The sequence below is a fragment of the Schistocerca piceifrons genome, unplaced genomic scaffold (genome assembly GCF_021461385.2).
Source record: "Schistocerca piceifrons isolate TAMUIC-IGC-003096 unplaced genomic scaffold, iqSchPice1.1 HiC_scaffold_798, whole genome shotgun sequence".
Lineage (NCBI taxonomy): Eukaryota > Metazoa > Arthropoda > Insecta > Orthoptera > Acrididae > Schistocerca > Schistocerca piceifrons.
Genome location: NW_025729056.1, coordinates 1 through 137,885, shown reverse-complemented (window position 1 = coordinate 137,885; position 137,885 = coordinate 1). Strand labels below are relative to the sequence as shown.

The 137,885-nt window shown below is 39.1% G+C and overlaps 1 protein-coding gene and 1 long non-coding RNA gene across 3 annotated transcripts; one reads left to right on the top strand and one right to left on the bottom strand.

Annotated features, from left to right (window-relative positions):
* Positions 1 to 25,902: 25,902 nt before the first annotated feature.
* On the bottom strand, positions 25,903 to 120,459 carry LOC124770362 (protein unc-80 homolog). Of its 2 annotated transcripts, XM_047249195.1 has the most exons (7): positions 120,280 to 120,459; positions 104,943 to 105,108; positions 104,591 to 104,794; positions 80,836 to 80,949; positions 72,075 to 72,203; positions 36,967 to 37,124; positions 25,903 to 26,952 (listed from the first exon to the last, which is right to left on the bottom strand). In XM_047249195.1, exons 1-7 carry the CDS (start codon positions 120,451 to 120,453, stop codon positions 26,488 to 26,490), a joined length of 1,410 nt encoding a protein of 469 aa, XP_047105151.1. In that variant the 5' UTR covers positions 120,454 to 120,459; the 3' UTR covers positions 25,903 to 26,487. The 2 variants fall into 2 exon arrangements, with proteins under 2 accessions (XP_047105151.1, XP_047105152.1); XM_047249196.1 differs by lacking the exon at positions 72,075 to 72,203.
* Positions 81,599 to 82,752, top strand: LOC124770364. The gene is made up of 3 exons (XR_007013195.1): positions 81,599 to 81,809; positions 82,202 to 82,331; positions 82,687 to 82,752. It is a non-coding gene; the product is annotated as an uncharacterized LOC124770364 (long non-coding RNA).
* Positions 120,460 to 137,885: the final 17,426 nt, after the last annotated feature.

The window sequence follows — 137,885 nt, the reverse complement described above, 5'->3', positions numbered from 1 at the left end:
TTTTCCGACGATTAAATGCTTCCTGGAGACTTTTGTGTGTTCTTTGGACGCATTATTCGGTTCAATTTGCCAAAATACAGTTTTTTATTCTGGAAGGACTTGTATTATCGTAATTGTTTATGGATTGTTGTCATAAACAAAATTATGTCCAGGTTCCAAATCAAAAACCTAGCTGAGAAGTTGAAGTAAGAGATATTTAGTAACAAATTTTAAGAGTGGCTGGCTCCTTTAATTACCTTAATTGCAGTTGATTGGTGGGTTGACACAGAGAACCTCATTATCTTGAGAAACGGTTTAAAAATTATTGCTATGTGCTGTATTTTCACTTATTATCTATTTTTATGTCATCCTCTGTAATTAATATCCTTATAATTACATTTCTAATTAACTCTCCAATTGTCTACATCACACAACTTTACGATTTTCAGAATTTGAGGCCTTATTTGTAACTTTTTGGTGTGCAGTTCGATAAAAAACGAGATTTGTAATGTCATTGAATGTTAGTAACCAAATCCAAACTGTAATTAATTACATAACTAAAATAATACAAGAGACATTATTGTAATTAAAGTTCAGATCGACTTTCATATTTAAAACTAGTGCTGATACTATAAAAATTTATGTAATATGATATTGTATTTTATACCTTCTTTGGCTCTAACATTAATGTCTTTACTTTTTGTAAATTTTAATTGGAACATCGCAATTGTACAAAATTAATAATGAGTTATTTTGAAATTTATTGTTGAAATTCTGTATAAAGCGATGCAGTGAGGCGGCAAGATAGTTGTTGAGTTGTTGTTATGTCAGTTCGTCAAAGAGATATGTGAAGTATGTGGTTTGTTAACATGACAAGTATGCGGTTCAGTTTGTCAATAAATTTTGTTAAGTTGGAAACTGTTATATTCTTTCATCAAATGAACTCCAGGCCAACGTTCTAGAATATAGTATCGTTGCATTCTGCTGCTAGATCTCCTAGCATACTCGTTCGTGGGCCTTCTTTAAACATTCTTTGCTTATGCCATTGTTTCCTTTCACATTTCTTTTCATTTCCATTGTTAGCTGCATGTGTGATGACTAAGTAAGCAACAGCCGCCGTAACTTTATCACTCATTCTCCTGCAAGACCGACCCAGTGTGGCACATATTCTGTTGTTTGATATAAATTAACCTGCCACTTTCAACACACGCTGCAAGATGTTGCCTTTTGTAGCATGCCACAAGATCACGCACACCACACATCCATCACATGCCACAGTATTGCAAGACGTCGTCCCATTGTAAACGAGCCTTAAGACTCAACCATTTTGAACCGGTAGAAGTCGAGAAGCTTTAGCCGTTAGTCAATGGTGTTTTGTTGCAGCCAATGGTACACCTCTGTGTTAATTCTGTGAGAAGCAGACAATGCTGCCTGCTGTGTACTGTTTTGCACTCCACTATATTTTTTAGTGTTTCCTTCCCTTGCGATAAATGTACGTAGTTATTGTAGTTAGGATCTACATGACAATACATAAGACGATTTCAGTCTCAGTTAAAAATAGAATTTAACCAATCTTTACCTTCGTTCCTGACATTTACTTTCGCGTAAGCATGGAGGGCAGGTTAAACTGCCATCACTGCAGGAGGCAGACGGGCATACTTCCTCCACTTCCTCCAGCCTCCTTTAGATCGGCTGACTTATAGTTAACACACTGTATGGAACATGTACTATAATGTAAAGTCTATTACAGTTATCACATTTTGCAAGAAAGGTGGCTTGTGGTTGGAAAATAATTCATACATCCAGCAATGATCATATCAGACACTTCCTGTACATGGTCCATCTGTGGAGAAAATTCAAGCACATGCTAGAACAAGAATGGCAAATCATTGTCGATTATTGGTCCATTCTGATCCATTACAGACTTATATAGTATACTTAATACAGGAAAGTTCAAAATTGAGATGGAGAGAGTGAAGACAAATTTCAGTTTACAAATCATGACCACAAATTACAAGTAATAAATAATCGAATTTATAGTAAAATATGTATATTTACAGGAGCTGTGTTTTATAATTCAAGTATTAAGTATAAAAGTTTAAAATATTTTGTTGATACCAACCTACACAGGGAGAAACGATCATCATAATAAGTGAGATCGTAGCTCGCGTTTTTCCGCGCACTGCCCGAGATTGGAGTAATGGAGAATTATTGTGAAGGTGGTTCGATGAACCCTCTGCCATGCTCTTAAGGGGAGTTGGAACGCCCTATCCCGATAATGTTAAATTTAGTGACTTGTCTTCCCTGTATTTCAGGACCCCAGTAGCCACTGACATGAAATGTTTACAGGAAATTAAATTGTATGTCCTGAGTGTACTGAACTACAATAATTGCATTTCAGCCACTGCTTTCGGAAATACAATTTTTTAATTACGTGGTTCAAATTTTGTGCACTTTTGTACATTATCCTAAAGAATTTTAATTATACATAACATTATATTCTTCTTTTAGTTCAAAAGATTCAGGACATGTATGTTATTACTCCCTGAAAATTTGAATACTCTACTCGAATTGGTTTCTGAGATTTAGGGAAAAATGCAACACAAAATGTAAATTTCCAGGAATGGCTTCTAAAGTTTCAAAAGACTGTAACTCACTTAATATATACTTAACATTTTATTTTTAGTCACTCAGAAGCACCCAGCACCATACTGTATATCACCCTTTTGATCTTTTTCCAAGTTTCTTCTTCTTTTCTTCTTTCTGGACTCCTTAGTGGCCAACTGTGCTGCATACTCTGCTTTAGTGAACCTTATCTATCCATTCAAGTTCTCTGACGCAGTTTCCTCCGCAATTAATTTCTATATTTTGTAGCACTTTCACCCTACCAATGTTACCATCATTAAACATAATAACATCACTGAGCCCCACTTTAGTGTCTTCATTCCAACAAAAACATTTTTTGGTAAGTGAGTCCATATAGGATTACTGAACAACTCATTGGGATTTTGAGTCTGACCATGCATACAATTCCTCAGTAATTCAGGATTTGCCAGGTCTCTGTAAATAGGTTTTATGATATCCATGACCGCTGCTGGGAAGAAATGTTTATGGCTGTTTGAGTACTGGGCATTTCAGTAATTGCACCATGAATCAGGTGCAGGAGGGCAGAGGTGGTGTACTGGTTTTTCATCAGTTGGCAGTTTTTGGAAGAAGGTAGCCCATACTGCTTGCCTCATTTTCAACAAGTCCTCAGTATTATTTCTAATGGCCATCCCATAATACTGCTGTAGTTCAACAATCATTTTGTCTGTCAGCCTGCCTCTTATGGCTTTACCACCAGAACGTTTCTTGTCTCTCAAACTTTGTTCAAACTTCCTCAACCTGGCGTCCATCCTCTTCTAGACATGACCAACACATTCCAGATTTGTGATAGTCTTCTCACCCTAAGGCTGAGTGGCTACTACACTGTTATATGCTTTTGAGTCTCCATCACCTAAGAACTTAGTGTAACACACTCCCTTTCATTCACAGATTGACTAAAATTTCAATAGCTGCAGAGGCCTCGATAGCACCACTTGTTCCTTCATAAATTTTGTCACAGATATGCCCTTCTTCGTTCCCTGATTTACACTAATAACAAGGTTTGGTTAAAATCTGGAAATCTATTATCTTTCCAGCATTCACACTGCTCACCGTAGCAACAGAATTCTTAGAACTGTAGTCATGCTTCTGCCAAGTGGCATCAAAAGCTACTAATATGTCAGTCATACCATCATTTGTTTCAACAGCTTCGTTTGCAGCACCCTTCATTGACTCACATGCAACATATTCCACAGCAGCTCCAATAAATCATGCGCGCTTGTCTATTTTATGAGGTGGCATGTCATATTCATCACGGCACATGTTGTTTCTGCTGCAGTGTGTCCTTTGCCAATAGCTCTCAATTCATAAAACCACCTAACATTTACTTCAAAGTAATTATCTTTACACTTATCAGATTTCCAAAATGAAATTTAAGCTAACTGGCCCTCCACAAATTCTAGAACACACACGTTAACCTAACACCCTTTTAGGATTCGTGTAAGTATCAGAGTATAACCTAACCAATCTTTGTAGCACTATGCTCGGTTTACACTAGCAAGTTACTGCAGCAATTTGCTTGCACAGAGGAACTTGCCGCGCGATTTGCGAGTGTAAACATATCGCCAAGTCGACTTGCGACTGTAGCAATTTATTGCGGAAGTGACTTGCTGCACGTTTTCCGCTTCCAGTGTAAACACCACGCAAGAAGTATCTGCAAGTAACTTGCAGCTTTTAGGACTTATTTCTATTTCCTGCAAGTAGGAAGTGCAAGTTATAGTAAGTATGTTGTCTGCATTACACTCATATTTAACATTTTACTTAATGTGGTGACTTAATTTTATGCAACCATCTTACGTATCATATGCAAACAAATTTCAGAAATGGAGGAGAAACAGGGATGGATGAAGCAGGATACAGAACATTTTATTGCAGCCATGGAGAGCTACCCCGCAATACAGAACGTGCATAACCTAGACTTTAAGGATAGAGTGAAGAAGATGAGTGCATTAAATGAAATCCCGTCGATATTCGACACATCTATAAAAGAAGTACATAGAAAGTAGCATACCTTGAAGACACAACCCCTTTGCCACCTGCATCCACTCGCTTGTTGTTTTAGGAGTCTAGAAAAAGACGATGTGTAATTATAACGTGCTCTATTTAGTTAGCTTGTCACTTTCCATTCTATGAGCATTAGAAAAAAAAATTATATGCATATAATGCTGTAAAATGCAGTTTATTTCAGTAAAAATTTAATTTAATTGTTGTGTTTTCACATGCCTTCAAATAATTTTCCCTTTTTAAGACGTTAAGAAAGGCTCCACATACATCGGGTACGATCAGAGAAATCGTGCTGACGGGAATATGAAACAAGTACATTAGGGACTTGTATGAGTCTCCTACAAAGAAAAGATTTCAAAATTCAAACTGTTTTTGGTTGTATGTTTCACATAAATAAATGAAATGCCTATTTTATTCGAAGTTTGTGTCTCGTTTTGATATGACAGGCGCTATTAACATCAACAAATACTCAGGATCATTTGAGGACATTCTGCAAAAGTTTTCAAAAGTATCCATGCTCTCGATACTAAGTTCTTGCAAAGGTTATTACAAGCACCATTTTGCGATCTTCTCATTATCTTCTCTCTAACCCAAATACTTCTCTTTTTCTTTTTCACGTTTTGCATTACAATTACAAGAGCTGCAGCAGATCTCACCTGCCTACTTGTCATTTTACACTTCGGCTGTCACTCGTTGTGGTACTGAAAGCATATGTAAACAGTATCAGCAAGTTGTTGACGCAAGTTTCTTGCCAAAGAACTTGCGGAAGAATCTTGCTTAATTCTTGCGCTATTGTGTAAACACAGCTACAAGCGGCTAGCAATAACTTGCAGCAATAACTTCTGCAAGCGACTTGCTAGTGTAAGCCCAGCTTAATGGGTGTTTCTCTAGATACTGACGAGTTCGCCTGTAGTTCATTGTCTGAGTCCGCAGCTCGTGGTTTTGCGCTGGCGTTCTCGCTTCCCACGCGCGGGGTCCTGGGTTCGATTCCCGCGGGGTCAGATATTTTCTCTTCCTCGTGATGACTGAGTGTTGTGTGTTCATCATCATTGACTCGCAAGTCGCGGCCAACAATGCCATACGATCATTTTATTTCATTTCATTGTCTGAACTTCACATGCGACATGTTGGACACAATTTTTCCCTTTATTTGAGAATCTATTACCATGAAATCTACGTTTCTTAAAAACACTTCGTTTTGGCGTCATACTTCACTTTTCGAGAGATTTACCAATCTAATCGTCATTTTTCCCCGGTAAAACGTTAGCACTTCGACATACAACGCGTGTTTATACTACTCGTGTACTCAAGTCAGTGGAATGTGTTAGTATTTGCATTTCAAACGCTAAAGTGCAAAATTTATTTCATGCGAAGTCAATATTTGTATTCCAGCTTAAGTTATTGCCCACATTTAGTCTCAGGAATTCTTTTATAAGTTGATTGTTAAGCTTTATTTTAAGTTCCACACATTTTAATGTTTGATTTTGAAATGTATCATATGAGTTTTTGCAATGTTCAGTTTTAACCCACTTAACTGGAATCAGTTTTCTGTGGTATCCAGTATCCTTATGACGGCGCTTGGAATTCTTTCTGCATCGTTATCTTCAATTAAAACGGAAGTATCGTCTGCAAACAGAACTAATGGGGAATTTGTATCTATGGCTAAGTCATTTACATAGAATAGGAACAGGATTGGCGCCAAAATGTAGCCTTGAGACACACTTTGTGTTATTGTACTCTATTTAGAATAATAATTCACTGCATTTGAGCTGATAGCTACCCTTTGTTTTCTGTTGTGTAAGTATAATGTTAGCCAATTTAAAGCATTGTCCTTAATCCCATATTTGTATAATTTGTAGATAAGTAAGTCATGGTTCACGGAGTCAAATGCTTTTGTGAGATCACAGAAGATATCTGAAATTTCAGTAATCTGATCCAATGATTTGCCTATCTTTTCAATGAAGGTATTCAGTGCATGGGGAGTGTTTTTTCCAGGTTGAAATCGAAATTGGTTACTTGCCATTAATTTATTTATAATATCAATTTTTACAATAAAGTTTTTGATATGGTTTGCAGCTACCTTCTCTAATACTTTTGACAGGACTGGAAGAATACGAATGCGCCGATAGTTTCTCACGTGTTCCCTCGACCCTTTCTTTTTTTTGTCGCCTTTTATCACAATAAGCTAACACAAGCTCCCAAGCAAAAAAAAAGGGGGATTCAAAGCTGACTGCTTGTGCAATGAGGCGACGTGTGGACGCGAGAAAGTCCATGTGTACGTGCGTCCTTTCCACAAATTGTTGTGCATTCCTGTGCGACTATGATTCTGCACGATGAAAGAGGCATTATGTGAACATATGTTTACCGATTATTCTTGTTTTAGTTTCTTCGGGTATATTTATTTTATCATAGGTCTCAGTTCGATATAAAAGAAGGAAAGAATTTTGTGATATTTGTTGACATAAATTGTTCTTTAATTTTTCGTAGCTGGATTTGCTACAGCATAACAGTTAAGTGTTTTTCCGTCTCTAGAGCAGAAACTTTGAGTCGGTCGTTGGGAGAATTACCCTCTGTCTTCATCACTGAAGAATAGTCACGGAAACAGCAGTTTATGAGCTCAGGTGGTATTGTTGACAGCAGATTGTGAGCTCAGGTGGGTGGCTTTTGCACAGCCATATGCCAAGGTTATTATAAGGAGGCGAAACGGATCTATGTACAGAGCATCTATTCTTACCTCCATGGTACAGAGTTTACTCTCAGCGATACTGGTACAATCACCGTGAATCAGTTCGTGATTGGAGCAGTGGACGGAAATTTATGCTTTAGTGGTTACACATATTTGAATTGCAGAAGAATCAAAATAACTGAAGGAAGCCTTATAAAATTTAATCAGTTGAAATACCGATACGACTCAAAGGGATAAAAATCATCAGCAAAAGTTACGAAGAACGAGAATATTAGGGTTATAATAATTTTCAGCGGAAACAAGTTGAAACCAAAGGAAAAAAGTATCGCAATATTTAACTACATGTAATACGAGCGTTGGAGGGTAGGGTTATATTTTCCAGGAATATCGAGTATGTATTGCAATAAACTAAACGTCATTTGTAGCGAGGTAGAAATCGAGACAGACTGTCAACATAGGAAAAAGGGCAATGTAGCTTTTCACTTGTAAGCCTCCAACTGCTCTAGAATCTTTGAATGAGGAAACACCCTGGATGCCAAGAAGCCACCTCACCGAGGGTAAGGGGAGGACAATTGCCACGCCCTCCACTGCTACAGAAAACTAAAACTGTGACATTTGGATACTACTAATATTGTGCTGCAGCACAGAAACAGACCTGTCAACTGAGTATCTGTTTGAAGAATACCTGTACGTGTAATTAATAGCCTGTGTAGTCCTATACAGTCATTTGTCATGGAATCTCAAAAGCAATACTGCACACACCTCCCCCCTCTCGCCCGTACCCTCGTATTTAGCTCAGATCCAGTTCTTACTTGATTATATTTAATTGAGAGGATACTAATATCAGATGGTGCCACTTTTTTCAGGTAAAGGAAGGAACATTAGATCTTACAGGCTTTTGATATGTAGCAAACTCTTAAGAGCACTAACTTAATTGGGCAAGATCGAGGGCCGAAAATTATTAATGGACTTGTGGAGAGAAACAACAATTGTTTACATGATTTTAGATAAAGTACTCAAATACCACAGCTCATTTGACATGTCACTTATGCCGCAGTATTGTAACAGAAATATCCAATTATATCTGATCATGTGTTATAACCTTAGGGATGGCTCCTTTTGTTTTAAGGACCCTAGGCAAGTATTTAGTTGAAATGCTGACCTCCTTCCACGAAAAAAAAAAAAAAAAAGAAGAAAATCAAGTCATACCCCTTCATCCCCAAGAAACAACTCTATTAATTTGGATTTCAATTTTTACATGGGTAATACAACAATGTCAGATGTTGGTTCAAAAAATTGTGAAATTTAATAGTTAAGAAAGAGAAGTGTGAGAATTAATAACAGTCCACATGCTATCATGTTCTTCCGACACAGAACATTGTTTTCTGCATTATGTCACACACATCAATACAAATAATGTTAATGCATTAGGTAAAATGCTGTTCAAGAGTTTTGTTATTTAGAATTTTGATGGTACCTTTTAAATCATTTTTACCAACTTCTAAAAGCATAGTGCCCTCCCTTTATGAGTACAATGTGACTTGAAGGATATGTCCTTATTGGATTTTACTGAACATTGGTTTGATGAGGAAAAACTACAAATAACAGTGGCACTGGTCATGATCTTTCACACTTCAACTGAACTTCACGGATTTGGGAAGAAACTTTTGACACAAAAATCACTCAAAGAAATCAGAAGGCAGCGACTTACAATCAGTTCCAATAGGCTAATATTACATTCATACTCACACGGCAGAACTTTTTTGGAATAAATACGTCACCAAGCAAATCACTACTAACTTTGAGAAGCATCAGAAGAGGCTAAGCAGAAAAAACTTGACCAAATATAATGGACACACTCAAACAGTCAGAATTTTGTGTCCTCTTCCATGTTCTGCAGACCATGAGAAACAAAAGTTGGGACCTAGAAATATTTTTAAAAAGCCACCCTGACAATGATAGATTCACTTTTTATACTTGAGCAATGGTTCAAAGATGATAAAGTTGCTTATTCTTCCCCTTTCAGGCTATGAGGAGGTGCCTCTCTATACTTGCCAGACACAGTGTAAAGTGTAATCCCATAATGAAATCTAAATGAATGAATTATGAAAGAATTTTGAACTTGTTACAGCAGATATTAAATTTCTTGATGTTTTAGCTGTAAGCATCTGTAGCTCACCTGATGATAGCATACCAATATTTATTTCAAATGAGACACATTGTTACAATTTTCAGTTCAAAATACCCCAATATTTTGCTATATGAAGACCTTAATACAAATTTATTGAGAGATTCTTGTTTTACAAGGAGTAATGCTTATATTAAAATGGCACAGCAAAGATAACATGAACTACAAACCTACAATAAAAAAACTAATAAATAACACCTCTGCAACGGGTGCTCATTTGTTAATAATTATGTGTCACTTGTCTGTAGATTCAACAGCATCTCTAATGGTAGTGAAGGTCACAACTGTTTGATATAGCCTGCCTGTAGTATGGCTGTGTCAGATATAAGTAAGCAGACTAGAACTTTCCAGCCCATAACGATACGATACCTATTCCATAGATTTGTAGGTGATAAAACAATGAAATGACTTTCTCACATGTGCTCCGCAAATCTGGCTGGGGTGATTTGTATTGTACTAGTGATGTTGCCAATGAGATATATGAATTTATGAGTGCTCTGCAGCACTGTTATAATGTAACATTTACAATCAAACTTACATCCAAGGATTACACATTCAGAATGTGTAGCCTTAATAGCTACCTCCAGGAATACAACTCAACTCTCTTGTTGAAATAAGAGATTGTTATGTGTATGGACGATTTCACTTTAAGGTGTAGGGAAAGTACCAATAACAGAGATGAGACGGTTGTGAGTGAACAATAGTTTATTGCGATCAAATGGTACAAAAGCATGGCTGCACAGTCTCATGTTTCACAGCTCACTGACGTCTTTGTTTATTGCACAGGTATTTCTGTTCAGCATCACTATTCTCTCTGTTCAGTGACGCTTACACTTTCAAGCAGTAGTACTGATGTCGATATGCCCATAGAGCCAACCCTTGCCCCCCTCCCCCACCATCCTCCTTTAGTGTGGAATGTACTGAAATGCATTACTAGCCAGTCTGTGACTGGGTGAGGACCAGACATGGCTGGACTGTTTTTCATAGAAGTGTTGCGCAGATGCTCCTGATTGGTCATGCCATGGCAAGGCATGTGTGCGATACAACCAGACTATCTCTCAGAAATCACTGTGTAAGTGTGCCTAACGGGTGTTGGAGTGGCAGATGGATAAACAAGGCATGACCAAATCATTTATCAGAGAGATATTGTCTATAGTGCTCATTTCGTACAAATGGTAAGTTAGTAGGTGGCGTGGGAGCTGTCTGGTGCAGTTCTACCAGGTTTTGGACTGGTTGGGCGGGACCATGGGCTGTGGTGGAGGAGGCGGTGCATCAATAGGTGCATCGGTGTGTGGACTGTTGTGTGGCATCTGTTGTGTTGGAAACCTTGGGCAGATGAGAGCACTGTTGATAAATGAGATGAATTAGAAGCATAGTCAATGCTGTGTGGTAGTGCATATGCATGTTCAACTTACTGCATGTGGGCTAGGTTCGAAGTCGGTGCAATGTTCTTATGAGTATTCATCACCAACGTATTATCTCTGGATTGAAGTCTTCAAGGTCTATATTGATAGTGACAGGTTCTTCTCAGTCTGAAGAGGCTGAGTGCACAGTAGATGGTAGTCAGTTGTCACTGTCGTCTGTTGCTGCTGTGTTATGGGCATTCAGTGCATTGTCATCCTGTAGCACCTGGACAGACTTTAAGTGGTTGACTGAGACAGTTAACATGTTGCTTGAGAGCACGGTGTCAAATTTGTATGTAACCCTTCTGAGGACTTTGAATGGTCCTGTGCAGGGTGATCATAGAGCTAGTCTAACCATCTTGCCACACAGCATGGCAGTAATCACACTAATGCAGCACTTTGCATATGAATGCCGTAGGGATTTAGTACAGCAGGCAGTGGCATGCACTTGTGTCTGATGTGATCTGAAATGGAGCAGGAGGGTCCATCTGTTTGGGAGGCTGCATCGGTATTATAAAGTCTGCAGTTAGTATTAGTGATTCACTGTATAGAATTTCAGATAGTGATGATTGCATATCCTTCCTGAATGCTGTTTGTATGCCTAACACTATAACCCGCTGCCCACAATCCCCTGTGGCCCATGAGAGTGGCTTTAAGTGTTCCGTGCCATGTTCAACCAAGCTGTTGATCTGTGAATGATAGATGTCCTGAAGCTGTGTTCATGCAGCATGGGCTGCATAGAGCTTTGACTAGTGCCAGTTCAAACTGTCAACTCTGGCCAGTTGTTATTGTCTCGGGTGAACTGAATCAGGCTATCCAATTCTCTGTGAAAGCATGAGCCATTGATTCTTCTGTAATATCCGTCAACAGTATCACTTCGACCCATCAGGATGCTCCATCGATTACTGACAACAAATATTTATATCCCTCAGATTCTGGGGGGGGGGGGGGGGGCTGACAAGAAGAAGGTCTACATGAACCGCCATAACAATGGTCACATATGCCTGCTGACTTCACTATGTTGGCATGCTATGCATGCCTGTGCCTAGCTGTGGCAGTCTCATTTTATGTTTGGATACATAAATCACTCAGTAATGAGGTGAACTGTCAACATGAAGCCCAGATGAGACAAGTTGTTAATTTGTTTGAAGGTTTTGCACTGCATTGTTTTTGGCACCAAAGGCTGCAGGATACATCACGAAGCTTTGGACATGGGTACTGTTTGCTGCTCATTGAGCAGTCCTGTAGAGTCATTGTTTAGTAAGTCTGTAATGCTTGCAGTGTTGCCTTGTCCAGCTGCTAACTCATTGTAGTCAATGTGGAGAGAAATAACACTGAAACGTGGTAGATAATCTGCAGTTATATTATAGGCCTCACGTAGGTGGCGAACATCTGTAGTGTATTGTGTGATGAGGTCTAAGTGTCAGTAGCAGCAGGGGCTGACATTCTTTGGCACGTGACAATCGTGTTGGTGAGCAGCTTGTGACCCATACATATGATGATGTGTCTCCACTTAATGTCTTCCTTGAAGTAGTTAACCACATCATATTGGCTATTAGTCTGTGGTCATAGGCAGACCACTTTGACTGTGAAGCCCTGAGCTTTTTTGAAAAGAAGCTAAGGGTTGCATCCCACTACCCACGACTTACTGCATTACAGCCCCAGTTGTGGTGTCAACAGCAGTTGTAGTGGCATGAGCTGCACATCCAGAATGGGGTGGGACAATGTAATTGCTCATGCTAGACAGTCTTTAGCAAGTTCAAATGCATTCTTCATTTCATCAGTCTAAAGTACTTGTCTTTTTCCCTGGTTATTCGGCCCGTCAAGAGCATCAGTTAGGGGTGCCTGTATCACTGCTGCTTGTGCTAGGTGATGCCAATCGAATTTAAGACTCCTAAGAAGCGTTGAAGCTCGTCCTAATTCAGAGGGAGCGGGAGTTGTTTGATGAGATCAGTTTCGTCAGCTGTAGGTTTGATTCTTGCGGTGTATACTGTAGGCCCTAAGAAAGTTAATTCAGCCTTCCACAGCTGAGACTTCTCTTCAGTAATGACCATGCACTCGTCCTGCAAAAACTTGTCTGAGATGCTCATTGAATTGTTGGAGTGTGGCCAAAAAATGAGGACATTGCCTAAGGAGGTGTAGCAAAAGTTGTACTTAAAAAGTATCCTGTCTACATACCACTGCCATGTTTGCGCTGCATTCTTCAGACTATGTGACATGAAGAGATATTCAAGCAGACCAAATAATGTGATTACTGCCATTTTTACAATGTTGTATGGGTGAATGGGAATTTGGAATCAATCACACTGAAGATAGTGATGCCTGCAGTTGAGCACATGAACTCCTGGATATTCAGTACTGGGTAGCTATTGTACAGTGTTCAGGAGATGAGAGCTCCCATCTTTCTTCCATGCTGTAGACTGCTGGAAATTTGCTATTGAAGGAGTGCCTACATTCAATGCACTACTTAGTGAGGTGGAGTTCGTTGTACTAACCTGTGTTAAGTGAGGCATGTCCAGGGCTGTTGACTGCACTGTCACTGGGTGTGCTGACAGCATGCTGAGGCAGGATGGGACAGGCATAGCAGCTCTTGTTCCCTTGTCCTTAACTGTGTGATGGGCATGCACATGATTCTTATAGTGCTCACATGCCTGTGCAAGAGCGGCAGATGTGTCATTTATGTACTGTCAAAGTGTTGCATTTTTGGTGCGCAGTGCATCCGAAGTTGAGAGGCAGTCGAGGTACCACTGATGCATTGTTAACAGGTGTTTTGCTGTTGTGAGATACTCTTTGAGTGTGTCAGAGTCCATTACTTCATCAACCTCACTCACAGTGAAGCAAGGTGTTGTTCTGTGGGATAAGGGTGTCATCAAGGTGAAGAGTCCCGGGATGGATGGTTGTGTCGCGTTGCAGAAGCGATGTGTACCATAGGTCTAATGAGGGCTGGAAATGTTGCAAGAAATCAATCCCCACTACCGGCTCCTTGAAATTATTTACCATGTGAAACAGTACTCTGAGGCTTGGTCGATACTTCCGTGCACCGTGCTCTGTGAATAATTAGTGGTGCAGAGTTGGAGGGCTGTCATAGCGGTGAATAGTGAAGTAGTTTTCTTTGGAATTGTGCTGATGTCTGAACCTGTGTCCACTAGGAAGCAGTTGTGCGAGCTGAGATCGTAGACATACGATCTGTGGCCCTCTCCCTCCCATGCCAGAGGTAGGAGCAATGTGAGGCACGCGTTTGACACATGCGTGGCAGTTGTTGGTGACTTGTTGATGTGGCATGGTTGGGTACACATAGTGTGACCCACATGTGGATTTTGGGAACTCACAAGGCTGACAGCAGTTTCTCAAGGTGGTGTCGAACTGACAATAAAACCAGCAGGGAATTGGCCTTGAGGTGGCATTAGTGCTCAACCATTCATTGCCAGCTGATGCTGCAGTGGTGTGATTGTTTGGCCAGGTTGCCTTCTGAGGGGGCACTGTGACATCATCGTCATGTGTTGTCATAGCAGGTCGTGGCAAATCGGTGATCTTGGCGGTTGGCCATGGCCACACACTGTGTGGTATGGAATTTCATGTGGTGTTTATTTGTTGATGGTGTTGCATCATGGTAAACAACTTATTTGCTAGAACTATTTTTTTCTCCAATGTGGTCCTGCCTCAAGGGCAATCATTGCCATTTCTAATTGTAGTGGAAGTTTCACTAACCACTGTGTCCATAGAGCTGTGCCCGGCATGAGACCTGCGTCAAGTGTTGTCTGCAGCTGATGCTAAGGCTTGGACATAGTCTTGTTGGCAAGTTGCTCCTCATATATTGTTTGCTTCAACTGCTGTTCTGTTGTCTCTGACAGGCACTGCAGAAGGGCCAATTTTGCCATATCATAGTAGTCTGGAGTGGGCAAAGCGAGTATGATTTCACTGATGAAGTTGGTGTATTTTCTCAGATGGCAGATTAAAGTCACAAATTACATGTAGTGATCTGGAATGCCTATAGTATTGAAAACACTTTCGACAGATTTGAACCAGAGGGCAGATTGTTCTTGGTGAAAAGGCAGTAATTTAGGGTAGGAGGCCAGTTCTTGGGCATAGGTAATGGCATAAATGTGGTGAGTGAAATGGCATTAGAGGCAAGGTGACCTTCAGTACTTGTGACGTGACTGTGAACCCAATAACCATCTCATAGTAGGGATGGTTGGTTATTGTGTGTATGTGCAAACAGTCGAATGTCGAATCATTGTTTGTGGCACAGTTGATGCAGGTGTCGTGTGAAAATGCATCACCGTCTGAAAGTAGTTCTTTTTGCCACACTGGTTTACACACTGATGCACTTTGAGATAGTTCATATCCAAAGTCTAACAGAGGATTATCCAGCTGTTGCCATGTTGAGGGTGGGTTAGGGCTGGATCTGTTATGCAACACAGAACCCATAGCTATCGTGCAGTCATATTTTACTACTGGTTGGTAACTGTCACACTGATTGCACTGCTGAAAGCTGCACTCGTATTCATCCATGCTGCAGAGTCATGGGGGGATGGTGGAGCAGTATGTCCAACAAAATGTGGCGGCATTGTTTGTGCACATTAAATGAAATGAAACAAATGCTTACTCATTGTGGTACACGGCTGACAGGTCACCAATATGGAAGAATCCTCTAGGAGGTGTAAGGAAAGTTCCAGTAATGGTGATGAGAAAGTTTTGCGCCAACAATACTTTATTGCAATCAAATGATACAAAGGCATCACTGCACTGTTGCGTGTCTCGCAGCACACTGAAGTTTTGTTTATTGCACAGATGTTCCTGTTCGACATCCCTACTCTCTTTGCCCAGTGATGCTTCTGCCTAAAAAGTGGAGCTATGTGTACTTACAGTAAATCAAAATAATCTGTGAAGCCAAGGAAATTTACAATCAACAGTTCATACCCAAATCAAACTACAAATCGAATCCATATGGAAAGTCTTCAGTGAGATGGTTGTTAAGAAAGGCAAAAGTTGCCCAATGATAAGTACTAAAAATGAAATTGGTGATATCTCTGACCTTAAGCAATTACAGGATATACTTGACAAACATTGTTGATAAACTTCCTTCTTTAATCAGCCCTACATACCTACTCATTGCCCAGACCTGGTGTTGTACCCAAGATCATTGTTTCTTCATCTAGGCATACCTAGTGAAATTTGCAGTACTCTTAACTCTCACTAATCAGCCTCTTAGTAATCTGGCCTGTAGTGGCTCAAGCAGAAATGACATGCTCAACAATGAATTTGTGGCTTTTTTTGGAGTTTAATATCATGGCTTCTAAAAGGAAACATGTTACAGTGGATCTCAAGCAGAAACTCAAAATTTCAGATAAGCTGAGCATACGTTCTTCACAGAAAGCTATTGCTGCTGAGTACAATGTTGGACAAGCAACTATTTATGTAACTACTGATGACTTCAAAAAAGAAAGGATGTTGTTTTCTGATAGTATGCAGCCCAAATGGAGAGCGAGTTGGGAAACATTAGATTATGCGAAAGAATCAGAACAAGCAAATGGATGCACCTGTTTATACATGGCACATAACAACAACACAGTAAGGAAATTCAGTTAGTGGTCCAGTAGCAAAGAAAAAAATAGTTGCAATTAACAACAACTTGGTGGCCGTAACTTATTTCCAACAAGCGAGACATGGCTATCAAATTGAAAAAATGACATGGCATGTGGCAGTTGACAGCTACCAGAAAGAGTCGCTCAGGTAACTGTAAAGATACATGAGAGTTTGTAAAGAAGTTAATAGAGGTTGAAGATTTAACTGCTGATGCCTTGTGCAATGCTTCAAAAGCATTTGCTGCCAAGAACGAGAAGGAATGTCATGGGTACAACCAAAAGAAGAAACACGTAATGCTAATGGCATGTTGTAATGCAAATGGGAGTCATAAATTGCTACTCATGGTCACTGAGAAATGCCAACAACCATGTTGTTTTCAACACAGGAACAGAAATACACAGTCAGTACAATATTGTGTCCAGAAAAAAGCATGTATCGAGAGAGAAAAATTTTCTTGGCAGTGTCGCAAAACATTTGTACCAGCTGCAGCAAAAGAGCTGAAGAAGAAAAAGCTCCTACTGGAAGCTGTTCTTATAGTTGCAATGCTCCCAGTCTTCCTTTGATGGGACTCCAAAGTCCGATGCTGTACAATCACTCTTTCTTCCAACCAATGTGTTCAGCTCAAGAACCAGGTAATTTTGGAATCAAACTTCTTTGTTGATATGCTCTTCTTGTCTCCTTGCTGAATGAGTGTGAAAAAGACTCTACCAAGGCTATGTTGAAGGTGAGGAAAGCGCTCAACTGACATGAGGTTGTTTTCCAAACAGCAGAAGCATGGGATACAGTAGAGAAACTACCAAAATGAAGAGCTGGAGAACAGTCCACTCTTTTCCATCTGTTGATGCAAAGTTGGAGCCAGTGCTGAGCAACAGCAATGAACCAGTCAATTCAGAATCATCAATTGCTGGTGCTTATTTTTGTTGATATGTTCCACAATCTTTCAGCACAAGTAGAAACTGAGAAGAGGATGTTGCTAAGTGGTTGAATGAGGAAAGCTGTGAGACAGACCATACTTTAACAGATGAAGAAATAATCAGAAGTGTGCAGGAAAGTAATAATGAAAATGAAGAAGAAGAGGACACTGGAGGAGAGAGCATGAAAATTTCTCATACTGCTGGAGCTGAAGTTGAAGATGTTTTCCTGGAGTCCAGCAAGAAACAACCATGTGCATGCAGTACCTGTGTTAATACTTGTGAACTGGTTACATGATGAAGCATGCTGCCATCACATATCATCACTGTGACAACTAAAAATTTGGGACATGTTTCATAGTGAGTTATACTGCTGTATATGTACACACTGAAGGACTAAGTTTTTTTATGGAAAGAAATGTTTCTTTGGATTTAATAAAGTATAGTCCTTATGTGTTCAAACTAAATTTAAGAAACTATCAATAATCTGGCACTTCTGCTACTCTGGCATCCATATGTGCAAGGAATGACCAGATTAGTGAGAGTCTAGTGTATTATAGTGCAGAAGTAGATGTAGACTGAAACCCCTTTCTGCCCGTCATCGTAAAAACATATACAATGAAATATAATAAAAAGTGGAGAAGATACGTCCTAACTTAATCATAACATTAGGAAAGTGCCATAAAATAAGGAATGAGGGAAAGCGCTGTAAAATAAGGAATAATTTCCAATTCAAATGAGAAAGCAGGGAGAGCAATAGAAGGAAGATGTTTATAACAATCAGATTTCATCAAAAATCCTTAAAAAAACTTATCCCCTATAATCATGTTGCACAACAAATGCTTCCATTCAGTCACTTGGGAGCAACTGCTGCAGAAACTGTAAAATCTATTTGTACAGGTATTGCATATAAATGTTTGAGAGAACCCAGAGCAGTGGTGTGGTGCTTCACAGCTCACAGTGAGGTCCTAGAATTAGATCAACAGTATGGCAGAAAAACTATACCACCTACTGCACTCTCTTACAAATAGAACTTGCAAATATAGTCACAGAATAAAATATTTAGTGGTGGTCATGGAAGGCTTAAGTTATCAACAAAAATAAGTGCAGTAATTTTCTTATGAAAAGGAGTAGAATAAATGTTTAGTTCCCTACTGTATTAAAACTGGTTCTCATGCTCTCAGCAAAGAACTGTATCGACTATCTTTGAATAAAGTTGAACTATAGTGTATTCATTGAATTATTCAAAATACAATAGAAAATTTGAAGGGAAATACGTGAAAGATAGTTGTAGAGAACGTTGATTTATGCAGAATTCGGGGTCACAGAATTTTGAAAGACTACAGTAAAATAAAGACTGATGTAGTGATTCACTTGTTGCTACCTGCTTCATTATACCATGAATTATTTGGTTGTTCCATGGATGTGTATTTATGAAAGAATTATTTTGTTTATATCCCTACTCATGTGAAACATCCATGGAAATTCTGAAGCAGCCCCAGAAGATTGTTGCACAGTGCAGTGAACAACTGTTTTGTTGAATAAGTTTATGCCTGTCTGCACAGTGTGCCAGGCATGTAGCAACTGAAACATTCAAACTAAAAAGTCTGGCTTTAGTACAAAATATAATTTGTGGGCTTTCTTCATAAAGACAGTGAGGACTCTTTGTCATTCTTTCCTTGCTGTATGTGTCTCAAGTCTACAGTGACTCTACAGATTTAAATAAAGTTCTTTTAACATTCAAGAGGCATGGATTTCAGTCACCATGACTTGGTATTCTTACTCCCCCTGCATGTTCTCATTTTACATGGGCTAGGCCATCTTCATGCAGACCTGAATCACTACATCACCTCTGGAAAGCTTTACAGATATATTGATCAATCACTTGCACAAGTTATTGAGAACTGTCATTCTTTATCTGCGATTTCTCTCCTCCATCATCTTCTTTAACAGTCAAATGGAGTACATGATACCAGTTTCATTACAAGACCCAGATATTCTAGTTTTCATTCATCAATATGACACAAGCACTATTGATTCCTATTGTTTTCAGATAATTTTCACATGTATTCCATTTCAGCTACCATATTTGTAACATCCTGTGTGAAGCTACATTTTGCGAGTTTCTGATATGGCAATGAGTTCTATGTAGGTATTAAATAAGGCCAAGGAATAAGGCTGCAGCTATCAGTGAAATAGCAAAAGATCACTGAAAAGCAGTCTCAATAATGTGTGACCTGACACACTCAAAACAACTCACAGTTGATGAATTATCCATTTATTATGAGGAAAACAAGTGGAAGGCACTTCATATTATTGCACAGTAAAAACAGGCACTCCACTGAAGAGTAAATATGTAACTGGCACATGTGCAAATATTAAAGTATAATGCTCCTTTGAATAGGCTATGCAGCGTTCTCAGCCAACCTAAAAATGATACTCACTGTAAGATGACGTAGCCGTTCATGATGTCAGTTATGTCGATGAGTATTTTAGAAATCACTTGGCCTCCAGATACTATGGGTTTATCATTCCCTGGATCCAGTACTGTCTATTTTCTGTGGGACTGTGGTAATGAATGGTATGCTCCAAATTCTCTGGTATTTGCATCATCTCTGCATTACAACTGGTTTGGGATAAGTGTTTACACATTCCTCATTCTATCATCCTCTCCTTACACAGGGTGTATAAAAATAGTGGGCAATATCCAGAGATCAGATTCCTCATGGAAAAATGCAAAGTGTATACATGAAGATGGCTTCAGAAATGCGTAGTTGACTTTTGAGACAGTCAGTTATGGCTTCTGTCTCTTTTGTGTGTTTCAATTGCTTCCTGAAAGTTCATGAATTGTTTTAAGATATGTGATAGCATACTGTTTGAAGTCTGTCGTTGGTTGCTGTTTATGCAATACTGTAATATCACCACTGAGTGTCCAAATATACACAGTTCTTACATGATGCTACCTCAGTTCGTCTTAAAGCACACACACTGAGTACACTGAGAAAGACCAATGCTTTGGACTGCATTCCCACCTAATTTAAACTTATTCGATTTATTGCCCAGTGGAATATGGAGCACTTAAAAATGACAAACACTTTCTTATATATGGTGGTAAGAAGTCTTTGGTGGAATATAAAAACCACTCACTGAACAGTTGAGGTGCTCAATCACCAACAGGCACTGAGAATGGTGCTAGGTTTCAGGAAAGTCCTTATTTAGACCTACAGAGTACAAATACACACACACACCCCTGTATGGTTTCATTTTCCACCTGACTACACTGTGCTGGCACTGCAACTTGACTGTGGTGAGAGATTGTGTTGAGTGGAGTAGGCCAAGTCTCTGATGGCTCCATCCAAACCTCTGTCCATATGATGAAGCCCACTAACCATCAACAGTACCTGCATTTTGAGAGCTGCCATCCCCTCCATGCCAAAAGGTGTCTCCCGTAGACTCTGGCCGTCTGTGGATGGCATATCTGCACAGTGATGACCAATTCCTTGCCCAGTATGCTGGAGATCTTCAGAGACAGGTATTCCCCACACCTAGCCTGCAAACAGGTTTACTGTGCTCTATGCCCACATGCCCCTAATCCTCTGACCACTCCACCAGGAATCAGGGACATCTCCCTCCTACCCATTATTTTCCCAGACTGGAACAACCAAACCACATCCTTCACCTGGGCTTTCACTTCTAATTATCACACCTCAAAATGAGGAAAATCCTATCCACAATCTTTCCCATTGCTTCAAAAGTAGTATTCTGCTGCCCATCCAGTTATGCAGTATCCTAGTCCAGCCTTATGTCACCTGCTTATCCTATCCTATTGAACATGGTCACCTATGAAAGCAGCCATTTAATATACCAGCATTGCTGTAATTTCTGTGTAGCAGCATTTTAGGTGGGCAAACAACCAATCAGCTGTCCACCTGAATGGTCACCACCATGCTGAATATGAAAGGTTTCATTTGAGTGACAGCTTCACAACCTCTGCCCTGTGGATCCTTTCTCCTGACATCAGATTCTCTGAATTACATGGATGGGGACTGTCCTCGCACCATATCCTTTGCTACTCTAATCCTTCTGCTGGCCTCTGCCCCACACCCACATACACCATTGTCCCACGATCATACACTCACCCCATCCTTTCCGTAGTATCCTTTTTCCTCTGGTCTCTCCATTCTTAATCCACTCCTTCAAGTTATTATACACTCCGCACAACTCCTCTGCCTGTGCTCAGGACAATGTCACCAGTGCAACATTCCTGCCCTGTGCATCTACTGCTTCCCTTTCCAACCATCCTGCCTGTTTCCCACCTACTTTCTCCCTTTACCCACTCTTCTTGATGTAGCCCCTCAGCACAATAAAGCTGTAGGGTGGTCGGAATGTGGACAGCTGGGACAATGTAAGTAAACAAGTATATGTGCACTCTATAGTCTGCAGTACACCTGAGTCGAAACAAGGCACCGGGAGTAGACAACATTCCATTAGAACTACTGACGGCCTTGGGAGAGCCAGTCCTGACAAAACTCTTCCATCTGGTGAGCAAGATGTATGAGACAGGCAAAATACCCTCAGACTTCAAGAAGAATATAATAATTCCAATCCCAAAGAAAGCAGGTGTTGACAGATGTGAAAATTACCGAACTATCAGTTTAATAAGTCACAGCTGCAAAATACTAACACGAATTATTTACAGACGAATGGAAAAACTGATAGAAGCCAACCTCGGGGAAGATCAGTTTGGATTCCGTAGAAATGTTGGAACACGCGAGGCTATACTGACCCTACGACTTATCTTAGAAGAAAGATTAAGGAAAGGCAAACCTACATTTCTAACATTTGTAGACTTAGAGAAAGCTTTAGACAATGTTGATTGGAATACTCTCTTTCAAATTCTAAAGGTGGCAGGGGTAAAATACAGGGAGCGAAAGGCTATTTACAATTTGTACAGAAAGCAGATGGCAGTTATAAGAGTCGAGGGGCATGAAAGGAAAGCAGTGGTTGGGAAGGGAGTGAGACAGGGTTGTAGCCTCTCCTCGATGTTATTCAATCTGTATATTGAGCAAGCAGTAAAGGAAACAAAAGAAAAATTTGGAGTAGGTATTAAAATCCTGGGAGAAGAAATAAAAACTTTGAGGTTCGCCGATGACATTGTAATTCTGTCAGAGACAGCAAAGGACTTGGAAGAGCAGTTGAATGGAATGGACAGTGTCTTGAAAGGAGGATATAAGATGAACATCAACAAATGCAAAACAAGGATAATGGAATGTAGTTGAATTAAGTCGGGTGATGCTGAGGGAATTAGATTAGGAAATGAGACACTTAAAGTAGTAAAGGAGTTTTGTTATTTAGGTAGCAAAATAACTGATGATGGTCGAAGTAGAGATGATATAAAATGTAGACTGGCAATGGCAAGGAAAACGTTTCTGAAGAAGAGAAATTTGTTAACATCAAGTGTAGATTTAAGTGTCAGAAAGTCGTTTCTGAAAATATTTGTATGGAGTGTAGCCATGTATGGAAGTGAAACGTGGACAATAAAATAGTTTGGACAAGAAGAGAATAGAAGCTTTCGAAATGTGGTGCTACAGAAGAGTGTTGAAGGTTAGGTGGGTAGATCACGTAACTAATGAGGAGGTATTGAATAGGACTGGGGAGAAGAGAAGTTTGTGGCACAACTTGACTAGAAGAAGGGATCGGCTGGTAGGACATGTCCTGAGGCATTAAGGGATCACAAATTTAGCATTGGAGGGCAGCATGGAGGGTAAAAATCATAGAGTGAGACCAAGAGATGAATATACTAAGCAGATTCAGAAGGATGTAGGTTGCAGTAGGTACTGGGAGATGAAGGAGCTTGCACAGGATAGATTAGCATGGAGAGCTGCATCAAACCAGTCTCAGGACTGAAGACCACAACAACAACAACATAGTCTGCAGAATGGTACATCAAAAAGCTAGCAACATCGTAATTCTTGTTTATGTTTCGATGACTAACTGCTGAACTATTTGTGGAGTTGTTACCATTACTTCTTAAATTACACTGCCTGACGAAAAAAGTGAAGCACCGAGAAGAGAAGCAGGAAATGAAGTGAAACTTTACAAGTTAAGAGGAAATATGACATTATTCAAGTGAACACAAAATCAATTCAAATTTACAAAGAACTTGGCAGTACGAGCACACTTATCAGTATGATGTTACACCCTACATGGCCAGTATGCATGCAGTAATCTTGTATAGGAAGGGTGTTGTGAAGCCGTTGTATCCTCACCTGAAGGAAGCTCGCCCACAACAGTTGTAACTGGTCCTCCACATCCCAGATACTAGAACCGAAACAGAGTTAACATCCAAGGTGCTCCCACACATGTTTTATCAGGTACAGACCAGGGGCTCTTGCTCGCCACAGGAGTACTTTAGCATCACACAGACAAATAACATGTGTGCATAAGCTTTATCCGCTGGAAAATGACACATCATACTGTCAAATGAGAGATTACACATGAAGATGCAGGATGACTGTGACGTACCATTGTGCCATCAGAGTTCCCTCAATCATTACCTGCTGTGACCTGAAATCATATCCCATAGCTCCCAACACATTGATTCCAGGAGTAACACCACTGTGTCTCTCCAAGATATTGGAAGAATGGGACTTCTCCCCAGATCACTGCAATACTTACCAAAAATGGTCATCCAGGGTAGTGCAGAACTGTGATTCACCTCTGAACAAAATGTGACACTATTCATCAGACAATGTGACATCATTCATCAGCAGTCATCATTTCTCAGATGTTAAGGTATTAACAGCAGCCTATGATTAGGATGGCAGTTTCCTAGTCCAGCTACTGCAAAACCCAGTGGTGCAGGATGACATAAAATGTTGCAGGGAATCCATTACGTGTTCTTGGGTGGCAGGTGCAGATGTGAGCGGGTTATGATGTGCTTGGTTCATAATAGGGTGATCTTCCCCTGTGATGGTCAGATGTGGTTGACTAAAACCTTGACGATGAGTATGCCTGCCCTCATGTTCCTGTGCTGTTCGATCTTGGGCCACTGTCACATACGAATCATCACAAATCTGGATATTGCAAGATTCTACCAGCCAGCCAAACGGAGACTAACAATGAGACTCCTTTCAAACTCTGTCAGTTACTAATAATGCTATATCTCATTAATAAATGACATATCCAAGTCCCTCAGAGTGATCACTCAACATCTGACGATGTTCATGCCCAGTACATGCTTTACTGGGCATGGTGACAACACTAAACACAAACAAAACTAATGCACTCTGGTAGCTGATTTCCTTGTCACAGAGAATTGGAATTCTAATCACTTACAAAGCCACTGCTTGTGTGTTTGTGGACAAAGTTACATTGAAATCTGACATGTCATCTGGGCGCTTCACTTTTCTGGTTCAGGCAGTGTATTTATTAAGCATTTCTTCTTACACAAGATGTGAAGCCATGTAAGACAATAAAGCACTACACTAAGTGTATGCAGAATTCATTTTAACACCAAGCTGAAGTATGTTTTACTCATACCAAGAGTTGAGAACCAATTATAAATTGTGTAACATATTGAGTGTGATGAATTGTTGCTACAGTTGAAATACTATGGATAACAAGTTCCATGACTCACAAACGAAGCATTCCCACTCATGATACTATAAATTTGTCTTCTTGTTTCTCAAGCAATCACAAAACAAGATGTTTTGGTGATTAGTAGACTGAACTCACAATTCCTACATGAACATTATGATTTGGTTTTTGGTAACTTCCTTAAATCAGGCAAGGAAAATGGTTCATTGGAAGGAGATGTGAGCAATTTCCATCCCAATTATTACCCTGTCAGGTTTTGTGCCCATCTCTAAAGACTCACTGTCAACTGGTGGTTAATCTCTGTTCTTCCTTCATAAGGAATTCTGTCCTTAAATACTGTCTAATATTTTCAAACACTTTATACAACTGATTGCAGAATTGTGCAGTGATTGTTACATCTACTCTCTGCAAACTACCTACACCTAAAGAATACTTCAGTACTGCCACTGACTCCCCCTCCCCTCCCTCCACACTTCTCTGTTCTATTCAGGGGCACAGTTCTTTCGGCTATCAATTTTTAACATAAAGTTAATTTTCAAAGATCACGGAAGCTCCTCACTTCAGGCAAAGAATTTCCCTTCTCATTGACTTTCTTATCTTGATACCATTGCCAAATTGCAGGAGAGGCTTTCAGGTGTAACTCATTGGAGACTTATCTGTATTAATAGGATGAAAAGCATGGTGGTGAAATTGACAAGTTTTTGTAGAGGGCATCTAGTGTGTCTTTCAATTCTTGTTATGAACCCTGAGCATGCCTTTGAGCCAGAAGTGTGTAGAAAAATAAAAACAAGGTGGGAAGATATGGCATCTCAGTTCATGTGACCACGCTTAAGAATAAAGAACAAAGCTTTAAAATAACTTGGTAGTTACAGTTTTATTCAAACAGAATGAATGCAGGTAGAGATCAGTTATTTATCTTTTTACAGCATCATTTTTCAACTGCAATTTATACACTTTGACTTCAGTTAGACATCAATGCATTAACTTATGGTACCACAATAGTATTAAAATATTGTTTCACCTATAACGTATCATAGGCTATCATCCAGTTACCAACTAATTATGTAAATGTTTTATAACAAGTCCTACTAAAAACTGAAGGTACATCCAACACTGGAAAATGTGGGAGGAAAATTTTTATTACTGATCTACAGTAAAAAATAAATAAAAACTTGAAACTTTTTAGTATTTTATCACTAGTTCAGCAGCTGTGAGAAATTAAAATCTAGCATCTCAGTAAGATGGGGGAATAATAACCATTAAACAAAAAGAACATTGTAATGGAACTTCTTCTTACGCTATGGATATATAACTAATTAAATCACAGGAGACTGTATTTCACAATCAAAGCAGATGCAAAATGTTTAATAATGAGATGGAATGAAGTAAGACAGTGGTGGACACAGATCTGTAACACAAGTGGTTAGTATTACTCAGAGGTGCATACTTCAATACAACATTTAAATTAAGTCTTTCTACACTGTAAGCTCATATCAGTGTGTCCTCATCTTGAGTTTCAAATACCATCAACAATGAGTGTTGTGATGATGTACGATCACTGCGACACAGCAATGCAGTCTCTTCTCCGCCAGTACTATTAGCTGAAGTGTCTGGTGAGCCAATGTGTGTTGTAGCTGCACTGCTTGTGGAAGGCATGTCTCGTCGCCCGGAATCTGGTGAAGGGCTTTCGATGGCTGTTGCCAGCGCTGAATATGACTCTCTGTATCCTGACATGCTAGACGTAAGTGATACGTCATCCCAAGATACATCTTTTCCACCATCACTGCCTTCTCGAGTGAGGCGACTTGAAAGCCGCTGCAGCTGCGGAGGAGGCTGGTTTCCAGGAGCTGGTGGGATGCCAGTGACAGCCAATTCCAGAACAGGCATCTGAATTGTTGGTGACTGTCCTGGGACTTGTGGTATTTCCCTTGGTTCAATTTTGATGTGGGAAACCTTTTCAGGAGTTATTAAAAAAAAAAAAAACAATTAACACTCCAGAATGAGGTTTTCACTCTGCAGCGGAGTGTGCGCTGGTATGAAACTTCCTGGCAGATTAAAACTGTGTGCCTGACCGAGACTCGAACTCAGGACCTTTGCCTTTCGCGGGCAAGTGCCCTACCAACTGAGCTACCGAAGCATGACTCACGCCCGGTACCCACAGCTTTACTTCTGCCAGTATCTCGTCTCCTACCTTCCAAACTTTACAGAAGCTCTCCTGCGAACCTTGCAGAACTAGTACTCCTGAAAGAAAGGATATTGCGGAGACATGGCTTAGCCACAGCCTGGGGGATGTTTCCAGAAGCTGTGGGTACCGGGCGTGAGTCATGCTTCGGTAGCTCAGTTGGTAGAGCACTTGCCTGCGAAAGGCAAAGGTCCCGAGTTCGAGTATCGGTCGGGCACACAGTTTTAATCTGCCAGGAAGTTTCAACAGTTAACACTGTTTCAATGAAAAATTCAAGAGCTGTAAACAAAGGATTAACACAGTATCCTCAAACAAAATTATACATAGTCACAATTAACTGCAATCATTTTCACGGCATGGTCAAGAATATTCCAATCACCAAATCATAAAAGTAAAAATTGGAGAATACCTATATGAGATATATAGGGGCAGCATTTTATCTGCCAACCACTGAATCCAGAAAATGGTCAATGGGCTGAAATGTAAATGTAAAAAACAGGTTTTAAATTTTAATCTTCAATATCTTTTAAAAAGTCAGCAGTAAGTAATAACTTACACTTTGTATGCGGTCTATCTTGACAAGACTTATCTGTATTTTGTTCTTGACAAAGGAACTAACTGAAATGTTCTGACAACTTAATATTCATTTCTTCTACTTGAATGTACACTGGTGTGCAGAAATTAAAGACAAAAATAACTTTCACTTGATGTATCACTGCCAACTAACATAGCTCAATGAAACATGGCCCATACACAGACAGAACTAGTACAGTACACAAGGAAACTGAAAGAAATGTGCAATGAGACAAACAGAAACGAATTTTATTCAAAGATAATAATTACGCTGAAGTCATTGTGATTCATGATGGTCCTGTGGACATAACAGAGGGTGGGATACAGTTTTTAATATGGTGTGTAATCACCATGGACTGCAGTGCATGCTCTGCAACTTGCTCCCATGCTGGCATCAAGTTTGTTAGAGAGTTCTTATGGTAAGGCATTGCAATCCCCCACCAGCACAGTTGACACCTGCTGGATGGTCTTTGGTGCATGTGGAAGTCTGCAACGTTTCAAGAGCTCCTCCACATGCGCTGTTCATCCATAAAAATGAAGTCAGAGCTGAAAGCACCCATGAAAGGATGCATATGGACAAGGAGTACAGTGTTCACAATAACTGTGACTGGTAATTGGACCATATTCAAAGATTTGGAGGTTTGTATGGCCATGTAACATTATACTTCACCACACTTTAACACTTGGACTACCAAAATGATGATCGACAATGATGGCAAGAGGTGGAAACATGTAATGCACACAGGAACACTGTCGAACTTCATCATTTTGGTGATCCAGGTGTTGTATAGGGAAGCATAATGTTGGCTGGGTATACTGATCTCCAGATCATTGATACCCCAGTGTCACACACTGTACTTCTTCCCCATGTGAATCTTTCTGGAGAGTATTCAGCCCTGACATTTCCTTTTTGTGGATAACAATGCACAGCTGTATCAAACAGAAGAGGTGGAGAAGCTCTTGGAATGAGAGGACATTCGGCAAATGGACTGGACTGACTGTTCCCCTGACTTAAATCTCGCTGAGCACGTGCACCAATGATCATCCACCAGTTGTTAACCACACTGGTGGAATACCCTGCCACAAGAACTCTTTACCAACCTTGTAGCCAGCACAGGAGCATGTTGTAGAGAATGCAATGCTGTCCGTGGTGATCACACACCCTATTAAGAATCATTTCACATGTTTCATAATGCCCAGGGGACCATAATTATTGTCTTTGAATATAAATGTCATCTCTGTCCATCTCACTGTGTATTTCTTTCAGTTAGCTTCTGTACTCAACTGTACTGTACTGTAGTACTTTCTTTCTATGTATGGTCCAAGTTTCATCGAGCTATGTTACTTGGAAGTGACACACCATGCGAAAGTTACTTTTGTCCATTAGTTTTGCACCACCCTAAAAGGAAGCACTGTACAATATACACTAATGGCCATTAAAATTGATACACCACGAAGATGATGTGCTACAGATGTGAAATTTAACCAACAGGAAGAAGATGCTGTGATATGCAAATGATTAGCTTTTCAGAGCATTCACACAAGGTTGGCGTCAGTGGTGACACCTACAACATGCTGACATGAGGAAAGTTTTCAACCAATTTCTCATACACAAACAGCAGTTGACCAGCGTTACCTGGTGAAACGTTGTTGTGATGCCTAGTGTAAGGAGGAGAAATGCGTACCATCACGTTTCCGAGGTTGATAAAGGCCAGATTGTAGCCTATCGTGATTGAAGTTTATCATATCGCAACAATGCTGCTTGCGTTGGTCGAGATCCAATGACTGTTTGCATAATGTGGAATCGGTGGGTTCAGGAGGGTAATACGGAATGCCGTGCTGGATCCCAACGGCCTTGTATCACTAGCAGTCGAGATGACAGGCATCTTATCCGCATGGCTGTAACAGATCGTGCAGCCACGTCTCGATCCCTGAGTCAACAGATGGGGACGTTTGCAAGACAACAACCATCTGCACGAACAGTTCGACAACATTTGCAGCAGCATGGACTATCAGCTTGGAGACCATGGCTGCGGTTACCCTTGACGCTGCATCACAGACAGGAGTGCCTGCGATGGTGTACTCAACGACGAACCTGGGTGCATGAATGGCAAAATGTCATTTTTTCGGGTGAATGTTTACAGCATTATGATGGTCCTATCTGTGTTTGGCGACATCGCGATGAATGCACATTGGAAGAGTGTATTCGTCATCACCATACTGGCATATGACCCGGCTTGACGATATGGGTTGCCATTGGTTACACGTCTCGGTCACCTCTTGTTTGCATTGATGGCACTTTGAACAGTGGATGTTACATTTCAGATGTGTTACGACCCGTGGCTTTAACCTTCATTCGACCCCTGCAAAACCCTACATTTCAGCAGGATAATGTAGGACCGCATGTTGCAGGTCCTGTACGGGCCTTTCTGGATACAGAAAACGTTCAACTGCTGTCCTGGCCAGCACATTCTCCATATCTCTCACCAACTGAAAATGTCTGGTCAATGGTGGCTGAGCAACTGGCTCGTCACAATATGCCAATCACTACTCTTGATGAACTGTGGTATCGTGTTGAAGCTGCCTGGGCAGCTATATCTGTACATGCCATCCAAGCTCTGTTTGACTCAATGCGCAGGCATATCAAGGCCGTTATTACGGCCAGAGGTGGTTGTTCTGGGTACTGATTCCTCAGGATCTATGCACCCAAATTGTGTGAAAATGTAATCACATGTCAGTTCTAGTATAGTATATTTGTCCAATGAATACCTGTTTGTCATTTACATTTCTTCTTGGTGTAGCAAATTTAATGGCCAGTAGGGTTCCATTAGAACATGTAAGTCAGCAGAAGAAAAATTACGTAAATGTACTTCATCAGAATATCCGACTGATTGGTAACAACAAACTCCTAAGTGAAATACATTGAGACATATTGGCTAACTGAAAGTCAGACATGTAATTTGACAATAAAGTATTATATCTTATCCAGTTAATTCTTAGATGTAAACACAAAGGTGGTGGAATTTCTATATACCATATATTAAAACAGCTAAGCTCATAAAGACTGTGCCAACATTGAATTATTCATGTTTAATTGTACCTGAACTGACTTTGTAAGATCTTATATTGTTTTCACTGTGGAAAATCTTTTATGGAATCAAACTTAGGTCCTGTAATAAGATTATTCTACTTTAAGCTACTTTCTCACACTCTTTTGATAACAGCAGAAAGTTCGGGATTGGTCTATAATTAGAAGTGACTCTCATGTATCCAATGTTATAAACGAGTGTTGTCACTGCATACTTCTCTCTTTCAGAAAATACAGCTTGACTCATTGACTGGTTATTAAGGCAACTCAAGGGGGGCACCACCAAGTCAGCACAAGATTTTTCAGTGACCTAATGATTTTTGTAATATCTTTTTAAAGCTAAGGAAAGAAAGAAAGAAAGAAAGAGAGAGAGAGAGAGAGAGAGAGAGATTCAGTGTGCCGGCCAGTGTGGCCGTGCGGTTCTAGGCGCTTCAGTCTGGAACCGTGTGACCGCTACGGTCGCAGATTTGAATCCTGCCTTGGGCATGGGTGTATGTGATGTCCTTAGGTTAGTTAGGTTTAAGTAGTTCTAAGTTCTAGGGGACTGATGACTACAGATGTTAAGTCCCATAGTGCTAAGAGCCATTTGAACCATTTTTTTGATTCAGTGTTTTTTGAAATTCAACCCCTCAGGGGGTAAAATAGGGATGGAGGTTTTTATGCAAATGCTTCATTATGAAAGCATTTTTAAAACAATATCCGAAAATTTGTGTTTGGCCTTTTGGTTGGAAATAAAAAAAAATTATTTAAGTGTTTTTTGGAATTTCAATCCCTAATTGCTCAGATGAAACAGGGTATAAGACAGGGATGAAGTCTTTCACCCCTACTGTTCAATTTACACATTGAAGAAGCAATGGCAGAAATGAAAGAAAGGTTCAAGAGTGGAATTAAAATTCGAGGTGAAAGGATATGAAGGGTAAGATTTGCTGATGACATCGCTTTCCTGAGTGAAAGTGAAAAAGAATTACAGGATCCACTGAATGGAATGAACAATATAATGAGTACAGGACATGGATTAAGAATAAATCGAAGAAAGACAAAAAGTAATGAGAAGTAGTTGAAATGAGAACAGTGAGAAACTTAACATCAGGATTGGTGATCACAAAGTAAATGGAGTTAAGGAATTCTGCTACCTAGGCAGCAAAATAACCCATGATGGAAGGAGACTGGATGACATAAAAAGCAGACTAGCACTGATAAAATGGACATTCTGGCCAAGAAATATCTACTAGTACCAAACATAGGGCTTGATTTAAGGAACAAACTTATGAGAATGTATGTTTGGAGCACAACATTATATGGTAGTGAAACATGGACTGTGGGAAAACCAGAAGAGAAGTGAATCGAAGCATTTGAGATGTCATGTTACAGACAAGTGCTGGACTGATAAGGTAAGGAATGATGTTCTCTGCAAAATTGACAAGAAGAAGGGACAGGATGGTAGGGCATCTGTTAAGACATCAGGGAATAACTTCCTTGGCACTAGAGGGAGCTGTAGAGCGTAAAAACTGTAGAGCAAGACAGAGATTGGAATACATCCAGCAAATAATTGAACATCTAGGTGGCAAGTGCTAGTCTGAAGTGAAGAGGTTGGCACAGGAGAGGAATCCATGGTGGGCTACATCAAACCAGTCAGAAGACTGATGATGCCCACCACCCCCCTCCCAAAAAAATGGTGGCATGAAGTGGGGGATGAAAACTGGTATTGGACTTATAAGGAAATATGTTCTAGGGATGAAAATTTATGGAAATATCACTAGAGAATTCAAAAGGCAGGATTAACAAAGAACAGCTACCACAATTGCCTTTTGTTGGTCAGAAATACATTCAGAAAAGAAGGCTTCTATGGCATTAATTAGCATGAAAAGTGTAGAAGATGTTGCAATTTGCCGACAAAATAATAATTTGATAAAAAAAAAAAAATTGCGCAGGCCACACACTCTGTGCAAGTGAAGCAGTGGGCGCTAAGCTAGTATGTTATATTACTTTATTAACATCATCATCAAGTTTCACAGAGCAGTGCATTTGGTTTTTTATAACTAGAATATCTGAAACCATACTAGCTTTGCTTGTTTCTAATGATTTTGCAGATGTCTGTAAATACGGTGTATTATAGACCCCAATCCGTTTATATGAATACCATCCTTTTCCTAGGTAGTTTTCTCATTGATATTTGTTTGGCTCTATGAAACTTGCCCAAAAATGATCACATTGTTCTTTGTTGGCACAATTTATCTTAGAGATATATATTTATCAGTCACTGACTTTTTTAATGAGCCTGGATCCTACGTAGACACTTGTTGCTGAATGAATCATGTTCCTTGTCTCATTATTAATTTATTTTTCACTGCTTATTCTTAATGAATTCATTACAGCATATACAAATACACATCTGTAATTATGTTTGGGTTTAGAATATAATTCTGCAGTCACTTGTTTGGCGTTTCCCAAATTTTTATAATGTTTGTCAAGTTTTGTGGTCTAACTCCAGGTTGCACGTTGATTTTGCAGTTGAGGAAGTGATATTTTTTAACAGGGAGCTGCCAATTATTGGAAATTCATTTTTGTTTCTTTGCACAGCTGTGGTGTACATATTATCTTTTATTGTATGGTACCAACTTCCATTAATCTACAGATTTCTTGGATTTATTGTGATCTCATTAGAAATACTGGATATGTTATTGTTTTCAAAGCTCCTATGCACACTCGTATTTTTGTAAGCATGTTGTATTATTGTTTGATGGATTTCACATCCACAGGACTACTTTTCTCATGTTAATCCATCATTTTGTTTCTTTATAGTCAATATTTTGGTTTTTAATGCCTCATTGTCATTAGCTAGTAACTGTATAATTTTGTTTTTTTGAATCCACTACACTTTACAGGGTTGGAGTTTTGACATGTGAACTGATGTATGACTTGATGTCAAGCGTATTTCTTTGCAAGTACAGTGTACTGCAATAGACTCTAAACCATCTTAGTTGTAATATTTTGATTTGTGCTAAATTTAAATTAGTTGCGGATTACTCATTAGATAAAGTGTATTGTATGAAAATTCAGGTGAGAAACCTCATATACACACATAATTATTGTTAGGAGACAAAATGTTTAGTACTTCTGATAGACACAAATAAAAATAAAAATGATGACGTTATCCTACTTTTTGAACTATTAGTTCCTTCCAAAGGGTGAGAGAGGGATCGAGTGAGAAAGGAAGTTCTACTCTCATCCTCACTACAGGTGGATGCCTCTCATATTGCAGTCTGAGTGACTTGCCTTTTCTTCTTAACTTTCCCCACTATATCCCTCTCTCTTCCTTGAGGAAGGAAGGAACAGTTTCAAAAGCTGGGATAATGAATCACAAAACTCAGAGGCATAGGCTATCTTCCTGATTATGTCCACTGCTCTTTTCTTATTGGCTGTGTTTGTATCTCTCCTTAGTCTTCTACGATGCACTGACGAGACATCAAACTATAATCTTTCTTTTTCATACTGCATATCCCCTTTGTCAATCAGATGTCATTCATTTTAGGAGAAGTTACATTGATGACTTTGACAGATATTTTTCATCATTAAGAGAATAAGCTCGGCTGATATCCTAGTCAGGCAACAGCTGAAGATAACACTCTGCCTCTGCTAACCAGAGGTCTAGGAGGGCTACACATCCCAGCCACAAGGCAAAATGCAAGTCTACATGTATGATTGCCAGTTCATATAGGTACTTGGCAGTGTCTGAAACTTAAAGACATGGTGATAGCAGTAATACAAGTGCTGTTGGGGATAGTGAATCATGACACTAACAAGATGTGGGTTCCATCTTTCTTCCTTGTGGGTGGACCACTCTCAGTGTAAGGTGTCAGACTACTACAGTATTAAGACTTGATCTCAAGTACCACTGCCATCATGATGTTTACTGTGTATTTGTTCTGTGGAACAAGGAACTAAGTAACCAATCAACCAACCAACTAACTAACTAACCAACTAACTGACCACCACCACCACCACCACCCAAAACACTTCTGTCTTACTTGGCGTTTCTTCAACTGATGTACACAAAGGGAGACAGATGAGCTAACTCGCACAGATGCCTCATTTTTGCCACCTGCTGAGGATGTCATGTCACCTCTGCCCCCTGGAGGCAACTCACAAGGGAACCTCCCCATCGCACCCCCCTCAGATTTAGTTACAACTTGGCACAGTGGATAGGCCTTGATAAACCGAACACAGATCAATTGAGAAAACAGGAAGAAGTTGTGTAGAACTGTGAAAAAATAAGCAAAATATACAAACTGAGTAGTCCATGGGCCACATAGGCAACATCAAGGACAACGTGAGCTCAGGAGCGCCGTGGTCCCGTGGTAGCGTGAGCAGCTGCAGAAGGAGAGGTCCTTGGTTCAAGTCTTCCCAAGAGTGAAAATTTTACTTTCTTTATTTTTGCATAGTTATTATCTGTCCGTTCGTTCACTGACGTCTCTGTTCACTGTAATAAGTTTAGTGTCTGTGTTTTGCGACCGCATCGCAAAACCATGCGATTAATAGACGAAAGGACGTGCCTCTCCAATCGGAACCGAAAACATTTGATCGCAAAGTCATAGGTCAACCGATTCCTCCACAGGAAAACACATCTGATATATTCTATACGACACTGGTGATGGTATGTGCGTCACATGACAGGAATATGTTGTCGACCCACCTAACTTGTACACTTGACGAATGGGTAAAAAGATTCTTCTACCTTGCCCGATTTAGGTTTTCTTGTGGATGTGATAATCACTCCCAAAAAAGTGATGAAAACATAAGAGTTTTGTCACATAAACTGAAAATGAAAAAATTAATGTTTTCACTCGATGGAAGATTTGATCCAAGGACCTTTCGTTCCGCAGCTGCTCACGTTACCACAAGACCACGGCTCTCCTGCGGTCCCAGTGTCCTTGATGTTGCCTATCTTGCCATGAACTACTCAGTTTGTATATTTTGCTTATTTTTTCACAGTTCCACACAACTTCTTCCTGTTTTCTCAATTGATCTGTGTTCAGTTTTTCAAGGTCTATCCACTGTGCCAACTTATAACTAAATCTGAGGGGGGTGTGATGAGGAGGTCCCCTTGTCAGTAATTATTTAATACTAAGGCCCACAACTTAAATTTTCAGTTTTTAAGTTGCTGTCAGGATTTCTGACTTCTATGGCATTTCTATGTAATGGTTAGATTCAGACATAAATTTAATTTTGGAAAATTGTATCTTGTAAACACAGCTCATGATTTGCTACTGCTGAATTATCTGTATGGCCTGAACAGTTATTGCACCTGTGTCATCCACAGGGAGAATGACAACAGATGTGTAGGATTGTGGGCAGGGATGTGAGAGCGATGCACCAGGGTAATGCAGATTTAGCATGGGTGACATTATACCATTTTGAAGGATGAATGAGGCAGTATATTGGTTGAACTGTAACTCATGTTAGTGCACAATGAGAGGCAGATGAAAACCTGGTGAAGGGTGTTATTAAGTTTTTTCAGTGAACTGAATTTGAATACAGTTATGGAGTTTGATATATGAATAACAGCTGTTAGTGATTATTATGCCATTTATTCATTTACCCAGGTAATAGCTACAGGAAATTCTCAGAGCTATACTTAAACATGATAACACAGACCCATTACTATGTCATGAACTTCTTAAAATTTTGAAAACTCCATTAGCATTAACCATATTTTTGTTGTGTAATATGGTATTTCTTTGCTATTTGCTATATGGAAATAAGAGAAACATCCAGGCAGTGTAATGAAAATCATGACTCATATGAAAAACTTGCCATTTGAAATACATTTGCTGATAATTACTTGCTTGTGTTTCACGTATATAACTTTGTACAAGTATGTATCTTGCTAGTGTGGCTTTGAAAAATATGATAAGAATTGTATTCTCATGCTCATAACTTGTATCACTCATACATTGAAATAATCTTACAAATAACTTTAATCTCTTCGACAGTTTTTAAATGTCCAGTGCATGAGCATCAATGAAACAGGGCCCTCACAACAAAACTAGCAGTGCAATAGCTTTCTACATTTTCTGGAGATGAATTTGCTCCACAACATAAAGAAGGAAAATTATGAGCTCACCTCTATGCGACTTTTCCTGCTTTTGCGTAGTCGGAAAGTCTTCCTGCTTTGTGCCTTAGATCTTTGGAGTCGTGGTTTGTCAGTACTGCGACTACTCATCTCTCCTGAACTTCCTTCTGTGGGGCTGCCGGGACTTAAAGGTGTTACTGATGTTTCACCTATAAGATTTGAATTAACTACTGTAGGAAACAAGTCAGGGTTCTCCCTTCATATTTTTCTCTGTTCTGTTTGGTCTCATTTGATTTCAAGTGATTATGATTAAAACAAATAGTGCTACTATCTCATTTGTGTCAAAGCTATTACTGGATTAGACAATATCAGTGTAATCTAAATTTTGAGAAACAAGTTATTTAATACACTTTTAACTGGAAATGATGAAAACTTTCTTTGCTGTGTTCAGTTGTACTAGACTGCTATTTCATTTCATCCAGATTTTGTAAGCTGTATGACAGAAAGACTGTCAGTAATATCCTGTAAGAACATTTTATCCTTTTCAGCTCCATGTAACTGGTGGCAGTTTCAAGTGACAAAAATGTAATGATATAATCTGAGTCAGTTGTTTTTAAATATGTTCATAAGTTTGCAGACTGCAACATAGAGAACTGGAAAGCTACAATGTATACCAGTATTGCAGTGTGACATTCAGAAACAGCTGTCACTTGTACAAAAGATAACAATGGTTGAGCTTGTTTCCCAAAATAACAACTCACTGCAATGTGGACTGTTTCAGTACGATTACAAATAAAGTACATTTTTTCTGTGAAAACATTGCTACAAACTGACCATTTACATAACTGGATTTTTTTGTTTTAACCTTAATCTACAACAGAATTTGATAAACGTAACCCAACCAAATACTTAATATCTACTCAGAAATTTATCAGTGGACTAGAAGGAGTCATCAATTAGAAATTATTTCGTTACCTGTCAGCACCTGTAATTCACAAGGGTGGCAGTCAAATATTTCAATAGCTGCATTCTTTACTTACGTGGAATTCTTGATGGACAATAGATATTATCCACTTAGGACAATTATCAGAATGCATCACACAAATTTACTGCTAATCTATTTTACTATTTTCATAGATGATCTGAAGTTCAACGTTAGGTCTTTGAAAGTAGTCACAAACTATGTTATGATTTGAATTATGCTTATCAACTCATTAACAGTATAAATGAGCAAATAATATTTTTTAATGTTGTAGTGCCACTACCTTGTTTTAGTGAAATTAATAAGAGATGGTAAGAAAGCCACTGCGGAGTATTGCAAGAGCAGGTATGGGCTGGTAGCCACAGTGTGGCAATATGTGGATCAGAGTAACATGTACGCAGAAGGATTGTGAGATGGGCTAGCTGTACTGAACAGAAAATTGCACTGCACATTGGTAATGGCCTTAGCATGTAGGTCCATGTCACCTCACCAGGGCAATATTCTGCTTATGGGCTACATGACTAAGTGCCAAGTTTTGGAGTAAAAAATACATGTTAGTGTCATATAAATATGTCCAAATTTTGAGGCAGAGGTCCTTCTCTGGAATCCAGCAGCACCACTATGATGCAAGAGCCACACCAGATGACAAGATGACTGGCATCACCAGTAGCAGCTACGAGTTTTGAGTCCAGATTGGGCCAGTCAGCACCAGCACTGAGTTCCTCACATGAGGCAACGACTCACATCCTGTGCCAGCTGTCACTATGTGCCACTGCAGTGCGTGTGTGTGCAGGGCTGTATCTCAAGAAGAGGCTGTTTCCTAGTGGAATAACATTATAGCACAACACACAGCATACCACTAATGTGATGGCCATAGGCTACTGAGGCTGTCGGCTGTCCTTTGGGCTGTAGTCAGCAGCATGGTGCACCTATGTGAGCATCTCCTCACTGGGTGGAAGCAGCCAGCCATGAACCAGCACTGGCTATGGTCAACGAAGTGAGTCAATGTTTGCCTTTCTGAGCTAATGATGCAAAGTGTAATTATAGTTGATTAGACACCTTTCTTTTGATCAGCAGTGTTTCCACTGGGCCTCCCAGCCATTGTCACCGAAACTCATTCTACAGAGTGCAGCTGCTCTCAACAGAGTGGTGTCGGGAGAGCTGACATCACCGCAGTGGACAGCAGGGGGTGTACCACCCTTATGCAGTGTGATGTCCTAACTGCAGCCTGTGATATCCTCATCACAGGGGCGAGTGAGATTATTATATTCTTTTGTGGTGATAACCATGGAATCAGGTGTTAGGGGACATCATAACTGGAGAGTTACTTTTGTGAGTTCGGAATAGCTGGTGGATATCTCTCAGCTTAAATGTAATTCTGGGGATGAATGGTTATAACCTGTGCAATGTACACAGTGCAATTTATTTGGGCATTCTTCTCCTTGTGCTGAGACTGTAGCAGTTGTTTGTTTTAGATGTAATTGCTTTGGCCACATGGCAAGACGGTGTAGAGTGTCCAGCTGGCTTATGATTAGACAGAAGAAGTAAGTGGGGTAGTACGTGTAGCTACAGAGTGTTCTGTCCATGTTGAATTGTTAGTGCTAGCTTTGTGAAAATGAGTGAGTGTTCAGGTAGCTCAGTTCAAGGCAGAGAATACATTTGTAAATAATAAGCTAGCAGAGAAGGATGATTGAAGTTGCAGAACCTAAGAGTGGATCCAGCGGTTGTGAACTTGGTTTCTCCCTTTTCCAGTAGGTTGCCTGAGGATGTGTTGGCATTTGCAGAGGTTCTCTTGGCATTGGCTGACATAAGGCGTTGGTCAGATAAACATTTGTTTCAGATAGCAATGTTGTGTCTGCCAGGAGAGGCAAAGTCATTTGTATGGCACACAGAGGTGCTGCACAAGCCAGAGACTTTTGAACAACTAAGGCAAGGATTAGAACAGAGACATAGGAAGTAGAACAGCACAAGGGTTTTCTGTAAACAGTTGAGCATAATTTCAAAAGGGCATAATGAAACTGTAGAGGATTTTGTGGATAACATGAGGAAACTTAATGCAGACATGTGAGTTAACACATGTGAGGAAGTGAACAAGGTTTCCTGCAGAAAGCCAATCAATAGGCACTTGACACTTTCCAGAAGGGTTTAGCACTGGAGACGTCTAAGAGGGTATGCCATGAGGAAACTTAATGCAGACATGTGAGTTAACACATGTGAGGAAGTGAACAAGGTTTCCTGCAGAAAGCCAATCAATAGGCACTTGACACTTTCCAGAAGGGTTTAGCACTGGAGACGTCTAAGAGGGTATGCCTATGGGCCTTCATGCAGCAATCAGGCTGGTATTCAAGTATGACAAAATTCATGTTCCATCAGGGGTGAGGGATTGGGGAAATGTGTTGGTATAAAGTGTAAGATGTTTTAATTATGGGCATATAGGTACATGCAGCCTCCAGCCACAGAGTAATAGGGGTGGTATGAACTGCCAGAAGTTTAATGGGAATATTAATAGATGTTGTATGGATCAGCAGCAAGGGTAGAGGAATAAGTTTTTGTTGGACAAAGGGACAGTGGACTTGAGAGATTTAGTGGGTGAGAGGTAATGGAATCCATCACATTATCAGTTGCTTGGGGTAGGGGATAGTGGTATATGACCACTGGGTTTGGAAATAATGAGTTTTTTGTAAGCAGTATGTGGAAGCAGTATCCCATGTAAGCAAGGGTTACAGTATGATTCCAGGGTTAGATTTTCTGTATCAGCATCACATTGTAATTGACCATTGATGAGGTATAGTGGAGCTTAGTGGGAAGACATTCCAGCTAGGGGAAGCAGTTGTTGATGTTGGTGTGTCATGAGGTGCATCTGTTGTGCAAGGCAATCCATTTAGAACATAATCAATGATACTGAGGCTTAATTTGCATAACTGTGTGTCAAGTGGCTATGGAAAGTCACCATGGATGAGTGTGGAGCAAGACTTACTGATTGGTATGTTATGTATAGTGGAACCATTGGAAGATAGTGAGGTATTGTATTTATATGTTGTTTAGTGAGACAAAGTATTGTACACGTACAAGAAAGGGGCAGAGGCAAGGCAATACCCATCAATGTGGGCAATTTTGGCACTGATCAGATTACCTTGTTAAAGGAAATGACAGTGACAACATTGGAAATTCCAGATGAACAAGACTGCCAAACAAGAGGAGGGGCTGTAACAGAGTGAAGCACTTAAAGGGTACCGAGGGGACACAGATGGAGGACCTGGAGTCAGGATTCGAGACCTATTTTTTTTATATATTTTTTTTTATTGCAAGGGCTGTTGCGTTCAACATCAATGATGCAACACAGTATCCCAATGGGGAATAAAGCACTGGTTTATCATAGGTCATACAGAATACCACGGTCCCTACAAATGATTTTGAAGGAGTTTATCAATCAACAATCGGTCGATGGTATAATACAAGGAGGGAGGGAATTGTGATTGTACCGAAGAAGTCTATGAACGGTTCGAGGAAGTATCAGTTATGTTGCAAGTATCACCATTTAAATAGTAATACTATGATGGAGTACTACCCTATCCTGAACATCATAGAAATGATTGATAATCTTGGGCAGTGCCAGCAATTCTCGACAATGGACTTGAAGAGTGGATACCATTAGTTGGAAGTGGATCCAGGGGACAGAGTGAAGACTGCAATTTCAACACCTTGGGGATATTATGACTATATTAGAATGCTGCTTGGTTTAAAAATGCACCAGCAGCATTCCAGGATTTTGGACAGCATACTGAATGTAATGAAACCTCATCAATGTCTGATGTATGGGTATGACATAATCCTCTTTTCAGGGGATAAGTAGGAGTATAGGCAATGACTAAGAAAAGTATTCAAGAGGTTACAGTCAGCTTATTTCAGTGCTAAGTAAGGAGAGGTGTCCCTTTGCACTAGAAGAAGTCAATTACTTAGGCCATGAAATTAAAAAGAGGGTGTGAAGACTGATCCTAGATTGGTTCAGTCAGTGAAAGATTTTCTGGTACCAGGAACAAGCAAAGAATTACAATCTTTTCTTGGACTTGCAAAATATTATAGAACATTCGTGAAAGGATTTGTGGATATAACACAGCCCCTCACACAGTTGTTAAAGAAAGGTATCAAGTTTCTGTGGTTTTAAGAGTGTCATAGAGTGTTTGTCACATTAAAAGGGGTATTAATGTCAAGTCCATTGTTGATGTTTCCATACTTTCAGAAAGAATTTATACTGTCGTGTGATGCATCAACCCATGCTGTCAGGTGCATTTTGCATCAAGAGGTCATTGGCAAGACCATCCTACTGCTTTTGTATCAAGACAGATGAATAGAGTGGAGAAAAATTATTAAACGATGGAATGAGAGATGCTTAGCATGGTGTACCGTGTGACAAATTTTCAGTGTTACCTGTAGGTAAGGAAGTTCAAGGCAGTGAGGGACCATGCTGCTTTGAAGTAATTGCTAGGCACTGAAGGACCTATCCAGTAGACTGATGAGGTGGTCATTAAAACTCAGCAAATCTGAGTGTGTGAAGTAATTCACAAACCAGGGAGGAAGCATGGAAATACAGACCCACAAAAATAGCAGTAATACAAGCACAAGATCAAGACCTGGTTTAGTGGCAAACAGCACAGATTACTGATGAGGAGTGTAGACAGTATAGCAGACAACAGCAATGTAACAAGTATGACAGATTTTTATGTAGTCAGATGAAGTTATGACCATGAGTGGTTGTGCCAGTGAAGTTGATGGGAGACATTCAAGTGAATGCATGATCATGTCTTATTGGGCTATGGGGAATGATGGGCAATGAATCAGAGGTAGCAGAGGATGCAAAAATGAGGTTGATCAGTAAGTCAGTTGTGTAGAGAGTGTGCAGCATGCAGATTTAAGTGGGAAACAGGTGCTATTGCAGGACATGCCAAACGCCAGCACAAAATCTTTTGTGTTAACCATTATAGATAATTTTTTATGTTATATTGAGATGGTGCCAATGCCGGACCAGTAGGCAATCACAATTGCGCAAGCATTGGTGAGTAGATGGGTATGGAAGTATGGAGTGTCAGAAATAATAATAACTGATCATGGGTCAAACTTCATGTCAGACGTGATAGAACTGTGTCTGTTGCTGAAGGTAAAGAAGTTAAGAACAGGTCCAGTACATTATCAAGCAAATGGAAGGATGGAACAGTTTCATCAGACGATTGGGAAGATGTTTAGTTATTACGAGAATGGCCACCATTAAGATTGGGAATGTGTATTTATCTTTTATGGTGCACACATAATTCAGAACTACACTCTAGCACAAGATTGTCACCATTCAAAGTGGTTTGTGGTAAGAAGATGCCATTGCTTTCCAACATGATTAGGCAGAAAGGAAGTGGGAGTGGAGGCTCAGTCCAAGAATCTGCAAAGGTTTGGAAGAAGGTTCAACAAACAAACACCAAGACATTTTTGGAAAAGCAAGAGCAACCAATGAAGCCTGTGGGAACATTACCTCAGTACAAAGTGAGCCAATGGGTGATACAGTCAAGTCCTAATATCCCAAAAGGGTAGACAAAATAGTTTGTGACACAGTACCAGGGCCCATACCAAGTGACTGAAACCATGCAACCTGTGAAACTAAAATGGTTGTACATGTCAGGCATCTACAACCATTCAAGGGTGTGCCAGAAGCAGTTCCAGGCAGAATATAATGGGACCAAGGAAGGAAGCGAAGAAGGAGAAGCAAAAGAATGAGCAACAGGTATAGAAGTTCGTGCACCTCAAGCACGGTATGCACTAAGGCCAAGAAAGCAGTCAATATGTTTTGTGTTTTTGGTTATTTTCTTTTTTGTATTGTGTAGGTGATTGGAGTAATTTTAGATGTATGTGTTTAGTATGATGAGATGTGCTGTTTGGAGGCAGGAGGATTCTGGGGGAAGTGAACGTAATAATGGTCCCTGTCATCAGATTGCCATGCGGAGAAGGCGTCGAAAGAAGAATGTTAGTTTTGGCAGTGCTATACCTCTTCTCCTTGGGCAAAGTTGGACTGCTGTGAGATCATCACCTGAATGAGATAACAAGGTTGGCGGAGGTGTTTTTGGGTTTTCAGCAGTTAAGAAGTACTAACAGAATACTTAAGGAGGTATCAAAAGTATACCAGAAATTGCTCTGCGTGTGTGTAAGATTGACAGAACAGATACAGAAACTGATAGTAGTGCGGCATGAGTCACATAAGGTAAAAACGGGATGGACAGATGTTGGTGGTAGAATACTAAAGACCATATCTGGGACAGCAGATGCGAGTTACATAAGCAACCTAAACAAAACAACAGGAGCTACAAGGTATTTAATAGAAGGGGATAGGGTGTCTATGGAATGGCATTTAATGTGGATTGTGAGTTTGGAGAGCAGCATGTTGAACAACACGTATGCTACAACAGCCTACTAAGGAAGTGCTGGATTATGTCAGAACATCAGCTAGTATTATAAACTGGGATTTAGAGGCAGTTCAAGCATGAGTGCAAATACTGGATGCTAGGATAACAATGCCAAGACTGTTGCAGTCACCAGGGGATGGTATCTGGGATGCAATAGTGGAGATGATGAACATGCAGGAAGCTGTTCGTCAGGCACTAGGTGGGCAGTTAAGTCTGGTTTTGTTGTCACCTGAACAATACCTGGAGGGCTTGAGAAAGGATGGGTAGAATTACCACCAGAACTGCAATTAGTGGTAGAGCCAAGCAGTGAGAACTTGTGTTTCTACTACCATGGAGCAACTGTGGTCATAACAACAGATAGTGCACAGTCTTACATGTCAGTGAGGATAGGTGGCCGGTACGCACATGCCGTCTAAGTGTTAAATGTGTGACAAAACAAGCTGTGATCTCTTTACTTCCTCTCTTGTTTTGCCATCTTCCTCCTTAAATTCATTTTATTTTCATTTTTGCCTAATTACCATTAACATGCATTAGTATAATCTGCATTATTTTTTGACTGAGCGAGGTGGCACAGCGGCTAGCACACTGGACTCGCATTCGGGAGGACGATGGTTCAATCCCGCGTCCAGCCATCCTGATTTAGGTTTTCCGTGATTTCCCTAAATCACTCCAGGCAAATGCCAGGATGGTTCCTTTGAAAGGGCACGGCTGACTTCCTTCCCCCTCCTTCTCTTATCCGATGAGACCGATGACCTCGCTGTCTGGTCTTCCCCAAACAACCCAACCCAACCCCTAATTTATTTTGACCATTCCTAGTTGATAATTTTGTTATAGGGTGAAACCAGTATTTGTTTCGCGACTTAGATTCCATTTTTGACTTATAAACAAATATAAATTCTAATTATAAACATTTGGAAGAAGAACTACTAGAATCCTTAAAGTATTTGTTTGGCTCTGCTCGAAAACATATTAGCAAAGCCAGCCCTTAATTAATTCCAAAATAATTACCGGGTTTGTCAAAGGTATTGTTTGCATAACTATATCTGTCAGTTTCATTATTTAAACAAATAATACGGCCTAACCTTTGTGATAGAAGGAACTGTTAAAAAGGAAGAATTTTTTGATGTATTCAGTTAATTGAATGAGTTATGCTTTAATTGTAATTTCTGAATAATGTATAGTATCAGTGCCTATTATTGTGAGGATATATAAATGACTTGTTTTCTGGTCCTGAGACAGTCAGTCTATGGCCAATTTTCAGGCGGAATTATGTATTGGTAAAACTAACAATAATGCATAAATGTAACACTGGAATAAGTGTAACAGAAAGGGGTAGGCTTTGTGTTAAAACAATTAATGACAATGTCAGTTCAATTTATTTGAGAAGTAGGGTCACATGTACTGTATTACTCTGCAAGACCTGTGAACTGTGTGTTTAGGCTTTTACTGCTCATAGATGTATTACAGCAAACTATTGTAGCAGTATGCTGATGTTGCCTGCAATCTATTAATGAGGCTTATCAACATTTACCAATAGTAAACTGGCCATATAATTGTGTAACATTGCGGGGTTGTGAACAGTGAAAGTAAAGAACTGTGAAACACAATTGTGAAACTGTTGGCTACATCATTTACAGTATTCAGTGTTGAACTTCCACCCCCCCCCTCCCCCCCCCCCCCATTTTTCAGTTAGTATAACAATGCAGTATGTTGACACTGAGAACTATCAACAAAGAAATAAAACAGGCAAACATCACACACAGTGTACACCTATCCAGTGAAACTAGAGGCAGTTGGGAAGATAGTGCAAATGAGAGAGAATTGGGTGTTACTAGTGGTGGAAGTGGGAGTTGACACTTGGTAATGATTGAGGATGAGCTACAGCAATGCCAGAGGGGGTGGAGGTGGTCGCATATGCCATACTCGCAAAATCCATAACTCCAGAGAGATGAAAGCACATGCATCATACTGTTGTTCAAAGGATAAGCTAGGGGGTTGTCCATGGTGGAAGGAGCTGATGGAACTGAAGCTGTATTTCCTGAAACTGGGTTTGATTTGAACGTATTCAGTACATGACCACATAGTAGTGATTGCTAGTTGCTATGAGCAAGGATGACTCGTGGGAGCAAGCCACTTGGAGTTAAGTGCCAGTGGGTTGTTGATTAATGGGACTATGTGTGATATTTCAGGACCAACATTCCATTTACTGACTACAGTGATGGGAGCTATTCTGTTAAATGTAACACAGCCAAAACTGTAATGGCCAGATGAACCCTTAAGAGATAATGCCTAAACAAACCCTCAACTTCTTGAACAGTACCTGTAAACCTAGCCTAATCCATTTTCTACGTCAGATAATAGCCGCTAAGGAGGGATGGATCACTGTGAAGCAGTTAATGCAGCATGTAGAACAGTATCAGGATGGTAGGCATTGGTAACCATGACCTTGAGAATTGCGATTCCTAGTGCCATGGTGGCTCTGGTTTTGCTCTGCACAGCTTTTATTTATCTGAGCTGTTCAGAAGCCTGACCCATGGGTTGTTCAAGTTCCCACAAACTGGATTCCCTGGGCAGGAGAGTAGAAATAAGTTTATTGAGTTTTTAAAGATTAACGGAGTCACTGTTTAGTTTTTAGGGATAGCCAGTTGAGTAGTGTGTATGTATTCTATAGATTAAGGGAAGAAGTAGTTATGGTGCAGAACCACATCTTAACAAGATCTGAGGGACCAAGTTTTCTCCATGGAGGAGGGCAGTGTAGTGCCAATACCCAGTTTTAGTGAAATTAATAAGAAATGGTAAGAAAGCTGTTGTGGAGTTTTTCAATAGCAGTCCTGGACTGAAAGCTGCAGTGTGGTGACAAGTGGGAAGGATTGAGAGACAGACTTGATGCGCTGAGCAGAAAATTGCACCATGCAGCAGTAATGGCCGTAGCAAGCAGGGCGATGTCGCTACACTAGGGCAAGATTCTTGTTACGAGATAGGTGACTATGTGCAAAGTTTTGGTGTAATAAATGCATGGTGGAACCACATAAATAGGTCTGAACTTTGAGGCAGAGGTACTTCTTCAGAATCCGAAGCACAATCACAGCACCAGTGCCATGCTGGATGATTGGGCATCACCAGTAGCAGCTATAAGTTTGAGCCTGGGTTGGGCTAGTTGCCGCCAGCACTGAGTTCCTTGCAGGACTTGGTGCCCCAGCACTGCTGACCTGCCATCTGCACCAGCACTGAGATCTTTGGGGGACTTGGTGCCTCAGTGCCAGCTAATGCCCAACTCCTGCTGGATGCTGGATGGCATACCTGTGCACAGCAGTCACCACGTGTCACTGCAGTGAGAGCTTGTGGTGATGATTTACAAGAAGAGGCCATTCTGCTGTAGAATGCCACAACACCACAACACACAGCACACTGCTGATGTCACAGCCAGGGCCTACTGTGGTTGCTGTCCATCTTCCAAACTGTCATCAGCATCCTGGGGCGCCTATGTGAGCATCTCCTCGCTGGGCGGAAACAGCTGGCCGTGAGCCAGTGCCAGCCAGAGTCATCAGAGTGAGGCATGTTTGCCTCACAGAGCTCATGATGCAAATAATTAAAGCTGAATAAATGCTTCTCTTTTGGTCAACAGTGTTCCCACTAGGCCTCCCAGCCCATTGCCACCGTCACTCACACTATAGAGGACAACTGCATTCAAGAGTGTCTATTCACAATGAAACTCTCAAAAACAATGGCATCTATGACTAAACTTCATATTTAGAAGGGTGGTTCAATATTATGAGCTACACTGTCTTCTCTGAGTGACCATCACATATTGTTTCTTCTGTTATTATTGTACATGCTGAAACATATTTAAACAGTTCAGTTATCACAGTAAGTTGAATTTCAGTGAGAGAGAATTATATACTACTTTATGAGTGGTGATGAAATGTGGCTGTCTACATTTTGCTCTGGTCATTCTTATCCAACAACTGTGTAAACAGCAAGTTGTATGGGCAAAAGAATGACACATACTTTCTTCACTGAAAGTGAACACAGTCATAATGAAGGTTTGGTTGACTGGTGTATGCATTTATAAGCTTTTCCATGTAGTCACCATCGGACTAAATGAAAGCTGGTAAGATGATAGCCAAAATGAGTAATTTTAATGTAGATTTCTTAATGGAACCTTCATAAATGATTTGTGAGATGTACTAATACATACAATACAACTGATAATTGTTTGACAGAATGTTTTACAATGAATGGATTTTGACACCATTATCTTTATAGTGTTTTGTTTAGTAAAGAGAATTATTTTCCAAAGAGGTAATTAAATATCTTGAGAGGTATACTAAGAAACTTGAAAAACTGACACATTTTATTCAAATCTGATTTGCTTCTTTCAGTATGATTTGATTTACACAAATATACAAGGTTCAGATAATTTTGCATACTGAAAACAATTAAAAGATGTACCTGAACACTTAAATGAGCTTGATTACCTGGTCCTAATTTTACCAAACCTTTGGGTACCAAAAACTTGCCAGCTCAGCTTATTTGTTTCCATGAAAGCAAAAGTAAATGTAGCCAGCTATACGGTAGACAATAATAAAAAGGTACAATATAAGCTGTTAGTTGTGAACCATAAATGTGACTAAACTACTTGTATTATTGGTGGTCTATAACCATGAAACTGAGTATTTTACATGTACTGGGAAAGTGACATACTAAGCATAGCATTGTAGGATCAACAGCAAATATACGAGTACCTATCAGTTATTTTAGAATGACATTTCAACAAATAGTTAGAAATTCCAAAGAGATTTACTAATCTTAGATAAAAAGTAGAGTTGAATGTTAAAAGCATGCTTCAGGAGACATCTAAATCATTTAGAGTATTTACTTCAAGTAATATCTAGATTTTCTACAAAACTTAAAAAAAAATCTACAATAAAGAATCAGTAAGTTATCATTCTATAAGTACTTCACAGAAATGTGCTTTTTGAGTAACATGAACAACTGTGCATTCAAAAAGTACTAATTCTTCAACTTTGCATATCTATACGTTCTACGATTTTTTGAATATACAAAGAATGAAGTCCATCTTCTAACATCTCGTGATGTTAAAATGCTGTTATGCTTCCACCTCAGACTGCTGACAACCTTGGCGGTACCAAGATTCACTTCTGTAGTCAGTTTTCATGAGAAGCTGGGATGAATTACGAAAAGGAATGGTACATAGTCATGTTTTACATAAAAATTAGATGCTCATAACCAGTAAGAGATGTTGTTCATATAACCTTGATAATATGTTATAGATATTATATTAAAAGACACAGGGGGAGAGAGAGAGAGAGAGAGAGAGAGAGAGAGAGAGAGAGAGAGAGAGATCATGAATTTTATGATTCTTGAGTCACAGGTCACGACAACAAAAATACCTAGAGATGTTTTTTGTTTTTGTGAACAGGGAATCACATAATGTAACAACCATGTGAGATAAGAAATCTGACAGTATTTATTATTAGAAAGCACAGAGAAGGCATGCATATTCTCCATTTTATTCAGTGACTCTGAAAGACCAGTTAGAGTACCACCTTACCACATCAGTATAATTTTTAAGAACACAAACTCATCTACAGTTACAACTGTAAATATTTCATATGTAACTTACTTTATGGAATATTGTATTATTAATTTTATTTTGCCTTTTAATTTAGTTTTTTGCCTTCAAAAAGCAAATAAAAATAACTGTGTGTGATCATTACAGCCAGACTTTTCATCTGCTGCATGTAGTAAAGGTGCACCAGTATTAGTACTGCAGTGCAGAGCCATGCACTGATCGTATCACTACCATGCACGGTGACTTATTTATGTACAGCCAATGTATTCAATAAAAAAAAGAGATAAAAAATTTCTGTAATATTTGATCTCTTTCTGTTTTGTTTTAAATTCTGTGGACCCAAAAGAGTTCAAATGCCAAGTTTACAAATGGCTCAAAACTATAAGAAACATATCTATGAGCTTTACAAGCATTATCTTCTTTGAACATGGTGTTGCACTTGCCACTGAATACAGTGTTCCCTGTTTAATAGGTATGACACATAAGAATATAATTTATTAATAAGCAAATCAAAAATAAACTTTTTCCTTTTTGTAATAAACAGGATGATAAAAATACATCTGCTAATACTGATCATCATGTCTACCAGTGTAACAATAAATTAAAAAATTGTAATATAGATTTAATTGGCAAGCATTACTGTGTTAATTTACATGGCAGCCATACAATTTTGGAAAGTGAATTCTCTCTTTTCATCTTCTGATTAAGACGAGAGAAGAGAATATACTTCTTGAACCATATCAGCTGCGGGTCAGATAATTAACGGCCTGTAAATAGTTCTGTTGGTTCAAAATTGTGAGCAGTGTTAGGAAATTATAAGCCCATCTTCAAGTATACAAGACTGCAAAAGGGAAAATGAAGAAAGTATAATAACAAATGCTGTAAGACTCAATGCTTCTATATAATAATAATAATGGGGTTTCACTGTCCAATGCTAAATATGAGGTTGATACAGTCACATTAGTCAGTACAAAAAGACGAATGTCTCACCAGATAGTCACAAAATAACCTAAGGAAACTAAGCATCCAAAGGAAGGAAAAATGGAGAGAAATTCCATAAGAACATCACTGAACAATGGGAGGTAATGTACATTGTGAGGCACAGGACCATCACACACTGTGAATACTAGGTGCGGGCAGGTGACAGATGCACGTACAGCTGAGATATGGAATGACGTGTGGTAGAAGGCAGCCCGTGCACAGATACTACCAACCATCAGATTACAAGTGAAAGTGAAGCCACCTAGTGGCAAATAGTGTAACAGGTGACTGACTAGCATAACATTAACAAATGGTGAATACAGAATATATAAGTGAATAGAAGATAGTTAAATGTGCAACATTGAAATATAAAACTTAGGTGAAAATTATGTACTTGGGCATAAACAGTGAAAGCCCATCTATTAAAAACAATATAACAGATAAAATTTTAGTAATTTAAAAAAAGCTACAAATGAGACAAGAATGGCAAGTTGGGTAAAAATAAACATAATGACCCACAAAGGAAAAAGAGAATAAATTAGGTGGCTAAAATTAATGGGATACAAAGAAAAATATAGTTCCTTCGAGAGGAAAGTCAGACAGGAATATTGGTGAGATTTGAGCACTATTTAAAATAGGAATAATTATTTAGAATACACATGAACTTCGGTGTGGTTTACTCATTAGGGGTAGTTGAAGGATTCTTGTTTAAGCTGTGCATAATTTCTATTTTCTCTAATAAATCAAGGACACAGCCTTCAAGGTGACAATGAAGAATAGTCAAATTTGAATTTATCCCATAAATTTTAGTCGTCTAGCTGATACTTCTTTTCCTTTATGGATAATGTTGTGACTCGCCGATCTTTCAAAGTGCCGCGGCGCAGTTTTGCGCGTCCTCTACATGCAGCGCTGTCTGCCAGCCATGCAGCAGCAGCGCCACCTAAGCGGGCAGCCAGCCAGTGGCCGCTAGACTTGGACTCAGTCAGGATTTAACTGTTTAAGTGTACACACATCTTACTCTGTTTACTTGATCTGTGACTTTCATGTATTGCATCTTCCTTGAAATATATTTGTTCAACTTGAAGTTATTACAATTGGCGATGAGGTAGTGATTTTTCTTTTCCATCATTGACCTACATGTTTTCATGGCTACTTTAGAGCAACTATTTCAAGGTCTCATAGAACAGCAAACGCTTCTCTCAAATGCGATTAGTGATTTTGTTACGGCATCAAATGCGCGGCGTCTCTCATCGTTGTCTCTACCTAATTTTCCTCCTTACGACGAGACAGCGGAAGACTTGTCTGATTACGAAAAACGTCTTCGGCAGCACTTCTTCGCATTTCATGTCGCGGATGAACAAACATGTAAGGCTCTGCTCCTTTCATGGATTTCACCTAAAATGTATCGGTTGTTGTTGCAATTGGCTTCTCTGAAAGATCCTGCGTCTTTGTCCTTTGCTGAAATGTCCTCACTTCTGTCTCTCTATTTTCAAAGGCAAACACATGTAGGAGCCTCTCGTGTTGACTTTTATCGTTGTCAAAAACAACCGAATCAATCCTATCGCGCTTGGGCTGGTGAACTTCACGGCCTCAGTAGAAAGTGTCAGTTTGTTACTGAAGTTCACAAAGAATCCTATGCCGATTCCATGGTATGGGATGCTATTATCCGATCAGCGCCTGACAAAGAAGTTAGGCAACGTGCCCTTCAGTTGGCAAATCTGACTCTAGATGAAGTCCTATCCATCGCTCAGTCTTTCGAAATTTCTTGCGCCGCTGGAGCGCAAATAGAGGCATGGGGCGACTTCAGGGAAATACAACCTCTGTGCGATGTTGACGAAGCATGTGGCATGTCCCCACCAGCCGATGTGGCCACAGTACGCTCCCAAGTGCAGCCTCGGACTAACCGTAAACAAACCTCTAAGAAACTGCAGCAAACCCCACGGCAACATCCTTCATGTCCACAGTGTTTTACGAAACATTCTCGAGAAGATTGCCCACAACGTTGGCCGTGTGTCGCAATTGCAAAAAAAAAGGGTCATGTGTCATCCAATTGCAAATCTGACCATACGTGATGTTCATGAACATGACGCTGATTCTGATTCTGTGTTGTCTGTCAATTGTACTTCTTTCCTTTCAGGGAAATTATTCGTCACTGTCCAAATACTTGGTTGAGATGTTCGCATGCAGGTGGATAATGGTTCTGCTGCCACTATAATCAATTCTCAGAGGTATCTTCAGTTGGGTTCTTCAATCTTGTCACCTGTCACTAGCCAATTATGGACTTACAATGAACAGAAGATTTCTCTCTTGGGACAATTTGATGCTGAGGTATCTTACAAATCTGTCATTCGCACTGTTCCCATATTTGTGGTCAACCATAGTAACACGGAGAATCTTTTTGGTTTCGATGCCTTTCGCGTTTTTGGGTTCTCCATAGATGACTCTGTCAATATCGTAGTGAGGCTGTATGACCGGTCCACACATTTAAGGCTCAGATGAGGAAGCTCCTGACTGCTTCTGCTGATGATGCGCTTCTCCAATTTCTGGCTTCTTACCGTTTCACTCCCATAGGCGACCACAGCCCGGCCGAGCTCTTATATGGCTGACAGCCTCGCACACTGCTTCATCTTCTGCGACCTTACACCTCACGGCTGCAAGTGCCTTTCCTTGGCCGTTTTTCTTTGCACATGATTTTGTTCTCACTCTCTCGTATGTGCGTGGATGATTAAGATGTACTGCCTAAAGTATGAAGTATTACGAGTGTTACATATTATATGTGTGTATGACTAAGAGAAGATTTAATGACAGTATTAAGTATTTTTTCTCAAAGTGAAGTGTAGCAAAGTAAGGAGGATTTTCTTCATTTTTTGAAATGCTCTGGTGTCCTTGAAGTTGGCTGCCAGCATCTATAATTGAAATATCAGAGAGGGAGACTGAATAGCCTAAATTCGTACAAGCAGAACATTTCTAATAATGCAACTGTATTATCCTTTAAAACATTTTTTTCCATCCATATATGTATTTTTTTAAATTATAACACATCAGTCATCTCTTAAGCTATTCTCCACTAGACGGCTTCATTTTCCCTCATTATATGACAGTCGCTAGTTTTCATGCATGGCTGCCCTCTACCACTGCTTCATTCCGTATCTCAGTTTTACTTGCTGACAGTCTAGTGTTCAAGGTGTGTGGCAATTATCTGCCTAATGGTGTAAGTTATCTTATGTTGTTTGGTGATGTTCTCTTAGTATTTTGATTTGCATAAACTTTCACATGTATGTCAATACAGTTTTTGAATTTACGTGAATTCATTTGTCATACTGTAAGCTTAGTATAAATAAACAACTTACAGTTAATATTTGGATTGTTCTGTTACTAACAATAACATATTTCAAGGTGTTTTATGATAGCACAGTGACAAAATCCACACATGGGTTGCACTGATTCCTTTTTACATATGGATTTCACATTTGAGATAGTTGTACAGGGAACTGTTGTGGCTGTGTGAAACATTTATTACAGATTCCATCACATGTTGCTCCCCCCACACTGATGTGTGGAATGTTTAATTCTACATGTGTTACAATTTTTTTAACTCTAATACAGCTTAATAATGCCGAAGGGGTCAAAATTAACTAACTGCTAAATAATGAAATGAAGTGGTTATTTAAAAATAATATCAGCCTACACAAGGAAATGACTTTCCACCAGAAATTTACAGTGTCTGTGCACTTTTACATACAAAAGGCTATTGGTTTGATTTTACGTCTGAAGTCATCCCATGGAGCAAGTACAGTCACAGTCACATAGCACAAGTTAGGTGTAGGAAGGAGAGCATGGGTGTCTGCAGGAATTTATACGGGGTGAGGGTGCAAGACTCTAAAATTTCCATTTTTCATATAAAAGAGCTGTTCACTTTTGAGAGATATCATGCCACAAGAACCAAATTATATAGGTAACACAAAAAAACTTATCAACAATGTAGCAAAAGATAGATTGTTGATTACTGTAAAGATAACACACAGACAAGTTGCAGACAGGCATGATTAAAAGACACTTAAACATAAGCTTTCGGCCACAGCCTTCACTGGAAAAAGAGAAACACACTCCATTTATTCACACAAGCAAGCACACCTCATTCACACATGACCACCAACTTCAGCAGCTTGGGTCAGAATGCAGCCATCATGTGGAATCGCAACGGCAATCTAGAGGGGGTGCAGAAGGCGAAGGGGAAGGGAAACGGATAGCAGTGTATGGGTGGGGGAAGAGCACTGTCTGGCAGTGTGTGCAGGGACTAGAATGCTAACAGATGCAGTGTTAGGAGGTTGTGGGGTAGGGAGGTGGGGAAAATGCAGTGAAAAAGGTGAGGAGTGGGCAAAGGTGGGCGGTCGCATCTGCAGAGGGTGGCAAACAAAGAGTGCAAGATACGAGAATGGGGAGGAGGTGGTAGGATAGAGGGGGTGGAAATTGTTGGGTGGAGGGTGTGGTGATGGTACGTATGTTGTGGACAAGGTAATTATGGGAGCAGAGAATGTGTTGTGTGGATAACTCCCATCTGCGCAGTTCAGAAAGGCTAGTGGTGGAGGGAAGGATCCAAATGGCTTAGGGTAATGAAGCAGCCATTGAAATCAATGATGTTATGTTCACTTGCATGTTGTCCACCTGGTTGGTGTACCTCGCTCTTGGCCACAATTTGGCAGTGGCCGCTGTTCCTTGTAGACCGCTGGTTGGTAGTCATAACAATATAAAAAGCTGTGCAATGATCGCAGCAGAGCTGGAAAATGACATGGATGCTTTCACAGGTGGCCCAGCCCCTGGTAGGTTAGGATAAACCTGTGACAGAACTGGAATAGGAAGTGCTGGGTGTGTGGACTTGGCAGGTCTTGCACCTGAGTCTTCCACGGGCATATGATCCTTGTGGCAAAAAAACTTATGAAGTCCCTGAAAATTGTTGGTTATCCACTAACCAACCAGCCAAGTGTGTTAAAGGGCCACTTCCAGGATATGGGATGGTGGGCCTACCTAGATTGAATCTGCCTCAGGGGTTCATGACGAGGGCTGATGAGCTGGCTAGCCTGAATGTGGTTTTTATGTGTGTTCCCACATACAACTAAGTGAATACTGGGCTGGTACCCATGTTCCACCTCAGATACATGCTAAGCAAACATTTATAAAACATTCTCACGCTTGAACATAGATTTACTCTAGATGCAGACAGATGGGGATACACAAATGCCGTCACATGAGGGAATGGTGGCATCAGGAAGGGCATCTAACCACCAACTACCACTGCCATTGCCTCAACCCATATAACAATGCTGATTCTACAGGAGAATAGGAAAAGGCAAAAGAGGAGGAGGAGGAAATAGATGATAATTAATGGTTGTCCACTCACTTCTAGAACTATATGAATGTTATGGAATGAATAAAAACTGTGTACTACACAATATGGTGGAGGGGGAGGGGGGAGCAAGTGAACCTTTCCTCCCTTGTGGATGCCCATGGAGGAGAGGTAAGATCAACAAAGACCACACAGCCACAGAGTAGGGTGTTCCACCTTCAGTGCCCTCCCACAGGTTCCCTAACACAGTTTCGTACCTTTTCAAGAGATTTTGGCAATAGGCTTTTGCTATGGTTTGACTGTTATAAGCATAGTCTGTTGGAACCACACCCTGGCAGTCCCAAATAACACTTAGCATCACATTGCATTGAGCATCAAATGTCAGTCAGAGCCATTTCCATTAAAACCCCACCATTTTGGCACAAAAATCCGGTGTCATTGTTTGAGCAACTAGAAAATCAATTTTTTCCAGCTCACAGTACTGCTGATAACAATATATAAAGCTATGTGGATGCCAACTTAAACGAATACATGGCTACAGAGTTGCAAGACATCTTTACCCCCACTATAAAGAACTGACATATATGTCACAATCAAACATGTGCTTACTCTTTGGTTATCACAATCTGGGATCAAATGTGTAGATCAACTTTTATGTATTGAAGCACTTGGTGACCACATGCCATTGCAGTTCATCTGATGTTTTAAAATGCTAGCATGCATTGCAGTAAATAATAACAGTCTAAAGAATATATGGCTGTTGCATTTACCTAACAACACCTCAAAAATATAGACTGTAAGTGCTCATCATCTTGACACCTGGGAAAGACAGGCAATCACATAGTAAAGAAGTTGCCATCTACAAATGGTGTTGCTGTCCCTTCTAAAACAGAAGCTGCTATATAGGCACAAATAGCTGAACTAACAACGCAAGTAGTAGAGCTTCAAGTAGAGAGTTCTTCACTCCATTTCCATGACAGCATTCTACGGGCTGAAGTAAGCACCTGCCTGTATCAACAAACCTATGTTCATACATCTGCAAACTTGGCACCACCTTACCAGTGAATTCAGTTGTGACTAGGCTGGGAAACAAACAGTCAGTAGCGATGATGACTGACTTCCAAAGAGACAGCCATTCACTATTTGTTGCAGAAGGTACAACAAATTTTCAGGTCCTAGTAGGCACGGTACTGATGTAACTTTGCATCTGTCCACCCAGCATCTTGCATTGCATGACAGAAACTAGATTACAGTCATCACTGCAAATGATCCATCCACCTGGACCTATTGATTTGTAAACTGCTGGTCACTTTTTGTATTCAGGATGACTTCAACTGGTAACTAACTGTTGTCAAAATGCGTCACCCAATTATTGGAGCAGATTTCCAATCTCTTTTCTGTCTTTCCATTTGATCTTCACTACCACTAGCTTATCAGCTCAACATCTAAATTGTTATTAGTAGCTACTTAAATATGTTGTCTTACTGCTGATTCAGATATTGAAAACTTTGTCTACTGAAGCATTTCCCTTTATAGAGCAAACAAAATTAAACACATTTCATTGTGAACATGTTCATACATATTGTTGAGTGGTATAACCTCTAATCAGAATGACATAAGATAGGACAACATAGCCAAAATATTGAAAGATGGTGGTGTTCTATCAACAATCAACAGATTTTGATAGCCACAATGTACAGTAAAGGACCACAGAAGTGTACCTAAGCAAGGCGCCAAACTAAGATATTAGTAAAAACAATGTGTAGCTTTCTCTAAACAAATTCAAAACAGGACGAAATGGTCAGAAGAGGATTCAAGTGTGTCAGACACAGGCAGTCCATCATTAATATTGCCACAAAATACCACTGATGTAAACAAAGGGGACTAGGCTGACTGGATCAGATGTGAGACTGAGGTCCTACTGATGATCAGTTTCACAATTAATTTCTATTTATTAGAAAAATAGGAGGTATTGTAATTATATCTAGTATTATCTATTGGATTAGCTTACAGTGTCAATTTTCTTGTTACAGCTTCAGTGAATTAATATAATTTTGAATGGTCAACAAACAAAATGAACTTATAGATGATTTTCATTTCATTAAGAATTGGAAGTTTCATGCAGAAGAATGAACTTTTTCGACCTTTCGTAAATAACTGTTAATTTTGTATTAGAACCAAATAAAAAGTAAAATCATCCCGCCAAGACTGTTACAAGTAATGAAAGAAAAATTAGAAATCATTTGTTAACTAGTTCAAAAAACTTCCATAAGATGTGTTTTGAGCAAAAGGGCATGCTATATATATTTGGAAATAAAACATCACTGCCCAAAAAGCATATAACCATGGAAATAGCAATAAAAAGAAATAAAACATGAAGGTGGAGAACTGTACCAATTTCATAAACTACAGTTCAATACTAAGATTTTACTGACAATCCCTTACATACCAGGAAACCCCAATAAAAAGAGTTCTTTCACTTAAAAGACAGCATTTTACAGTGCTAATTCCTGAATGTTTCACTTACTGTACTATATCTACCTAAATCTTTATGCTAATCAGTTTTAAAGCATTTTTTTTAAACAGTACCTAACACTACTTCCTTACAACAGAACCCAAATAACACTACTATGCATTATAATCTGTTTTAACTGATGCTCTAAGCATCTTGAAGCAGTGCAAATTCAATACCAGACTTTTCCTCTATATCTTCTTCTAGCAATCAGGTAACCAGAACTCATTATGTACAATAAACAAAAGCAATCTTAGCTATGCTACAATGCCCTAATCTAAGAGAAACTGCAGAAAGCCAATTGTGAGAGGAATAAAGAGAAATGCATGCATATGGAAGAAGAGGACAATGCCAAAAGTGAAGTTGTCAGGAATGAATACTGAAAATGATGTACTTGAGTTGCTGAATGTAACCACATTTTGTTTTTAGTCATGAGGATCCTAAAAGAAAAGTGAAACTGTGTGTGTGTGTGTGTGTGTGTGTGTGTGTGTGTGAGTGGCAATACAAACATTGTCAGTGATACAAGTCCAGCTCCATGAAAACTTGGATATCAGCTAACAGGATTATGATCAGCAATATCTTCTCAGAATAATTTTTACAGTCACTACTTAACTTATATCTACAACAGCACTGAGGAAAAAATATTCAGAATATTTAATACATAAAATTAAAGATACTCTACAACGGAAGTAAGTACTTTTTGTACTGTCTTTCCCTTTCTCACCTGGTCTATATTTTTTCTCCTATTGCTTTCATTTTGAATATTACTGGGTGAACTTGTTACATGTAGCAGACAATCAAACATAGGACATTCTCTCTCCTCTGTGCTACTGGTTTCTTATTGTTTGTAGCCGTATTACTATAGCACTATATACTCAAATCATAGGAATTCAAATTATGCCTATTATATCCACTGCCTTTTATTATCTGGTATTGCTCCATTCTGAAATTTATGTATTTCTGTTGATCAACAATTAGAGTGTAAAGTAGATGGTCATCACACATCTTTCAGCTTTGTTATCAAAGATCTTAAAATTATTACTCTCATTTTGCAGAACATTTATTTCTTAGTGGTATTTGTAGCTAATAATGAAATTCAATTCAGATGCACTACGATTTGTCATGTTGGTATGTTTGACATGTCTCCTGTATCTGAATCAGATGATTTAGATTATGTACGTTATGGGACAAATAAACCACAATTCACAAATTTTAGTGATCAAAATACAGTACTCATAAACAACATCTTTACCAGGGCTCAATGTAACAGCTCTGTAGCCTATTTCATAGCAAAAATATTTAATAAGGAGCTCTGTTAAAATCATATAAAGTTATTAATTCCTTTTGTATGTACCTGATTGTCTACCTTACAGGTATTAGCAGCATAATGAGTAATAGTTTCAATTGTACACAGGCACTCCGTTCACTGAATGAGGCACTACACAGAAGTCAGAATGGTGACAGAGGGAATAATAACAACAATAACAAAAAAGAAATAAAAAACTTCAGAACTTGAAAACAAGACATCTGTGATAGTAGGTAGTACAAATAAGTAACAAAATATAGTGAAGGACTGTATACTAGAGCAAGGAACTCGTTTTACAGAATAAAGAGAGTGTTTCAGAAGGAAATTATTCAATTTAATTTTCAAAATATGGAGTTTTGTCATTCATGTTTATCGGTCCTGCTGCAAATTCAAAGACCTTTCTGTACAATGGTTTAGCAATTGCAACGTAGGAGTAAATAATTTTATTGCTTAATGTTCACTGAGTGATAATTAGTATCTTTGGAATGAGTCCATATTATTAACCACAAATCTCTTCAGGGAGTATGCGTATCAGAATGTCAGAGTTAGAATCCCAGGATGTGAAAACTGGTCTGCATGAACTTCACAAACTGGAAGATTATGACTTTAAAGTTCAGTATTCTGTTTTAGATTTTTTCATTTTTTTTATGTCTGCTATGGTTTATTATTTTGATTAATATGGACATGATATTAGTATGTTTAAAGACATTAACTGTCATTATTAGGTTTCACATAATCAAGTTATGCTCGCCACTGCCATTGTCATTACAAATTTCATATAAAAGTGCTGATGTTATAACCTGATTTTATTAGCAAGGAATACTTTTGTAATGACAACAAAATAGCTGTTTCTTAAGATGTGGTTCTCGAAAGTCTGTGTCCAGTAGATAGACTGTAGTTGAATATTACTACATGAGTTAATTCTTGATTGAAGTTTGTTACATTTGAGATGAGTTGCACTAAAGTATGTAATCTTTAAATAAAAGAATAGGATCTTCCTTTAATTATTGCAAGATGAGTGTGAATAATCTATACATTATAAAGAAGTTACAGAAAACTTAGAAACATTATGTCAAAGAAACGCAGCACTGCACGCCAGTTGAATGATGTGGAAAGCCCAAAATTATGAAAATTATAATTCAGGAAATAAAGGTATATGATAATCTCCAGGTCTGAACAAACATAAAAGGTAGATAAAATCATTGTAGCACATTTTTCTTATTCTTAAATAATCTGATTGTGATTTTATCTGTAATGTGCAGTAATGTACATTATTTTAAAAGATGTGAATCAAAATAAAATTATAAAATGCAACCAGACAGACTGCCTAAAAAAGCTGATATTTGAACAACCATCTTCCTCAGTATTATTAAGGCATTAAATGTAATACAACCTGCTTGTGGTCTGCAGTTTAACCCCTTAGGAGGTTGTGCATACTACGTAAGAGAGCATGCAGGGAGAAAACTACACATTTATAATGTTTTATAGGTCCCATCAAGAAAGAGAAATTTCAGGGGTGTGAAATGAATCAATGTAAGCATTAACAGAAGACATGTATGATTTACAGTTTGAAATTTAGTCTTTATACTGTATTAACAATTATCATTATACTCTTATTGCTCTGTGAGCTTATCACACTTTAATGTGGCCTAGTAAAACACATCTAAATGTAACATAGTAATTTAGAAGGAAATCTGCTACTTTCAGCAGTAAATAGAAAGAAAAAAATTTAAAAAAATAAGCTGATTCCTTAATTGTACTAAACTATTGTCGTTTGTCTCCTGAGAGATCAACGTCGAAATGTAAGTCAAAACAAGTCACATATCCTAAGCATTATTGATATGGTTGTGATAAACTAACACAACAGAACTATTGTGCCTTATATGAAAGATATATGTGACAGATGAAATACGCTCAGAATTAAAGGTAATAATTTCAATACCAAAGAAGGCAGGTGCAGACAGATTGACTGAAGCCGACATTGGGGAGGATCAGTTGGTTTCAGAGAAATGTAGGAACATGAGCCAATACTGACCCTACAATTTATCTTGGAAGCTAGATATGAAGATAGGCAAAACCACTATTATAACATCAGCAAATTTAGTCAAAGCTTTGAAAATTTGACTGGGTTAAATTCTTTGATAAGATTGTCGAGGTGGGGTGCTTCTGTGCCTGTATGATACAGATAGGAAACTGTAGGTGCAACCACATCAAAGGGGTATCTGTGAAGAGGAAAGAAAAAAATATGGTTTCTGAAAAGGAGCAACAGCCTTTTTAGTTGGTGTAGCAGCAACAATCTGGATGACTGAGTGGTCTGGCTTGTTACACTACCCAACATAGCCTTGCTATGTTGGTAATGCAAATGACTGAAAGTAAAGATAAATCAAAGCTGTTATCTTTCCTGGAACATGCAGCTTTATTTTTTAATGATTGTCGCATCCTCTTGGGCAAAATATTCTGGAGGTAAAGTAGTCCTCTGTTTAGATACTCAGGTGGGTACTACTCAGGAAGATGATGTCATGGAGCATGGAATGCTAGATCCCTTAACTGGGTAGATTGGCTTGATTATTTAAAAAGAGAGATGAATAGCTGAAGTTGGATGTAGTGGGAATTAGTGTAGTATAGTGGCAGGAAGAACAGGACATATGGTCTGATCATCTGCGCAGGATAAATACAAAGCCAACACCCACTACAACAGTACAAGCTTGTATGCTGACTAGCTCTGAAGATGACGAGACTTCCAGAATGTATGAGTGGTAAAAGCAATTACTGAGATAGTTAAAGGAGACAAATATTTAACTGTGATGGGGGACTAGAATTCAACAGTAAGAAATGTAGAAGGTGCACATGGATTGGGGTAGGGTAATGAAAGGAGAAGCTGTTTGATACAATTTTTGCACAGAGACAGTTTAATAATTGGTAATATTTGGAATCATGCAAGAAGATTGTTTATTGGAAGAGACTTGGATACACCAGAAGGTTTCAGATTGATTATGTAATGGTAGAAGACAGATTTTAAACAGCAAAACTTTTCCAGGAGCAGATGTGGACTCTGACCATAATTTTTTGGCAATGAACTGCAAATTAAAAGTGAATAGGAAAAGTTATAGGAAATGAAAGATACAGATTGTGGATACACTGAAAGAAGCAGGGATTTTTGAGAGTTACAAAGGTAGCATCAATCAATGATTGACTGAAACAGTGAAAAGAAATACAATGGAATAAGAATGGATTGCTTTGAGAGATTAAATAAGGGAGGCAGCAGAGGATCAAAGAAGCAAAAAGAAAGGGCTCAGTAGAAGTCAGTGATGTCATGCAAGATATTGAATTTAATTGGTAAAAAGAGAAAATATAAAAATTCTGCAAATGAAGCACACAAAGGGTATACAGTTGTCCAAAAAATTAGACTGACAGAAAGTCAAAAATGGGAAAACATAAACCGCTAGATGACAAATGCAAAGTTGTATAAGCATGCATGACTTGAGGAAAGATAGATGCCACCTACAGGAAAATTAAGAGACATTTGGAGGAAAGAGAAGCACCGTATGAATATTAAGAGCTCAGTTGACAACCCCAAACTTCGGAAAGAAGGGAGGACTGAAAGGTGGAAGAAATATGTAGAGGGGCTATGTAAAGGATACAATTGTGAGTACAATATTAGAGGAATAGAAAGTAAAGTAGATGAAGAGAAGATGAGAGATATGATACTGCAAGAAGAATTTGAGAGAGCACTGAAAAACCAAAGCTGAAATAAGGCCCCTGGAGTACATGACATGCCATCAGAATTATAAAGATCCTTGGGAGAGCCAGCAATAACAAAACTATTCCAATTGGTATGTAAGATATACGAGACATGCAAAATTCCCTCGTACTTCATGAAAAATGTAATAATTCCTATTCCAAAGAAGCCTGTCATAGCAGGTGTGAATTTCACTGAATCACCAATTTCATAAGTCATGGTTGCAAAATAATGACACCTATTTTTTAAAGAAGAATTGAAAAAGTGGTAGAAGCCAACCTTGGGACAGATCAGATAATACAGAAATGCAGGAATTTGTAAGGCAGTACTGACACTTGACTTATCTTACAAGACAGGCTGATGGAAAGCAAATCTACATTTTTAGCGTTTGTAGATTTAGAGAAAGCTTTTGACAAAGTTGACTAGAATAGACTTTTACAAATTTTGAAGGTAGTAAGGATAAAATACAGATTGGAAAGTTATCTGTAACATGTTCAAAAATCAGACCACACAGATTATGTAAAATAGGGAGGGGCTACATCCCTATCTCACTTCATTCTCAACCACTGCTTCCCATTCATGTCCTACAACTTATGACATGAATGGGAAGTAGTGGTTCAGAAGGGATTGAGATAGGGTTGCAGCCCCACCCCATTTTACATAACCTGTTCACTGAACAAGAAGAATAAATGAAATCTAGAAGAAACTTGAAAAGGGAACTGAAGTTTATGAAAAAGAAATATAAACTTCAAGGTTTGCTGAGGATTCTGTAATCCTATCAGAGATGGCAAATGTGTTGGAAGATCAGCTGAATGGAATTAATAATGTCTTTTAAAGAAGTAAACCCTTTGACTGCTGGAGGTGCACGATCCGCTTGGCACACTGAGGCGCTGCGGCCTGCAGTGTCATCCGTATACCTGCGCTAATGTGGCTGACCCTCGAGCTGCCGCCTGGGGCGGATCGCCCCTCGCTGCCCCACCCGCCCTGTGCTGAATATTTCTGCAGTGACTGCGACTCTATGCGAAATATTGTGTCCTCTCACTGCTGATACAGAATACTCGTAAATGCTCTCACTAAGTAGTTCCCCTGCAGGTGAATTATTATAGAATCAAACTGTCTGGTAAAACTATTTTCCGTCACCAAGAATGATATCTTGCTTGTAGTTTTCTTGCGCTATTTTTGTAGATTATGCCGAAAGTGACGTGATTCGTTAGCTTTACATCAATAGTTTATTGTTCTTTCTTGGATACCCATTTATAATGTCTGCATTTATCTATGCATTCCTCACCGTACTAACTCAAGAACGAATAAAATGAGCCATAGATTATAGATTACTGTACGTTATTTTTGTAGTTCAAAACATCGTATTGCGTCGTTTATAGGAGAAAGCGACATACAGATCATCTTTCATATCGCACTACAACATCGGAATTTACTGTGAGCAACGGTAAGAACAATTTTACTTCACGTCGTTAAATTCGTATTCTGGTGTGATAAGAAATTTCACGTGGCCTACTGTTTGTATCACTGAATTGCCCGAATATTTGTTGCGCCTTGTAATTACCTGATTATGTGTAATTTTGTTTCTTTGACGAAATTTGTACAATACTTGTGATTGTTGCACATAAGTATTCAACAGATTTTCCAACATTTGAAAGCTGTGAAATCTCTGTCTTTTTATTAGCACATTAAATTCACTTATAGAGAAAATTCAAAGTCATGAACTGTAAATTTAGGTGTTACTTTTACACTTTGTGAATATGTTTCACATCCTTCTTTTTGATCCGGGCTTTGGACCGGCACTGCCGAAGTTAAAAACATTTTTATTTTGTTTTTCCGTTTCTTTATATATATTTCTTTCGTTTTTGAAGTTTTTTTTCTAATAGCATTATTGTATTTGTTCTATGCTGCAATTAGTAATTCTGTTTTGTGTGGTATTTATCAAAACAGGGTACGACACACAATGGTACAGCGCAACTTTTACATTCGTACCTGCTTTCTCGATGCACTTTTTGTTTCGAGCAAACAATGCATCTACGCGTTAGCGCACTTTTCTTGGCTTGCTCACTTGTTATAATGTCTCGAAAATGCCTTCCCCCAAATCTTAGAGGATTATCATCAGAAGCCCCTCCTCTGCCAGCTTTTCTGTGCTCTAACGCATACGTTTCTGTAAGTTCCCTTACCAGTGACAGATGAAACTCTGCTATCGTCATTTTACGATCTGTTAGTGATCTGTGTAGGACATGAGCATTTAAAACACACAGATCTAGAATGTGAAAAAAGAACTTTTTAAACCACTTCATTGTTTTCCGTATACATCCGACAGAGCTAAGCAGCATATCAGAATGGTCAACTGCTCCCATATTCAAGTTATAATCTACAATGCATTGTGGTTTCTTAATTTTTTCTCCAATATTCCTGTTAATCTTTCCTGTGTCAACCATTTCTGTGGTGTTACATGTGGTCAACATCCACACTTCCCTTTTGTCACACCACTTTATAGCAAGCATTGTATCAGCACACATAAATTGAATATCCCTATGTTCCAGTTTCTTCTGAAGTTTCGACATGTTGCATCTGTTCTTACGGATAGTACCACATGCGTTCGTCCCATGACTGTGAAGCCAGGCAAACAAGTCTGGGCTTGAGTACCAGTTATCGACGTAGAGGGTATGTCCACCTTCTAAATAGGGCTTCATAAGTATAGCCACTATGTCACCACTTTTCCCCAAATTGTGGAACTCGGTTTCTGTTGATGCCCCTGTATAAACAATGAAATCCAAGATGTAGCCAGTCTTACAATCACATAACACAAATGTTTTCATACCGAATCTACTCCGTTTCGATGGAATGAATTGTCTGAAAGATAAGCGTCCTTTGAATAATAACAAACTTTCATCACTGCAGAGTTTCTGATGTGGATTAAATGCACAATGGAAAGCTGTATGAACTTTATTGACAATGTTCCTAATTTTGAATAATCTGTCTCCTCCAGTATTGGCAGAGTTGTCACTGAAATGTAACATTCTCATAAGTAACAAAAAGCAGTCTCTTGACATGAGTTCACTAAAAATTGGCGTATTTAGAAGAACATCTCTGGTCCAGTATTCGCTAATTTTCAGTTTTTTCACGCGAGGCATCAGAAGACAAACAGCTATGAAACAATACATTTCTTCATATTCAATATCTTTCCACTTTGAGATTCGAGAATGCGCAGATTCGGGAGTATTCTCCTGTGTGAATAAATAAAACCGATTCGTTTCATCAGCTATATATTTCATCAGTTCTTGTGTAAAGAATAACATGAAAACTGACAGAATACTTGACTCTTTCCCTATTTGACACACGTGTCCCGACAGCGTATCATCAAATGCGTGATTAACTGGCTGAAAGTCATTTTCTTTCCAGTCAAATATATCACTAAGACATGCTTTCTTCGTAGGCGTTTCACTATCACTTTCTGATTCTTCAGATTCAGAACAACTAATATTTCTTGTTGAAACATGAGACTGCTTTGACACCCCTGCTGACGTGGACGGTTTATGAATAGAGCTTTCGGACTCTGTGGAAGAGCTATCACTTTAGTCAAAATCAAGTAGTTCACCCTCACTGTCGCTCCTCGTAAGAATCTCCATGATTTATTCCTCAGTGCAACCACGACGTCTTGCCATTTTCCTTGTAAAATACAGGATGCGAAGAACACTGATGTAAATTCCGTTGAACAGTGAACTGTAGTGCGAAGCCTAGGCTCACAACAGACAAGCTAGTGGCCAGAACTGCGAAAGGCTACTGAGACATGGGACGGGAAATCCGCTGTCTAAGTTATCTCGTCATCAGCACTCAGGTAGCGGTGCACCTATAGTCGTCATCAACACTCAGGGGCCGGCAAGCGGGGGCGACTTAACTCGCCAACAGCACTCAGGGGAAAACCGGCGGCCACAACTATACTCGTCATTAGCACCCAGGGAGCGGCACGCAGCATGCCGAGTAAACTCGTCAACAGCAGTCAAAGGGTTAAAGTTAGTAGATGAATTTTGCTATTTGGGCTGCAAAATAACTCACAATAGCAGAAACAGAAGGGACATAAAATGTAGACTGGCAAGAGCAAGAAAAGCATTTCTGAAAATGAGAAATTTGTTGACAGCAAATATTAATGTAAGTATTACGACGTCTTTCCTGAAGGCATTTGCATGGAGTCTAGCTTTGTACAGAAGTGAAATACGTATGGTAAACAGCTCAGACAAGAAGAGAATAGTCCACAATAGTATCTCCTATTGGTAGCTTAATATTTACTTGATGGCAATAGTGTTTTTCAAACAAAATAGTTATCTACTTAAACAAAGACAGAGGTCTGCTTACAGTACAGACCTACTTATGCAGCTGTACAATGAAAGCTGCTGTTTGCCATGCAGCTGATAGAAGTATTCAGTCTTGAATCTAGATAATCTGGTAACTGGACACTCCACATGCCAACCAGAGATAGCTCTTGGCAAAATTTTATTGATAATTAACGCTAATATAGAAATGAGAAGCACTTATTCAACTCCTCTGATTTTCACTAGGGAGAGAACAGGAACCCATGCAGAAATGAAAATAAATTTTCTACCCTTATCTATAAGATCATGTGCTGGTTTAATCTTGACAAATTCAGTCAGAACACTGTTTAACACTAGTTTTAAATTGCTGATTACAAACAGACCATGTTACATGAGAACGATAAGAAGATTGCATGTCAAAACATCAGTTGATGTGGATAATTTTACCCAATCTTATCCCTGTAAATTAAGTTACTTCAAAAGTGTATACATTAGGGAAAGCTTTGAGTTTGCAGATAATATTCTCTTACAGTGTGGCAGTAAATTAAGAGATGGAACAAAAGCTTCTACATGATGGTGTTCTGTGCTCTGCTAAAAGTGAATTACATGATTTAGAAGAAGTGAGACACTGCAAAATTTTTATAGGAATGCCACTCAAGCTGTCAAAAACAGGGTAGGTATTTTGTATCAGGTTGAAAAGAAAATCAAATATGAAATAAAAGATCAAAATGCCTTAAAAGCTAGGAATAACAGGAAGATTGAGTTAAAGATAAAAGGAGGTGAGTCTGCAACAGAACAAAAATGAACTGAGACAAAAAAAATGGAAAGAATATTAACAGAGAAGAAAAAATAAACAAAGAAAAATGACAGGTTAGTGACTGTATAGAGGGAGTGGGACAGGTGTGTGTGTGTGTGTGTGTGTGTGTGTGTGTGTGTGTGTGTGTGAGGGAGAGAGAGAGAGAGAGAGAGAGAGAGAGAAAGTAAATATATGAAGAGAGAGGGAGGGGAAAAGGGAATGACACAGAAATAAGTCTGATGAGGGTGAGAGGGGGTGAGGATGGAGAAGTAGTTGGGGAGAAGGGAGTGAGTAATATGCAGAGAGAGTGGCATAAACTGATTTAATCATTTGCCTCAGAATTAGTTCTCACCTTCTAGGTATTGTCCCAACTTCTAGGTATTGAAGTGTTGGTGCACAGAGTAATTCAAATCATCCTTTGTGAAACAGGCACTATGTTCCCTGGTTATGGTGTAATGGTATGTTCTCCATGTCTATGTGTAAACACTCTGATTCTGTCCATTCAAACTTATTGATAACTTTGTGGTCATTATGTGTCCTGTTTGATTATCACCAACTGTCATATATCTTCTCTGCAATTTGTAACATCTCAAGTTGTCAAATCTTGTCTGTTGTTGTCACCTGATTTTATTTTCACCTTGCACTACTATAATCTCTTTTGACTTGGTGCTGAAAATAATGTCCAAGACAATCCTTGTACATTCCTGATGCCTGCAAACTGCCCTTCTCTCTTCTACAGTGCAGTGAAACTCACTAGTCACAAAAGTAAGTGGACCTGTAATGTTTTAACTGTATGTTGGTTACTGCCACCTAGTAATAAGATGTTTCCTGGAATTAATTTGTTTTACTTACAGTTTAATTATTATTTTTGTAACTAAATAAATTACTGTAAGATGCAAACAGAGTCCTCTGATTAATAAAGATTGCCCCTAGTCAGAAAGGCACAGTGCTCTGGGTGGCATGAGGAGGAAGTAAATCAGACTTCACCATTAAACATGTTAGCAAAAATTTCATTGTGAAGACACCCATGAAATTCTTGTTATTCAATCATTTGAGGCTCAAAATAAAAAGGAAAACGTTAGCAGAGTATTCTCAGAATGCAAATGTATTAGTGGATTTAATGAAATTGCAGAGGGTAAACTGGATGTGAAAAAAATGGTTTGGACATAATCTTTTTTTGGTCAGATACAGAGTTTCTGAAAGAAAAAGACTAAACTTGAAATATAGTAGACCAAGTGATATACTTAAGAGAGGAGAAGCTGTGAGTGCAATATAGCCAAAGAAGCTGTTATAACGAAAGACAGGCAAACAGTTTATGTCAAAAGCTTGGGACTCTCCAATGATTCACATATGATTGACTCTAAGCAAAATAAAAGTCAGAAATGTTATGAGATTCCCAAGAGAGTTGCAGATTGCCACAGATGGAAGAAGACCACACTTTCTTCTACTTTCTTGTGCAAACAATCACAAAAACATTTCAAAATGCAATTACTAGTTTCAGTCAGTCAGTGGTCATTACCAAACTGCCTCAATGCACCTCCTGCAAGAGATAAAGCAAGGTTTCCATTGCCTTGTCAACATAAGTATATTTAATGCTGATAACACAATGATAACCTTCACCATATGCAGCATTTACAGTCTCATGATGACTACTGGCTAGTCAAAACTGCTAACTGCATTTTGAAATATTTTTGTGATTGATGTCACAAGAAAAAAGAGGATATTTAGTAAATCATTTAATCTCTATTGTAAATATGTAACTGCGCTCTAAAATATTTTTTGCAGTTTCTGTCACAAGGACACCCAAGAGCTGCAAGTGACAGTTGCTTTTCTCAGTTTTTGTTTGTTAATTCAGTATTTTGTGATATGGATAAATAACTGTCAGCTTAAAGAAGGAATATATCCTAATGCCACTCATATAATTTTCATCATCATAACATCTCCTGCATAGCTTATGTGGTTACCAAGAAGCAAGAAACATATAATTTATAATTATTGCCTTTGCCAGAACCATCTCCTTGAGAAGTACTGCCAGTAATTTATTTTCTAGAATTAAGTTACTGAGAAGTGTCTCAGTAAATACAAGAGTTACTCTTTTCATGCTCAGAATATAAAATGAAGGGGAGGCAATCACTTATCTATACTGGACCGATGCGTGGTGCACAGAGACACTTAACAGGAAACAGCATTCACATTACGTTTTAAGCTCTTGCTCTTTTTATAGCAAAAGTACACACATTCACACACAGATACTTAAATGTACACTCCTGTGGCCACAGTGAGTCTCATGAGAGCACAAGAGCTCGAAAGCTAATATGAATATGGTTTCCCATTACGTACATCTATGCTCCAGGCACTGGCCAGCTAAAGGCGAATGGTTGCCTTTCCCTCATTTCACGTATTGCTCCATTCAGGAACTTCCAACATTGTTATCTCTTCATACTCAGCTTCATGACATTGTAAAGTGTGTAAGACTTCTGAATTTGTGCATAAGATGCATTTCATGTACTTGTGTGGTCTTCCTTCAAGGAGTCGAGAGAGAGAGAGAGAGAGAGAGGAGAGAGAGAGAGAGAGAGAGAGAGAGAGAGAACATATGCACGTGAATGTGTGTGTTTGTGTGTGTGTGTGTGTGTGTGTGTGTGTGGCGCGCGCGCGCGCATGTGTGTCTGTCTGTTCATCCATTCTATCTGTCCAAGATAGGGGCAGAGAGAGAGAGAGAGGGTGACAGACACACACACACACCCACACCCACACACACACCCACCCACCCACCCACACACACACACACACACACGCACACACACACACACACACACACACACACACACACACACACACAGAGAGAGAGAGAGAGAGAGAGAGAGAGAGAGAGAGAGAGAGAGAGAGAGAGAGAGAGAGAGAGAGAGAGAGCGAGCGAGAGAGATATGGAGAGGGAGGGAGAGAGAGAGAGAGAGAGAGAGAGAGAGAGAGAGAGAGAGAGAGAGAGAGAGAGAGAGAACGGTGACTGTACTATACAGATAACAACATGTTTTTGATCAATGTGCATTCAGCAACATCTCAAGTACACCAGTTGCAGAGGATGTGTGGAACAAACTGGATAGTGGGAAGTGCTACAGGAATGATGGGTGACTGGACAAGAATTACCTGAAGAATGTCTAAATTCTACAGCTGACCCAAACCGAAGTTTGGATGCCTTTTGTTGAGGCAAGCTATCATCAGACTTTTGACTTGAGATTTTGTGATCATCACTAGTAGAAGAAAGCTGTGATATTTCTGAAACATCCATATTAAAAATATAGAAGACTTCAATGCTTTTAGAAAAGTTTCCATTGTATGTGATGAAGTTTTTCCTTAAAGCACATACATCATGTAAGTTAGAGAATATTTTGCTAGGAAATTTTACAAGCTAATTTTGCAGGTTTTTCAGCATAAAGTACATATCATATTCTGACATGCACCTGAAAAAGTAATTGTTTAATACATATGTCATTATTAGAAGTGTTTCCATGTATTGTTTCACATCTCTACATCATTTTACTATTTTTACTAATAAAAGTTTACAGGTTGTGTTGTGCCACTGTATCGATAAATTATAGATCATGGCACAATAAATTCTGATGCCATGCTAAAGCTGTATTAATGTAATGGATTTTCATTCTGAAACAAATTTTAAGACATAATCAAAATAAGAACAAACTGAAAATGACAGCTAAGAGAAATATATTTCTGACTGCTTGCATACATAGCACAATGCAATTTCCAAAATAGAGGATGAAGAAAATTAATAAGAGGATGAGGTAAATTAATATAGCACAAAAAATTCGATGTACTTCATATTTTACGGCTGTGGAGAAATGATGAAAAAGTTTTGGAGAAATCTCTGAGACATATAATTCAATTATGCAGCAAGCACAAAAAGCTAATCATTTGAACTACAGAACTGGGGAAGCCAGCAATGTAATCAGACTTGTCAACCTGGAAACAAAAATCCAAAAAATACCTGCAGGTTCTAGACACATATATATATATATATATAGGCATCATATGCATTTTTAGCGATGTTCATGCAACAATATCCTAAATATGATACAGCAGATGACAAGTCTTTTTTTTGTATAAAATTAGTGAAACAGAAAATAAGAAATTATTTTTAACCACTGCTATTTTCTTTTCACTTATTCTGCATCCATATCAAAGGTGTTAATTACTGATTGCTTTTTGTCTTTCCCTTTACTGAGTAGTGGTTGGCAAGTACAGTATCAGTAAAAAGAATAACTGCTATCTTTTATAACCTTTTCTCAGTTTATAGCACTGGCACCAATAATTTCATAATTTCTCACAGATGTATCTTATCCATAATGTAGTACTTGCATCTTGGCTGGTGAGGAAATCCATGGATGTGATGATGTTCTGTCCTTCTCACTGTCTCATCTGAATACTCTCTCTAAGTAACAGATGTGAACACTCACATGTACATTTAGAGCAATATCTTTATTCCCTATTGTTAACAATAACATCCTTGTTTCTACAGTCAGATACTGAATTATGATACACTCACAGTGGTTGGTCTCTCTGCTGCTGAGTTCTTTTGAAAAGAATGATTTCATTGACACATATTGGCATACACCATGAAAGACAAGCGTTTTAGTTTGAATTCTGATCTAGCATACCATGTTAATCTCTCATAACTTCTCACATAATTGTCATGATTGGAAAGTACGATGTATGTGAATCATAATACTCACAAGATCAGCAAAATTTTGAATAAAGTATCTGAGTCACTGTAAGTGGCAAATAACTTCAGGAACTTGAGACAGATCAATTCTCAGCAACTAGGGTGAGCATAAACTTTCAATTCAGTTCTTCTTTTGACCATCAGACTCATCCCTGGTGTAACTGAATACCTTAGAGAAAAATCTCATCTTCCTAGTACATCTCCAAATATACTATCATCAATGGAAGATATTTGCTCTCCAACAGTACACTGAGATAATTACAGTCTTGTAAGTAGTGGTACAAAACATCCTGGGAAACAATGCAAAGTGTATATGAAATCTTCACGGGTTATCAGCCGGGTAACATCGTCGTCTCGTAGCAACATTTCAATGGAATGCGTCTCCATCATCTTCAGGCGAAGTGTCAGGATATCGTCGGTCACGGGCTTATATCTCTGCTGGACTGACAATATCCCGACACTTCACCTGAAGATGATGGAGACGCATTCCATCGAAACGTTACTACAAGTCGATGATGCCACTCGACTGACAACCCGTGAAGACTTCATATATGAAATTCACTGAGAAAGCCTGCACTCGCACAATCCAAAGTGCTTTCTACTTCTGCTTCGAAGAAATAGTAGAGAAACCCACTCATGATGGAAATCTAATGGACCTAATGGTAACAAACAGACCAGACCCCTATGAGGATGTCCACACAGAAACTGTGATCATGCAACAGTTGCAGCAATAATGATTACTCATTTACAAAAGGAGACTGAAATAAGAAAACAATTACATGTTCAGTAAAGCAGATAAAGACTTAATAATGTCTTATCTAAAGGAAGACTTGAAACATTTAGCTCTAGGCAAGAGCATATAGAGGAACCAAACACCTGATAAATATGTACAAAGCAGAACAGTTTGTGGTGGGAGGGATATTTTATGGTATAAAGTCTCAGTGAAGACATTTCTAAAGATGTGGCGATGGCTGCAGAGTAGGTGTAATTCAAAGCATAGGGCTACAGACAGATAATAATTTGAATGAAATGCATTTGCATAGGACAATGCATATAGCTTCTAATGATTATTGTGGCAGAGTCTTGTAAAACATCTTCTCACAAAAACCCAAAGATAGTCTGGTAATATGTGAAGGATGTCAGTGGCACTAAAGTTAATGTCCAGACACACTCACATATAAAACAGGAACTGAAATTGAGGGTTGGAAAACAAAAGCAGAAATTCTGATGTCTGATTCTGAATGGTGTTTTACAAAGCAAGATCCAAGAGTATTTCCCCAATTTAATTCTTGCATCACTGCAAAAGTGAGCAATATAGTAGATGTTAGTGCCAGTGGTGCTGAAATCGGCTGACATCACGAAGGGTAACAAACTGAGCCACAAAACTACTGTCATTTAACATTGACATCCCTCTGTTGTAGTATCTTTAAAACATGCACCAAGCTCAAATGTAATGAGGTATCTCTAGCTGAATGACCTCCTCCATGCCAACCAGCATGGATACTAAAAACATCAGTCATGAGAAACCCAACTCATGCTTTTCTCACGTTGCATCTTGATAGCCATCAATTAAGGCTCTTGGGTGGATGATGCCACAAAATGCTGTTATTAACGACCTGACAGAGAATATAAGTAGTAATGAAGGGACCTTTCCAGATGATGGAGTTATCTATAGTAAAGTAGTATCTGAAAAAAATTGCACAAATATTCAGTCAGATCCTGTCCAAGTGGTGCACAAATAGGTAATTTGCTATAAATGTAAAACTGTGCTCTTCACAAAACATGTTAACATATTATCCTATGGCTTCAATATCAATGAGTCACAAACTGTATTAGTCAATTCATACGAATAACTGACTACTGTAACAATTTTAGAGGACATGAAACGGAATGCTCACATAAGCCCAGTCATAGTTAACACAGGTGGCAGACTTTATTGGTAGGATAATGGAAGAAGAATGCAGTCAGCTTACAAAGGAGATTGCTTACAAAACACTCATGCCCCCCCCCCCCCCCCTCTTCCCCCAAGGATATTGCTCAGGTGTGTGGGATGCACCACAAATAAAAGTACCAGGAAATATTGAATGTTGATCAAGAAGAGCAGCATGAATCATCACAGCTGTGTTTCAAACTGTGGAAAGTGTCATCAAACTGCTGAAAAACCTGAATTGGCGCACACCTGATGATACATGTCAACTTAAAAGTTTTGAGAAACAGTATAAAATAAGGACTCTTAGGAATATGATGAAGCCCGCTATGTATTTTCTCATAGGGATCATGTAGATAAGGCATTCACAGAGGCTGTAAGTAGTCATTCTTCCTGTGGTCCATTCATGAATGGAACATGAAGAAACATTAAAATGTGGTACCTCAGCTATGCATTTTACAGTTGTTTGCGGAGTATGGATATAGATATATGACTCAGTGATTTCTAGTATGTTACAGGTGTGGCATACACCAAGCACCTAAGTTGAGGTTGGTAATGTCATCAATACTTTTGTACTGGAAAATCTGCACATGCTTCAACAACCACCATTATGCATGAGTGTGGAATGTTCCGTGTCCAAGTGGTCACTCCGCATTCTAAATGGTATAAAGCTCTTAAAAGAAGTTTTAACCAAAAATGTACTGTGTTCTAATAGGGTGAACGGCTATTGTAGCAAAACACTCACTGACAGAAACTTCTCACACTTTGCCACACCTCACCTCATTATTCTTCCTAATCTCTCTTTCTTATTCTCATAAGCCACATGTGAGATATATGATGGTGGCAGTAGAACAGTCATATAGTGATCCTCAAATACAGCCATCCTTTCTCACAAAAGTACTGATAGGCATGAACAACCCATCAAATATGTGTCTAAAACGCTAACTTCAGCCCAAATTCTCAAACTAAAAGAGAAGCCTCTGTGATCATATTTGGCATTCAGAAATTGCATCAATTTCTCTACAGCACAAAATTTCACCTCATTACCACAATTCAGTGTCAGACTGCCTAAGGGGCCAGTTAGATCCTCCACAGTGTTTCCAAATGACACCCTACAAAACTGTCTGCAAGCTGTAACTGTAGAGGACATGGCTGAGGGAGGACCTTCTTGTAAAGCAAATTAAAAGATATATTCACCATGGTTCATGGTTGGTTGGAATGCCTCCCACTCCACTCCCTTCCAGAACTTCAAATATACTTCTCTAAAAAATAAGATCCAGGTGATACAGGGAGTACTGAAGCTGACAACAGACAACTGCCAGGTTATCATCCTGCTGACACTGTGTCAGTGTGTCATAAACTTCCATCATGCTGACCACTGTGGTATGGTAAGCACGAAGGTACTTCCAAAGTGGCGTACCTACTGACCTGGCAACTTGCAGGACATAGAAAGGGCAGCCCACTTCTGCACATCAAGCCAGTCAGCATTCCTGCAAAAATTTCATGCCTGGCAAACAGCACAGCACTTGTAGGAATGTGAACTTAAGGGCTTCATTGGCCCATTCCTTTCAGAGCTGTGGCTCATTGTCAGTGACAGTTACTCAGAGTCCGATATGTCAGGTACAGATGTGAAAAATAATGTCAGCTGTCCCCAAAGCATAGGTCCAGAGCTAGTTCCTAGTCTCCTCCAGGACTCCACTAATCCAAGTGTGCACAATGACAGAAATGCTGCATGAATACAGATGCAAGACACTCCTGAGGCCTATATAACATCCGTGACAACCCAGCTGTTGGCTCTGGGTACAGATGTATGGACTCCATCTTTGCAAGAGTTTCAGGGTCACTTACAGGTGTCATTAAAGCCACCCAGGGATGACAAATTTTCACTGTGGAAGACAATAGCGCCATTTTGGTATGGCAGCTGTGCCCGCACCTGGCAGCTTCCACCTTGAGCCAACCAATACTGGGGAGCTCACTCAGTACAATTTTAGATGCCAGATAGACAAGCCAACAACCGTAGGTCCAGTGATGTCAAATCAGGTACTCCATGTAGTAGGACACTGTCCACCACCAGCACCAATGACTCCCAGCAGTGAACCAGAGAAAGGAATGCCAGCACTAGTCAGCTGCAGTGTTATGATGATGCCCCCTCTGCCAGTGTTATGATGATGCCCCCTCTGCAAGGGAGGACACAGCACAACCACCGACACCAGCTGACATCGAGAAACACACTGAATCCATTTCTGGCTTGCTCATGCACCCCTCCTTTCTGTCAGTGTGACAATCCTGTCAGCAATAGGGAAACTTTCGATACGAAGGGCCAGTTAAGCAAGTGGGGAGGGTCACTATATCTGTGCCTCGGACAGTAAGGTTGACTGTCTTTGGAATACACTTCCACAGACTTTACTTGCAGCTGACAAGAGGAGACTATAAGCAATCATGTGGGCATGGCCTCTGGCATCATTCAGGGAATAAAACTGGCTGCATTGCCAGCATGAACAAGTGTCATATCATGCTAGGCTCTAGTGTCTACCTCACTTGTGCTGCACATATGTGACCAGGCTGCTTACTGGATCTCACTTGGATAACTATTTGGGCTGTCAATACACAGATGCTGATGGATCTGTCTGGCTGTAGTCTATCTGCATGCTTCTCATGGCATGTGTCTACATTTTTACAACTCAGCATCGACTTTTATTTGAACTGTCAAGTGATAATTGTGGATCCATCCTTATTGTGTATTAAAGGTTGTTTGCTGTAGTTTAGCAGGTGTACTATTGTCCTAACTTGATGCATTTGTGATAAAAGAGCACACTGTACATTGTAATCAAACTAAGTTGCACAAGTGATCAGTAAAGGATGACAGTTGTTGTAGCTGTATGTGCCAACGTACAGGAAAGTTTATCACTTTCTTTCTAGCCTCAGGAGATGTCTAATGTAAGCACTGCCCACATCAGCCACAAGTTACTGATTATTTCAATGAATTGTGCAGTCCAGGTTACTGATATCAGAGCAAGATGCAGCACGCATTTATGAGTAAACACCACTACTTGCAATTTGTGAAGTGATATTGTAAATCCTTTTTTTATTAACTAACTAATACAGCAAGATGATCTGGACTATGCAGAGAGATTCCACCGTGTATAGACCTGCACATTGGACTACTATAAAGGTAATAGTAGAGAAGTTTCAATGTCAGTAGTAGTATGTTACATAATATTGGGCTGGGAACTGCCTACTGAAGAAAGTCTCTACACATTCTGATCTGGGTCCTACTATCTCATCGCTCAAAAAGTTATGCCCAGTGAGTATTGAAGCAGCCCATAGAGACATGTAATGAAGAAATCTCTACTCCAGTAGCATATAATCTTCAGTGTTAATTAAGGACCTTGTCCAACATAGTATTTGGTTATGATATTGATGCCACATGTATGTAGCCACTATATCACTTGCTAATAATGTGTGACTGTCACCTGCATCTACATCCATACTCTACAAGCCACTTCATGGTGTGCAGCGGAGGGTATTTTATGTACCTATACCACTTCCCCCACTTTCCTATTCTGACTGTGAATTCATGGGAAGAACAGTTATTGATAAGTCTACACTCTCAGAACTTTAAATCGTAAACCACATCGTGATGCAGAACACCTCCCTTGCAGCATCTCCCATTGGCGCTAACTGACACTAAATGAACCTGTAACAAAATGTACTGCTCTTCTTTGGATCTTCTATATTTTCTCTATCAATCCTATCTAGTATGGATCCCACAATGATAGTAATATTTAACTATACATCAAAAATTGGGGTTTTGTAAGCTACCTCCATTATGAGGGGACTAAGCTTCCTGAATATTCTTTCACTAAATCTGTCTGACAACTGCCTTAACTGTGATTAGTTTTAAGGGTTCGTTCCATTTCAAATCTCTTCTTATACTTACTTCTAGATATAATGGATGTCACTGCTTCCAGTGATTGTTCTGAAAACGAGTAATCTAATGATAATGCGATTTTCTGCCTATTTATGCACAATATGTTACATTTGTTTATGTTGAGGCTCAACTATCACTTCCTGCACCGCCAACCAATTATCAGCAGGTCTTCCTGCATTACACAAAAATTTTCTTGTGTTGCGACTTCTCTGTATATAACAGCATCTTCTGTGAAAAGCTTCGTGAAACTTCCAATATTTTGTACAGTAGTATTTTTTTCATTAGACAGCAGAACAGAACTGTATCAAATGCACTGCTCGATGTGGGCTCCAGTATATACTGTTTTCAGAGTCCTGTGTAGAAACAGGGGTGAGCTGGGTTTCACACAATCATTGTTTTCTACAGAGGAGATTTTTGGTCTCCAGAAATGTCATAATATGTGAGCATAAAATATGTTACCAATTTCTACAACAGATTCATGCCAGAGATATAGGCCTATAATTTCTTCAAACTTCTTCATCTCCCTTCTTGGAAATGGAAATGACCTGCACTTTCCACACATCAGTAGGAACACTTCATATTGCTTTCACATCAAGTCCAGTGGGCTTTCCTCTGTTGAAAGATTTCAGTTGCCTTTTCTATCCTGTGGTCACTTATATTGGTCATTATGAAGTTTGTGTGATGATTTAAAGGAGAAACCACAGTACAGTACTGCTCTGTGAAACAGTTTTGGAAAAAGACATTTAGTATTCCAAAATGGATTTTCCACTGTTTGAAAAATAAAAGTGATAATCATACAGGCAAATTAAGGCATTGGAAGACAGTATGTCTAAATAAAAGAAGGAACAAAGCACAAAAGTATACTTTCATTGTTTTATAAACGATTTCATGCATAAGAGAGATATAGGAATGTAACAATATTATGAGAAGGAAAGTTGCTACACACCATACAGCAGAATTGCTGAGTCACAGACAGGCACAACAAAAAGACTCTCACAATTATAGATTTTGGCCATTAAGGTCTACGTTAGCAATAGACAGACATAGGCACATGCACACACACTCACGCAAATGCAACTCGCACACAAGAGTCAGAGGTATAGGAGCTACTTTGTATGTATTTGGCGATGCCTAGAAATATATTTATTCTTATGAGAATAAAATTTTAACAAAACAATATGGAATAGCACACTGAGTAAAAAAGTAAGTACGTTATAAGCTGATAATGACATTAGAAACATCTAAGTGTTGTGGCGTGAAGCAGATAATGAGGGTTGGTCAATGGTAGATTTTACAAGTAACTGCTTTGTACCTGCTGGTGTCTTTCCTCCATGAGAACCTGATGATGTAGTATCAGCAGCTGTAGCAGCATCATTTAATTCTGCCCTTGTAGTTGAATCACCAGCACTCACACTAGACACTGAGCCTGCCACATAACATGCAACATCAAAAGCAACATATACAGCAGCAAAATATATTACACCATAACCATACCATGTTAACACACACCCCACCCACCCACCCACCCACACACACACACACACACACACACACACATACACACACTGGTTAATAAAATACAGAAACAGGAATTTACATTATTAAAGCTATTATTTATATTGTTAGTGACAGAGAAAAAGCTTTTGGAAATCACACAGGTAATAAGCAGTAACATAATTTTACCCACAACAAATGAGAGTTGAGGATCAATATCATTCATACTGCCATGTCAGGTAAAAAGAGGAAGTGAAATTTAAACTACAGAATGGAACCATAGAAAAGTGAACGAGCCATCAATTGATAACGTTACAAATAAAGGCTGTTTTTACAGGCCCACAAATGCAGTCAGGCCAATTGTACAACACTGTTAATGTTGAAAGCTATTTTTTTAAAAACACTGCAGTGATAAACTGACCTCATTTGATTTTATTGTCATTGTGATACCTCAGTACTGATAAATAGCATTTCGATAACACATTTATTGACCGTGGCTCACCAATACCATTGCCTCCTAGATCTCCCAACTTGAACAAATTAAATTTTTTTTCTAAAGGCAAATTTAAAAGCATTGGTGTATCACGGCTCTGTTGATAGAGTCAGCGAACCCCAGGAATGCTTTTGGGTGGTTGTCAATGGATCCAGAACAAGTCTGGAATTTTTTTAAGTGTATGGGCATCAGTGAAAAGACGTGCTGAAGCCTGCCTTGACATGAACAGTGGCCATGTGGAACGCTTGCTGCAATGTCTTTGTCCTCAAGTGGAATCTTGGATATTCTTCTTATAAGGGGTTTGCATAATCAGTCATAATATGTCACATCAGGAAAATCACTGATTTCTAGACCTATGTCCTGTACTTGTACCTTTTGTTTGTACCTTGTGTAGGTACCTATAAGGTTTACCCATATAGAAAAATAAAATGTCTTAATTCATACAGATGCCAGTTGAATGTGCCTAAGATGTATTAACTCATATTACGCTGCATTAATGTAATCTCAGAGGGCGATGGAAAATTTAAAACAATGTAATTTTAGATTTTTTACATCATCTTACTTGTTTTAACGCTTGTAACATAGCTCTTCTGTTCTTGACCGTCATGATGTATGGGCATATCTTATTCTATATCTGACTAACAAATAAAAAGTGGATAGTTAATGGCAGAAAATTATTTTATTTCTACAGGTTTCAAATACACCTGTTCCCCTCTATGTCCATCAAGAACCAATAAGTCAACTCTAGGATGCATGGAACAATCTTCAAGAAGGCGACTGCCACATCGTCATCGGCATCGTTGTACTACAAGAGAGAAAGGGTAATTATTATGAATAGGAAAAAAACGAAACTTTCAAAGTTCATTCTTCTTACTTCATGTTACAGAAGATAGAAAGCAGTACCTATCGTCATGTCCTGCTTTGAGTTTGTGTAAAGGAGAAAGCTTTTGACAGGCATTGTTGACTGTGATGTCACACCTCTCGCTCTCTCTCTCACACCAAATTAAATGCATTTTTATACAACAACAACTGATCCTTGCATGGTGCCATAAAGAGAAAGAATCAAGTTATTTTTTAAATGTTATATAATTGTATATTTTGTAAGCTTTCATTATGTTAACCGTCGCTGTCTTTCTTTTGTTTCATGGTTGGAATGTTGTTGCCATCGTAACGGAGGAGAGGCAGACACAAGGTATGCATAAACCAGAGGGGATTAACTAGAGCACTGATATTGAGAAGACCAAAATGAGCAACTTGAAGGTAGGAAAATTTATGACATATTGTTTGCATGCCTGCACTTAGTAGCACCTCTTCCAAGAGGAGTATAACACCTTTTCCAACTGATATTCTGATTTGAAGCATTTTTTCAAAAAAGTAGATACTTATGTTAAGAAATTTTTTTGATGTTGAGAAGTCTGTGTGTTCAGTTAGACTATACTAACAAGGTGTTGTAATATATGTCAGAGATGCACTACAAATAAGTTGTGGTGCGTGTGGGGCAGCGGGTGGAATAATAGTTTAGATGTTTTGTATTTATGCTGTTTGCCGTTCTCAACACGGGCTCTCTAACTACAATATTGGAAACCAGAAAGTGATTAGCAAAACGTGAAGCCTGTAATTAGAATTCCTAGTTCCCACTTCATCTGAGAAATACATTTATAGCTACAGCTTATAGCTCTGAGGAATTAGGAGATTGTCTGGGATTCATAATCAAAAAAACCATTCTCTCTAAAATGTTCACCATATTCTGAAAGTCACATACCAAAAAGAATCCACACAATCCAACTACCAGAGCAGTTCAGGGTCTAATGCGCTGATGCCACTATAACTGTTCAAATTAAATGTTTAAGTGAATGCTCGCCATAATTTGATGATAATGTTCATCAAACGCCACGCTAATAATGGTAGAATGTCTGTCCTGCGGCGGCACATGAAAATACGACATACGCAAACTAAAGATAGATCATCAACGTCATCCCAAAATTAACACTTCACTCGAAAATGATTTCATGGTTATGCATATCCCGAGTAACTTATTACTGCATCCGAGACTGTTTATATCAATAATACCGACGCGACGCGACTCCCGGCACAGGTGGTGCGCTAATCAGCATCTGGAGAGAACTGGGGCCTTTCTGCTTCCTGCGTAGCATTCTTACATATAAAGCCGCGGTGTGGACGGCTAAGGGAACGCTGATCAAACCTGCTCTCCCGACTAGCCGCTGGGCTAGTAATGCACCACTTTAAGTTATTGAATAAATCATTGCTTCCTTTGCTGATGGACGATGAAGCTTTCAATTTAATTGTGCAATCAGCACACAAGTAAGTAATCATAATAAAAGTCTGACGTGGCTAAGTCAAATATTTTGGGCGAGAGAATTAATTTAATTACACTACACGCAGTAGACGAGCTCTGAACTTGCTCTTTGGAGATACGCTATAGCTATATTTTTATAGTTATTCTGTTGAAACTTGTCACATTTTTATGATTATAGTGGATCTCCCTTCTACTTAAATTTAAACATCCTAGCTTTATTTATTCGCCTACTTAATCTATCTTGCTTCCTTAATTTCTAAGGCAAAACCAGAAAATCATGAATTTCAACTAAAATTTTAATTTGTGAGATCCAGAATACTGTTTCTACTAAATTATTATGCAAAAGGAATCTAAACATAAATTTTTAAGTTTCTAGCTCTTTTCTGTTGCGCCAATCATTTTTACAGAAAAACGTACAAATTTCGAAAATGGTTAAAGTTATTGAACTGATATCCAACACATACTGATTTTGTATTACTCCTGACATGCTAGAAACGTTTCAGGTTATTTACTTAATTTTAAAGTATTGCGCAATATTTATGATGTCAGAGCTAGTTACAGCAGACTAGGTTGGCACACAATGGAAAGACTGATGTGAATTTTATAAGGCGTGAGTATGCTGCTTCCCTACATGCGGTATCATCACAATTTTGAAAAGGATGTTTTATCTCACAATTTTCAGTTGTTTAACTGTTTTATTGAAAGAAGCAAAAATGAGAAAATCAGATAGGTCCATTGTTGGTAGTTGATTAGCAAATATGCAGACACAAGATTCCAATGATGACAGAATTGAAAATGTCAGTCGTTGTGATGACGGCCAACCATACCTTTTACATGCTATGGACACAGACAACAAGCAATGTTGTGATCTGTGATGCTACCATAATTAAAGTACACAAAACAGCTCAGTTTTCACTGGAAAGCATTTTCTCCTGTGGTGAGAGTGAAAGGTGCGAGAGCGCAGATTCGTTAAATTATTCTTTTCCTGTGACATAGACTCCCAATAACTAAACAAAACATGGTGGGCACACTTGGTACATCGAATATGATGCAGTTAATACACAAGCACATCAATGGTTTAAAAAATGATCTTAAGGAACAAAATCAAATGTTTGACAAATTTGCTGTACAAACACAAAATTTTAACTCCCTTAAAAATGAACAAAAGCAAACATTTGATGGTCTTAAATTTCATTTGACACAGCAGTTCAGTGACCCTCGTCAGAATTTACATACTGACCTGTCCAATGAATTTACATTGTAAACTCATAAGCATCAGAAAAGATATTAAAGCAGAGTTGCTTACTGACTTATTCCAGGATATGAATAACATGAATCAAAGAGTGCCATTGGAAGACAAGGAACATGAACAATTGGCAGGTAAGTTAAAAGGTGTGAGGATGTACAAACTAAAATGCAACAGACACAATCGCAAATTATGTAAGAATTTAGTCACCCTCACAGGAGCTGTAAACGAGTTGCAGTCAGTATGTAAAGGTTTACCAGAAGAGGTACAAGAATTGTCATTGCAATTAAACTTAAACACTCAGTTAGTCCAAAAAGCACAGGAAAGTATAGACAACGATGTAAAAGAATCAAAGGATAGGACTGAAGCAGGTATGCTGGACCAAAGTAGTACACTGTCCAAAAGGTAATTCAGGAGCATGAAACTTCCATGGAATAGTCAAGGAGGAGATGAAGGAAAAAGAGATTGCAAAAATAATAAAAGAAAATCCAACACCAAGCAGTCAACTGCCATTAGATCAGATAGATAATCGTAGTACCTATCCACTGTTTGTTACAAGCCCATCAGATGAAGTAGATGGGAGTTACAAGATGCAGCAGGCACTGCTGACTATTGTATCTGTCATGCAACCGTACTGAGAATTCTGTACATTTGCAAATGGTAAATGGTAACATAAAACTGAAAGCACTGTAAGAAAATAAATGTAAACACAAATGAATGAAATGGTGGAAAGGAGCATTGCACAGAAAGGAATGAAGAAACAGCACTGACTAGAAAAGCATTTAAGATGGGGTAAGGAGATGATGCATTATGGGAAAATACCACACAAAGCACAATATTCTACACTGGCACATTGGCATCACGATTTGCTACATAAAAATTAAAAGGCAGATCTCCTTGATGTCTGCAAGTAAAATGTGATATGCTGCATCAAGACAGCTTAAGACATTCAGCACTGGATAGTCTCAGTATTTTGCCAATCAAGTTACTTACTTAATTATGTTCATAACGCTTGTGCTTCCCAATGTATGTCATGTAATATGTCCTTCTTATGTACTTTCACTTTACTGTCTGTACACTGGCTTACTCTTGACTTCTCCTTTACCAGAACTCATACCTGCCAATACTTATTCTGTATTTAAGTTTATGTTAATGACACCTTAAGAATTTCTGGTTTGCAGTGTATTTATTTGTTTCAGTGTCTTACCTTTTTTATGTTTTCTTAAGATTTTAATACACTTTATTAAACACTTCTCATTTATTTTCTTAATTATTAATCACTCCACCTTATCCATAATTTTCATCATATAACTCACTTAGTGGACATCATTTTATGCATGTTCTTAATGGATTCAGCACATCATCTTAGACTTTTGTTGCTTTCCATTTCTCTATCTGAATTAGAATACTAAAAAAATCACTATAAATACTTAAAGGAGCTTACTATAATTACTTTTCCAGATCATTTTGTTGGTGTCCACAGGTCAGATAGTGATTAACAATTTTACACTTAGTCGTCTCTCTGTCTGCAAGAAAAAATATCATTCCTGTAGTTTTTATTTTTTAGCTACAGGATTTTAATTTTTTTTTCAATTTCTCATTTTATCATCTTCTCCATATCATCTTCCTTAAATTATGAATGATTTCTGCTTATGAATTTCATTTTCATTCGGTCATTCACTTATTGTGTTCTGTAACCTCATCATGAAAGAGAACCTTGAGTGATGAATGAGACTGAAGTGCATGCAAGCTAATGTACAATTTGTGTGTACGATGTAGTGGTATGCGCAAGTGAATATTCCATGCAAGATCATCTTTGGCTCAGCCTATGATCGATGTTTATGCTTAGTTTTTCCTGGTACATTATTCTGTTGTTTTTTTTTTTAACTTTGTCACTTGAATGCCACTTTGTGTTACATGTTATTTTTAAAGCCGATAAAGTGAATTTCAGTAACATGCAACAGCTGGCAACCTTGACATGAGATATGATGGGCAAAAGCATTAAATTCAACACATGTTTGCACTCTGTGCTATGCCGTGTTGCACCAAGTACATCTGTGTAACTGCATCAAGCATCTTCCATGCTCCACACTGGCTGTGATGTGCATCTGTAGCCTACTGATTCTGCATATTACTACAATGGTAGATCAAGTTTCTGTGTCAGTTGCACATGCACTTGCTGGTGCAATGATAAACCATATTGCAGTAAAACTACCACCTTTGAGGCAGTAAAATCGTAGGCAGTGGTCTGCACAGTTGAAATGCCAACTTGCCCTAGTGCAAGTCACTGCTTACCATACTTACCATACAAAATATAGTTATCTTATGGCAGTACTCAGTGAAGAAATGGCACTGGAAGTGAAAGATGTTCTGTCATCGCCATCTAACATGGACTGATACCCAGCAATTAAAAAAGCCGTAATAACACGACTTTTGCAGTTTGAGGTGAAGAGACTGGAAAAACTACTTCATACTGAAGGCTGGGTGACTGCACACCATTGCTAGTGCAGCGCCGATTATGAATGTTGGCAAGCAATGCAGTAAGCGATGAATTTCTGTGAAGCATTTGGCTATCACTCCTGCTGCCTGATGTGCAAAAGATTTTAACTGTGTGTGCCAGTGATCTAGATGCACTAGTGCAAATCGCCAATAGAATATGTGAGCTGTATTCATCGTGTGTGTTGCAGTGGTTAGGACACAATCACAGACAAGATGGCAACTTTGCTATGCTACAAGCTCAGATCGCTGAACTTACCACCCAAGTTGCCACATTAGAACTCAGAACAACAGTCACCAATCTTGTGACTATTGCTCACCCAGGAAACACAACCATCCATCTTTGGCTATGAAAATATGTTGATACCACCACTGACTTGGGTCTGAAGCATGGAAGTGTATCCCACCTTATGAGTAGTGAAACACAACAGGAGCTCAGTAATAGTGGCCACTGATGCTCCAAATGGCAGCCATCGACTGTTTATCACAGTTGAAGTACAAAATTAAAGTGATTAGTAGACATGGAAGCAGATGTATCAGTCTACCCGTTCGTCCTTCTGCCATCTTGTAAGCATGATGGTTACCACCGCTTTGCGGCCAGTGGCTCCACAATAGCTACAAATGGTTGTACCATGTTAGTGTTAAACCTAGGCCTATGACACAGGCTTGAGTGGCAGTCTGTTGTGGCAAACATCACACATCTTATTCTGGGAGCAGATTTTCTATCATTTTTTGGACTTGTACCCAACCTCCGGCACCAACACCTGCTGGACACTAGCACAAACTTATCCAGCAGAGGGCTAGTTCGTCATGTGGAAGATGCTGGTGACAGACTGAAAACTGAAGATTCTCCATTTATCGAACATTTGAAACAGTTCCCCGAGATCACATGTCAAGCTTTCGTGCTAGCTCCCGTGCAGCGCTCCACAGTGCACTACTTTCTGACCATGCCTGAGCTACTTCTTCATGCTCGACTATGTCATTTAACACCACAGAAACTAAAACTGGTAAAACAGAAATTTGCATCTATGCTCGCACAGAGGTTCCATCAAGTAGTAGTTGGGTATCCCCCCTCCATATAGTAGCAAAAAAGACTAACTGATGATATCCTTGTGGAGACTATTGACAGCTAAACGCAAGAATGATTCCAGACTAGTCTCCTATATCACACAATGAGGATTTCCCATCCAGTATAAAAGGTAAGAGCATATCTCTACAATGGACTTCATTAGAACTTTTACCAGATACCCTTAGCACCAGATGACATTCCCAAGACATCTGTATGCACACCTTTTGGGCTGTTTGAGTTCACCTGCATTCATTTTGGGATATGTATTGGTGCTCAGACATTCTAAAGATTTATGGATGAGGTTACACATGACTTGGATTATTGCTATGTATATATAGACAATGTTTTGGTCATCTCATGATCAGGTGCTGAGCATCTGTCACACCTATGATGACTTGGTGTTTAAGAAGCCCACTCATACAGACCTGTATCTGCAAGCTACTATTTGCCACCATCCAGCATTCTAAGAACGTTAATCCAACAAGCTCACACCATCTTAGATGCCAATAATCTGCAAACATAACTGGACCACTTGCTAACTGTGTTCCAGACCAATCGATATTTGTCCCAGCAAGTGCAGATTGCGCTACACATGTACAAATGACAAGACAAACAAGAGGATGAGGCCTTCAAAAGAACTGCTTATTTACTCTATATTGGAAATATTTCAGCCAGAACTGGCAGAATATTAAGAAGACATGAAGTTAAAGCATTTTTTGCCCTCCTTCTAAAACCTCGGCACTGTTGGGATTTGTTAAACACAACTTAGAGTTGTGCAAGGCCAGAATTTACAGAATTCTGCGCAATTGTGGCAAATTTTACGTAGGACAAATGACGTGCACAGTGCAGAAACGGATCGTAGAAGATCAGTGGGATACTCGCCTCCTCAAAGCGAATAAGTCTGCTTTCGCCAAAAATTGGATTTTCACTGGTCATGTGATGAAATTGACCAAACAAAAATTGTGGCCTATACATTAAACTTTTGGAGCTCCATCATCAATGAATCAATAAAAATAAGACTGTCTGAGTCCCTTATTAACCAAGACAGTGGTTTCCAGCTAAATTTTGCATGGAATCTTGCCATAGAAAAATTTCGTGTGCTGCACATGTTGTTTGCCATGTGAAGACAATCAATCTGATATTGATGAAGCCAGTTTTCACCATGGAAGGTGCACAGCACAGCACACAGACTTGGAGACAAACAGCACATATCCAACACCACCTGGACACACCACACCTGTGTTGGACACACCACACCTGTGCCGGCAGGGTCTTAATAAAATTTGCATCAGCCATCAGTGCAAATTATTGATTTGCTAGTTGTTGTGTTAAGGAGTGACATAGTTGGGGGCATTGATTTGCTTGCTAAGTGTACCCCTCATCCCGAATTCCTAAGTCACAGTTGCAGAACATACAGATAAAAATTATAGAACACATTGTAAGATAACAGTACCCTTGCTTGTTTGCATGTAATATAATTGCTGACATCAACTATACTTAGTAGCAGGCTCAGCAAACAAAGGATAGTTCGTGTCTGACTTTGGTGACCCCTGGGTGGGATCCAATGAAAGGCTGTTCCACATTTAATTTAGTGGCATACAATATTAGCAATGAATGTGTGTTATTAGTAGAAATCCACACAGCATAAATGTAGCTTTTTGTGACCAATGAAGTATGCCAAATCATCACGGAAAAAAATAACTAGGGTCATCAAAGAGAATATGTTACACACAGCAACAACTGCTTCAGGGTTCTGAAATCAATGTATTTGGTGCAGTCTGAGAAGCCAATACACCAATATGATGAGTGCCACAGCCACTTGCAACAGTAGCGCTTTGTGTGGAATTGGATGCAACATTGTTTAGGAGAGGATAGGAAAAGAACTACAAACTGTGTTAACAACTTTAATTTGCGAAGAGAACTTTTAAATCATGTATAGACTTCAGTTGCAATTCATGGTGGCTATACTGAAGATTATTACAGTGGCTGATACAGAGCAAAATGGCAGTGGTATTGTTACTGTAGAAGAACAGTTAATACAGAATAGAATTTTGTATTCATAATTCCATTCATTTTGAAACAGAAGATAATGGTATCTGCAATTTAAATTCACCAATGCACAGTTTGACACTAGAAGTCAGTCAGAAATGATTTAATGTTGCAGATACTGCAAGAAATTAAAAATTCTCATCAAAAAATCAAAGAAATTCATCAGGAAATGAGTCAAGAAATCAAAAACTCTCTTCAGGAAATTAAAAGAGACATATGGGTCAGTTACAATAAATTATTGGGTGCAGATGGTAGTCTGCGAATGGAGCTTAATAGTACATTTGATCAAGAACATGATGAATTTTGAGATGAATTTCTGATCAAACATGGACTCAAAACTGAAATTCGAGATTTTAAGATCCAGATTGATGAACAATGCGAACAAACAAAAAAGATAAAATTCATAACTATGATGGCCAAACAACGCAATTGAAGGGTGCTTGCTACTGTAGCAGAGAGACAAGCATTTAATTAATTGGCAGAGTTCAGAGGCAGGAGTTGGGTACCAAAATAGATAAAATTTGTTTGATGGTTTCAGAATATGAAAAGGCGGTGAGTGAAGAACGTAGAGGGTATATATGGGAAGAGATAATGCACCGATAAGTGTAATGGATCATAACAATGTTAATGTGCCTCAAGTGATTGTAGACAATGGGATGTGTGCATGAAATTATCAATAATATGATTCCAAATAAGGTATCCATGCTGCAGCCTTTGTCAGTCAGTTCAAGCATGCATTTTTAAAACATTATATAGTACAGACTAAGACAGATAACTGCAGCAGTCATATGAAAGACGAAGCTTATATCTGAGGTACCAGAATAATCAAAAATTATTACTCATACAGAGAATTTAAAACACATACTTAAATCAATTTTGTTTCCAAGAAAAATTATATATGATATGTCCTCAGACATAGTTGAACTTTCTATAAACACATTGCATCTGTTGCCTTTACCCATACAATTAAAAAAAAATTGTTTGCTATATCATGTAATACAAAACTTTTTTTATGACAATAACACTTGTTCAGTAAACACTCACTGTATTACTACGTCTAAACATTATTCTACTTTGGTTATAATAGAGGGAAACATTCCACGTAGGAAAAATATATCTAAAAACAAAGATGATGTGACTTACCAAATGAAAGTGCTGGCAGGTCGACAGACACACAAACAAACACAAACATACACACAGAATTCAAGCTTTCACAACAAACTATTGCCTCATCAGGAAAGAGGGAAGGAGAGGGAAAGACGAAAGGATGTGGGTTTTAAGGGAGAGGGTAAGGAGTCATTCCAATCCCGGGAGTGGGAAGACTTACCTTAGGGTGAAAAAAGGACGGGTATACACTCGCACACACACACATATCCATCCACACATATACAGACACAAGCAGACATATTTAAAGACAAAGAGTTTGGGCAGAGATGTCAGTCGAGGCAGAAGTGCAGAGGCAAAGATGTTGAATGACAGGTGAGGTATGAGTGGCGGCAACTTGAAATTAGCGGAGATTGAGGCCTGGTGTATAACGGGAAGAGAGGGTATATTGAAGAGCAAGTTCCCATCTCCGGAGTTCGGATAGGTTGGTGTTAGTGGGAAGTATCCAGATAACCCGGACGGTGTAACACTGTGCCAAAATGTGCTGGCCTTGCACCAAGGCATGTTTAGCCACAGGGTGATCCTCATTACCAACAAACACTGTCTGCCTGTGTCCATTCATGCGAATGGACAGTTTGTTGCTGGTCATTCCCACATAGAATGCGTCACAGTGTAGGCAGGTCAGTTGGTAGATCACGTGGGTGCTTTCACATGTGGCTCTGCCTTTGATCGTGTACACCTTCCGGGTTACAGGACTGGAGGGTGGGAGGGTGCATGGGACAGGTTTTACACCGGGGGCAGTTACAAGGGTAGGAGCCAGAGGGTAGGGAAGGTGGTTTGGGGATTTCATAGGGATGAACTAAGAGGTTACGAAGGTTAGGTGGACGGGGGAAAGACACTCTTGGTGGAGCGGGGAGGATTTCATGAAGGATGGATCTCATTTCAGGGCAGGATTTGAGGAAGTCGTATCCCTGCTGGAGAGCCACATTCAAAATCTGATCCAGTCCCGGAAAGTATCCTGTCACAAGTGGGGCACTTTTGTGGTTCTTCTGTGGGAGGTTCTGGGTTTGAGAGGATGAGGAAGTGGCTCTGGTTATTTGCTTCTGTACCAGGTCGGGAGGGTAGTTGCGGGATGCGAAAGCTGTTGTCAGGTTGTTGGTGTAATGCTTCAGGGATTCCGGACTGGAGCAGATTCGTTTGCCGCGAAGACCTAGGCTGTAGGGAAGGGACCGTTTGATGTGGAATGGGTGGCAGCTGTCGTAATGGAAGTACTGTTGCTTGTTGGTGGGTTTGATGTGGACGGATGTGCAAAGCTGGCCATTGGACAGGTGGAGGTCAACATCAAGGAAAGTGGCATGGGATTTGGAGTAGGACCAGGTGAATCTGATGGAACCAAAGGAGTTGAGGTTGGAGAGGAAATTCTGGAGTTCTTCTTCACTGTGAGTCCAGATCATGAAGATGTCAACAATAAATCTGTACCAAACTTTGGGTTGGCAGGCCTGGGTAACCAAGAAGGCTTCCTCTAAGCGACCCATGAATAGGTTGGCGTACGAAGGGGCCATCCTGGTACCTGTGGCTGTTCCCTTTAATTGTTGGTATGTCTGGTCTTCAAAAGTGAAGAAGTTGTGGGTCAGGATGAAGCTGGCTAAGGTAATGAGGAAAGAGGTTTTAGGTAGGGTGGCAGGTGATCGGCGTGAAAGGAAGTGCTCCATCGTAGCGAGGCCCTGGACTAGCGGGATATTTGTGTATATGGAAGTGGCATCAATGGTTACAAGGATGGTTTCTGGGGGTAACGGATTGGGTAAGGATTCCAGGCGTTTGAGAAAGTGGTTGGTGTCTTTGATGAAGGATGGGAGACTGCATGTAATGGGTTGAAGGTGTTGATCTACGTAGGCAGAGATACGTTCTGTGGGGGCTTGGTAACCAGCTACAATGGGGCGGCCGGGATGATTGGGTATGTGAATTTTAGGAAGAAGGTAGAAGGTAGGGGTGTGGGGTGTTGGTAGGGTCAGGAGGTTGATGGAGTCAGGTGAAAGGTTTTGTAGGGGGCCTAAGGTTCTGAGGATTCCTTGAAGCTCCGCCTGGACATCAGGAATGGGATTACCTTGGCAAACTTTGTATGTGGTGTTGTCTGAAAGCTGACGCAGTCCCTCAGCCACATACTCCCGACGATCAAGTACCACGGTCGTGGAACCCTTGTCCGCCGGAAGAATGACGATGGACCGGTCAGCCTTCAGATTACGGATAGCCTGGGCTTCAGCAGTGGTGATGTTGGGAGTAGGATTAAGGTTTTTCAAGAAGGATTGAGAGGCAATCCTGGAAGTCAGAAATTCCTGGAAGGTTTGGAGAGGGTGATTTTGAGGAAGAGGAGGTGGGTCCCGCTGTGACGGAGGACGGAACTGTTTGCCAACCCAAAGTTTGGTACAGATTTATTGATGACATCTTCATGATCTGGACTCACAGTGAAGAAGAACTCCAGAATTTCCTCTCCAACCTCAACTCCTTTGGTTCCATTAGATTCACCTGGTCCTACTCCAAATCCCATGCCACTTTCCTTGATGTTGACCTCCACCTGTCCAATGGCTAGCTTCGCACGTCCGTCCACATCAAACCCACCAACAAGCAACAGTACTTCCATTACGACAGCTGCCACCCATTCCACATCAAATGGTCCCTTCCCTACAGCCTAGGTCTTCGCGGCAAACGAATCTGCTCCAGTCCAGAATCCCTGAAGCATTACACCAACAACCTGACAACAGCTTTCGCATCCCGCAACTACCCTCCCGACCTGGTACAGAAGCAAATAACCAGAGCCACTTCCTCATCCTCTCAAACCCAGAACCTCCCACAGAAGAACCACAAATGTGCCCCACTTGTGACAGGATACTTTCCGGGACGATCAGATTTTGAATGTGGCTCTCCAGCAGGGATACGACTTCCTCAAATCCTGCCCTGAAATGAGATCCATCCTTCACGAAATCCTCCCCACTCCACCAAGAGTGTCTTTCCGCCGTCATCTCTCTAACTGTAGGCATGAGTATGCCTCAGTTGATTCACATAGTACCTAATCTCATTCCTGTAAATATTTGTATTTGTTATTTCAAGTTCATTTTGTCAACTTTGCACTTTTAATGAGTCACTGCAACATAGAGGCAGCAATTCACTATTTACATAACATTATAATACAGTAGGCTGCCAATGTACAGCTTATTTGCTATCTTATGATACTCTTATTTAAAACAAGTTCTTTACTATTACAGTATATTGGTTTTGTATGACGTTTTATTATTTTCATGTAACTTATCTCATTTTATAGCCACACTTATGTACATTCTTGCACTCAGAACCAGGTCATAATAAAACATATACAGTAATTACAGTGGAAGTTTGATTTTTACATTCTCCAAATTTATATTTGTCATGATTCTATACCATAAATTCATAGACCCTGTGAAAAACCTTGAGATCAATGGTAAAAATTCCCTGATTTTAATTTCTACCTAGTAAGGTTTACCTCAATTCTAAGTTCTTACTTGAAATCTTGCTTGAATTCATCCTGTTTGCTTCCTTTTGACTTTTGATGTGGCTGAATGAGTTATAAGTGGCACAGACAGATGGTTTGCATCATGGTTGGTGGTGGAGTTAAGGGAATATTTTAGGTCATTGTGGAGAGGAGAGATGTGAGAAGGGAAATGCTCATGTAATTCACAATCAGTGTCACCACTGCAACTTGCAACATATAACTTCACCACACAATTATGATACAACTACTGCTAGGTTGCAACAGTAATGGAAAAACAAGGCAGTTGACACAAAGTGTTCTGGACTGAGCAAATATGTGATGAAGGGTCCCAGCCACTATCTCTTCTTGTGCCACTTATGACTCAGTCTCATCTTTTTGCATGTATTTCTGGTGTACTGTATTCAGCAACATTATCAATGATAAACCTTTTAAATTCAAACACTGAGTCTCAATGATTATGCTGCTCATAAATGAGGAAACTTCACCCATTTCCAGCTAGTGAATTCCTGTTGACTAGTGACTTGCTAAGTCCCCCAACAGCCAATGCAGCCACCACGCCACACTAAGACATGTAAAATGAGCTTGCATGCTGGATGTGTGCAGAGGGGAGTGGCCCTTCTGAAATGGGAGTGCAGGTAGGGGTGAAAGCATTTTGTGAAGTGCAGAAAATATGCTTTTCATGCAGATGATGTGCTATGAGAGATGTCACACAGTAACAGAACAAGGGTTTTCTGGCAGCACATTTTAAAGACTTTTGTGTTCAAATCTGACATGGTACAACTGCAACAACTACAAACACGACATGTCTATACTTGGCACCACAAAGACCACACACTGTAGATCATAAAGATTGGCAGCAGTGATACAGGGCATGAAGCAAAACTGTAGCATCTGAGCTTTGTTTTAAATTTACATTTTACACAGTGTACAGAAATTCACTGAGCCAACTTCTAATAAGCTTGTAATGTCAATTGTGGAAGTAAACTCATTTTTTCACATATCTGTTTCTCTCATCAGGCCGAAAATAACACTTTAATGGTGGTGAGCATATGAAGTGTGGCTCCTAAGAAAAGCATTAAACAAAAACAGCAATGCTAACAAAGTATGCCATTAAGCAAATGTCTGCATTTATGCTTATATTTAACCACTTAGCTAATGTGACATTTTTGGTTTAATTCAAAATGTTCATAAATTTTTGCTTTTTTCTGGGTGAGCACAATGGATGATCTCTCAAAAACGCGTGTTTTGAACATATAATCTGAGGTCATAGCATGTCGTAAAACAGCTCAATTACCTTGTACCCAGATATCAATTTCAACTGTTTGATGAGTTCTTACATTCTGTTACATATCTGTGATTTTTTAAGAACTGATGAAATTCATACCACAATTTATTGTATAAACATTGAATTGTACATTTAATTTCCTACACTTAGACACTCACACACTTGTTTATGACATGTGATATATGAGTAGACGTCAGTATGTCACTCATTGTAGTAATTACTTCTTGACTGCTGGAGTAATTAATTAAGCCTCATTAATAAATAGTCAACGACTAACAAACAAATTTTCCATGCTGCATTTCCTGAATATTTCATTTTTTATATTCTTTTAATCCTAATGACATGTCTTCATTTCATTTTGAATATAAAAAGTTTTAATTTTGGTGGAGATGTATAAGGATACAGTACCCTTGCATGTTTGAATGTAATAAAATTGCTGATGCCAACAATGCTTAGTAGCAGGCTTGGCAAAGAGAGAGTAGTTTGCGTCTGACTTTGGTGAGCTAATGGTGAGCTCAAACAAAAGACTGTTGCATGATTGATTCAGTGGCACACAGTATTAGCAACAAATATGCACTTTTGAAGTGTCTGCAAGTGAGTAGAATGCATGCATATATAAATAGTGTTTCATTTTCACTTAACTGTATGTTCTTAATTTATCAGTAGAAATTCTTGCAACGTACAGGGTGAAGCAAAATTCATGCATTCAGGCTTCGCAGCATGACTCCTCAAATGCCAGGGATAAACAAATGTCTCTCACAAAATTTTGACTGGCAAGTACATCCGGCAGAAAAGGATGTTAATGAGTGGCAATATGACAACACTGTCAGCACATATATTAGTCATGATGTACAGTTGGTGCAGTAGATAGAGTTTTGGGGTAGCATGCAGGAGGTCGATAGTTCGATTCTGGGTTGAGGCATATGTTTTTTATTTGGTAAATGTAGTCCAGATGGTATGGTATATGGCATCTTAATCATCAACAGCAATTGCAGTGGGTCTCTAGAAAACATTGGCACTTACATACTACAATCGTAGAAATGGAAGATTGATCAGCTTTGAAAGAAGCTCTTTCCAGGTTGTGGGTGGGAATTTATTTGCAACACTTCATCTACTAGATGCGAAATCCGTTTTCTTTGTAACCTCCTCCAATGGTCCCATAGATTAGTACCAATTATTATTTCTGCCTTGTTACCAGTACAACTAGTAATGTGATTTGCAAATAAAGTCCAAATTCGGTTACTCTTTGTAAGTGTTATCACAATGGTCCCACTAATTATGCACTTCAACATTGAGTCTGGTAACCACACGCTGTTTAGTACATATCTCAATGCATTATTATTATTATTTCTTTCTTGTCTCAGACATTATGTCTGGTTAAAAATGGAAGGTGATGCGGACCTTGATCAAGCGTGACTTCCTTTTAACTGTACGGTATATGTTACATTGCATTTAGGAACTTTCGGGTAATTGAACAAGTGTCAATAATGACAGATTTCTGTAGTTGTATATATAAGTTTGGATGTAGCTGTATTGCATTGATGTACTGGTGGATATTGTGTGGTATGACTCCTGTAGTTGATAGTATAATTGGTATAATGTCAACTTTATCCTGATGCCACATGTCCTTGACTTCCTCAGCCAGTTGGATGTATTTTTCAAATTTTTCTCCTGTTTTCTTTTGTATATTTGTTGTATTGGGTATGGATATTTCGATTAGTTGTGTTAATTTCTTCTTTTTATTGGTGTGTATGATGTCAGGTTTGTTATGTGGTGTTGTTTTATCTGTTATAATGGTTCTGTTCCAGTATAATTTGTATTCATCGTTCTCCAGTACATTTTGTGGTGCATAGTTGTATGTGGGAACATGTTGTTTTATAAGTTTATGTTGTAAGGCAAGCTGTTGATGTATTATTTTTGCTGCATTGTCATGTCTTCTGGGGTATTCTGTATTTGCTAGTATTGTACATCCACTTGTGATGTGATCTATCGTTTCTATTTGTTGTTTGCAAAGTCTGCATTTATCTGTTGTGGTATTGGGATCTTTAATAATATGCTTGCTGTAATATCTGGTGTTTATTGTTTGATCCTGTACTGCAATCATGAATCCTTCCGTCTCACTGTATATATTGCCTTTTCTTAGCCATGTGTTGGATGCGTCTTGATCGATGTGTGGTTGTGTTAGATGATACGGGTGCTTGCCATGTAGTGTTTTCTTTTTCCAATTTACTTTCTTCGTATCTGTTGATGTTATGTGATCTAAAGGGTTGTAGAAGTGGTTATGAAATTGCAGTGGTGTAGCCGATGTATTTATATGAGTGATTGCTTTGTGTATTTTGCTAGTTTCTGCTCGTTCTATAAAGAATTTTCTTAAATTGTGTACCTGTCCATAATATAGGTTTTTTATGTCGATAAATCTCCTTCCTCCTTCCTTTCTGCTTAATGTGAATCTTTCAGTTGCTGAATGTATGTGATGTATTCTATATTTGTGGCATTGTGATCGTGTAAGTGTATTGAGTGCTTTTAGGTCTGTGTTACTCCATTTCACTACTCCAAATGAGTAGGTCAGTATTGGTATAGCATAAGTATTTATAGCTTTTGTCTTGTTTCTTGCTGTCAATTCTGTTTTCAGTATTTTTGTTAGTCTTTGTCTATATTTTTCTTTTAGTTCTTCTTTAATATTTGTATTATCTATTCCTATTTTTTGTCTGTATCCTAGATATTTATAGGCATCTGTTTTTTCCATCGCTTCTATGCAGTCGCTGTGGTTATCCAATATGTAATCTTCTTGTTTAGTGTGTTTTCCCTTGACTATGCTATTTTTCTTACATTTGTCTGTTCCAAAAGCCATATTTATATCATTGCTGAATACTTCTGTTATCTTTAGTAATTGGTTGAGCTGTTGATTTGTTGCTGCCAGTAGTTTTAGATCATCCATGTATAGCAGATGTGTGATTTTGTGTGGGTATGTTCCAGTAATATTGTATCCATAATTTGTATTATTTAGCATGTTAGATAGTGGGTTCAGAGCAAGGCAGAACCAGAAAGGACTTAATGAGTCTCCTTGGTATATTCCACACTTAATCTGTATTGGCTGTGATGTGATAGTATTTGAATTTGTTTGGATATTAAGTGTGGTTTTCCAATTTTCCATTACTATGTTTAGGAACTGTATCAATTTAGGATCTACTTTGTATATTTCCAATATTTGTAGTAACCATGAGTGGGGTACACTATCAAAAGCTTTTTGGTAATCAATGTATGCATAGTGTAGCGACCTTTGTTTAGTTTTAGCTTGATATGTCACCTCTGCGTCTATTATCAGTTGCTCCTTACATCCGCGTGCTCCTTTGCAACAGCCTTTTTGTTCTTCATTTATAATTTTGTTCTGTGTTGTATGTGTCATTAATTTCTGTGTAATGACTGAAGTTAATATTTTGTATATTGTTGGTAGGCATGTTATGGGGCGATATTTAGCTGGGTTTGCTGTGTCTGCTTGAACTTTAGATTTCAGATAAGTTATTCCATGTGTAAGTGTATCAGGGAATGTGTATGGGTCTGCAATATAACTGTTAAATAATTTAGTTAGATGTGAATGTGTTGAGGTGAATTTCTTTAGCCAGAAATTTGCTATTTTATGTTTTCCAGGGGCTTTCCAATTGTGAGTAGAATTAATTGCTTGGGTGACTTCATGTTGCAAAATTATCACTTCAGGCATTTGTGGTATCATCTTGTACGTATCTGTTTCTGCTTGTATCCACCGTGCATGCCTATTATGTTGTACCGGGTTTGACCATATGTTGCTCCAGAAGTGTTCCATGTCTGTTATGTTTGGTGGATTGTCTATTTTAATGTGTGTGTTATCAATTGTCTGGTAAAATTTCTTGAATGTTTGGTTTTGTTTCCTTCTATTTTCGCTTTTTTTGTATCTTCTAAGTCGTTTGGCCAATGCTTGTAATTTCTGCTTCTTTTCATCTAATTGCTCTATCACTTCTTGTTGTGAGATTTTACCCAATGTTTTTCGTTTTTTTCCTGACATTTCATTTCTTATAAATTGTGTTAGCTGTCTGATGTCTTTTCTCAGTTTTTCTATTCTGATCTGTAGCCTGTGTTGCCATGCTGGTTTTGTGGGTTTCTTCTGTGTGTTGGTTGGTTCTGATCTCTGCCTAGTGTGTACATTTAGTGTAGTGAGTGCTCCTATATAAACCAGTAGTTGTAACTCTTCCATAGTTGTGTTTTCATTTATTTTGTTGTGTATGATTGTGTTGATAGTTTTTATTGTTGTTTCGACTTGTGGGTTATTTGGCAGTCTATGCAAGAATGGTCTAATGTCTGTATTTGTGTCTTTGTATTCTATATATGTCAGCTGAAATTTTTCTTCTATATCTAACATGTGTGTTACTTCGTGTTCTATTTGTGCTTGTTCTGGTGGCTGTCTTAAGATTTCATTTTCCTCTGACTGTTTAATTGATGTGTGTTGTTCTTTGTTTGTTTGCTCTGGGATGTTTGAGTCCATTACAGTATTTTCTTCTTCTTCTGATTGCACATTATTTTGTTCCAGTATTTGTTGTACTTGTTGTTTGATGTTTTCTAATTCTGACTGGGGTATCCTGTTATTTTTTATTGTTACATGTATCTGATCAGCTAGTCGTTGTTCTGATAAAAATTTTAATTCTGGGTATCTGGTAATAAATGTTGTGTATAGTTGTGATCTGTATCCAGTTGTGTTGGTTCCTAGGTTTGTTGCTTGGTAATAAGAGAACATGAGGTGTCAATTAACTTCATCTGACTATCTCATCCTCTGTCTTTGTTTTCCTTCTAGGGTGGTTGCAGGAAGCATATCCTGCAAAACACCTCTATTTGGATTTGAATCATTTTCCAGTTGGCTAGCAGTGTCGTTACCATTGTGGGCGGGCATAGGGTTCAAGCGTCGTCCCCGACCATGACGGCGCTTGTCCGAGGCTTCTTTAGTTCTGTCCTGAACCAACTAATCACACTAAAAGGGGGGTTAGCCCTATTAGTGGTTTGTTCTTTTCATCGCCTTTTACGACTGGCAGAACATACCGGAGGCCTATTCTTTTCCCGGGCCTCCACGGGAATTATTATTATTATTATTATTCTATCAATGGGATTGTGAAAACATCACGTCTATTACCATCATGGAAACAGCGTAATTTGAAACTGAACATTTCAGAATTAGCGGTGTCAGGATGAAACATGCAGAACAATATCTGTCAGAGGGGTAATGTGCGTTAGGTGGAACAGCACACAGGACTGACGGTGTGTTTATACTATTTGTGCTGTCCACCAGACAAGGACTAGCTGCGTGAGGAGTAATGCGCCCGTGACGGACTCCAACGTACATGCATACACGTATCGAATTTTCTCATAGCAAACCTCTAAACCAGTGTGGCAGACATATGGGATACACAAATGATGAATATGTGTATAAGCTTGTGGTCCCTGGTGCGTCTGATAACCGGGCTGCTGTTCCCACTCATGAATATGCTGCTAGATATCCTCGTCGATGCCATCCGGATAAAAATGTGTTTCGTCGTCTGGAGCTGCACCTTCGGGAGTCAGGTTCTCTCCTTCCACCATCATGTGACAGAAGTCTTCCACGGACTTGCTGTACTCCAGCTACTGAGGGAGCTATTCTGGAGGTCATATGCCAAGAACCTAAGCGAAGTACACACAGCATAGCAAGGCAGTTGCATGTCTCGCAACACATGGTCAGTAATGTGCTGCATGAGGATGGGCTGCACCCCTATCATTATGCTTTCATGCAACACCTGCATCCTGCAGATCGCCATCAGCAGATGCAATTCTGTGAATGGTTCCAACAACAACAGGAAGCCAATGATGACTTTGTGAACACTGTAATAGGGCCATATGAAGCAGCATTCACTCGTGAGGATGTCTTCAATATGCACAATGCTCCCACCATTGGTGTGAGGTTAACCTGCACGTCGCCCACAATTGTGGATATCCAGTTCGCTTTGGTATCAATTTCTGGGCTGGAATATTGAAAGACAGGTGTTTGGGCCCCTACATGTTGCCTGACCAGATGACTGCATGAAGGTATCATGCATTCCTCTCAAACTATCTGTCTATTACGCTGGAAGATGTTCCACTACATGTTCAGCAGAGGATATGGTTCCAACATGACGGTGCACCTCTATACTCTGAAATTAATGTGAGACAGTATTTGGACAGAACATTTCTAGGGAAATGGCTCAGACTTGGAGGTCCAGTTGTATGGCCAACATGTTCACCTGACATAAATCCCATGGATTTCTTCCTGTGGGGGCACCTGAAGGGGCACGTGTTCTCTACTCTGCTGGTGAATGTAGAACAATTGGTAGTGCATGTTCCTGATGCTCTTGTTACTGTGGATGCAGCTTTGCTGCAAAGGGTCCAGACCTGTATGATCCGGCAGGTTGCACAATGTTTGGACATGCAGGGAGGTCGCTATGAGCATCTGTTGCTCTGAAGACAACGTATTCTGTTGTGAAGGTCATGTGGTCATTAATATGGACATTATTATTATCAATGGTTGCTAATATGTGACACCTGAGCATTCATATTACATGTAGTATAAATGACAAGTAGATGTTGTGTTATTGTACTGTGCTATCATCTTCAGCATCTCAAAACTGACATTGTTTTTGTAGTTATTCTGTCCTATGACAGGTCATTTGTTTCAACAGTATATTTCTTATTTGTCTAACAAGGTATTTGTTACTTCCTGGCAGATTAAAACTGTGTGCCCGACCGAGACTCGAACTCGGGACCTTTGCCTTTCGCGGGCAAGTGCTATACCATCTGAGCTACCAAAGCACGACTCACGCCCAGTACTCACAGCTTTACTTCTGCCAGTATCTCGTCTCCTACCTTCCAAACTTTACAGAAGCTCTCCTGCGAAGAGCACTTGCCCGCGAAAGGCAAAGGTCCCGAGTTCGAGTCTCGGTCGGGCACACAGTTTTAATCTGCCAGAAAGTTTCATATCAGCGCACACTCCGCTGCAGAGTGAAAACCTCATTCTGGAAACATCCCCCAGGCTGTGGCTACGCCATGTCTCCGCAATATCCTTTCTTTCAGTAGTGCTAGTTCTGCAAGGTTCGCAGGAGAGCTTCTGTAAAGTTTGGAAGGTAGGAGATGAGATACTGGCAGAAGTAAAGCTGTGAGCACTGGGCGTGAGTCGTGCTTCGGTAGCTCAGATGGTAGAGCACTTGCCCGCGAAAGGCAAAGGTCCCGAGTTCGATTCTCGGTCGGGCACACAGTTTTAACCTGCCAGGAAGTTTCATATCAGCGCACACTCCGCTGCAGAGTGAAAATCTCATTCAAGGTATTTGTTATTTTGAGTGTTACAAAATCTTTAAATTTAGGATACATGTGACCTAAGAAATGGTGTATATTACAGAACAAAATGTCAAAATGAAATAAGCAAATTAAAAAAAAAAAAAGTGCCTCAATCCAGGATCGAACCCTCGACCTCCTGCATGGTAACCCAAAAGTCTACCCACTGTACCAACTTGAGAGCAATACTTATGTGTGTTGACAGAGACTGTTACTGTACATATGGTTACAGTGTCATCAGATTGCCACTCTTTAACGTCTTTTTTCTGCCGGATGTACTTGCCAGACGAAATGAAAGAGACATTTTTTTTATCTCTCTCATGTGAGGAGTGATGCTGTGAAGCCCGAGTGTGCGAATTTCGCTTCACCCTGTATGTCTACCTTTTGTAACCAGTAAAATTCACCAAATCAGAAAAAGAATAAAATCACTATGTTACAATAATATATTATAATACATATTAATATATATGACATCAGAGTAAAGAATAAGTTCATCCCAATGGAATGAAAAATATTTTGTCTTGTCCATTAATTGAATCAGCTGAGTATTTTCACACTGAAGCTCAGATAACTAAGTAAAGAGCATGTTGCAGCCATTTTGAGAGTAGATAAAAAGTGATGCGTCGAAATACCTCTGTGCTTTTGTGATTGTGGTAAACTGTGGCCACCAGCTGCATCATTGTTGTTTTTATTATTGGATTCTCTGGAACAGCCCAATTCACCAGTTAACAGATCTGCTATTAGAGAAGATCGACCTGGCCTTGAAGTGGTAGTTGCAGGTTCTGGAACTGGAGGGTCAGCTACTGTTGTAGCATGTCTACTTTCCCGTTGATCATCTGCATATATAAAGAATAACTCACTGACATTTCCTGTTAGGTAACAAAAAAATATTTCTATGTCACATGATATAAAATAAAACTGGATGCAAGTGCCACTGCCCATTTCTATAAATCTTTTGAAACCAGTAGTTTCAGGTATATTTACCATACTGATTATCCTCTAACTCTTCCTTTAGTTCTTTCATTTCATGAGCTAAGTCCATCAGCAAAGATCCACGCCCTTTTGGCGTGGGTAAATTTAGTCCACGCAGTTTTTCTCTGATAATGTGTTGCATATGTCTTTCTTGATCTGATGCTGGAGGCTGGTTGACCTGTAAACAATAGCACTGCTATAGAAAATATCACTATTTAAACAGACTACATATACTGACGCTCGACCAGAGATTCCTGGAATATTTTTCTATATCCTCACCATCTTCTTAGGCTTTTCACATTTCTTATAATCATTCTGGTCTGTACAACTGTGACTTCACAATGACAATGATGCTCAACCTTGAGTTTGGTGAAGGATTCTGTTATTGGATGCATTCACTGGAGCCACAAAATCTTCTTAACATCAAAATGGAGGAGGAGCAGAGGGGGTGGACAGGGAAAAGGGGGGGGGGGACTAATTTATGTGGACTGATGTTTAGTGTGATACAAATAGCATCTGTTCAACTACGGTGATTTTGAATATTTTCACCAGCAACAGGGACCCAGAGTAAACTTTATTCCACCTGAAAGAGCTTCTACCAAAATTAAAAATTGCACTTTAGACAGAACCATATTTTTGAAATAACATGCACTGGCATTTTCCATCAAAATTAAAAGGTTTTTAAAATATGAATTTCTGATATAAATATGAGAAGATTAATGGAAAAGTGATGAAAATAACCCCTCTAATGTGATGTCATCACTGCCATAAATTTTGATAATTACAGTTTTGAATCAATAATATGCAGTACTGGAGATTTATGTAAGAATATTATAAAAATGAAAGTTCATTAAAGAACGTAAAGGAAAATCTATTATTTACAATATGCACCAGATTTTTTTTCTAAATCACAATCATGAAGATGGCAAAGAAAAGGAAAGTGCTTGTAATTGTCATGATTATTAGCTAGCAGAATGCATCACGAAAAGCTAATTTTTGGTCAGTCAAGTTTGAGAAAAGAAATAAACAAAATGGTCTAAAGTTGAAATAAATCTATGACAGGGAAGTGTGCTGTTTTCTATACTATTCATCATGGTCATGGAGGAAATTCATACTATTAGCCAGCCGGTGTGGCCGTGCGGTTCTAGGCGCTTCAGTCTGGAACTGCGTGACCACTACGGTCGCAGGTTCGAATGCTGCCTCGGGCATGGATGTGTGTGATGTCCTTAGGTTAGTTAGGTTTAAGTAGTTCTAAGTTCTAGGGGACTGATGACCACAGATATTAAGTCCCATAGTGCTCAGAGCCATTTGAACCATTCGAATCATACTATTAAATGAAATTAAGAAGAGATGCAACTAAAGCCATATTGTTTGCAATTTTGCTGTACTAACATGTTTATTCGTTAATTTTTCTCAGACTAGCTGTCTAAGCACGATGTCATAGGTTTTCTCAATACCAGTAAATGTCATCACCATCTCTTTTTCCAGATTCCCATCTTTTCTCCATTACATGTCTTAATGTAAAGATCATGTCAAATGTTCTTTTCTGAGACTTTATACAAACAACTCTCATTGGGTCAACAGATGTTATATAGTACTGTACTCACAGCATCTTTGTTTTTTAATATATTTTTCCCCCCACACACACACAATAGAAAGAAACATTCCACATGGGAAAACTATATTAAAAAAAATGCTGCGATTTACCAAACGAGAAAGTGCTGGTAGATAGACGCAATAAAAAACACACAAACACACACACAAACTTCAAGCTTTCGCAACCCATGGTTGCTTCATCAGGAAAGAGGGAAGGAGAGTGAAAGACGAAAGGATGTGGGTTTTAAGGGAGAGGGTAAGGAGTCATTCCAATCCCGGGAGCGGAAAGACTTACCTTAGGGGGAAAAAGGGACAGGTATACCCTCGCACACACACACATATCCATCCGCACATATACAGGCCTGTATATGTTGAAAGCTTGAAGTTTGTGTGTGTGTTTTTTATCATGTCTATCTACCAGCACATTCTCGTTTGGTAAGTTGCAACAGTTCACACATTCATAGAATACATGAATAAATTTATACATACTCATTTCTTATTTAGGCCTTATTTGTATAAAGTATTTAAATTTTTTCACATATTTACAAGGCAGACACAAATTCATCAACACTATAGTAGCAATTCTGTAAGAAGTAGTCACTAACTGCAGTTTCGAATTTATGCAAGCCAGTTATTGCCTTAAGTTTCTTAGGTGGATGTTGTACAGTTTTTTCCCCGCTTGCAGGGGTTCTTTTTGTTTTAGTGTTGTATGTGCAAACTGCACATTTATATTTTGTTTACTCCTTGTGTTCTATGAATGGATATTTTGCTTTTTGGAGCAATCTTGCTGTTGTCATCTATGATTTTCCTTATAAACATGATTGTTTCTAAGATGTATAGGCATGGTAATGTAGGAATACGAAGATTTTTAAATGAAGATTTGCATGAAGATTGGGGTGCTGTGTGTTCCATGGCTCTTGTAATTGTTTTTTTGTGCAATGGAACTGCTTTTGCTGGGTGGTGAATTTCTGCGGCAAATTAAATCATATGTCAGAAGTGATTCTGCTTGGGCATAGTACACATTTTTTTGGGTTGCACTGATGTGCATTCAGCAATAATTTTTATACTATAACAAATGGTGTGTGTGGTTCTGCCATCTTACGTCATGTCGGATCCAGACTCCTAGAAATTCAGTGGTATTTAGAGTTTCAAGTCTTCTGCCTAACAATTCTATGGTTGCAGTTAGAGGCTGTTTATTCTGCACTGCATGTAGATGAACAGTGTTTGTTTTCTGTGTGTTTATTATGACACTGTTAATTCTGGACCATTCTGATATATGTGAAGTGCTGTTTTTTCTTTCATTTTGGAGCTCTTCTGGGGTCTTTCCTTCGATAAGAATATTTGTGTCATCAGAATATTTAATGTATGTATAGTTAGGGCTGGATGATTCCAAATCATTTACAAGCAGCAACTATATTGGTCCCAGTACAGAACACTGTAGCACACTGTATTTAAAACAATATTTTTCTGAATGATAGGGAATTAGATTTTAGCCTTCTTTGTACAAGATTTTCATTAACAGTTACCTGTTTTGTAGGTATGAGAGTGGAGGTGTTGGAGGGGATGACTCTAGTGATATGAAATTCTGCATTGCTTTCTGTAGCCTCTGATATCATTCAGTGATAGCAGCAAGGTATATTTTTACAAATATATTTTTTCTAAATACCAGGATACTGCCCACCATCACATAGACTTTTAGCAATTCAAAAAATAATAAGAGCTCTGTACACAATGTGTGTTAGTAGAGTAAATGCCAGTATAGAACAGAAAAAAAGGATTAAAACTGAAATGGGTCCATGACAGGGAATCGTGCTGTTCTCCACATTATTCATCATAACCATGGAGAAAACTGATAAAAATATTCAACAGAAATTAAGAAAAAATTCAACAAAAGCTATGTTTTTTTGCAGATGTCATAGTAATGTCAGGTGAGGAAAAAAACGCAAAGGCAAGTACATGTATGGAACCGTGAGATAGAAAAATCTACAGAGAGTAAACACAGAGAAGAGCAAAACAGTAGTTCTAACTAAGGGATGGACATAAGGAAGGAAGGGTTCAGATGACACTGAATGGAAAATTTTGGAAGTGGTCAAAAGTTTAAAGTGCATAGGAAATGTAATCACAAATGATGGTAAAATAGCCAACGAAATTTGATACAAGAACACAGCAAGCAAGCAGCTTCTATCTGAATGGTTTATTCTGTGGAACAGAGAAATCCCAAAGGAACGTAAAAAAAGTTCTATGTTCAACATATCATGAACCATTTCTAGGATATGAATGTGGTATATGGACTGTAACACAAAAGGATGAGAGACAAATGCAGGTAGCAGAGATGGGAAGATATGAGGGGAGGAAATCCAGAAGCTGTACTTAAACAAAGAGAAGAGTGGTGGAGAGACAGACAAAAATGGAGGTCCATGATTCACAAGCCTATCTGGGAACCTGGAAATGGGTGATAAAGAAGAAGAAGATAAAATTGCGAAATCTTAAGGATAAGGTTCTAGATTTATATTTATAACTCATGTTATAAGACACAATAAAACAAATAGAATTACTTAAAGAAACTGCTGAAAAAGCAGGCTTGCAAATTTCACTTGAAAAGACAGAAATCATTACAAATATCAAAAATCCACCAAAGAAAATAACTACGAAATACGGGAAAATACAGGTATCTAAACATTTTAAATATCTTGGTGAACTAATTCAGCCTGTGGCAAAAGGTCATCCAGCCTGCAGGGCTAGAATACAAAAACTAGAGACAGCAACTCACTACTGCAGACAAATGTATTAAAAAAAATGTATATCCAAAAACATTAAACTCACGACACTACCAGACTGTCATTAGACCACAGATACTATATGCATCAGAAACACTGGCAAATTTTACATACGCAGAACAGATAGAAAATCGTGAAAGAAGAATTGTGACGACAATTCTTGGACACAGGAAAATAACAGATGATCAAGGCAAGCCTGTATACAGACTAAAAAGCAACAAAGAAGTGTATACGAAGTGCAGCAAAATTACAGACGAAATTAGAAAAAGAAGATGCTCCTTTTAGGCTCACATCATGAGGATGAACCCGAATAGGCTTACAAAATAAATATTTTCGTACATCGCAAATCTAAAAAATAAAAATTTATGGTTTATCAACACAGAAAGAGATCTAAAAGAAATGGACATAGATCAGGAAACAATATTTAACAGAAACCTTTTTAGAAAAAAACTGAATTCATTCACGGGTTTTGGTGTGAAAATTAAGAAGACGTGTGGAACTAAATGGTCTGAAGAGAGAAAAGCCGCCTTCAGCGCAAGAATGAAAGAAGTGTGGACTGAGAGAAAGAAGACTTCCCAGAAGTGCAAGAAATAACTGTTTTCACGGTCTTTAATGGCCAAATTTGTATAATAATAATAATAATAATAATAATAATATAACTCACGTGTAACCTCAAAGTGTATGCTGGAGGGCTCTTATGCCAATATCATTTTTCCCACACCTAGTCCATTTGAAGATAATCTGCTGAAAGAATAATTGGTGGAAAGCTTTTGTATAGATGTAGTGAATAAGACAGTCACCTACTTGCGGGCCAGCCACAAGAGGCACCCTTGATTTGGCATTGCCAGTTGTTTGTTTAACAACGCTTCATGGAACTAAAGAGTGAGAACTTCTTTGCCCTAATGAAGACACAACTCACCTTGTGTTAATTAATTTTGAAGGAAAAAATTCTGATAAGATTGTTTTCTGCACTGGGAGAAGTTATCCTTGACAATCGTATTGTGTCCAGAAATCTTTTATGCCATACTGACTAGAACTGCTTCCAAACAATTTGTTTAATGGTTTATGAACCCTGTTTTTATGAAACAGTGATTTTGACCGCAATTTATAAGACTGAATGACTTGCTTCTCAACAATGGGTGTCTTGTAAATAAATGTTGTGTTATTTAGAGTACTACTAGCACTAATAAATTTGTGTGCTATAACAACAGTGTCACCAGGACACACACACATGTAAGTAGTTTGGAAGGTTACTAAGCCTGAATTTCTCTATCACTATCATAGTAATTTTAGACAATGGAAAATCCAGGATGGAATAATGACAATATTATGAAAGGAACAGATTGCTATTCACCCTGTAGTTGAGATGTTGAGCCGCAGACAAGCAGAACAAAAAGACTGCTAAGCAAGTAAGCTTTCAGCCAAAAGGTCTTCTTCTCAAATAGACAAAAAACACACACACACACACACACACACACACACACACACACACACACACACACAAGTGACCACTGTCTCTGGCCATGTAGTCATGTGTATGTGAGTTGTGTTTGCATCAATGTGTGTGTGTGTGTGTGTGTGTGTGTGTGTGTGTGTGTGTTTTGTCTATTTTAGAAGAAGGCCTTTTGGCAAAAAGCTTACTTTTTAAGCAGTCTTTTTGCTGTGCCTCTCTGCCACTCAACATCTCCGTCATGTGGTGAGTAGCAATCTATTCCTTCATAATATTGTCATCATTGTAATTTTGTGAGATATGTAAAGTGGGGGGGGGGGGGGAGGGGGGGGGGTAATACACTGCCTAACTGTTAATAGAAAGTGCATTTTTAGAATTTTAATAGTAAGTCGATCTAACTCCTCTCATGTAGTTTCTCCCACTCAGTGATGTTCCAGAATTTTTGAACATATCAATGATGAAACATGCAGTTGTTCTTTGAATATTCTCTGTTTCATATATCAAACCTATACAGTAAAAATTCCATAGTGATAGAAAATACTCATGAATCAATACATTATTCATAAGAGAGATTTGTGAACTCTCTCATGTTGAAATGCATTACATTTCCTTGGAATCATTTCTATAAATTTTAGTCTGCCACTTGCACTTTCTTCTATGTGTGTTATGTGGTCATTCTACATTAAACAGTTTGGAATACATATATTTAAATATTTAATGATTATGGCTATTTTCAGTGATATATTGACAATGTGTAGAAAAAAAATGTGAAATAGGTCTTTCCACCAATTTCTTCACAAAATAACATTTCTCTACACTGAAGGTTATGTTCGAGTGACAACCATTATCTGCAGGGGATTTCACCCCTCCACCTCCCACCCCATCCACTGTACCCCTGTACATGAGAAAACCTCATGACATAAAACTACCAAATATGAAAGAAAATCCATATATACCACATGTCCAATAAATATAAGTCTATACAAAATTTTGAAACTGTAGCTCTCGTGTGCCAGTAGGACCTCAAAAATTAAGTGATGTTGTTTAAGAAAAATACTCTTTGAGAAATTCTTGTACTACAGGAAAAGGAGACTGAAGTGCAATTAAAAGTAAAAGATAGTATTAAATCATTGGCATATTGAAGCCAACAGCCTTGTTGCAGTGCTAACACTGGTTCCCGTCAGATCACTGAAGTTAAGTGCTGTCAGGCTGGGCTAGCACTTGGATGGGTGACAACCTGGTCTACTCAGTGCTGTTGGCAAGTGGGGCGCATTCAGCCCTTGTGAGACAAACTGAGGAGCTACTTGATTGAGAAGCAGTGGTTCTGGTCTTGTAAACTGCCACATGGCTGGGAGAGTGGTGTGCTGACCACGTACCCCTCCATATCCACATCCAGTGACGCCTGTGGGCTGAGGATGACATGGCAGCCGGTCAGTATCACTGAACTTACATAGACAGTTCATGCAGAGTTTAGTTTAGATTTTATTAGGTAAAAGAACAAAATGAATGGAAAACAGTATTTTATTTTTCTTATTTCAGTGTGATCATCTGCTTGTACACCAGTGATGAGTCAGAGACAGCTGGTTTGAATCCTGTAGCTGGAAGAAATTTTTAGCAGTAGTATTGGGCTGGTTATGCAAAAGAGGGGTGGTACCATGTAGTTCCTGATCACTGGACTTCATATCAATATCTTGGATTAAATTGCAAACCTCTTGAGATTGTCTCATAGAGTGAGGACAAATGTAATATTGATAGTGACTTGTCTATTGGATGGTGCCAAACAGCCTGGTGGTCCCCTTGATGCTATTTGAAAAGAATAATCTATGTAATGGCACTGATTTCACCCTCTGCTTCTCTCTCTTACTATAATCAACACAAACATGGCACTCAAATCTACAAGCACTCGTCACAGTCAGCTACACTCAAATTTTGGGAAGAAAATATGTCACTGTGCACTAGGAAAGGAAACCTATGAGTTAGATGGCTGGGGGTCTCTGAGCTAACAATGCTGTATAATTTTACTTTTACTTGCAAATATGCATTCTGGTTGCATTGTTGTAGCACTTTATTGCAACATTGTTAGACAATCTTTATTCAGTTTGTACATTCTTTATGATACCTTAGGCTTTTCCCAACTTGCATTTCCTTCCTTCTTCAGAAAACTTTTCTAAGCCATTATCTGCAACTATTTTCCAAAGATAATTTGAATTGGTTCACCTTTGTTACAAAATATTTGGGGGAATTTTTTTATGTTCACCTTTGTAATAATATGTTTTGTATAAAGATTCTTAATCCTGTTGGGTTATTTTAAAAATGACATATTTTCCACAAAAGATGCTATTTGATGAAACCTTTATTTCTGTAACCATTTTCAGCAAAATTCCATCATCTGATACACCTGGGTACAATACGGTGATATGGACATACTATTTTCGCTAAAATCTAATTTTATGTTTTCCTAACTCACTGAAGGCAAATGCAGGAAATGTTCTTCTTAAAGACACAGCTAATTTCATTCCCTATGCTTGCCTAACTTGGGATCCACTTCTAAGGCTGCATTTTCTTCAGAAGTACAGATGTGCGCTCTTTGTTTCTATTCTATTCTGGAGAAGGCATAACAGTTACTACTGCCTTTTATGAAACTATCTGCCACTCATCACCTCAAGTAGTGGTCCCTCCTCTCAATTATTACATATACTCCACATGAATTTTTGGCAGTCAAGCACAGCACATTATAAGATCTTAAAATAGCAGATTCTATTCTCAGCTGTCACTTCACTAAGATGAATCTGTTCGCAAAATCAAACAATGGAAAATTCGGGGTGGAATGTAACAATTTTATGAAAAGGACAGTTGCTACTCACCATGTAGCAGAGATGCTGAGTCACAGATGGGTACAACAGAACAACTGCCACAATATAAGCTTTCAGCAAATGAGGCCTTTGTTAAAAATAGACCACACACACACACACACACAGACACACACACACACACACACACACACACACACACACACACATATGCAAATGCTACTCACACACACATGACCACAGTCACGAGCAGCTGATGGCAGACTACAAACAGCAGCCAATGGTGGGAGAGGCAACAGGGTGAGGGTAAGGAAGAGGCTGGGGTGGGGAGCAGGAGGGCTAGCATTAAGGGTGGGAGATGGTAAGTGCTGCTGGTGAATCGTGCAAGAACGAGGTGAAGGGAGGGTAAGGCAGCTAGGTGCAATCTTGAGGTTATATGAAGGGCAAGGGAGAGGGGTACTAGAAAAGCAGAGAAGTAAAAAGACTGAGTGTGTTGGTGGAATAGAGGACTGCATAGTGCTGGAATGGGAACAGGGAAGGGTCTAGATGGGCACTGAAAATGACTAACAAAGGTGGAGGTCAGAAGGATTACAGGAACGTAGGATATACTGCAGGGAGAGTTCCCACCTGCACAATTCAGAAAAGCTGGTGTTGGTGGGAAGGATCCAAACAGTACAGACTGAGAAGCAGTCACTGAAATGAAGTACATCACGTTGGGTGGCATGCTCGGCAACAGTGTAGTCCTGTTGTTTCTTGGCCACAGTTTGTTGGTGGCCATTCATGCAGACAGACAGCTAGTTTGTTGTCAAGCTCACATAGAATGCAGCACAGTGGTTGCAGCTTAGCTTGTAGATCACATGATTGGTTTCACTGGTAAGCCTGCCTTTGTTGCGATGATGTCTGTGACCAGACTAGAGCAGGCGGTGGTGGGAGGATGTATGGGGAAGGTCTTGCATCTAGGTCTATTGCAGGGATATTGATCCATCTGTTTGCATTATCCTAATATATCAACCAAGTAGTTATGTTAGTATATTGTACTTGGAGTCTGTCATGGTGGCATGCCTGAAAAAAATATTCTTGGTTTTCAAGCCAAAATGTTCTGCTTGAAAACCAAGAAGATTTTATTAACACAGATATATTCTTGGAACTGATTAATAGTTCTACAAGAATATTATATTATAAATTTTGAACTCTCCTACTTTAATAGGTCATGTATCCAACATAAAGAATTCAAGATTTAATGTATAGAAGTCCACGTTAGCTGTACAAATGATTCACTCTGGGGCATACTGGAGATTATATATATATATTTTTTATGTGAGCTGATTGTTGTTATTGTGCCTGCCACATGGTTTGTGCTCACATGTGTGTGAAAGCATGGATAATACATATTAGTATTCAGACTGCTGAGAACTATTTTCCAGTATGTCATGACTTAATGTTTCAGAATGGGCTTGAATATCCTATTACACTAGATAATGACAAATTGTTGAAACTACAGTCAGAATAAATATTTTTAACAATCATATGCAGAATGAGTAGTACTTTTAATGAGTATAAAACTATTGACTCTTTCATGTCCACTTCTTGGCATGTTGCTTGTTGATGCTTGTCTTGAGATCTTCAGTCAAAAGTCAGCAGAATGAGTGACTAACATTGTCCAAGATTCACCTACCAGTAACAGGGTGTGAATCTTGGAAAATTCTTGCCACATGTGCACTTGAAATATCAGAAAAATCACTAAATGATCATTGGCAAAAGATCATGAAATAAAGTCCTATAGGCAATACATCATCTAAAAAAAAAAAAATAATTTAGTATCTGTCACGCTTTCATGCATGTAGCATATGCCATACTTACTGTATACAGTATACTTTAGAAAAATAAAAATGCTTAGAGAATATATTTTGAGAACACTGTCTCATTGATTCAATACATATATTTTTATCTCATATTTATTTGCACATTATTGATGCTGATATACAACTTCAATGTCTACTGAGAATTGGAAGAATCCTTAGTCGCAGTTGTTGTTGTTGTTGTGGTCTTCAGTCCTGAGACTGGTTTGATGCGGCTCTCCATGCTACTCTATCCTGTGCAAGCTTCTTCATCTCCCAGTACTTACTGCAACCTACATCCTTCTGAATCTGCTTAGTGTATTCATCTCTTGGTCTACCTCTACAATTTTTATCCTCCATGCTGCCCTCCAATGCTAAATTTGTGATCCCTGGATGCCTCAGAACATGTCCTGCCAACCGGTCCCTCCTTCTTGTCAAGTTGTGCCACAAACTCCTCTTCTCCACAATTCTGTTCAATAACTCCTCATTAGTTATGTGATCTACCCATCTAATCTTCAGCATTCTTCTGTAGCACCACATTTCGAAAGCTTCTATTCTCTTCTTGTTCAAACTATTTATTGCCCACATGGCTACACTCCATACAAATACTTTCAGAAACGACTTCCTGACAATGAAATCTATACACGATGTTAACAAATTTCCCTTCTTCAGAAACGCTTTCCTTGCCATTGCCAGTCTACATTTTATATCCTCTCTACTTCGATCATCATCAGTTATTTTGCTCCCCAAATAGCAAAACTCCTTTACTACTTTTATGTGTCTCATTACCTAATCTAATTCCCTCAGCATCACCTGACTTAATTCAACTACATTCCATTATCCTCGTTTTGCTTTTGTTGATGATAATTTTATATGCCCTTTTCAAGACACTATCCATTCCGTTCAACTGCTCTTCCAGGTCCTTTGCTGTCCCTACAGAATTACAATGTCATCAGTGAACATAAAAGTTTTTATTTCTTATCCATGGATTTTAATACCTACTCCAAATTTTTCTTTTGTTTCCTTTACTGCTTGCTCAATATACAGATTGAATTACATCGGGGAGAGGCTACAACCCTGTCTCACTCCCTTCCCAACCACTGCTCCCTTTTCATGCCCCTTGACTCTTATGACTGCCATCTGGTTTCTGTACAAATTGTAAATACCCTTTCACTCCCTGTATTTTACTTCTGCCACCCTTAGAATTTGAAAGAGAGTATTCCAGTCAACATTGTCAAAAGCTTTCTCTAAGTCTACAAATGCTAGAAATGTAGGTTTGCCTTTCCTTAATCTTTCTTCTAAGATAAGTCGTAGGATCAGTATTGCCTCACGTGTTCCAATATTTCTACGGAATCCGAACTGATCTTCCCCGAGGTTGACTGCTACCAGTTTTTCCATTCGTCTGTAAAGAACTCATGTTAGTATTTTGCAGCTGTGACTTATTAAACTGATAGTTTGGTAATTCTCACATCTGTCAACACCTGCTTTCTTTGGGATTGGAATTATTGTATTCTTCTTGAAGTCTGAGAGTATTTCGCCTGTCTCATACATCTTGCTCACCAGATGGTAGAGTTTTGTCAGGACTGGCTCTCCCAAGGCCGTCAGTAGTTCTAATGGAATGTTGTCTACTCCCAGGCCTTGTTTCGACTCGGGTCTTTCGGTGCTCTGTCAAACTCTTCACACAGTATCGTATCTCCCATTTCATCTTCATCTGCCTCCTCTTCCATTTCCATAATATTGTCCTCAAGTACATCGCCCCTGTATAGACCCTCTATATACTCCTTCCACCTTTCTGCTTTCCCTTCTTTGCTTAGAACTGGGCTCCCATCTCAGCTCTTGATATTCATACAAGTGGTTTTCTTTTCTCCAAAAGTCTCTTTAATTTTCCTGTAGGCAGTATCTATCTTACCCCTAGTGAGATAAGCCTCTACGTCCTTACATTTGTCCTCTAGCCATCCCTGCTTAGCCATTTTGCAGTTCCTGTCGATCTCATTTTTGAGCCATTTGTATTCCTTTTTGCCTGCTTCATTTACTGCATTTTTATATTTTCTCCTTTGATCAATTAAATTCAATATTTCTTCTGTTACCCAAGGATTTCTACTAGCCCTCGTCTTTTTACCTATTTGATCCTCTGCTGTCTTCACTACTTCATCCCTGAGAGCTAGCCATTCTTCTTCTACTGTATTTCTTTCCCCCATTCCTGTCAATTGTTCCCTTATGCTCTCTCTGAAACTCTGTACAACCTCTGGTTCTTTAAGTTTATCCAGGTCCCATCTCCTTAAATTCCCACCTTTTTGCAGTTTATTCAGTTTTAATCTATAGTTCATAACCAATAGATTGTGGTCAAAGTCCACATCTGCCTCTGGAAATGTCTTACAATTTAAAACCTGGTTCCTAAATCTCTGTCTTACCATTATATAATCTATCTCATACAGTCTAGTATCTCCAGGATTCTTCCATGTATACAACCTTCTTTTATGATTCTTGAACCAAGTTTTAACTATGATTAAGTTATGCTCCATGCAAAATTCTACCAGACAGCTTCCTCATTCATTTTTTACCTCCAATCCATATTCACCTACTATATTTCCTTCTCTCCCTTTTCCTACTCTCGAATTCCAGTCACACATGACTATTAAATTTTCATCTCCCTTAACTACCTGAATAATTTCTGTTATCTCATCATACATTTCATCAACTTCTTCATCATCTGCAGAGATAGCTGGCATATAAACTTCTACTACTGTAGTAGGCATGGGCTTCGTGTCTATCTTGGCCACAATAATGCTTTCACTATGCTGTTTGTAGTAGCTTACCCGCACTCCTATTTTTTTTATTCATTATTAAACCTACTCCTGCATTACCCCTGTTGGATTTTGTATTTATAACCCTGTATCCACCTGACCGAAATTCTTGTTCCTCCGGCCACTGAACTTCACTAATTCTCACCATATCTAACTTTAACCTATCCATTTCCCTTTTTAAATTTTCTAACCTACCTGCCCAATTAAGGCATCTGACATTCCATGCTCTGATCCATAGAATGCCAGTTTTCTCTCTCCTGATAACGACGTCCTCATGAGTAGTCCCCGCCCGGAGATCCGAATGGGGGACTATTTTACCTCCGTAATATTTTACCCAAGAAGATGCCATCATCATTTAACCATACAGTAAAGCTGCATGCCCTCAGGAAAAATTACAGCTGTAGTTTCCCCTTGCTTTCAGCCGTTCGCAGTACCAGCACAGCAAGACCGTTTTGGTTAGTGTTACAAGGCCAGATCAGTCAATCATCCAGACTGTTGCCCCTGCAGCTACTGAAAAGGCTGCTGCCCCTCTTCAGGAACCACACGTTTGTCTGGCCTCTCAACGGATACCCCTCCATTGTGGTTGCACCTACGGTACGGCCATCTGTATTGCTGAGGCACGCAAGTATCCCCACCAACGGCAAGGTCCATGGTTCATGGGGGGTAGTCACAGTAGCTTCACCAATTTCTCCACAATTTCGTAGCAGTATTATGAAGAGTAGTCCTATATAAAACTTTGGTGCCACATATAATATTTGAAGACAGAATTATCTTGACAACTAGTCAACACAAAGACTATTTGCTGCTTGTTATGCAAATTCACAGCACTGAACCACTAAAATATTTTAGGTTATACAAGTACAACAGACAGCATAGTATCACTACTACAAGCGGGTTCTTAATTGTGTTATGAACTGATTTTCAATAATTCATGTGGAATAATAAGAAGCAGTGATGGGGATTAACCAAAATTCATCATAGCTTTAGCTAACATTACACGTTCTTTAATAAGCATTGACAAATGCTAAGTAAGTAATCAGTATTACTTATCTTAAGGAATAACAAACCACTGAATTTCAATACACAAAACATTGAAGACTCAACCAACTGCAACCTTACTTTTATGATTCTTGCATGTTGTTTTATTTAAATGGTAACAAGCAATGTGAAATTTTTTTGTTCAGTTTAATTTTATGCATAACTGTATAGAAACAGGATGATTACTATAAATGATATGATAACATTTGATATTTCTGCAGTCAATCATCCAGACTGTTGCCCCTGCAGCTACTGAAAAGGCTGCTGCCCCTCTTCAGGAACCACACGTTTGTCTGGCCTCTCAACGGATACCCCTCCATTGTGGTTGCACCTACGGTACGGCCATCTGTATTGCTGAGGCACGCAAGTATCCCCACCAACGGCAAGGTCCATGGTTCATGGGGGGTAGTCACAGTAGCTTCACCAATTTCTCCACAATTTCGTAGCAGTATTATGAAGAGTAGTCCTATATAAAACTTTGGTGCCACATATAATATTTGAAGACAGAATTATCTTGACAACTAGTCAACACAAAGACTATTTGCTGCTTGTTATGCAAATTCACAGCACTGAACCACTAAAATATTTTAGGTTATACAAGTACAACAGACAGCATAGTATCACTACTACAAGCGGGTTCTTAATTGTGTTATGAACTGATTTTCAATAATTCATGTGGAATAATAAGAAGCAGTGATGGGGATTAACCAAAATTCATCATAGCTTTAGCTAACATTACACGTTCTTTAATAAGCATTGACAAATGCTAAGTAAGTAATCAGTATTACTTATCTTAAGGAATAACAAACCACTGAATTTCAATACACAAAACATTGAAGACTCAACCAACTGCAACCTTACTTTTATGATTCTTGCATGTTGTTTTATTTAAATGGTAACAAGCAATGTGAAATTTTTTTGTTCAGTTTAATTTTATGCATAACTGTATAGAAACAGGATGATTACTATAAATGATATGATAACATTTGATATTTCTGCAGTAAAATATGAGGAAAATTATAGCAATGAAACTAACCTTTTGATGCAAGAATGGCAGCAGGAGGATGAATAATGGTGTTCTCTGGGTAACAACAAAATCAAGGAAGTTCCAAAATATTAGCCCTCCTTCATTGTTCTGTCCAATCTCCCTGATAGTACGCGCTATTCTTATCCAATCTGTCACTAACTCACTCTCAAAACATATGATCATGATCTTGAGAGCTGAAAACCAGGTTTTGTTATCAAACAAATTATTGTTATAAGTCATACAATTTTATAAGAAAGATGCAAATATATTATGAATTCAAACACAAACTCCCTCTCTCTCTCTGTCACACACACACACACACACACACACACACACACACACACACACACACAAACACAAACCCACTACATGTTTTCTGATGATTGCTGCTCTCTTGGATCGGCATTCTATATACTTCGGTCATTACTCTTACTATCACTTCAATCTTTTTACTATTTATGCAGTCACCACAGGGTGCGGTGACAGGAGTAGGATTGGTCCTGCTTGGCTGCAAACTACTGTTTTCATCTCCTCACTATTACTATCAAACATAGACCACACTGCAGGTGAACTCTTTGCTTTTTCTTGGCTCGTGCAAGGTTCAATGCCTAACTCAGTTGTAGATCACTATGTTTGTCAATTAAATCATCTTGAAACCTAGTTTCAATGATCTCTTTAATAATGCAATCCCAAAAGAAGACAGTCTAAGTACCTTGGTTTTGTTGCAATCTCTAGTATGTCCAGTTTTCAACTACAGTCAGCCATGGCTGATTTGGTAGTCTGGCATAATTCAGCATGACATCTATGTTCGCAGAACCTCTTTTCTTTCATGCATACAGTTTCCCAAATGGAAGTCTTGCTGCTTTGGCAGGAGATTTAGTGGACCCATGGTTTGCAAAGGTGTACACGATACTTTAGTGAACCTAGTAGTGTCCAGGTCTTTCAAAGTGAGTGAAATAACATTTGAGATTATGTCATTCCAAGGGTCTGCTAACTTATCTGGACAAATAGGATGTGTGTTACAGATTTGTGTTCACTCTTTCTTACTGCTGTAGACTAGGTACAACCTGTCTGAACACATGCCTTATCTGCTGGCTGTTGTACCCATTCCTTTGGAATGTTGCCTCCAGGTGCTTCAGCTCAGTTGGAAGGCTGTCTTGGCCATTGAAGGATCAGGCCTTTTGAACAAGTGTGCATAAATGTCTTCAAGCTGGAAGTTGTGGTGACTACTGAAGACATGTAGATACAGATCTTTGTGTGTAAGATTTCTGTACAAACTGTGTCCCAGCTTTCCCGCTGGTTTCCAATTCACCTGTACGTCAAGAAATGGGAGGATGCCATTCTGTTGCACCTCCGTGGAAAACTTTATGTTGAGGAGAAGTGAGCTGAGCTGATTGAGCAAATCAACCAAGCTGTCCCATCTACGCTACCAAATGACAAACATGTCACCAACTTAATGGCAGAAACAGGTTGGTGTTAGTTGCTTTGTTCTAGGGCCTTTTCCTCAAACTTTTTGATGAACAAATCTGCCACAATCAGTGACAGACGATACCCATGGTGATGATGTCTGTCTGTTCATAATAATTTCCATCCTTCTGGGAAGGTATGATTAAAGAGGGCACTGAATTTAGAGTCCAGTACTGTCTAATTAATAAGAATAGTTACTACAACTGCATCAGTTAAGTAACCCTTCATTGAACCAATAAAAAAACACAGCATTGTCATATTGTGCAGTCCACACTCGATGGAAATGGCACAGAGCCTGACTACTGCAGTTTGCAGCTGGGCATTACCATCAATGCCACCGCCCACTGCAGCAGCTGCATAGATAGTGAAGGAGTGGAGTGACAGAGGGGGAATGGCCAACATATATAGGACACCAATCTGAGCCAAGCAGTAATCATGAGGAACCACCTGATGACGGCAGTGAGCCTGTGCATCAAAATATCATGGAGGACTTACAATGTGACACAGGCAAACACCCAAAATTCTACAAGTTAGAAATACACTAAGAAAACATAAGATTGCATAATATTTTCAAAATGATAAAATTATAAATATGAATGAAAAGGATGGTTATCCAGAAAGCTGGTTTCCCAGGCTGACAAAATATCACAGACCATTCATTATGAAAGACAAATTCCTCTTATAAAATCATTCACAAAGGAGGATCATACAGACATACCATCATTTCAACACTACACAAGTTCCCATATGGCAGACACAAAAATAGGTATCCTCACCAGGTCCAGATGAGACCACAATATGGTTTTACAGCGAGTACTCTTCTCTATTGGCCCCGTACTTAGCCTGCAGTTCTTGAGAATCTCTCACCAGTTGGAAGTCTCAACTGAGTGGAAAAAGTGCAGCTGACTTCCACATATAAGAAAAGTAAAAGAATAGACCCATAATATTACTGACCAATACCCTTAACATCAAACACTGGTTTGCTGCAAGAATTTCTTGGCATATATAATGAATTTCCTCAAGACAGAAAAGCATATAGCCACAAATCAACATATATCTAGAAAGAACTGCTCCTGAAAAACTCAGCTTCTTCTTTTCTTGCAGTTATTCTGTGAACCATGGATGAAGGGTAATAGGCAGATTCCATATTCTTAGATTTCCAGAAAGTGTCTGACATAGTGTCACACTGCAGGCTGTTAACATATATCAGAGCTTACAGATTATATTCTCAGATATGTGAGTGACTGGAAGAATTTTTAAGTAGTAGAACAATGTATGCTGTCCTGGATGGTGGGTACAAAGGTGCTGTCATGAGTGCCCCAGAGGAGGATGAAGGGAACCACTCTTGTTCTCTATATACATACATGATCTGAGAGATAGGAAGAGCAGCAATCTATGACTTTTTGCTGGTTATGCAGTAATGTATGTGCAGTGTTATCTTTAAGTGATTAGAGGAGGAACAGGACAACCCAAACAGAATTTTTATTTGGTGTGATGAATGACAGTTTGCTCTAAATGAGGAAAAATATAGACTGAGGCAGATGAGGAGGAAAACAATACTATATCATTCAAATACAGTATTAGTGGTGTGCTGTTTGATGCAGTAATGTTGATCGAACATCTAGGGTTAACGTCACAAGGTGATGAAAATGGACTGAATATGAAGGTCAGTTGTAGGAAGGGCGAATGGTTGACTTTGATTTACTGGGAGAATTCTGTGAAAGCCTAGCTCATCTATAAGAGAGAGAAAGAGCACATACTGTACACTTGTGCAAACCATTCTTGAGTATTGCTCGAGTGTTTGGGATTCTCACTTTATCAGATTAAAGGCAGATACTGAAGGAATTCAGAGGCTTGCTCTAGGTTTGTTACCAGTATTATGGAGAAGCTACATGAACACAAATGGGAATACCTGAGGCAAAAGGTATTCTCTATTACAGGAAACACTACTGGAAAAATTTGGGAACTAAAATTTGTGAAAGACTGCATCACATTCCTAAGACCACTAACATAAATGAGGAGGGAGAAGGGGGTTGGGGAATGGAAGCTGGCTGTTGGCAAGAGATCTGCTAGGAGAAGGAGATTTTCAGATAGTTTTACTATTGGTGTTTGTAATAGATATGACCAACAGTCAGAGTCTAGTGGAGAGGAATCTCTAGTAGCTGAAGATGTAGGAAGTATGCAGCAGACCTCAGCAGTTACGGTGGCTAGGACAGTTGCAAAGTCTAAGAGAAAGAAGAAGGTTCTGCTGTTAGGTAGTTCTCATGGTAGAGGTGTAGGCCAGCAGTTGCAGGAAGTTTTGGGGAGTGAGTACCAGGTCACCAGCATTGTGAAGCCTAATGCAGGATTGGCTCAGGTGACTTTTAACATAGGGGGGTTATGTAGGGATTTTACTAAAGAGGATCAGGTAGTGATTGTGGGTGGGGCTGGTAATAGTATTGATAGGGATGGGGAGTATGACATAGATGGTGACCTGGTAAAGATAGCCACTCAGACTGGCAACACGAATGTGCATTTCGTGGAACTGTTTCAGTGTCACGATCGGCCTCATCTTAATACAGCCGTCAGGCGTAATAACATGAGACTTGGGGGTGCGCTGATGACAGAAGGCATGAGCCACATTTCAGTGGTGTCGGTGAAGTCTATCAGTAGGACGGGTTTCACTAGACATGGCCTGCACCTCAACAGGTATGGGAAGGGGAGGTTGGCAAAACTTATAGGTGACAGCATAGGTGGGGGTGGTGGGATCACTCATGGGAAAATTTCGGTAGTTGTGGGTGTTAGAGCTGTACCTTTTTTAGATTGAAGTCAGCTGATAGGTATTCCTGCTTAAGGGAAGTCTCTCTAACAAAGAAACCACTTTCTACAAAGCTTGGGTATCCGATTAATGAGGAAATTAGTATATTTCATCAAAATATACAAGGTATTAGAGATAAAGTTAGTGAACTGCTTATAGATGTTGACTCTGAAATTATTGGTATATCTGAACACTTCTTAAATAAGGAGATAATTCAGAGGCTTCCTTTACCAGGATACAGGTTGGCTGGCAGCTTTTCTAGGAGCTCTTTGCGGTGTGGGGGAGTAGCCATGTATGTGAAAAACGGTATCCCATTTGAGTCAATTGATGTTTCAAAGTGCTGCACTGAAAAGGTGTTTGAATGTTGTGCAGGTGTGGTTGAATTTAGTGGAGCTAAACTTCTTACTGTTGTTGTTTATAGATCCCCAGACTCCGATTTCACAACATTTTTGCTAAAGCTAGAGGAGGTTCTTGGTTCACTTTATAGGAAATACAAAAAGTTAGTTATATGTGGTGACTTCAATATTAATTGTATAAGTGATTGTGCAAGGAAAAGGATGCTGGTAGACCTCCTTAATTCATATAATCTTATGCAAACCGTATTCTTTCCAACGAGAGTGCAAGGGAACAGTAGAACAACCATAGACAATATTTTTGTTCATTCGTCATTATTAGAAGCGCATTCTGTTAGCAAAAAGGTGAATGGCCTTTCAGATCATGATGCACAAATTTTAAGTCTAAAAGATTTTTGTGCTGCAACACATGTTAAATATAGTTACCAACTTTTTAGGAAAGCTGATCCAGTTGCTGTACAGACTTTTGTAAACCTTATCAAGGAACAAGAGTGGCAAGATGTTTATAGTGCTGATACAGTAGACGATAAATATAATGCTTTCCTCAACACTTTTCTCGTGCTCTTTGAAAGTTGCTTTCCGTTAGAACGTTCAAAACAGGGTACTAGCACAAACAGGCAGCCTGGGTGGCTGACTAAAGGGATAAGAATATCTTGTAGAACAAAGTGGCAATTATATCAAAACGTTAGAAACAGTCAAAATCTAAATGCAGCAGCCCATTACAAACAGTATTGTAAGGTGCTTAAAAAAGTTATTAGGAAGGCAAAAAGTATGTGGTATGCAGATAGAATAGCTAAGTCTCAGGATAAAATTAAAACCATATGGTCAGTCGTAAAGGAAGTAGCTGGTCTGCAGAGACAGGTCGAGAATATAGAATCAGTGCGTAGTGGGGATGTCCGTGTTACTGATAAGTCGCATATATGTACAGTACTTAATAATCACTTTCTGAATATAGCAGGTGAACTAAATAGAAACCTAGTCCCAACAGGGAATCATATAGCGCTCTTAGAAAAAAGTGTTCCGAGACTGTTACCTGAAATGTTCCTCCATGATACTGACAAGAGGGAGATTGAGTTAATAATTAAATCACTAAAGACCAAGAACTCTCATGGATATGACGGGGTATCTAGCAGAATACTGAAGTATTGTTCCACGTATGTTAGCTCAGTACTTAGCCATATCTCTAACTTTTCCTTTAGGAGTGGTCGGTTTCCTGACAGATTAAAGTACTCGGTAGTGAAGCCATAGTCTGGGAATTTTGACATTGCCCTCACAGTATGTATTTTCTTTAATGTCGTTTGTGGTTAGCAATATTAGCTTATTCCCAAGAGTTAGCAGCTTTCACTCAGTTAATACTAGGCAGAAATCAAATCTGCATGTGGAATGCACTTCCTTGACTCTTGTGCAGAAAGGAGTGCAGTATTCTGCTGCATCCATTTTCAATAAGCTACCACAAGAACTCAAAAATCTTAGCAGTAGCCCAAACACTTTTAAGTCTAAACTGAAGAGTTTCCTCATGGCTCATTCCTTCTATTCTGTCGAGGAGCTCCTGGAAGAGCTAAAAAATTAAGCAAATTCCAGTGTTACATTCTTGATTTTCTTTATTTAAACTAACGACTTGTCGCCTGAATATGTTTCTTATATTTCATTTTATCTGTTTCTAATATCGTGTTATAATTTCATGTATTGACTCGTTCCATGACCATGGAAACTTCTCCTAAATGTGGTCCCACGGAACAATAAATAAATAAATAAAAAAATAAATAAATAAATTTTGTGTAAGGACCACAAAGACAAAATAAAAGAAATCATGGATTGTACAGAAGCATACAGCCAAGTGTTTATTCCTTGCACCATTTGTGAGTGGAACAGGAAAGGGAAATGTCAGCAGTCATTAAGGTACACTGTTCCATGTATCAGATAGTAATCTGCGGATACAGATGTAGATGTAGAAAGTGCATAAACAAAAGATCCAGGTTTTGGTTATTGTGTACAAACATCTTAAGTCTTTACATTGCCACTGTTATAGTGGCTGAAAATGACAGTCCATTCTGCCAAAAAGTGCAGTGAGGACTGTGATAAAATTTTGTGAGGAAAAAATCTAGCTCTGATTTCAATTAACAATCATTTGTATACAGGCCAGATATCATGAACAAGCCGATAGCTTGTTGGTGGCATAGACAAATTTCCATAGGTCACCTCTTCGTCTATGATGAAGAGTGCAGCAAGCAGCTATGACTTTAACAGGAATACACTAACACCAAAGAATTTGAGGATCACAATCAAAATCAAATGTAGAGGAACAAGTATGACATTTATATAGTGGTACCAAACAATTGTGACGACTTCTTGGCTGGAATCCTCACTGACTGTGAAATACTCTCATGAAGCAGATAACAATCCATCAGTGACAGAGTGTATTTCCATGCAAGAGCACATTGAAGTATATGGCTGTTATGGAAGTGGACCCAAAAAATGGTTTGGAACACAAATGGGAAGCTGCATATTGATTACAGTCAAGACATGAAACAGTGAACACTGCACTGCAGAAATTGAGATTGATTCTTCAGAGCAAGTGATACAGGATGCTCACTGAATGTGGTGTGCTGATGACAACAACATTCATTCAATAACACCTTAGTACATGGAACATTTATTGCAGCCATTGTTCTGGGAGGAGTCTGGCTATCCTTCTTGATTTTACCTTCCATCTGATTCTTATTGTTCTGTCTTCCTTGCACTGGAGTAAATTTCTCTCTAATTAACATTTTCTTAGTTGTGAAGACGTATATATGGCAACACACACTAGGTCCAGTTTAAGGTGACGGGCTTCTGTGTGACAGGATACAAAAGTTTGCCCCATAGTATAAGAGAGTCAATTTTGACTACATTAGATTAGATACAATGTTTGATGGCCAAGCAGTGAGGACATCCTTGAGTTATAAGCTGCCTGAAAAGAAAAAAAAAGTGAAACATCCAGAAGGAGAGGAGGAAATGAAATTAAACTTCCTGGGTTGAGAGATAAGCAATGTTATTTCAGTGATTACAATATCGAGTCAAATTTACATAGAACTTGGCAGTACGAGTTCACTTTTCAGTATGATATTGCTCCCCTATGGCTTTGATGTATGCACTGTGTGGCATTTTCTAAACTTGAGGTCAATAAATGATTACATTCTGAGCCCTCATTCTATTATGCCATAAATCAATCCTCTGGATTTCATGAATGATTAGTGGAGAAATTAAACTGGCCACAGTTCATTCCAGGAGTTTTGTGCAATAGTTCACTTGTGTTGGGTTAATATTGATAAGTCAGAACCATGTATTCATATTACAACATTTATTTTGTAAACAGTGTTCTTTTGTGCAATGATAAGTCTGAACTATGTATTCGTACTTTAGTATCTCAATGGCATGACAACATTATGAACCACAGTGTCTACATCTACAAGTCTACTCTAAAATTCACACTTAAGTGCCTTTGCAGAGGGTTCACTGAACCACTTTCACTCAATTTCTCTAACATTTCACTCTCAGTCTGTGCACAGCAAAAACGAACACTTAAATTTTTATGTGTAAGATCTGATTTCTCTTATTTTATTACCATGATCATCTTTTCCTATGTACATGAATGTCAATAAAATATTTTTGCATATAGAGGAAGAAGTTGGAGGTTGAAATTTCGTGAAAAGATGTAGCCACAAAGAAAAACACTTTGTTTTAATGACGGCCACCTCAACTCATGTATCATACCTGTCTACTCTTGCCCCTATTCCACAATAACACAAAATGAGCTGCCCTTCTTTGAACTTTTTGGAAGTGGTCTGTCAATCATATCTGGTATGGACCCCATACTCCACAGCAATACTCTAGCACAGGATGAACAAGCATGGTGTAGGCAGTTTCTTTAGTGTCAATACAACTGCAACTAGTCTAGCCAACAGAGGAAAACACAACACATGTGACAAGTTCGAGTGGTTGAGAACTGAGTACACATAAACAGTGTGGCATGAAGTGAAAGCTAGGTCTGCAGTAGTTGAACTCAGTGTCAGAACTGCCTAATGAGGCCTATTGCCACTTGCAGATAAATACCTGGATCAGTGGCTCTGCCCATGCATGTGCCCTCTGTGAAACTGTTGTGTACTATCCTGCTCTGATACCCATGCCAACTTCTCTGCATCCAACTTGATGTCTGATGGCAGGTATACTAAATACCCCTCTCCTGAAAGGCCACATAGGGCTGAAAATAATCCAGTTTAGCTGTGACCTCTGTCGCAGAAATGAAGAGGGCACAAGATTCCCTGGCAGTGGGTCACTGCCCAGAGGAGACAGTGCCGGTGCAGGTTGCTCTGCCAGAGGGGCAACAGATTGCAGAGACTGCAGCAACAGTTAGTCTATTGACAGGTGCAGGGGCGAGGACTGGGCATTGGTTCAAATTCTACGGGCTCCTCAGTGGGAGGTGCAGAAGCTTGCCCCACTGGCACTCTATTCTGCAGTTGAAGGTAGGACAGTGGAGGAAATAAGAGGGGCTGCCACAAGAGGGAGAGTCCCACCAGAACAACATCATGACCAATCCTCTTACCTAGCTCGGAGTGGACTGCTGCCAGCACCACGGTGCAACAACTGCAGGTCAAATGCACTGCATGGTCATACCCCGAGGTGATTTAAACCCACAAACCACCCACCAGAGTGTTGTTTCACCATGTATCAGCATTATCCTTAATTTATGAGCATAAGTGTAGATATGCCTCTAGTTTAAAGGATGTGAGGTTAGAAAAATTAAACATAAATATGTATTTCACAGTAGAATTAAACTGCTTGATGATGAGCACTATTTTAACTAATATTAGTTTTAACATAAAAGAGTTTTTCCTTTGTGTATTAAATTAGTTGCACTGTTTACTGATGTGGTAGCAACCATATTTGAGTCAACTATTTCTTCCACAACTTGTTCTGCCATTTTAGCAAAACAAACAACTCTGTAATGATAAGTAAAATCTTTTCTCTCAAACGAATTTTTGTGTTGATTCCAAAACTGGTCTTAGATTTTCCAAGAGTGTAATATTTCCAAAGGTATAGAAAATTTAATAGTATGATTAATATTTTATTAAGATCAATTCACCTGATGAAATTGGGTTACAGTTGCATGTGTAAAACATATTTTGTTCTCTAGCAGTAGCTGCATGAACATTACTTTTCATTCAACTGAATTTCAGTATTGCATCATAACAACTTTCTTTAATGTAGGACACAGTTTGGAATCAGCCAAATGGGCATGTTCCACATGGAACCTTTTATCATATTATGACTTTCAGTTGTTATAGGTCCTCAGTTCATGGAAGTAAATTATGGGCTGATCAATTTTACTGGTTTCAATGTTCAAAATATGGATTTCTTACAGGAATCCTAAAGCATAATTTCAGAAGGACTCTGTGGTATCTATGGAATCAACAAGTAATGAGCAATGTTATTCTGTCATTATAAATATGTATTATCTATATAAAAAAAGAATATATGTAACATCAATTTAGGTTAAGTTCAAAAAGTCTTTTGTTAGGCACAATGACTGACTTTGCTTCAATTAACTGACAATCAATTATGAAATTAAATTACAAATGATTTGATTATGAAGGGTGTCATAATGCTGTTGGGTGTCTGCTGAGCTAAGATGACCGACAACTGTTATAACTAGTCCTTGATATCCTTTATATTGACAATGAGACAGAGTTGAGATACAAGCTCATCACACAGATGGTCTACAAGGGGCAGACCTGGTGATTTTGTTGGCCATTGGAGTACCTCAATATCATGCAGACAACTCATAGAGATATGCACCATTTGTGGACAAGCATTATCCCATTGAAAAATGGCATCATTGTAATGGTGTCCTCATGTAGACAACTTTTGCAGGGTATTAGAGAGGGTCCATGATAACTGGGGGCTCTGTACCAGGATTACGACATTTATATGTACACAAGTCCAACCCCTCGTCCACGTCATGGGAGATGGGCAACAGCATGAAGCAGGAGATTGCCTGTAGGAGCGAGGTACAGTGGGGACTGTGTGTGCCCCAGGACTGCTACGGTAGCTGTGAAGGTCCTACAAGAACCCTGAAATGTGATGGCTAACAGGGCTCTGCTGAAGCGACAATAAGCCCAGCAAGCCTAGAGGAGATGGTAGACATGATGGAAAGAAGGAAGTTAGACCTATTGGGGTTAGCTGAAATGAGATGGAAAGGAAAAGGAAGGAGAGAACTGAGGAAAGGCTACTGACTGCACTGGAGTGGAAACGAGGTGGGAAGGAGAAATGGAGTTGGAATAGTAGTAAAGGGTGGACTAAAAGAGGAAGTGAAGATAATAAGTGATAGGATGATGAATACCAAAATATCACTCAAGGGGACAACCATAGAGGTAATACAAGTGTATGTGCTGCAGGTGGGTTGCACTTCTGAGGAGAAGCAAGAGTTTGAAGAGGAAATTCAGAAGCAGATGGGAAGGAACAATATGATAGTAATGGGGGATTTAAACACACACATTGGAAGAGAAAGACAAGGCAGCAAAAGTGTGCTTGGACCAGAGGGTTGGAGCTGCCAAAATGAGGAAGGTAAAAGACTGTTGGAGTTCTGTCAAAGGAATGGTTTGCTGTTTGGGAACTCTTGATTCAGGAAAAGAGAGAGCCACAAGATTACCTGGTACAGTCAAGGCTTAAAGAGAAAGTCAATAATTGACTACTTCCTGTACAATAGTGAGATAAATAGGAACATCACTGACGTTAAGGTAATACCATAAGAGGCCTTGGATAGCGACCACCGTTTGCTGGTAATGAACCTGAGAAGGACTAAGGATAATAAATGGATAGAAAACCAGGAAAGATGTATAAGGGTATGGAAGTTGAAGGAGGAAGAAAGCAGGCTACAGTACCTACAACTAGTAAAGGAAAGCATCCCAAAGGATGAACCACAAATGGTAGAAGAGGAATGGGGTAGGTTCAAGGGAACATTAGTAAGTGCAGTGGAAGCAACATGTGGGAGGACAAGCAACAAAAAGATAGAAAGAAACACCTGGTGGAATGATAAAACAAAGGATATAGTACAGAACAAGAATAGAGCCTTTAGGGTATGGTTCCAGAAGAGAACAGTAGAAACAAAAGAAGAGCATCAGGCAAAAAGAAAGAAGCAAAAAGAGTGGTGGTGGAGGAAAGAAGAAAGTGGATGGAACAGTGGACCGGAATGACGGAGGAGGATAGTGAAGGTTCAAAAAAGGCGTTATATGGGATGATTAAAAGTAAGAGGAAGAACAGTATGACAGATTATGCTCGAATGGTGAACAAAAGTGGACAAGAGGTAGAGAATATGGAAGAACTCAAGATATGTGGAAGGAGTATTTTCAAGAAATCCTGAACCTGAATGGATATCTGGATGAGGAGGAACAAGCTGAGGAGAAAAAAGAGGAGGAACAGCAAATAGAAAAAGACCTTACATGGGGGGAAGTGGAAGAGACATTGGGCAAGATGAAGGGAGGGAATTCGCCAGGTCTGGATGAGCTAAGTCAGGGTGTATACGTGGACAAGGAAAAAAAATTCCCAGATTTTTCTCGGATTTCCCGGTTAAAAATACACTTTCTCCTGGGGGACAATATATTTTCCCTTATCAATCCTTTGAATGGTTATGGTTTTATACACGGGCGTACAATTTCCCAGCACATTAGAAAACGAAACTCAGGGAAAAAGACACGTTTTGTAAACATCTTTGATGTGCAGCAACATGTACGCTGCATATTTTCGTATTACGAAAGTATACACTGGAATTCCTCCAAACACCGCATGTTAGTTTCCGAATTATTGAAATCGAGATTTCAATGCACTTTTGTAGACCGTTCGTAGCTCATGTCACGTGATCTCACCAGCCAATGACAGCGGATATTCAGAGCATAGGACACGTGATGTACTCAGCCAATAGCAACATCACTGTTAAGTAGTACGAACACACAAACAGGGAAAGTTAATAGTTTAAATTAATATACATAGTGTTGCTACAAGAAAAGTAAAGTTTTCACATGTAATATTGTTCTCAAGCTGCAAGAGAAGCTAAGCTTTCTCATATACTGTTGATCTTTTTTGCGCGTGTTATGCTTTAAGATATATCACACAAAAGTGCCAGTAAAATTTTTAATAATGACATAAATGCCTGATCTTCAGGGTTCGAAATTCTTCTAAATGGTGCGTCATCAAAGAGTTGATTTTTAAATGAGAGTCAAACGCTCTGTGATTTAGTAAGTTCATAGTTCAACTTATCTAAAAGGATATTTACTTTGAAAGTAATGCTTTTCAAACCACTAGTCGCAATATTTTCCCGCAACCTGTTAGAAATAGGTTCGTTTCAACAGTTGCCAGAAAGCACAGATAACAGGCGACACCGCGCTTGGGTAGCTATCATGACGTAGGAAGCCCGTATGTACGTATGTGTAAAACATTGAAAGATCATAGATTATGGCATAAAGGAAACAAGACATCAGAGAATACTGCAAGAGCATCAGAATTTCATGAACAATATTAAAATGTGCATATTTAAAGTGCATACTTAAAAGTGCACATTTGTATGTCTGGATTCCCAATGAAGTAGACCTCGACCTGATATTAAACTTTTCAGTGTGGTTTTCGGGATGTAAATTTTCTTGGAGCACCAGTACTGTATTATATCATGTTTGGTCCTTTATTATGACACAGTGCCATACATACTAGAAAATGAAAACATGCACTTGAAATGCAGCGAACATTTGAAACTACCCAATACTGTGGAATTAAACATTTCGTTTCAAATACATTGACTGCCTCCGCGGAAAAAGTTAGCAAAAGTCAAATTTCTTTAGCAAACAGACAAAAATAACTTCATTGTTCCACAAGGTGATTAATGCTTGACTGTCATAAAGGTGGAAATAAAATAAAATCTGAAACTAATGACATATTTTAGCCTTCTGTAATTATGTGAATGTGTTTTAATTCACTTGATAGCTCCCGGCCACAGATATCCGTTTTGTTTTCATTTGACGTGAGAGTAAATGAAGGGGAAACAGCAAAATCACTAAGTGTAAACACGGGTCATGTGGAGACTATCCACTATAACTCAGACTGCTCTGCGCGTCAGCTCCGGATCTACTTTTGCGAACCGGATCTACATTTTCGAACCGAGTCAACATTTAAAAAAATCGAATTTTCAAAATATGTTCATCTTGTAGCGCACATCTTTCTGAAAAGTCTGAAACATAAAACATATGTATTCGAGGAAATGTAAGACATATTATTTGGTCTTAAGTATGCCAAAGTGCAGTGCCACGTCTCTTCATAAAGCATTTCTCTACCGCACATCCAAACTAGATACAGGCGAGTGGAAATTGAAATGTCCTTGGGTGCCTCTCCAGCTCCCATCGGCCGGTTTGTCACCCTGCCCCTCTTAAAAAAAATCTCGCAATTAATAGCGGATGGGATTATTTGTAATCGAGAAAACAAGAACTCTTCAGAAAATCTGAACTCTTTATTGTCTATTAGTTAATAACTTGGTGTTTTGTGTGACATAAAATTAAATATAGGATTATATAAAACCAATACTGATGAGAGATAAGCAAGAAATTACACATTTCTTCAAACCTTAGCTCCTAGCATTTTCTCTCTCTAATCATGCTAGAGCTTTACATGGCATGCTTTCCTTTATGCGAAAGAATCTATTACCTCATCAAAGCTCGTCAAACGATTCACTACATTAAAAATAGAAATGTCGTTACCTAATACTGAAAAAGCTGTTAATACAAATAGTACCCAAGACTGGTGTGGTTTCCCGATCTGATTACGTCTATTTTGTCACTGTCTGGTAGATAAAACAAAAGAGGCCTTTCTGATATTGGAGCAATATTGTAAGGCACACCAAATAAACGAGACTGTTTTTATAACACGGCAGAATATAATCCACGAAGTGCCAATATCAAAAGCCTATTAGGCCTACTACAAACAAAAAGCTTTATGTTCAGAAACAGTTTCACATTTCATTCATACGCACCAGCTTCTCAAGCATGAGATCGAAAAGTAGTATTACGAAATTTTTATATAAATTTGGAATCGTCTTATTTTTCCATAATTTGTGTGATGTCCCCATTTCTTCTCCTTCCTCGTTCTAACAATCTTGTCATCACCATTTCTGTACCTATTGGTGCCATTGTCAAAATTTGTTCGCCGATTAACTTCACTAACCCTGTCAAAATCACATGTTTAGTTATCCCGCGAATATTTTCCGGTTAGGCATTATTACGTGTTCGAACAACACGTTTTCCGCATTACTTCCAGAATAGAATTTACGCGTCTGTTAGCCGGGGACTGTACAACTGATCCTTACTAGTGTAGCAATCTGGCCAAAAATTTTCTGCCAAAATATCATTTTCTTGGATACACCGAGAAGATAATACCTAATCTTTCACACCTGTTATTACTGATAGTCGCTTATTTCCATTCTGGTAGTCTGAATCTATGGATTTTGCTAGTAATTATAACAACGCTGATCGTTCGCAAACCCAATCAACCACATAATCAGACAGCGATTGGCATTCATCCGTTTGGCTTTACTCCCTCAGCTCGTATAGCCCCGCCCCCTTTTGTCTGCGGAAAGTTTATTTCTAGATGCGATGAGGATTCTCCTGACAGAGACATCACGTACACTATGCATGCATTCAAAAGTCAACTTATAATTCATTCAGAAATCAACTTAAAATGTGTTCAAAAACCAACAGGGAAGCGTTTCTAAATCATATGAATAATCGATAGACAAACGTGCGCTGGACGCTAAGCGCTTTGTGAAAGAAGTTTTTTTCCCTCAAGAATATGAATTTGGCACCCCCTTTTCCCGACAGTATCTAGCTGCTTGCTGCAATTGCTTGCACAGCCAACACCCACATTCCTGTAGCCAGAAGCGGGAGAATCTACAACTCAAACGCGACTCAACTACGCATGCGCATGAGCCTGCTCGTAAATGCTAAAACGAATCTAATGTAAACAGTTGCGACTTCACGCTCATTGGAGGCAATTTGTTGTTATGAAGCACTGCATAGTCTTCCTAAAGCCTTTGACACATTTTCAGTTGGCAGACACTTGCATGTGCACTGTGTGTAGTTGTTGTATATGACACATTTCCTTTGCAATTTAAGTTATTTTCGTTTTTTTCTCTCATTTATGTTTTATTGTTGAAGTATTATTCTGCAGTAGCGGGGTACAGTAATATCCTTTGTTAGAGTATCGATTCTTACCAGCCAAAATTACAAAAATTTAACTGAAAACTCAAATAATGAAAAATTCCCGGAATTCTAAAAATATCCCGGGTTTTTCCCGGTTTTCTCCCGGATGAAAAAATTCCCAGGTTTTTCCCGGATCTCCTGGTTGTCCCGGGTCGTATACACCCTGTAAGTGTAGAGCAGCAGGAGAGGTGGGGATACAATGGCTATATCGACTAATGAAAATTGTGTGGAGGCAGAAGATGACTCCAGAAGACTAGAAGAAGAGAATAATTGTCCTGATCTTTAAGAAGGGAAATAGAGAAGAGTGCAGGAACTATCGAGGGATAACACTGATGAGTCATTGTGCAAAGATTTTTGAGAAAATTTTGGAAGCACGAATTCAGACAAAATTAGAAGGAAGAATGACAGAAGAGCAACATGGCTTCAGAAGAGGGAGGTCCATGGTGGATCTAATTTTTGCTGTTAAGACAACTGCAGGAACAGCACTATGAATGTGGAATAGATCTACTAATGACCTTCCTGGACATTGAAAAAACGTATGATAGTGTACATCAAAGCAAAGTGTGGAAAGCCCTGGAGAACAGAGGAGTAGCAAAACAGATTATTTGGAGGATAAGGGAAATGTACCATGCAAGTGTGAGCTGTGTGAAAGTGGTAGGAGAGAGATCAGCTTGGACTGAACAGAGGAATGGCTTGAAGCAGGGAAGTGCACTTTCACTATTACTCTTCACTGTAGCGTTGGATGATATAATGAGTACAGTAGCACAAGTAATTGGTGAAAGGAAGATGAAAGCTGTGGTGTTTGCAGATGATCTGATGATTGGGGGGGGGGGGGGGGGGTAAGGAGGAAGAAGTACAAGAGCAGTTGGATGTATGGGAACGAACAGTACAAGAATATGGGATGAAATTTAATATATGTAAGAATGAGATGATTATCACAACAAGAAAGAAGGAGAGAGGAAAAACTGGAATAACAATTGGTGGGGAATGATTGAGGAGAGTGGAGAGTTTTAAGTACCTAGGAAGCCTGATACAGGAAGATGGAAAAAGTGACAGAGAAACAAATGAGTGGGGGAGAAAAGCACAAGCATATTGGAAGAGTGTCAGAAGCCTGATATAGAGCAAGGATGTGCCCCAAATCAGTAAAAAGGTTATATACCGGTCATACTATGTCCCGATCCTGGCACATGCTTCAGAAACCTGGGTTATGAAAGAAAGAGAGAAAAGCAAAGTACAAGCTAGTGAGATGAAATTCTTGAGAAACAGTACTGAAGTGACAAAAATAGACATGTTAAGAAATTAGAGGATCAGAGAGTTAATGAAGTGGAACCATTACAGGAAGAGTAGAGAAATCAAGGCTGAGATGGCATGGGCATGTTAAGAGAATGGAGGAGAAGAGGATACCCAGGAGGATACATGAGATGAAACTGGAAGGAAAGAGACCAAGAGGAAGACTGAGAGACAGATGGCTGAAAGGAGTAGAGGAATGTGTCCCGAAGAAAGGAGAAGACTGGACCAAGGTGAAGACGGAGAGATGGTGGCAAGACAGAAGACGATGGAGAGGCTTATGTTCCATACAGACCTGGCCAGAGGCTGGAAACTGCCACCCCCCCCCCCCCCCCCCCCAAAAAAAAGAATAATCTTGTCTCATAACCACATGGTGAAAAGAAGTGCAATACATGGAAGTAAAGGAATACGAAACAAAATGGTAAAGTGGACTGACAA

What these genes read in the sequence shown, in the direction of transcription:
- LOC124770362 (XM_047249195.1), bottom strand. Translation starts at nt 120,453, where the DNA reads ATGATCATATGTTTTGAGAGTGAGTTAGTGACAGATTGGATAAGAATA. An exon ending in ACAATCACAAAAGCACAGAG is followed by an intron (nt 80,950 to 104,590) that starts GTATTTCGACGC and finishes GTTATGTGGCAG; the next exon opens with GCTCAGTGTCTAGTGTGAGT. An exon ending in GCAGGAAAAGTCGCATAGAG is followed by an intron (nt 26,953 to 36,966) that starts GTGAGCTCATAA and finishes ACTCCTGAAAAG; the next exon opens with GTTTCCCACATCAAAATTGA.